General features: G+C 40.0%; 1 protein-coding gene across 2 annotated transcripts; it reads right to left on the bottom strand.

The window, feature by feature from the left end:
* Window positions 1–60,693: 60,693 nt before the first annotated feature.
* KCNK10 (potassium two pore domain channel subfamily K member 10) lies at window positions 60,694–121,976 on the bottom strand. 2 transcript variants are annotated; one of them, XM_086462816.1, is made up of 12 exons: window positions 121,875–121,976; window positions 121,756–121,758; window positions 121,492–121,509; window positions 120,905–120,966; window positions 99,076–99,124; window position 98,400; window positions 96,552–96,880; window positions 86,948–87,065; window positions 85,151–85,311; window positions 66,628–66,814; window positions 63,333–63,475; window positions 60,694–61,317 (listed from the first exon to the last, which is right to left on the bottom strand). In XM_086462816.1, exons 4-12 carry the CDS (start codon window positions 120,958–120,960, stop codon window positions 60,694–60,696), a joined length of 1,668 nt encoding a protein of 555 aa, XP_086318942.1. In that variant the 5' UTR covers window positions 120,961–120,966; window positions 121,492–121,509; window positions 121,756–121,758; window positions 121,875–121,976. The 2 variants fall into 2 exon arrangements, with proteins under 2 accessions (XP_086318942.1, XP_009959123.1); XM_009960821.2 differs by lacking the exons at window position 98,400; window positions 99,076–99,124; window positions 121,492–121,509; window positions 121,756–121,758; window positions 121,875–121,976 and having other exon boundaries at window positions 120,909–120,960.
* Between the last annotated feature and the right edge of the window lie 22,203 nt (window positions 121,977–144,179).

The raw sequence follows: 144,179 nt of genomic DNA, 5'->3' as shown, positions 1-144,179 counted from the left end.
ACAGAAAAGTATGAGTTTAGACATAACACTAACTTGATTGAGTGGTTTCTGAGAAACCTGTGGTCTTCTCATGCTTGGCATGTTCCTAGTTCCTGGAGCCACATTTGCCTACCTCTACTTACCTTCAGAGGCACGTTTTCAGAAAGTCAATGGGTTCAGGCAGTTCCAGTTAGTAGCATCTTGCTTACAAGGATTCCAGTTTGGCCCAACTGCCGTTCCCCAAAACCTGGCAAGAGCATTTTGCCCTTCTGATCAGCTTGGTTATTGCCTTCGTAACCATAGTCACCGCTGTCAGCAGTGCCACTGGTGACATCCCACCACACTGCCAGCACCCAGAACCTGCATGCCAAGGAAAGGCAGCCTCACGGATGTTGCAGGGTTTGCCCTGGATGACTAAGGATGTCATCCTGCAAAATTCCTGTTTATCAGCCTTCAAATCAGAATCATGGGGCCAAGATCTATGGCCCATGCAGTTCTCAACTCTTGTCCCAGGTGGACGTGCAAAGGGCTAAGTATTTTTATGATGCGGAGACCATGAGGCCGTTATGGGCTGTAGATACGTGTCCTTTACATACACGTCTATTTCCCTGCATGTACCTAAGCCTCGCAGCTAGATGTCTCTGGGATAACATAATGTTTCAAATGATGGACCAGTCTTAAATTCACCATTTGCTTGAAGTCTCCAACCTCCAGATAAAAGAGAAGTATTATGCAGAATAGTTTATAGCATAAATGCACATATGGACAAAAAAAATAAAATAAAAGATCATTTATAGCTGTTTAAAAGTTCCTTGAGATGTGCTGTCTACATATATATAAATTCCTATTTTTGTACCTTTTTTTTTCTTTGAGCAATGTAACTGCTGGTGTTTCTTACATGTTTTCTTTTTTGGAGATAGGCAAAAGAGAAACAGTATTTATTAGAATAAATAGATAACTAGAACACATTTATGAATTTATATCAGTTTAAGCCAAATAATTTAGAAGACAATATTTGTAAAAACAGTACTGCTTTCTTTTGTCATTTTCTAAAAGCATGCCAGATTATTTGAAAGAGTGTTCTCTTTCTAAAATTTGCTAATATTTTGGAGATATTACTATTTTAAAACTCAAAGCCACAATGAAACATTCCCCTTTGAGACAAAACATTAAGGTCAATTTTTTTGCTTTTCTGATTAACTAGAAAAAAGATTGTTCACGTGATTTTGTGGTCTGCCCAGAAACCCACCTAAAGCTCCCAATCTGCTTCCATATTTAAATGAAAATAAAGAATCTTGGGCATAAGGAGAAGACATTTTCAGTGGAGACAGGCAGCTCTATTATGAAGCTAGCCTTTGGATGGTAAAGCCTTCTATTGCTGCTATAAGGAGCTCTGGCTCTTTCCATCAGCTCGTGTCAGGCTTTTATTTCAGGAAAGTTTCCAACTGGTAAATGCTAGGTGTCACTCAGCACTGTTTGTGCATGCTCATTGGAAAATTGTTGTGGGCATCCTCAAGAGGGCCAGCAGGACAGATTCTTAACCTTTTTGCACCATACTGTTCTCCCACACACTGCTTTAGCTCTTGGTAGCTCCCTGCTAGTTCATTTTGCTCTCATTTGGGAAGGATAATGAGAAGAATCTTGCTGAGCCTTTACATCATATTAATAATTATATGTGAATAAATGCAGTATGAATAACTGTAGGGTGCTATGTTGGGCAGGAATAACAACTACCTATTTAAAACAGAATGCTTTTTCCTCTGTGCCATGAAAGACAGGAAAAAAAAGATTTGCCAGAGAATGAGATGGATTTGTGTTAGTTAAAATTAAAAAAAATATCTTCTTTGTCCTGCACCATCTACTGAGTGTAGTTTTCTTGGGCTAAGAGTTTTCCAATAGTCTTGTTGACTCAGCAAAGACTCATATATGTATACTTCATGAGCTATTTTTAGTAAATCCATCATTGCAGTGATATTTAAGTTAAAAGATGTTTAATAAAAGCTACAGAATGAAACCATGTTTTAGAAATTTGGTCATGAATCAGGCTGTGGGGATACCAATATGATTTAATTGTGCATGAGCTAAATTCAATGGCAAACCCCCCATTAATCCATTGAAAATAATGTCAATAATGCTCTTCTGACACATAAGTGTGAAAACTACATCTAGACTCTGAAAAATAAAAGTAAATATCCACATTTGGATGGAACTTGAGTTACAACAGCACTAATTAATAATGACATGCCTACATCATCCTCTTCTCCTACAGAATTGTTCCCCACTGTCTTTTCATTAGTCTCATTTCAGAAGTCCCCCATGAAGAAATTTCTATCATTAAGTTGGCTAATCTATAATGAGCTTTCAATCTTGTGAAATTGTCTTCATATTTTCAGGTATGAGTAGAAACAAGGAAAGTGTTAAATGTGTTTATTTGCTTTGAAATGTTTTCATAGATAGGCAAGCATTGCAATGAGGTGCTCGAAGGATTTGATGAGCTATACTTAATAAAAAGTTCCCTGAGCTGTTGACCATGGAGCTTGATGCAAGATCCACAAAAAGCCTTTCCAGCTCCCTCAGGAGTCAGAAGGTCATTGCATGCTTATCCTGTAAGTACAGCTTGCCAAGTTACAAGGACAGGCAGGCTGCTGTGGGATGGACATTTGGACAGCACTGTACACAGCTGAAAAACTTCCTAGAGTGAGTAGTGGGGACATTCCCAGGAAGCTTTGGAAAGGCTTAGTAGCTGCCATTTCTGAGGATGCTTCATCTGTTGACACATCATGACATCTGCCACTAACCTGTTTTGCTTCCATGCTGTGACTTCAGATATCGAGTCGTGACAACACGTGTCTGAGCCGTGACAGAACTTGTCCTTTGATGACAGGAGAAAATGTAGGTAGTGAAGATGAAATATGTGCTGGGTCTAGCTCTAGTTCCCATTGCTAGTATTGAATACTCAGCCTGCAGGTTTTGGCAGAGGGTCTCAGAGCACCACCAGAAACACACAGACATTTCCACAATTGGTTTGCAAGCATATAGTTTGTTACCACTCTTCTCTTAAAGCTTCCTTCAATAAAAGATACCAAACTCTCCTGAGAATGAAAATACTTGAAACTCAGTATTTCCACTAGCCAGTGCAGTGAACAAGAGGAGGCAGTCATCCAGTACTAACCCCTAGTGCAGTACCCTACACATCTGTGTGTTCTTGGATTGTTTTAATTCATCTACTCCTTCTGGGTATTTATGCTTTCTGTAAAGCGTGCTATTGCTTTAAAAATGCGCACACTATTTTGTTTTATTGTTTTCTCATTCCCACCTGCAAACTAAATCCATTTTCACATTATCAGACACAGTAAGGAAATCTTTTACTTAAGAAAGTAAAAAAAAAAAGGAAATGGAAGGTTTTTGAGTTCTTCTGTTTTACTTCCCTTTCAAGAACCTTGAAAAATCATAGAATGTCCTTCATCATTCCCTTTTGCAATCTAGGGGTAGTAATTTCTGCCAGAGCTGAACACAGGGAGGATGCATGCTCTCGCCTCAATTAGCATTGACTCTATCATGGTCTGTAGTTGTAGACAATGCCTTCAACGCTTATCAGCAACAAAAATAGAACTAATCAATAATGGGTCAGGAGGACTAGTGGTCTGTTTTGCTTCTGGGAATACAAACCCTTGGTAAGAAAACATGATTTCAGCTTCGGACTCTAACAGCAAGACTCTTTGAAGTGTTGGAACCAGCTTTAGTTTTTAATCTCAGAATATATTTTGTGTAACATTCTCAATAGGTCCCACCAACACTATTATTATTATTATTATTATTATTATTATTATCATCATCATCATCATCATCATCATCATCATCATCATCTAATTATCATCATCATTATCATTTCCCACTAACACAATCTTTTTTCAAGAACAAGTGGTTGTGTAATTCACCAGAAGAAAAATAACATTCCAATCATTTTCACTCTGTGCCATTCAAGATGGAATGAGAAAATATGTGCCAGAAAGTTTTGTCAATAAGGAAGGTGTCTGAAATTTCTAGACTTGTGGGAACATGATCAAATGAAACAGATGCTAAAGGAATGTACAGGCCTGACCCTGTGCAGTGCTGTCTGTGTAATTAGCATTAGTAATAGCTGTACTTGCCATTCATAGTAAGCCACATACAGGACTTTTGATTAAGGTAGAGGCTTATCTGCTGGGCCAGAGTCACTATGCGCACACTTTCCCCTCTCCTATTGTGCTGTCGTTCTGGAATGTTGTTTTGCCCTTTTCTTCTGTCAGGCATCACTTCTTGAGGATGCACTGCACGTGGTCAGCAGGGGAGCAGCATGTGTGGAGGTATACATGCACAGTCACAGACACCTAAGACTGCTGGAAAATGGCTTTGCAGAGAATCACCACAGCTAAGAAAATTCTCTTTCCTGAATTATGGGAAACGATGACAAGATAGATCCTGTATCGGATGGCCACCCCTACCTAACGAGTATTATATCATCTTAAACACAGATTACCAACAGTCTCTATTTTCTAATTAATATAAAAACATAGATTTTAATGACCAGTCTTTCCCAAATATCCATTTTTCTTCTGTATTCATTATTATTAACTGCTGCTGCCAATAGCATTTGCATTACCAGTGTTGGCACCATGGAGAAAAAAAAAAGGCTATGGCTGTGCTGGTCAGTCACCACATGTGGATATAAACCTCCTACAGCAAAGATATAAGTGAGACCAGAGTCTGAATACAGTGCAGCAAGTACTCCAATACATCATATATATCATGCTAATATCAAGTATTATAGAAAACTGATCCCAAGCAGACAATACAGAGCTCTGAAAATAACATCTTTGTCCTGAGTTAATTGTATTTCTTCCTTGCTATCAGCCATTCATGGAAAAGTATTGTTTAGTATGAGGTGCTAAACCACAAAGATTCTTATAAAGAGGGTATTGAAGAAGTCTTCATCTCAGTGCAGAATGGGAGAACCCCTTTGTCTTCAACGTGATTTTCATTTTTCTATTTATGGCACTTGAGAATTCATATAAAAACTTGCAGCTATTAAATATTATGTGTACATAGTGACCTTTAACTATAGTGTGCACCATTTCATTGAATTAGTTCAGCTAAGTGTAAAAATAAAATTGTGTTTCCCTTGGGTATGGCAACAGTGCTTGCCTTGCAGGGATTCATCTATCTGTAATAACACTCTGTTCAAAGCTGCATGTGAATATACTATCTTTTAAAAAAAAATCAAACCAGCACATTCTTATTCTAAAAAGACCTTAGATCCCTTGGTGATTGCTGTATCTTGTGAAAAAATATCAGGGTGCCTGATCAAGCTAATTGAAGACATAAATTGTTGGATGAGAGGAAATCAATATTTGATTAGAAGCACAAAGCTTACTATGATGAACCTTGCAGACACATGCCTTTCTGTTTATAGGTAAATCCTTAGATTTCCTAAAATAGACAAGGCTGCTAGACAGCTGATTTCTTCAGCCCAGGGCGATGGGGATTATAATGTAAGCATAAAGGAAGAAGGTACAGAATGGAAAATGTAAATATAAAAATCCTCTTGAAGGGAAAGGGAAGGAAGGAAGGTACAAAATGTGACTATGCAGCCAACATGCATCTGCCTCCTGCTTTCGGATCTTCTCTTGAACCTTTTACTACTGTTGGCAACGTGCAGAGTTGTTAAATATAGCCTGTCTTACAATGTTTTTCATTACAAGCCAAGTCTAAGTGGTTTTGAGCACCTGAGACACTGGCTGAAGTCCGTTTGCCAAGATCCTGAGAGGTCCTCAAAAACTAGTTAAGTCATTAATTATAGCTCATCCAGAAGATTTGAAGAGCGGGATCCAAGACAATACGGTACTAACAGGAACGAAAGCTGCTGAGCTCCCAACAGACACCTTGCAGAAGTGGCTTTTGCTACCTGCACTGAGGAAAGTGCAACACATGAGATCTTTCTGTGCACGTTAGGGAGAGAGCCGTCAAACATGCACAAGCCCTGTGCCAAACTTAGACCTCCTAAATCATAGTGTACCCTAGGGCCCCAACACAGGCTTCTGTGGACATCCTTTGGGAGCAGGTATCTTTTTGGCATATTTCAAATATATTTCTCTCTTCCCTCAAGCCATCTCTTTGCAGGTAGATACAGTGGTGAAGAAATAATCTCACAGGGCTGTCAAAATGACGATTCATATATTTGTACTGCCAAACCCCACTATTGATTAAAATATACTTGATGAATTTTGGTAGTTGCCACCTGCAGATAAAGGAAAGTAAGAAAATGTAGTTCTAAGTGGAAAGACTCAAGTGGGCTTAGTGGAAACTTAGACTGTTACCCAAAACTGAATTTTGCCTGAAACCCCCTGCACAGGGTACATTGGGAATATTCCCTTCTCAAACCCAGACTTAGTGCAATTTGTGAATTGAACAGCAATCAGGTTAGAGAAGTGATTACTGATAACTGTAGTAAGGTATATTACTTATTTCTCTTTCTCATCATCTTGTCTCAGCTTGTAAATGTGTTTTTCCATGGAGCAACTTCCTTCCCAAAATCAATATTGGTGTACAAAAGGCATAAGCTGGCTCACGTCAAACTGTGAGGAAAGATTCCTGGTGACTTTGATGAGATCTGGGCCACATCCTATTTCACAGAATGAGTAGCACTTATGCTATGAGTAACGGCAAGTTGAAATTTTAAATAGAAAATATTATTTGACCAGTGTGATTCACTTTTCCAAAACAGTGTCATTGCTGAAGGTTTCATTTGGTAGGCTGCTTTTTTGGAGTATATCTCAAGTGTTACTACATTGTTTTGAAAACACTGTATTGCACATCTAACCGTAATTTTTAGCATTACCAAGAGCTGCCTTATTCATGCAAATTCTGGCATTCCTGTCCTAATTACCATTTCAGTAGATGATACAGTACAGTACATTCTGCCGCTGATGTGCTTGTCACCGCAGGATGACTTTTTTGACTAGTAACTGTGGGCAGACTCTGAGAAGCCCTATCAGTCAATCCAAAATAGACCTAGACACCCTCAGCAGTCACACCCGAATAGGTTACATAGTTTGTCGCTCTGGCGTACTGTTCTGGAAGTAAAATACTGCCCTCAGCTATTGGCAGCTGTGCTGACAATGCTCTGTCCAGGATATGCAGCGCTGTGAGCATGCCTGCCTTCCCAGCTGAATTATTCTGGTGATCACTGATGACTGCTCCAAGTGCCACACTGCAGACTGTTCCTGCTGGAGGGAAATTAGCCCCGGTGCTCTGCCCCAGTGTAAACCAGCATAGGCAACATGAACCACACCCAGATCCATTTTCTTGGATCCATCTTTTTCCATCTGCCACCATACTCTGTACTGTCTGTAGGACATTACCTCAGAATTATGATTCATCCTCTCTAGGCTCTCAGTATCCTACTGTAACAGATGGGCATAACATATATTCCATAATAACCATTCTGGATATAGCTACCATTTGCTATGTTAATGAGTTAATAAGAAAAGAGCCAACTATCTGTCATTATTAAATTACTGACCTTTCAAGTAAAAAAGGCTAAAGTCTAAGTCTGCGTTAGTAACACAAGAGAAGGCATACCTGTGAAATAATGCATTTTTTCTTTGTTTGACTGGAAATTGATATGTGAGATATAATCCAAATCTTTGCTAGTATCATTAACTGTGGCAGAGTAATTCGTAGAGAGACCAAGCCTAATGAGCAACACTAAGGCTAAATAGATGGGATGTTCAACAGCTATGACATTTTGGCAATACACCAGTAAACAGAGAGATTTTAATTTATTAGTAGCAAAGCACAGATGAACCCACAATAGGAGAGAAGCATCTCTCTGCTTCTTGTTTAGTACGATAAAATCTTAACTGCGTGTCAAGTTTTAAACAATGTGGATTGCTTTCTGCTGGATAGTCTAAATTTCACAAAAATTATCCAGGGGTTAGAAAACCATATTGCATGTCAAAAGGATTCAATATATTTGATTACCCAAAAAGAAAGCTGAGGAGTAATTTGATCACTTCCTTATGCATTTAGACATTGAAACTGTGTCTGTGACATGAGGCAGCTTCTCTGCCTGGCTAGCCAGAAAGGTATCGCAAGAGCAAGTGGCCTAGAACGTGCAGTTCGAGAGTCACATATGAAAATAGCCAAGTTTCTTTGTGACAGAGGGGTTTAAACATCAGTAAATTCACTTGGAGTCTCTAAACTGATGCCAGATAGTTTCAAAAAATCCATAATCCCTTTTTTTCCAGTAAATACTCTGTAGTACAAGGCTGCAGACTAGATAAGCAGCATAGGCTGTGCTGGCCCTTGAATGGATGAATTCTCAGCACTTACCCTAAATGCAAGCAGAGATTTTCTCGGGTGGCTGTAGGTGCTAAAGCTGTCCTTTCTGCACATCTAGCATGGCAGTGTGTTCTGTCTGCTTTGTGCAGCATGAAGGACAGAACAGGCTGTGCCTTGGAGAAGTTTGATTCCTGCTGCTCCCCCAGTATCGCAACTACTACCACTACTGCTGAAATTTGGTAACTCAATACCAAGGACAGGAAAAAAAAAGAACATGAGCCTCAGCATGTGCAGTGAGTGATCTATAACTATGACTGTTTATAATAGGAGATAGCAAGAGAAACAGATTATTTTACAGCTATGGATATTTTTTGTAATATATTATAGGCTAACATGCAGGGGGGCAGAGACATTTAGGAATCACAAAGCATGGGAGGTCTCCAGGCCTCTCACTTATGCTCTGAGTTTCCATTTGTCCAGCAGTACTGGCAGCTTCCAGTTCCCCTTGGGCTATCAGGTTTTCTCTTAGACTGATTGTTTCCACTGTATGTGAGGTGTGCAGAGTGTGTTGTCCTGTCCAGATAGGTGCCCTGAATGTAGTGAATGGTTTCCCGTTCTGCTGAGGATGAACATTTCATCAGTTACCCTGCTGATCTCTTCATTGGTGATGGGATTTTTCCCATCAACACCCCAAAACTTTCAAAGGAACCAGTTATTGTATATTTACTTGGTGGTCTATATAACACTTCAGTGCTTAAAGTGGTAAACCTGGTCTGCATTTTACATAAGCAAATGATTTTTGAAGACATTTCCCATCTAACTTCAGAGGATGTAGGACATTGCCGAACCCACTGCTTCCTGGCCTTATATATACTGACGGCATCTCCTTAAGAATCTACATTCTTAAGTCCTTGCTTCCATGCAAATACAAAGCCGACTTGCTCTGAATGTTGAAAACCAGGACTAAAATGTGCTTCTGTACTATGGCTGTGGTAAGATCTAAAGTAAATTAATTTATTATTCCTGATAAGTGACAGAATTCATTCTCATAATTTAACAGATTTTATCTAAACCTTTTATTTCATTTTCTGTAATCTCTTGTTTGCTTTCAATTTCGCAGTGGCTAATTAAGATTTATAAGCAAATCCAGAAATGAGACAAATTCAGCAGAATTAACTGGTATAACAATCATAATGTGCAGTTTTATAATGGAGCTTTCTGGTTATGAATATCCCTTAGACTGTGTAATTCCAGGCTATTAAAAAAGTGCTTGCCCTGCATATATTTAAGAATTGTACTAATGACTGTAAGCACTGTATCATCATTAATAACAATAATAATTAGATCAATGAATCATTAAAGAAATCACTCCTGCAGCAGTTCATGCTGTTCTCTCACCTGTAGAAACCTTTCCTTCTCTTACAATGCTGAAGGGAGGGCTCTGAATCTCCCCATGCTTTGCCATTGCTGGCAATTAGCAGTGCTTGCTGATTAAGTAAACCCAAGACGAGCTTTTGGCTGAGCCATGAGAGAAAGTCTGCTCTATGGTAGCAACCTAGTTAGTTGCTTCTTTGCTTTGAGATTGCTCTTGATGGCACACTGTCACAGAGAAAGACCTGCCTTTTCATGGAAACATAGAATAGTTTGGGTTGGAAGGGACCTTTAGAGGTCATCTAGTCCAAGCCCCCTGCAGTGAACAGGGACATTTTTAGCTAGGTCAAGTTGCTCAGAGCCCAGTCCAACCTCCCATTGAATGTTTCCAGGGATGGGACTTCCACCACCTCTCTGGGAAACCTGTGCCAGTGTTTCACCATCCTGATTGTAAAAAATTTCTAGCCTAGATCTGCCCTCTTTTAGTTTAAAACCATTACTCCTTATCCTCTCGCAGCAGGCCCCCATCTTTCTTATAGGCCCCCTTTAAGCGCAGAAAGGCTGCAATAAGGTCTCCCTGGAGCCTTCTCTTCTCCAGGATGAACAACCCAACTCTCTCAGCCTCTCCTCACAGGGAAGGTGCTCCAGCCCACTGATCATCTTCATGGCCCTCCTCTGGACCAGCTCAAGCAGGTCCGTGTCTTTCCTATGCTGGGGGCCCCAGAGCTGTACACAGCACTGCAGGTGGGGTCTCACAAGAGCGGAGTAGAGGGACAGATCACCTCCCTTGACCTGCTGGCCATGCTTCTTTTGATGCAGCCCAAGATATGGCTGGCCTTCTGGGCTGCGAGGGCACATTGCCAGCTCGTGTCCAGCTTTTCATCTACCAGTACCCCCAAGTCCTTCTTTGCAGGGCTGCTCTCTTTTGTAGAGATACTTCGTCATCATAGAGCAAAGGCACATATGCTGGCAAGACAACATCTCTCCTTGTATTCAAAGCACTTTCTCCTAACAATTCGTTTCTTAGGACGCAGAAAGATGCACCTGATTACTATGACTGATATACTGCAGGAGAAAAAAACCCTATCCTCTTTGCCATTATTTCCATTACATGCAGTTGCCATTCTTTAAACGTATTGCATATGTGCAGGTGGTAGGAGATAGTTGATCTTCATTGAGTTTGTAGGTAATAGCTTTCAAAGTTTCTCTGGAGACAGCACTGTCATGGTGGATTCATTCACTGAACAACTATGAGACACCTAACGTTTCAATTTAAAAAATTTCCTCCCTCAACCTGCAGTTCTTCACTCCTCTTGAAAATTCTAATGCAATATTTTTTGATGGAAATAATATAGTTTCACACACATACACCTATATGCCCACATCCATCCAACATTTTATTCAAGACCACCATTAGTTAAACTATGCTGGACATTAAAGAAGAGACAGTTTCAGACTTGCTGTAATGAGATGTAAATCCAGATCCTGTTAATTCATACTCTGAATTTGTCTTGAGTACCTCAAGGTTTAGTATTAGTTATTTATAGGATTAATTTGGAGATATCCCACTAATGGAAAAGTGTGTTAATGATTGTTATGTTTTAGTGTATTTAGGAAAAAAATATAGTTGATATTAACCTTAAAATGTCCAAAGGGACAGAGTTGTTTTAAAGTTGTGATGTGGAGGCCAAAAAGTATTAGCACAGAAGTATGTAATTCTAAGGGAGCTGCAGATAAAGGCATCCCGCCAGCATGTGTGAAATTCAGCTGCAGTTTGAAGGCAACTCTTATAGCCATGAACATTACAAGACACTGTTATGAGTTTAAAAAGAAACTTCAGTCTAACGAGAAGTGATGTTACTATTTCCATATATTCACATTGACAGACATGAGCCATGTCCAACTTTTTTTCCCTATAGACTCCAACACAAATGGATCAAAATGCTTTATGAAAAACAATTAAACTATCACTTCCACAAAGTACATCTTATGCACTATAGACAGACAGATTAAGATTTCAGAACCAGAAAGACTGAGAACCAGAGTCATTTGGGGTACCTCATTCATTTTCCGTATTCAGAAATTTGATCCATGACTCAGAGAGGTAGACTTGCCCTGATGATCTCAGGCAATGGCAGAGAATGGAGACCACCCCTCCAGTCTCAATGCTGCTGTAACTTCCACAGTTGCACAGCTGTCTCCCTATAACCTCAAAGAGGCAGTGAGTTTATGACATGGTTATGGGTCTGTTGCAAAGTTTGTATAAAATCTGTAAACAAAAGCAAAGCTGACTATTCTGAAAAGGGGATAGTTGCCAGATTGAACTGGAAAACAGATCATTATAATTAATTCGCTTGAATGACACTTCAGTCTCTATAAGCATGACACAATGACTCTTCATTCAGGAACACGGATGTGGCTGTGTCTTCCAATTCATTATCTATTCCACCATAATTGAGAATGAATAACGCGCACTGTAAATCAAATGTCATCCAAACTAATGCCATTAAGAAAGAACGAACATCTATCTGTGTAGCTGAACTGTTGCTGAACCTGCAGACTTAGGCAATTCTTGTCACTAAGAAGTCCATCAGCATTGCATAATGACATGCAAATGAGTAAGAGTTGTTCTGAATGAGAAAGAGTAGACAAAAAAAAAAAAAACAACCACTACATATCAAAATATATATCTAGAAAGCTCTTCTATTTCTGGTGGGGGTTCTCTGCCAGATCATTATGCAAGTCACTTCACATACCCGTGCCTCTCTCCTTACTTCCTTCTTTTTCTGTTTAGGCAAATAATTCTCACCTGCAACTTAACAAAACACATATACTTAGCTTATCTTTTGTTAATGGTTAGGTAATAATGCCTACTAAGTTGAACAAGACTAACTTAAAAATATAGACTTGGTCAAAATGAATCTTTACATTTTTTCATATCAATAGCAGAAAATAATAGTAGCTAGCAAGACTCCCTTTCTGCCTATCCCTCCTTGCCTGGAGCAAATATTTAAAGACCTCAAAATCTCTCACAGAATGAATTAATAATTTCCATTTTGAAGAAGGAGAAACTTAAGACACACTAGACAATTCATGTAAAGTCATATGCTCAGTCATATATTTCAATAATTTTGTTCAAGCATCATATGCTTTTTAATTTCTAACTCTCAGCCCTATACACAGCCGCATGGTTTACATTGCCCTTTAATTCACAATGATGCTTGTACACACTCACTTTTGTATCCACTCATATACACTAAATTTGTAGTATTTTCTTCCTCTGCCATGTGTGCATACAGATAATACTTAGGATTGGCCAGAAAAATACAATTTCATTACGTGAAACATTCTGAACTTTCAAATTTACATACAGAAAATTATTCATAACCCTACAAGCTCCCTTCACTAATTAAACAGTGAAATGGAGAGTTACAGTAATGTTACTGTATAACCTAGTGAACAAAAACAGCTATGAAAAATCCTTCCAAACCCTTTTAAACCTTTATTGCTTTTCCTCCTTATCAATGGGTATGGATTATTAATTTTAACTGAAGCAGTGAAAGAGAAAGTGCAGAGCCAAGACAGCCTGCTATCAGCCTCTTTACACTAATGGCTTGGAAGATACTGTTAGAATGCTCATATCCCTTCACTGAAGAATCAAATTATTTCAGCTTTCATCCAGACAGCATTCAAGTAAATTATTCAAGGTGCCCTTTACCACTTGGTGCATCACCAATTACCAAATGCCATTACTTTCAGATACAATGAAATGTTTTGGTACCACAAGGTTAAAGAGAAAACCTATTTGGAATGAATGAAAGGACAGGAAATGTCACACACAGAAACAGAAAGACAGATTGAATAGTTATAGCAGAAGTCAGAGGTCCAAAGCATAGATGAGCTGGTTTCCCCAGCAAGATTGCTGGCTGTGAATTAAATGGGATATTCACCTGAGATCCAGGTCAATCTGCATAGTAAAGGGTTTTGAAGTATATGCTAAATGCTTTATACAGGCTCCTGTGAAGGAGCCAAAAGGTTAAATATTTACTTTTCTGTGACATTGTGTTTAAAACATGTCAGAGAAAAAAAACTTCTAGTAGAAAGTGCTGTGCTGCCTCAGGTCAGCCTTTACAGATCTAAATAATGCCTTTTAAATGTATGGATATTGTTGGTTTGGGGATTTGGGGTTTTTTGATGAAACAACTATGGCATGTCAGATTTATAGATTTACATTCAAAGCAGTCTGTAGGTTAAGAATTACCTTCGAGGAGAAGTTTGCCTTCTGTTACTTCATGTTTCCTTATTGTAAAAGGCATTTTGCAATCTAAACTGAAATCATTTCAGATTAAAAGCAGTCAAAAAGTCTGAAGTCCAGTTTCCATGAAAAGAGTCCCAGCTTGAAGTATAGATGGGAATCAAGCACAAAGGAATTGAATCTACTGCAAAATGGCCACTGCCTTCAATAGAATGAAATTATTACATGTATAGAAAATACTGGTGATTATGCAGATATACACATTGCCTATCAAATCCAAGAACACTGCCATCAAGAGAGGCTTTCCAAGTATGTTCTCATGATCTCATATGATATCATTCTACGATCTGTCCACAGTTGCAAGCAACCACTAGCAAAGTAAAAGTAGCAAGTGTGTAGTCAGAAAAAAACAGTATGTCCAAATTATTAAAAATAAATAAACCAGGATATCTTACTTCTCTCCACCCACAAAACTTAGCTGTGTAGAACAGCTGTAGATTATATCTTTTGTTGTTGTTGTTGTCATTTTAACTGTACCTAATAGCACCTGTTCCCCAGTACTCCCATCCATTTGTCATTTCATTTTCCTCCAGCTAGTGATTTATGCTTTCCCTTCTGGCTAATAGTGTCTGACTTCAATTACTTCACTTCCTTGGAAGTCCAGTTCTTGCAATGCATTGAGAAATTGTCATTTTCATTATTAGCCTGGGCACTTTATTTTAACACAAGCATCCCTTGTATCATGGGTTCTCAGAAAGACTTGTGCCTGCTAGCTAAAATTGCCTTAGCTGTGCATTTTACCATTCACATTCCCTTTTCTGTTTGTTTCTCCTGCTAAAAATGCTACTTTCAAAAACAGCTTTCTGTGACACATAAACATATGAAAAACTTTCCATGTAAATTAAAAAGATACTGGGACAGTCAAAATGTACGACCAGAAGAGAACATAAGAGCTCCAAAAACTTCACTGCACAGCAGGAGGCGCAGAAACATCCACAGAGTACCTATTCCCCATTACTCCCACACATCATAAAATACCTCCCCAAACCCTTCTAACAATCTTAAATCTTTAATAAAATACACACAGGCACAATTCAAAAAAAAAAAAAAAAAAGGTGGAGAAAGCAGGTGGACTTAAGAATATTGTTAATGTTCCAGGTCCTTTCCCTAGTAGGGAAACTGTAAGACAAAAAAGATCCAAGGCTGTGATCCCATACTACACAGCCATGGAGGAAACAATGGAAACATGAAGCATAGACTGGCCAGCTACTGCCACTCTGAGCTGGAGAAAACTTACCACAAAGCTCCAACCACAAGAAGTATTTTTCAATCAATTTCTTTTTCAGGTTCACATTGTATTTCTAATTGTGTGTATGAAATGTACTAATTAGAAAACCTCATCAGCTTACATACAGTATTATATAAAGCCTAATTACCCTGCAGGCAGTGCTTGGCATTATTTACCCCTGTTGGAACTGAAGGTATATTTTATTAATATACAGTATAATAGGAGTCTCCCCTGGAATAAGCTTTAATCCGTTTGCATATATCTGGAAAACCTGTGACCCATGCTGGAAGTGCTCTGTATTCAGGCTAGTTTACTTGTCTGAAGGGGTATGTTCAAGCAATGTTGCAGTGCAACTTAGCTACAATGCAAACAATTCACAAGGCTACTTTCCTTCAGAACTAGTTCAGTTTGCAGAAATGATGAAGGTAAGCTGACTTTGGTTGAAGTCCTTCATTGTCCATCCCCCAGCTTGTCCCTGAATGACAGCTTTTCCACCAAGTGACACAACTGGATATGAAAGAATATTTCAGCACAGAGAAGCAGGTAGCAGTATGGAGACATGCTAACTGAGGGATCTACACTGGGGGTCTTCAAAGAAGAATGACATACCAGTCCAACCTTTCTTTCCAGTTAAACATGTAATATGGGTATATCTTATCAAGTAAAAATCCTGTTACTAATACATCACTTAACACAGCAAGCTGAGAGCTTGTTTTTTAAACCTTGTACCCATGACAGTGGCTCTCACAGCGGAAGAACTGAAAGTCAAGGAAAGTACTCAGTGGCATGAGTGAGTAAAGGAGTGGAAAAAGATTAATATATGAAAGATCTGGGATGGGTCTCAGTTTCAAACACACTAACAAGTCTGCCATATGTGCCAGCATCTGAGATAACTGACAGCTTGCTCAGTGGCCAGTCTGACAGGCTATGAAGGAACTGAAACAAAAGTAGTGCTTTTTGTAAAACCATCAGATATATAGGTAAAAAGGTTTAAAACAGGAGACAAACATTTTAAAAGCCAAATAATTTGTGCTCCTAAATCCTATATATGCTTTTGACAGTCTCCCCCAAAGAGAAATTTCACATTTCTAGAAGCAGATTTATGGATGGCTATAGGTCTGATAAAGCTTTTAAGGGTGTAGGAGCAGCTAATATTTTGAAAGTGGAACTGAACAACAACAACAAAAATTATTAATATCATCCCTGCCTTTCTAGAAGGACAAAGAGAGAAAGCCAGTGCAATGCAAACTGTGTGTATCAGAATTCTTCTCTCCTCTTGTACTGTAACCAAATCTACTTGCACAGAAGGCTGGGCTTCATCCCTCTCATACAGAAGTCGGTACTTATTGTTGTTAACTATCTACACACTCAAGATAAGCTCTACATGGTTAGGACTGAAGTCCAGAATCAAGCAGAAAGTGAAGGCTGTCAGTGAGATGCAGAGCTGTTATTAAGGGCTCCTGAGCTGCCTGACATAACTCTAACCAGGAAAGGGTGCAGCCAGAAATAGACGTATAATGCAAATCAACTTCTGGTTTTGTGGCTGGTGCCATCATGAGGGTTTTGTCTTTTATGACAACAGGGCTTTCTTTGATGATATAGCCTGTTAAGGAGGGATGGGATCCACCTGTCTAGAAGAAGCAAGAGAAACTTTGACAGCAGGCTGGCCAACTTGGTGGGGCAGGGTTTAAACTTAAGGGCTTGTGGGATGGGGTCCAAAGTGGCAGCGCTCACACCATTGCAACCAACTGGGGAATAAGCTAGGCCAAGCAGAGCAGTGACAAATGTTCCTTAGCTGCCTCCCAGGATGTGAAACAGAAGACCAACCACCTCAACTGTATGTATACCAATATATGCAGCCTGGGGAACAAACAGGAGGAACTGGAGCTCTGCACCCAGTCAGAAAACTACGATATCACAGGAATAACTCAAACATGGTGGGACAACTCACATGACTGGAGGATTGTGATGGGTGGCTGTAGTTGTTCTATAAAGACAGGCAGGAAAGAAGAGGGTGTTAAGAGAGCTGGCTGACATCGTTGTGAGGCCACTCTCCATATCTTCGAGAAGTCATGATGATCAGGGAATGTCCCAGACGACTGGAAGAAAGCTAATGTCACCCCTATCTACAAGAAGGACGTAAAGGAGGACCCAGGAAATTATAGGCCCATCAGTCTTACTTCAATCACTGGGAAAATTATGGAATGAATCCTCCTGGGGGCTATCACAAGTCAAATGAAGCACATGATCAGGAAAAGCCAGCACAGATTCACCAAGGGCAAATCGTGCTTGACAAACCTGATCACCTTCTATGACACAGTAACCTGCTCAGTTGATGTGGGGCAAGCGGTGAACATTGCCTGCCTGGATTCCTCCAAGGTTTTCAACAGGGTTCCCCACAGCCTCCTCCTAAAGAAACTGATGGTCAAGACAAGTGGTCTGTGCAGTGGGTGGAGAACTGGCTGACAGGTCACACCCAGAGGGTACGGGTAAATAGCCTCTTTTCAAACTGACATGTGGGAAGCCTGCCATATGAGAGAAGGCTGGGAGAACTGGGTTTGTTCAGCCTTGAAAAAAAGAAGTCTTAGGGGTCACCTTGTCACCACGTTGCAGTATTTAAAGGGTGGCTACAAAGAAGATGGAGACTCCCTTCTTACAAGGAGTCACATGGAAAGGACGAGGGGTAGTGGGTACAAGTTCCTCCTGGGGAAACTCTGACTGGACACAAGAAAATTTTCATAATGAGAACAATCAGCCATTGGAATCACCCAGGGAAGTGGTGGATTCCCCAACATTGGACACTTTTAAGATTCAGATGGAAAAGGTGCTGAGCCATCTTATGTAGACCATGATTTTCCCAAGAATGGTTGGACCAGATGATCCTCAAGATCCTTTCCAGCCTGGTATTGTGTGATTCTATGATTCTAATCCCCTGCTGTCATTTCCAGCCACTACTCCTTCCCTAGTAATGTAAATCAGGAATACTCTCCTGAAATCAGGGAAACAGCAGGAGAATTAAGGCTAGAGTAAGGGCATAGACAATCAGACCTGTCTTTCAAAGAGCTGTTCTTGAAACAGCAACCCGGAACTGCAGCAAGTACAGTGATAAAATACAAAACCTTCAGCAACAGTAGGGGGAACAAAGGAAACCACATATAAAGCACATTTCTCTCTCTGCAAAATTACTGATTTTTTAAACTTGTTCTTACATGACAAAGAGCTTTTGAAGTTTGCATTAAAAGAGAAAAAAAGTGAAAAAGATATCAGCATTTTTTGCTTTCACCAAAGCCAGTTATTTGCTCCAACTGGATTTTAGCTTGTTTCGAAGTATCCTCTACAAAACAATTCAAAAGGATGTGGAAAGCACCTGTAAGTGAAACAGAGCTTTGAACCAAAAATCAAAACCAGAAGATACAACAGTTTACTCACATATACAGCAATCATTAAAGGGAAAAGAGAGTTTCATTACAAGAACACAGCTGATTTTGTTTTTTCTCGGAGTTCATTTTTTCAAAGAGTAAGAACTTGTCCTGTTTGCTAGGTCAAAATAAGAGACATCCTATAAGACATCTTTTCTGTAGCTATTCAAAACCTGAAATCCATTTGAGCCAGTGAGAATTCAAGAAGAAAGTAGTTCAGTATAAATCTTTGCGTCTTTTCTTTCCATACTGCCTGTTGATATTGCTGGTCATTATATATAATAATACTCTCCAACCTTTGTGTAGTTTTTAAACTATTTCAGAGGGGTATTGCTGCCTGAATTTTTAATGTAGCAGAGAGATCATCATGCATTGGGAAACTTCTCTTTAAGTAACCAGGAAAACAAATGCACCTAGCTAGCCATCAGTTAATCAATGGGAATATAATCTGTAATTTTTGCACAGAAATTCTACAAATATCTCTTGTTCCTGTCCATCCTTTAAGAGCAGGGCAGCTGAACAACCTGACAAGCCCTGAGTGTATTAACTGATGCCCTTGGAAGCCTAAAGGTCTAACGGCTGTGGTGGAGAAAGCTGGGACCATTAAGCCTTATTTTTATACTATATCACATAAACTTAGCGCACACCTATTGCCAGATCACTTCAGCTCCCGGGGCATTTATTTATACATTAATTATGGGAGTAAAATGGGAGTAACATATCTCACAAGGGTGCAGTGAAACTTGATTCATCACTGTTTGTAAAACCATTTGAGACATGCAGATGAAAGCTTATACATTAAGTGTATAAATAGTTATTATTTTCATAATCATTTGCAAGGATTCATTTCCCACTGCCTCTTTTATTATGCTTGTATTAGCTGCTTTGCTAATGGTTGTCAGCAGATGCAGTCTCCACCTGGTTGCCTAGTTCCCATGTATGCCAGGAGAGACACTTAAATGCTGGACGTTTTTCTATGGCCACTAGGAGCAGTCCTTTTCTTGATGCATCGTATTACTGCCATGGATCTAGACGTTTAGTGTTATTGTAATCTTTCTGCCAACCACTGATTGACAGCAACAAGGGCTGGGTTCAAATTTAAAGGGATCACTAATAAAATGCCAGCTGGAACATCTACTCAGAAACCCAGGCAAAACAAAACTCAATTTTCTCCCTTGACTTTCTCTCAGGCAAGTGAACCAATTGGCTTAACAATATTATCTTAAAGGGAGGAAAGAAAACAAATAAAGGGGATATAAAGAGAGCAATGCATGACATCCAATTCCTGAAGCACAATATCAGGCAACCCTTCCTGCCAAGGCAGGCTTTTGCCCAGCCCTATGCTTTCCCCCTGCAGCAATGCTGCAACTCCAGATGGCTATATTCACAACTCTTTTCTTTTTGCAGCTTTCGTAGGTGTGGAGAGCTCAGGGTAAAGGCATTTTTGAGTGCCCACATTAGTCTGCCCATCTCCCAGGACAAGTGCAGGCTCAGGGCACATTTAACTCGCTATAACAGAGTCCACTCTCCATGTACTACTATTTTCGCAACCTTTCTGCTAAGATAGCTAATAAAGATGCCTAAATATATTCTTGTTTAGTAAAATGTCCTAATTTGCAGGGTGGGGGGAGATCTTGGTATATATTTGTCTGAGTTGCATATCACCCCATGCCCCAGCATGTTAATACATTCAATGAAAGAACAGGAGAGAGCAAATGGTGGATAGATAGGTATACACAATCCTTCCTCAGGTTGTTTTATCTACCATAACTTGATTGTGAATGTGTCCTGAGGTTGTTGGCTCTTTTCTCATTCTTTCACACTTTCTCTTAAAGTGCCACAACAGCCAAAATAATATGATGAAGCTTATTCCATATGGTACCACACCAATTAGTTGGGCCTGATTTCTGGTTCATCATGGCTCAAGCTGCAGTTGAACCAGTAAGCTGGAAGTCAAAGGTTGTTTTCTAGGCATTACTAGTCTTTTGAGTCATCCGCTTCGTGGTTCGTTGTGGAAAATAATTATTCATTGTCACTATAATTATTCTGATCCATAATCAAGGAAAAGCAGTCCTGGCAGATGGTCTGGGGCTGTCTAGGTACAGATAAACACAAGATTATGAAACTCTCTGTGCCGTAACCTTTAGTATTATGAAAGGATTATTCAAAACTGTGTAATACTCTGATAAATAAGAAAATGGGACTCACCTAAGCATTAACCACTGCCAAGAGAATATGTTAAAGACATTGAAGAGCTCAAACATTCTGAAATTACTGAGAAATACTATGCCTTTCTGGACCAGTATTCTCCAGAATAAAAAGGCTAATGGATCATTTCTTAACATTGCAAAAATTCATCAAGAAAAAAAAATAGTGTTTGAACAAAGGCTACGTGGTACTAGTATGAGACTTTTTAGTGTTTAGAATTGAGTTTTGCACATGCTAACACTTTTTAGAGGTCTTATTAGCCTTTCTAGAGAGTAACCAGAACACATCTAGCCAAGCTTAACTATAATCACCTTAGTGTAGGTATGAGGCAGAAAACCACCAATAAAAATTACAGAAGACTGGGATTCCATCAAAAGAAAAATCTCATTCATGAGTAGTAAATTCCAGCCTATTTTTTTAATTTCTCTGCAAAGCAGCATTTGTGCTTAATATGCCCGGGTTTGGTTTGTGGTTGATCTTTAGGCATAAAAAGCCTGATTTTTACAATTCAGAGTTCAGAACTCCAGCTGGGCTCCAACAGAGATGCAGTATTCATCCTTCTTAGAAAATAACCACAGATTTGACTTAATTGTGTGTCATCGCTTCTGTAATTTCTGCGTTCTGAATAACCTAACCTTCGCGGTTAAACCATGATGCCCTGAAGGTTGTGCCCATATGTTATTGGAAAGGTAATTTACCCTGGATTAGGAAAAAAAGGTCTCCTATTTCACCTGCGACCCTTTCGTCACAACACATTAGCGCTGGCTGTGCAGGGCAAGTAATTGTGCAGGGCTGGAAGCTGAGCAGGTCACTCACAGCTGTGCCAACAGGCAGGGACATTGTATATAAGCAAAGAAGCTTCATCATATTTAGTGGTTTAGCTTTCTCCCTGCCATTGTCCTGAAAATCTGTATCCTTAATTTTCTCTTTCTACTGAACAGTTATAAAGCAGGCAGGTGAAACAGATGGGAAATGAGATACCCTTTTAACACACTCCTGTGGAAACTCACAGGCTAACATTTCAGATCTGAATTATATAATGAAATTAAGTATTGAGAATAAAATAACAGCTTTAAATGCAGCAAAACACAAAGAAAATTATATTTATGTGACCATTTCTTTTCTCCACAATGGTACCACTGGCGCCTGACTGGGATGTGGTTAATATGCTTAAATATTACAGTGCTGAACATGAGGGGAAACCTGTAAAGGGTAGAGAAAATGAAGCAGAGTGCTCCCAAAAATGTGCATGCAACTCCTGCCAAGTCCAATAGAAGGTTTTATGGACTATGAAAGATGGGTGAGGGGATGTCAATCTACCTTCTAGGAGACCAAATATCCTCATGACAGAGCTCATGGCATCATTCGGGACTATTACGACCGAGATGATAGAACTTTTCATTACTGCAAGTACTTGTGCTGCTTCAAGAGTAAGGTCATTGGAAGAAAGCAGATGTTTGTGTTGTTTACCATGTTTGCCTCTATCCGTGCTGCCTGTACTACAGGTAGCCAGTATTAGAACCAGAATTAGGCCTTCAGCAGTCAAGTATTCCTATTTGGATGAATTTTAGCCTTAATGTAATTGCATATCACTTCCCAGCTTTGCATCTCAAAGGTATTGCACTTTGCAAAATGGAGACCTTGAGGAACTTTCAACTGTTTTAAAAGGCACACGCTTTGGGTTGTAAGAAATATAGAGCTACTGAAATAATATGAGCTACATTGATTTAACATACCTGCTTAGGCCAAATACTAAAATTTGCTCTTCAGTTTCACCCATGCCTAAGGACTGTTTTAATGAAAATTCAATAAACATGAAAGTGATACTATTTTGCAGAAGCATTATGAAGTGCAGAGATGGAAATTGCATGAAAAGCTACTTTCATGGTAAATGTTTCACCCAGCTCTCTTTTCAGAAAAACAAATGCGTTGCTAAAAGGGTATCTGAGTGCACCCAGGAAAGTGGTAGATTTTATTCCTTTTAAAAATAGGGGGAAAAAACCCTATAAGATGTTGATACTTCTGCATTCAAGCATTTTTTACGTAATCATTCTTGCTGCTTCTTAGCCCAGTGGACTTCCCATATCCCTTATGTTTATTTTCATCTTAATCAATTTGTAAATAATAATATTGTGATTACTAATAATGTCATGAAAACCATTACTAGTTTGGTAATCTATACAGGAATCTGAAAATCTCATTATCTAACAAATGAAATTATTTAGCAAAGTCATCCAATAGGTTTTTCAACTTTAACTTAAAACTGTATCTTTTCCTCTTTTACAGAAAGAGAGTTTTAAAATGGTTCCTCTTTTATTCTGAAGTGATATCTTCGAAAGGTACCTAGCTTGTGTCATATACCGTCAAAGTCTTGATCTCATGCCTGTTAATATGTGTCTTAGTACTGATTTCAATGAGATTTACCTCTGACTATTAATCTATAATGATTGTTACTAGCTAATTTTTACTGTTTTGTTTAAAATAATAAAGTATAAAAAGGTATGTTTCTAAAAATATTAAATGCAAAGTAAACTTGATTTCCTTACTTCTACCACCAGAAAGCCCCCTATAAACTAACAGTCATTGTATACAAATCATTCAGATATTCATCTCCATTTATCACATTTATTGCCCTTAAACAGAGACAGAGAGAAGGAGAGACAAGGTGATGCCTATGATCTTTAGGCTTTCTGCAGATTCCCTGCCCCCAACACTTAAATAATTGAGCTCTGTATCCCAGACCTCATGAAAATCTCCTATTAAAGCCCATTGGATATTTCGCCATAGACATGAAATACTATCTGGAACTACACAGCTGTAGGTGAGGGGGCTGTTGGTCATTAATCTTTGCATAAGCCCAGAGGCACTGAAGTCTCTGGGAAATTTGCTATCAAATTCTAGTGGCCAGCTTTGCCCCAATGGTTTAATAAAGCTCCTTGCAGAAGCAGGGCCTATTACAGCTTAACAAGAGTAATATACTTGCAGCTAATTTGTGATCATGTGAAAAACTATCTTCTAGGCTATCAGACACTTCCTCCCTTAACAGGTTTTTCCCTTCGATTTAAATAGAGGCAAATTGAATATTTCGTTAACTTCTTCTTTTAATGACTGCTATTTTTAGGCAAAGAAAGAGGAATTTTATTCTATGGAGCCCAGACAATTGAGTCATCTGACAATTTCAGGAGAAAAAAATTGCTGAACTAATACTACACTGCAGATTATTCAGCTGAATGCTTATGTATTTGCAGGTGCCAGAACCACAGAATGTATAGTGCAGCATTCAGATTTAAGGATTATTCTTCTCTTTAAAAGATTGCTATAATGGACCTATTGTCTGTTTATTACCAGGAGTCTGCCTATGAGTAGTGCTCATTTCCATCTTCCTTTCAACCTGTCTTGCTGGCTCCTCGCACTGGCAGAAGATAAACATATTCAGAACATGAATGAAGATAAGAAGGGAGAAGGAAAAATGCTGAGCAGTGACAGGAATTTTCATAGGAAAAAATAATTACTTGCATGTGTCTACTAAAAATATATTTCTGCTCTTGCTTACGTTACTCAGTTCCCTGTCATCTGAGCTTTAAATCGAAAACATTTCAGTTTTGCCTGATGTATTTTACCACAAACACTCGGTTACCATGACAACCATGTTACTTATTGTAATCCTTTTAACTTTTAGTGATGGGCAGGGAAAGCTTCATTTGCCTTCTACAATGTATTTAATCCTTCTGCTATTCACTTTTGCAGTCAGTGAATCAAATCTTTGGGGCCATTTTCATTTTAGTCTGACTCCACTGCAACAACCTTGGTTCTACCAGAAGTTAAATTCCATCGTTTGTTTTCAATGTGCAAAAGCAAAAATATTACAAAGTAGGAGGCATACAGTAGGTGCATTTAGCTGCTAGGTGCCTCTTTTGTTATTCTGTATGAACAGCTCCAGCCTTAAGCAGTACTCTGATGCCATGGTCGTGATTCAGAGGCAGCTTGCATGGTGAGCAGTATCGGGATGGGTCACTGTTGATAGAGCTCCAGGAAACACCTACATGCTGCAGGAAACGGTGAGGCAGATGTCAGCAGCTTCCCCTCTAAACATCCACAAAACAAATGTCTTAGAATGGTACAATGGGGATGCATTAAAAATTAAGTTAAAGCTTGAGCCGGATCATTTCAAATCACATAGCTGTTATAGCCACTGCGGCCTGAGGTTATAACCTGCCTGTATTGAAAGCTGTTGTATAGCATTTGGCTCTGTAAGAGGTTAGTTCTAGCTAGTGATGATTCTAAAGCCTTTTGGCTGATGCAGATCCCCACTGGGGGTATTGTGCAGGCATGGTGTGCCTGGGTGTCTTGGTGTGACGTGTTAGGCCTGTGTGTCATCACCACATAGCACAGGAGGGAAATGAGACATCAAGATTTTAAACTTGAGGTTTACAAGGCTCCAGTGGTGGGCCCCACCATTCCCAAGGTATAAGGTGATACTGAGGTATGAGGGCCTTGTTTTTTGACCAAAGATTGTTTCGTCTCTTGCATTTTTTCACACAAACATGAGTGCACCCACAGACATGCCTGTCTCCTGCATAAGCAAGAATAACAAGATCAATGCCTGGAGCAAGCTCCCGCTCTAATGACTGTGTTATTCCTCAGATTACCCTTTGCAGTCTCAAACGGTTGTCTTCTTGCTCACAGCCTGCCTGATGTTGGGCAGAGTGGCTGTTCATCCTCACTCCAAACCATTTAAAAATGAGCCCAGCATGACACTCAGTTGCAGGGTTTTGAGAGACTACATTTTGCACCATCCCCTGCCATTAAAAGTGTGAAAGAACCATGATTTCTGTCGTGACGTTCACAGATCCCAAAAGCGAGGGTGACAAGAAATCGTATTCACCCATCTGAGAGAAATGGAGGCCTTGATTTCAAGGGCCTGTGACACTGAGGGTGTAGGAGGATCTGGGCCCCATCCTTCACGTGTTTCTGCTCACATAGCGTGCACACTGCAGCTGTGTTTACTGTAATGATTTTCTTGGGATCACTGAGACAGAACATGTCACCACTCTACTGTGGGTAGGATGAGAGAAAGGAAGAGAGAAAAATCACATTAAGTCTTTGCATCAAATAATCCAGCTCTGTTTTAATTTGCTCATTTGCGTATACCTTCTGTTAGCAAGAGACTTTCTGGTGACAAACACTCCTTTGGAGAGGCTGCAGTCTTGACCTCCAGTAGAATTTGTAATGTGTGAAAAGATCACTATTAGCCCAAGTATGCTCCAAGGAAATAGTTCATATATTGCTGCTTTTGGTTGCACTCTGTGGCAAGCTACACTATAAATCCCAAGTTGCATACATAAGGACAGAACATGACTCCTGTAACTAAACTCACACACTCAGCTGCTTATTTATCACGTTACACATAAATTGCGGCCTGAGAATTATCCAGTAAGGAAACTCACATATCTAATAATTAACAGGTCCAAGACTTTGCAATCTCTCAGTCAACAATTCAGGAAAAATGGAACTCCTTAAACTATTATTCAGTGAAAATCCTGTTCCCTCCATTGCATATAGGAATTTTTTAGCATCACACAGCTTGTATGGAGCAGTAACCATTTTTACTCCTGGTCCCCTTACACACTCTTCTCATGCACTCATTCACGAGGTAGCTCTGTAAGCTAGTCTGAGAATGGCTGCAGGGAAAATGTTTCTTCAATATCAATGTTTTTGCTGTAAGACTGTACAAAATTAATTTGGAGATGACAGTGGGAGGGGTAGATCAGAGCTAAAACAGAAAAAGCACTACAGTAAAAAAAAGTAAGCACCTGATCTTTGTAAACAGAAATTATCCAAAGCAATTATTTTTCTACTGGTGTCTTCCATCAAGAAAAGAGGTTTAATAAAAAGACCTATAACCAAAAAAAAACCAACTTTTACAGGATCACCCAGTGACTGGCTGTGCTTTGTTTTATGTGGTGAGAACACGCACGAACAGTTTAATGTGCCTGTCACAGACAATTTATTTTTAATGTACCTTTGAAACATATTGCATGATTCATTCATAAAGTCAACACATTCATGCGGACTTTCTTCTGTGTCTTTCATTGCCTGAATCTGGTACTCCTCTTTGAGCACAAATGTGGTGTGACACTTCTATTTAGGACAGAAGGTGAAACTCCTCTTTGTTTCACCAAACTCACCTTGCATTTCTACCTTAAAATAAATGTAGGTTTTAGTTCAATGCCTGCTGACTTCAGGCAAGTATACTCCATGATTTGAAGTTACTGAACTTCATGGATTCAAGACATTGGTTTTGATGTTGCTCTCCATGGAATACCTCTCTATATCCAGTTGTGCAGTAGCAGCCAGTAAAGGGATTTCCTGCATGCTTACTGTTCTTTAATGACCTTTAATTATCTTAAAATTAATTTTGGTCAGAATACTACCCTGACTCATGTACCATGCCATTAGAACTGTTGACCTCAACCATTCTGTTCACCATCCAGTCTCTGAACACGGAGAGAACACCAGATCTCCAAAGTGTCATAATAAATGGAGAAAGACAAAACCATCTCACACTCTTATTGAGGAAAAAAAATTAAATTACGGAAGCCAGAACACAGGTTTGATGAAGTGAGCAGGGGGAAAATGGCTTTTTCAATATACTCATTTGTAGATCAAAAAGACTTTCAGTTTCCCTTGGATAGATTCTCGAGTTCTCCATTTGCCCAGCACCCAAGAGGTTCTCAAGTGACTACCTGCAAGTTGGCAGAAGCAGGCACGTACGGTCTGTTGCCACAGCGGTCTTTTATAAAAGAAATGCTTACAACAATCTTCCTATTAATCAAGACTTCATTATCTCAGAAGTCATACAGAATTGTCATCATTCTAGACACCAGATGGATTACTGATGACAGGGGATGTGAGTGGGCAGGATGGGGACAAAACAACTAGAATAAAACAGAATGAACTTTGCAAGCCAGACATATTTGGCAACAGTATATTTGTGCTTGGCAGTTTGCTATGTGGAGTCTCATAACAGCTTTAGTCATGACCCGACTGCTTTAGTCATGCAACGAGTTTAGATTCATGACTTCTGTTGCTCATTTTGTCTTGCTTTGACAGCAATGTCGAAGAAGGTATATAGCCCCAAAGACATCCTTCCCCTCTCACTGCCTCTGTAGTTTCCTTTGTCAGGAAAGCCCAAGAACTGTTGTGATTCATCAGGTGTTGAGTACTTTTTGTATGTGTGTCATTGAAATCGTTGTTACATTTACACTTGACAGGGAATTAGGTGGTACAAGGTTGGCTATCAGTTATAGGCCCTCTTATGTTACAGGAATCCTCATCTGCTAAAATCCCTCTTGACCAGCAACGCTACTAGTAGTTCTTTTCCTCTCTACAAGTTAAATAACCATCCATATATTTTTGCACCTTAGGAAATCATCAACATGATGCCATTTCTCTGCAAGCAGAGAATTTCAGGACAAAGCTTACTTTTATGTCAGTATTTTAGAGAAGGGAAGTCAAGGAAAGGGTGGGAAGGGAAAGGAAGAAAAGAGAAAAATAAGAGAAAAGCTTTGGGTTTATATTGTTCATTGAAAATAGGTGAATAAGTGTCTCACAGTATAAGGCTGGATATTGCAAAACTGAAGTATTCAAAACAAAACCCAAGCACTTCATGGGAACAGTTTATGAACGGAGTGTTTGATTTTATTAAAAAGGCGTTAATGATAATGACTTCAGGCATCACACAGCCTTCGGATCAGAATAAAGTAGCAAAATAGTCACCTAGTAAATTAAGAGGTAGCTTGATTTAATAACTAAGTATTAATACAATACATAATAGGCAGTGAAGTCTGTGGACAATATATAAAGTCAGTTGGTTTTGAGAAAAGATGACCTTCCAAACTCAAGCAAGCCAACAAATGTCAACAAACTCTGGACTTCATGCCCCCCCGTCCCCAGCTGCACCACCATTTTCAGACTGAATCCAGCTGTGCAAAGAGTGCTTAAAGCAGTAAAGTAAGTTTTTTGGAATTTGATTGCCCCTCCTACCAATTGTTTTGGATTCATTCTTTTTGTGGGAACTCTACAATTGAGACAATTGTGACAGACATGCAAAATGCTGTATCTGCAGGGCAGTCACTGAGCATGACCTACCTAATCCAGAAGTTTTCTGTCTGTGTCACTGGATCCTAGAGTGGAAAAGAGGGTCCTTTCAGTGGATGCTAACAGATTGTGTCCAAACCCAGAGCTTTCTAGAGAAGAGACTGGACTCAGTCAAAGTTCAGGCAGCTACTGGTGAGTGAAAGAAATTGCTTCCCAGGAAGATATCTGCCACACCTCCTAGAAGGAAAGGTGGAGTAGAAGTTGAGGAGTTCCTCAGCGTGGGACCTGGTTCACACAGGTCCCTGAAATGGACTCCTCCATCCCTGTGGGAGGCTGCACCCATCTGCCAGCAGTGGCTGCAATGCGGTGGGGAGACAACCTTAGAGTGGACATGGTCGAGAGCCCATTTTGTCCAATCTGTTGGAGAGACAGACAGCAACCAGCTTCATTCAAAGCAGGCAAATGAGGCATGACCAGCTCCCAACAATAGCACACAATTAGAAATGCAAAGTTGAGTGGAACAAGCAGCACTGGAATGAATGATGGATACAATACTTTTGCACAGCTTGCAAACTCAAGTCCAGGCAAAGGCAGCATTTGCTAAGGCAGTGTAGGTACAGCTTCCAACACCATCTAGAGTTCACAGAGTACCCAACCCAAGTTATTTTTATTCTACAACAATTTCATTCTACATTGGCATTACAGATTTTCAAAGCTGCAATGTTATGATTCATCTAGATTGTATGTTATAACAGCAAATCCTTTAAAGTAGTACAGTTTATTTGCACTAAAGAGGTGGGAACAGTCATGTGAAGGAACCTACCAGCACAGTATGGAATTTTTCTGCATTCATGCCAATTCAAACAGATGTATCAGTCCTGCGCTACCCATTAACATTTTAAGTGACAGAAGATGTCATTTGCTGACATACAGAGAATATATAATTAAACAGCTGGCAAGTAAAAGAAATAGCTCACTGAAGAACATGTTGAAAGTAAACTGCTAATAAATAAATTTGGAAGCATAAAGTAGTATATTAACTCATTTACATGATCCAGAGGGAACTATGATTTGCCATAATGAGATACCTCTGGGGTGTTTTGTTTGTTTTAATTTACCTGGCACACTACTGCAATCAAATGGCATTAAGGAGTACTTCAAAATATAAATTATTTCGATGTAAAATGCCACTGAAATGCCCTCAATCTTTTCTCTTTTTCTGCTAGCGATAGATATTTAGGAATATTCTCCTGTCTCTCCTGCATTTCCTTCTGGTTGTCACAGAATTAAATCCTTCAAACAAAAGCAGCGTGACTTGTAAAGCAATTATTATTATTATTCACCAGAAAATTGTCTCCTCACACAGTATGTATCCATTTTCTGATGTGTAAATGGGGAGCCTTTGAGGTTTGAACATCACTCTAGAAAGACAGAAGAAAAACTTGCTGTCAATGTATCCAAATTTTCTGCAACTTGGCCCTTGCAGAAGCCTTTGCACACATTCAAACCAGCAGCAAACCTATCAAATCAGGCCTGCCCAGTGCTCTCCAGGCAGAGCTCTGGTGGGTGAGGTAGCAAATAACCATGCTGCACCCATCTGCCACATCAATACTGCGGCCTGCTGAAACAGCCATCTTTTGATTGGGTTGGAAGTAGCCAGAAAAGTTGAAACTTAGGAGAAACTGTTAGAAGCCTTCATTGAAAAGCTAGACACAGAGAAGTAAAGATGTACGCACAGATGTAAAAATGGCACTAATAAAAACTGGGATTCAAATATGTTCAGCATTTGAAATCACTGCTGTGCTACAAAATACATGGCTCAGGTTCATGTCACTCTGAAACGCAGCTTCTCTTGTGTTTCCTGCCATTGCTGCAAATTTTATTGCTCATGCAGCAGATTGTGTTGATCTGAAGAAACTAGAAAGCATCTTGGAATAAGTGGTCATAGCAAAAGAAAGCTGTGATGTGGAAGTAGTCATCAAAAAAAGATTTTGAGATATGTTTTTGTTTCTCCTTTCCTGTACAGTCTCAGCTAAAAAACCCTGAAAAGAAAGCAGGGGGACAAGATAGCAGTATCTGTTGTCAGAAAAAGCTGTTGGCTGCATATCTGGAATCCTTGCTCAGAGAAAGAGAAAAAATAGGAACAATCTAAGCATCACTACAGCATTATCAAACCATCCATCTGAAACATGGAGCTCTATTATAAAGTACTGCAGAGAAATGGGGTTACTGAGGAAACAACAGTGGCCAGACTGTCAGTGTTCAGTGATGGATGGGGAATGCAGCTCAAGCAGCTGTCAAAGAGCTAGCTATTGTCATAGACAACTATTTTTTTTCCTGACCTGAATTATTTTTCAAAAAGAAATTATGGCAAAAAGGAACCATGAAATACATACTGGGCATTTTTTTAAAACTGTTAGTTTTACCTAATTCTATAGCTGTTTTTATCAACAAAGCAAACTGTTGGTTTAGGATTGCAACTGAAACAGCCTGGTAAAATATGTCTTCACAGTCCACAAAGATCAATGGTTAATAGGGCTGAGAGACTTCATTTTTTATCTGCTGCTTCTGGCTAGGAGAAAAGAAAAACCAGCCAAGAAACATCATAACCTTCCTTTATATCAAACTTCCATTAAAGTCACTGTTACCTGCCAGCATACACTGACATTTATCTTTAATGCTTTCTACATTTCTGACATTGTTCTGGACCTTTTTTTGTTAGTGTTTTTTTAAGTTGTAGTCAGATGCTCCTTCTCAGCTAGAGCTCTGAGTTGAAAACTGCTGACTACATATGTGAGCAACATCAGATGAGAATGTAGTTCTAAATACATTCACATCTCATCATGTGTGTACAAGTTCTAAGACACATGCTCGTGTTAGGATTGAGATATACATATGGGCACAAATAAGCAGACAACTCAGTACTGCACTTTGGAGAGCAGGAGATCCTCTATTTCTAATCTTATGGAGAGTGAGAATTCTCAGTTTCTGCTTCCAGTCCAGATGAAAAAGGTCATTTCACAGAAGGCTGTTTAAAATTTGACCATCTGAATTGTTTGGCAGAAAACCTGATCTTTGGGAAAATGCAGTATTTTTGCCCTGTATTTACTTTTTAACTTCATGGGGGTTTAAAATATTTGCCGTAAGATGGTAGCATTCCTTATTGATCTTAAGCAGGATTTTTTAGCCTCCTTAGATACTGACTTACATGCATCTGAAATAGTTTCTAAAGGATAAAAATTAGCAGGGCTTAAACAATCTTGTCTGCTATACTTGTGCTCAATTTGGGACCTTGATGAGAGAAAGCCAGCATGTAATGGTGGGTGGAGAAACAAGGTGAGTAACCTGCTGCTTTACCCAGTGAAGTGGTTGCACTGGGCAGCCTATCCTTCCTGTGACTAAATGCAAACAATCCTATGACAGAGAGCAGCAGACCCTGTTCTTAGAAACAGAGTAATTTGTGACCTGGGCAAGTCAATACTAGAGGGGATTTCAGTACTCTCTGTGGTAGTTTTTGCTGTCTACTTCTCTGCTTCCTGTTCAGAGAAAAATATATATAGCTGCTGTAGTGCCCTTCTAAATCAACCTTGTGTCAGCACACTGGTGGTCCGGAGCTGAGCTGGGATTACTTTTTCTTCATTTTGCAACCATATCCCTCTGTTCCACAGGAGCAGGACACACAAGCCATTTTTTCTGGGTTGTGAACAGCATAACATTGTATGAGAAGTGGAGAACCAAGAAGTTTGTGTAAAGAGCAATGGGATATGATGTCCACTTCTTTTTTTAGGGGGAAAAAAATAAGCTGTACAAACAACAAAGAATAAACTCTTTGAAGAAGGGAGAAAGAATCAGCATCCTACCTCTAGAAACTTTACTTTCAAAGATGAGCAAAATAGGCTTCATAGGGAAAAAAAATACATGTATCCATAAAAACTACACAAACTTCAGAGGTAGTTTTCAAGAACTGCTACGTAACATCCACCACTCGAGACAAAGACCTCTTTGCTGTATCACCTCAAAATATAAATTTAATATGGTGCTCTTGATACAGCTAAAAAGCCATACATGACACAGAGGAGTATTAGCAAGGTCATTGCAGGAGTGTCTATACAATGCAGTTGCTGTTGGTTAAGTTAAACAAGCATAACCTGTATTTGAGCTCTTACATCATACCAAAACTGGCTGTACCAGTTTGCCCTAAGCTTGCAAATTTACAAAAATGTCGGCCACAATAACAAATCTGTGGCTTCGTGGGTATGCCAGGAACACATGCTCATAAGAGGACTTTTCAAATGAAACTTTAGAATGCACTTCAGCTGGATGTGAGCTAAGAGTAGCATATTCTCATAGCCATTCATGTTGAATAAAGTTTCCCAAAGTAATTTTGAATTTAAATTTCATACGACTGCTGTTTAAGTACTATGGATCCACTTCCAGGGAATTAACTACCAGTTTAGATGAACAGATGAATCATTATCTCCACAAAATAGTTAATTCCTCCCAATATCTCCTTTTCCTGGTCATTATTAAAAGCAGAATACATGCTCATCAAAGTAAATATAGAAACAAATCACAATTCAAGAAAGCCTTGGGGAGTGGGCGTTTTCTGGGATTTTTTTGACTGTAGTCTTTCAAGCACTTTTTTTCATAAGAATTTGGTCAAAATTGTTGTTAGCTGTACAATATAATGGTCATCTGTGCAACCACTTGATGAAACTGGGGGGAAATGATACGAAGACCTGACTTTGGACACTTCTGCATACACATTAATCCACAAAAATATCATAAATTTGTTTTAGTGTCATCTATTACATACATAAGAAAAATTAGTTCTGCATATATGTATTCCTGTGGGCAGCCAATCTCTATTTGGGTCAGAGGATTAGCTTGGAAAAACGATGGGCAGGGGTAGGCTGCTTCCATCAAGGAAATTTCTGCCCACTTTCCCAAGGGCTCCTCAGATCTGGTTTGCACATCAGAAGTTTCACTGAGAGCACAGTACTAGGAATCACACCCAGACTTATGCCCTCTTTGGCTACCATGTGCTTCATACAAACCTGTTGAGGACCATCAAAGGGAAGTCTACAACATATTCTACCACACAGCACAAGCTACTTCCCAGGACCTTCAACAAAATTAAGACCTGTGGTAAAGAGCAAAAAAGTCACAGATATGATGTGCCACAGGAAATGATAAGGAGACATCAATGCCACCTCTGCTGCCACAGGTCTCTAATTAAGTTGTTGCTGTTATAAATCAAGCTGTGTCTTGAAGTCCCCAAGCACCAAGAGACAAAAAGTGTACACGTGTTTCTCAGGTCAGAAAGATTAGCGCTCTGGGAGAAGTCCACATAAAGGAACTGACTCTAGAAAATAACTTCCATCATGTATTTTTTCCCTATCAGTGAGATTCGTCATCTATGGCACAACTTAAGTGTTTTTCCTTCTTTAAATATTATTCTCCTTCCATCACCTCATCTTGTCCATGGAATACACTTACAACAACTCGTTCTAACCCTCTCTCTGTCTAATTAGGCTAAAAAAAAACAGGGTTTGCTTCAAATGCCAGGTTCCCCAAATCATCCTAGCAGACTTACCTGCATCTATTCTAATTTAAATCCCTTTTTTGACAGCAATATGCAGTATGCCAGATCAAAGCTTACTGAATGGTAAAAGCGAGCTCACATCAGCTAAAATTCCTTTTCAGAGATGAACAAGCTGAACATTTCTTAATCATCATCCATTCAACCCATCCACACAGACTTTTCTTCTGTTCTTCAAATTGGCAAGTCCACAGTTTAGAGAAAAAATTGCTTCTTTTAGTGTACTAAGTGCACGCTCTGGCATTTTATGCAAGTAAGCTCCAGTTAGAACTCAATCTAATTCTGCTTATACAAGAACTTGGCCCTTCCTTTGAGATCAAAACATCCCTACTTTGTTTCTGTTTTCCATTGATCAGCATGGTGCTAGACAAATCGTATACCTATCAAAATTTATCATTCTTGGACCACCTTATTTTTTTTTTTTTAAAATAAATCATTCTGTAAGTCTAAGAATCCCTTTTATAAGAACTTTGTCCATTTGGCTCTGGGAAGCCAAAAACTATTGGGATGTGTTCTTCCATTCTGGGGAGACAGACTCAAGTTCAAGGCTTCTCAGGGAAAAGCGACGGGTAATGGGTTTCAGAAAGGTCAGTATTCCCTCCAAAGAGGAAGCATTGGAGGTATCCTGCCTGATTTTTCTTGTGCTTTGGTTACAGTAGGCTAACAGTTTGCATGCATTATTATGAAACAATATTTGGTGCTCCATATTTGAGACTGAAGCTGGATTAATTTCATCTGCACTTCTACCTCATCAGTTCTCCTATCTAGAGAATAATGAGGCTGAACGTGCCACAGAAAGGCTCTCATCTGAATGCAACAAACAATGTAAATGAGAAGCTATTACATAGAGCCTAGGAGGGTCTTTAGCTTCCCACTTCTTGCTTTTTTAACTTATTAAGGTTTACAGTGTAGCGTGGAGGGGGTGTTATTTTCTTCGCCTCCACCTTCCAACTGAAGGACGCTTGATGGTGGGAGAAGAAATGAAAAGCAAATACTGCTAGACTTTGCAGGTGAACAAAACATAGAATGGCCTCTCATTCTGCAAACTCTCCGAGGTAATGTTCAGACTTGGGAAACCCAGAAGATATTTGGTTGATCTCAATAAATGTTTTAGTTCAATTACCAGATCTCAGTTTGGTAATTTTTAGGTGACAGGGGGAAAAAGAAGAAATCTTTGCGTTGGAAGAACTCAACAGCAAAACATAAAAAAAGACCCAGCCAAATTGTCCTATTTGCCTTCCAGTAATTAAAGAAGACTTCAGGGCTGTTGTGAACAAATTGTTATGGGAAGACTTGTGTTGGTCTCTTTGATTTTCTTGCATCATGACATAGATTTACAGTTCTCACAACTTATGAAATTTATGTTTCCCAGCATAGACCCAGCTTGGTATAACTCAGATACCTTCTTGCCTAAACAGACTATGCCTGTAATGTGAAGAGATGCCCTGAATAGTACTAGCAGGAAAAAAAAAGCTCTGGGATCTGCACTTATTCTCCATCTGCTCTACACTTTCAGCAGAAATTAGGAACCCAAGTCACAGGCTAGTGCTTTGTGCAGCACGTGTCTAGCAGAGTGCTGCTCATAATACAAATAATAAGTAGGAAATGCTACAGGGTATGTAGCACTGACACACTTTTTAAAGTCTCTTATTTTAGGCTGCTTTATAAACTAAGGCTTAATAAGACTCTTAGCTTAAGCTTTATCATCTCGTTTTGACCTGAGAGGAAGGGAAATGTTCACAAGCAAGAGGAAGCAATAGAAGTGAACTTTTCACCTACACATTGGAGAGGATCCCAGAATGAGATCTGACCATCTTAGGTAACCATAGATAGAAAAATAAGCCTGAAGGTGAGAACAGTTTGCTTATTAACACTTGGATAATTTGTGAGAGTTTAGTTACACCCACTTATACATGTAATGATGAAACTGTCCATTAGTGGCCAGGTAATAAAGATAGGCTGTGCCCAGGCACAGCATTCCTGTGGCCCTGGAATCATGGTCATTCCTGCCGAGGCTCCTGCCCTTGCTACCTCTCAACTTAGCAAGCCCGGCAGCTTCAGTGAGGTTCAGCACTAGTGGCCTGGACACATATTAGCATTTCTCAATGTTGTAAAACTTATGATTCCAGCATGAAGATAATATCTTCATGTGTTAAGTGTGTATGTGATACTACTTTGAGCATTTCTTTAATGCAATATTGGCTTTACAGTATTCTAATTCACTGTTTTCAATGATTAACATTTTCCATATGTTTCTCATGAAATCAGTTCTGTGCGATACTTTGGAGGAAAAGAGTCATTGATTCCTTTTGTTTGAAACTCATATCTGGGATCAGCACAGTATTTCAACTTTGACAACAGAAGATGCTTGGAAGTGGATTAATAACTGCCTGGGGACTAGGAAAAAGAAGTCAAGATCTTTAAAGAAGCTCTTTAGCAGTTATGAGACCAAAAAAAACCCCGCTTGAATATCACAGCTACAAACATGCATCTGAAACTATAGTTGGCAATATAGGCCCATAAATTCCATTGAGCAGGTTATCTCAAGAAAATGGGTGATATGTAGGTAACTTCAAGCATTAAAGTTTTTCTCTTAATTAGTTTAAACTAAAACTAAATTAAACTAAAACTAACTTAATCAGTTTAAACTAAAATGAACTACAAATAACAGTTCCTTACTTGTAATGATCGTATTCAAGAAGAATTCATCTGCCCTTGATAAAATTTTTAAGAAAGATTGTTTTGGTACACAGATATCCTCCATAACAGTTCCTTCTGCCAATCAAGCAAGAGTTTATTACATTTCCACTGTTCTCTTTGAGGTGTTTAGAGCTTTTTTTTCTTTTATAATAGAGCTGTACCTACTTCTAATAACTTGCAAAACAACTAAACTCTAGCTACGCTGGAGTCGCATGAGTTTTCCCAAATTGCATCATTGGCTCTCCTGGGAGGTCTCAAATAGGTCTATCAAAAATAATTACTGTTTATAATGAGTTTCTATATTTCATTAAAAATGAAATCTTATTTTCTGTTTATGTAAAAATCTTACATGCGTGAAAAAGGTGGAGATAAACAGTGTTTAGCAATCACAGGATTAACTGTTTTCCTTAAAGGCATCTACATTTCTAATTGTATTTTGAAACATAAAAAGTATTACAGGAATTTTCTCTCCCAAATCCAAATATTCATCATGTTTTTTAAAGTCTATTTATTATATATTGGGAGGTTTTGCATTTCAGCCATCAGATCTGTCTAGATTCCAGTTGTAACATTAACTCTGTTTTCAAAACAGGTGCTTATGACTTTTCTCCATTACCTGCACATCCAGGGAGGATGAACATGCCGGTATTTACCATTTCATAGAGACAAGCCTTTTATTTCTGCTCGCAGCATTAGAACTTGAATCCCTCATAACTTCTAATCTCTTGTGCATGGGTCATTGCAGAACACAGTTATGAAATCAACATCCCTTCTGGAAAAAACACTCTACCAAAAACACCCACACCCTACAGCATGAGTCCTTTGTACTGTAGTATCTTCTCAGATGTCACCTTTTCAATCAGACGAAGTATAACTGTCTTGCAGCCTTACCAGCTTTGTCTCTCCCCACTTACCTCATGTAGCATGCTAACCCCCATATGGATGCCCTTCCCTCCTTCCTGCCAGCTCATAGGTCTATCTAATTTTCCCACACCCATGTGCCCTTTCTACTCCACACCACCCATATACAGAAAACAATGGAGGACTGTGATAAAAGATCCCCTGAATGTTCTGAGGGGAAAAAAAAAAAAAAACATTCAAAAGAGCAGGAAAAGAAATGTCTTTTAATTCACACAAGTGGAGCAAAGAAACAATGAGCTAATCCTGCCTTTGACCTCTTTTCTTCCCCTGGACTGGCAGCAGCCCTGTGCACCTTTGCAGGGGAGAAAAGGAGAGCAGCTAGTGCTGTCAGAGTTAAATGCTGTGTAAGCAAACAAAGGTGTCCTCCTGCCTGCCCCAGAGGAAGCGCCAGTGCCGTGCACTTCCAGCAGAGCTGAGAGGTGCGTGAGCTGCCGAGGGGTGTTGCTACAGCCCTGTGTCAGTGCAGAAAGCCTGGCTCCCTGAGGTCAGGCAGCCCTGCCCTTCCTCCTCTGTTTGCATGTGTGAACAACATATTGGAGCTGGAAAGACGTGCTCATGCCTACCACAGCCATCCCTTGGTGAGTGAGGGCCTGGACGCAACCCTGGTTTTGGAGAGCACATGAGGCAGTTGCCTGGTGTGAAACTTCACCATAGGTGGCAAGGGTCAGCCTGCCAAGCCATCCATGATGGGATGTGATGTCTCAGGCTGTGGGTCCTGATTGGGACACCTACCTTTAGGTGTTATGGCCATTGGATACTCAGCAAACATAGGCAACAGAGCAATTCATATCACCAAGACCTAAGTAGACACCTACTGACTTCTCATCTCAGTACCTGCCATAGCATGGAACACGAGCTGGTGTCTAAACTCTCACCTAACAAAAACTTCTAATAATAGATGTCCCAAACTCAAAATGAATCCCTCACCTCTCTTCCCCAACTTTTGGCCATCTTACGCTCTAATACTGTCCCTTTCCTTATAGTATCTTGCTATTCATAACACCCCAATGGTCACAAGCAGAGAGCGCTTCCATGGAGCAGCATATTTATCTGCTCTCATCGTTTGTGTCACTTCCCAAGGAACAAGCTGTATCTAACCCTCATAAAATTTTGGCAGACGAAAAAGAAATATACCTACTAAAATTGATCCCATAGGTCATTATAACACAGAATAAGGGAATGTATCTTCATAACAAGCTTGTGCAAGACATGGAAATTTAGGCCTGCCTGAGCTCGTCTACACGCATGGCTGCAGCTCTCATCTTGTAGCACAGGTAACAAGAGCAGGGACAATGCAGCCACTTGCACTCCCACACGGCTTTGCAAGCTAAGCAGAGTGCAGATTTCCAGGGCTGGAGCTGTTCTCATTCTTAGCACCAATCAGCTGGTGCATATACTTAGTCTTCTGGATCTGTAACAGCCCTCACCCCCACTTTCTAGGTCTGCTCCTATGTACTTGTGCTAGCTATTTGAAGCTGCTACAGGGATGCCTAGCTGTCCTGAAATTGCTTCTGACACATTTTTTTAGCACTGAAAGGTTCATCATCACTGCGTAAACTTCCAAAATTCCAGCTGCTGCTATTTGCAGCATCAGAGTCAAAATGTTTCTGCATTAAATCTAGCAAGGAACTTATTTATTTTAAATTGTTGTCTATTGTTTTTTACACTACTGCTTTGAGCCATCTGGATGTTAAGTAGTAATATAAATGACTCAATTATTAATACTGGTGACCTTCGGTAAAATGCAATAAGGAGGAGAAAAGTATCGTCAGGCTGCTTTGCTAATAGGAATAATCATCTGCGAGGTCACAGTGGGAAAGGGAAAATGTGGAGCCATATTGTCTGGTAGTTTAAACGGGGAGGTGGAGAAGAAGCAGCAAGCAGGAGGAGGAGGATTTGGTGCATGTTCCACTCCTACCTCTGTACCCCATGGTACTGTTGTCTAAAATATAACAGGGAGTTTAGTGACACATAAGGTCAAGATAGACACCTGGTCTGGGCCAGCATAACAATATTCTTACTTGGTATGGGGAGCTAAATCACATTTCTGAAATGCCCTATGACCCTCAAATAGAAAACTAGCTTTCCAGTAGTATTCTTCAGTTCTGCACTTATTTCAGGTGTTTGGATTTATCACAATGCTCAGGCAAGGGACTGAATATGTAAGTGATCTTCCATCCCTGGGGACGATAGCCTTAGTTTGTGCAATGTGCAGCACTCCCTCTTTTCTTCTTTTGATTGCAAACGCCATGCTGAGTGACAGGTGGGGGAGCTAGTGCAGAGAAGAGAACAGCAGGTTTCCCTCCTATATGCACGTACATTTTGGGGGGTGAATGCTGCAGCTCTGTCTTAATCTCAGTCAGGGAACAGCCTGAAAAAAAAACAGAGAATGAAGATTAGCAAAATAAGACCCCAAGATGGCAGGCTGCTCAGGCAGAGAAGCTGCTCAGTTCCCTGGAGAACTTTGTGATTTACCATCTGGTTGTTCTCCAGTCCTCAGTCAACTTCAGCCATGCAGTTTCCCCAGGGGCTATCACAGTGATTAATGCTGATTTTTCTCAAATGGACACATCACCACAGTGTTATCACTCAGTGGATGAAGTTGTGAGTGCTGGCTGCAGCAGGAGATGCTCCATGCACTTGCCCTGAGCAGTAGGGTGAAGGCACAGCTTTGCTTCCCTGTGCCTAGAGACCTGATAGTTCAAACACAGAGCAATGTGAGACTGCTGGGATTTTCAACCTATCTCTGAAGACTTCTGGTGCCAGACTAGCAGTGTACTGGGTGCAATATAGTAAAGAAGTTAATTAGGTTTTTTACTGAAGTGTGAAAATCTCTCTTCTCCTGTTGAGATGCATTGCTTTTGTTGCTACTAGTGACATTGCTGCTGTAAATAGCTGTGCTGGAAACAGTTTAGTCCAGGGCACTTGAGCCTCTTACTACCCACAGCTAGAGCCATCTCACATGCTCAGTTCCTTCCCCTGGCTTGTCCGCTTCCCTGGTGTGCAGCTCTTCCTAACCCAGAGGATGAGGAGAGCCGCTTCACGGCCACTCTCCCTTTCCTCTCCAGACTGAACGAGGAGCACCCCGACTAGACTGGAGTGTACCAGATCAAACATCCAAGCCAACCCAGGCACAGTGACTTCGGGCAGAGCACACCCACAGCTGGCATGGATTCTCTGTGCTGCTTCAGTAGGTCTGAGACACTTGGTATATTTGGATCTCCTCAGCTGAATGTTATGGGTCAGATTTCCCAGATAAGAGTTTTCATTAATTCAGTCTTCATAGTTTTTAGCAAGCAACACATGCACTTGATTTGAAGCGCTAACCCTGGTCCCCCGGTATTAGTTGTCTACTTTGATGAGACAGCTTAAACTGCACCAGTCCCTTTGACTATGGCGCGAACACTTGATAGATGCTCATCACTCACAAGTCAGTCCGCTCTTTGAAGGGCTCCACTAAATGCCTGAGAAAGACTTTCATTCCTTTCCTCTCCTGAATAGAAAATCTTGTCAATATTGCCTTGTGATACTTAGGCTCTCCCATGCGCTTGTGAATTAAAGGGGTGATGACTGTCAGCAGCACAATGGGGTTTACCCACAAGGATGACCACAAGCCTGTCCTGACAGTACTCCCTCCCCTTCTGACCCCAGCAGGGTCTCTTTCCACACAAAGTCTGGTGATCAGTGACCTTCCCTGGGAGCAGGTGTCAGCTTTCCCCAGCAGCACTTCATGCAGCACCAGGCACTGCAATTAGCTATGATGTAATTAGGAGTGAGGAGCAGAACGTACTTTACAGACATAGCTAGGGAGCCTGAGGCGAAAAGCTTTTGTTGATCAGCTGGTAATTTAGAAATCCTTAAATAAGTGATGCTGAGCTATAGCAAGGCTTCAGATGATCAGAGAAGGAATTTCATCTCTGTCTTATCTGAGAAAACAAACAATTAAGGGAGGTAATAAGAAGTTCCCAGTGGCTTCTTTCTTTTAAAGGAAGTATATCAGGAATGGTATGAAATAACGTCAAAAGCTTGTGTATAAAAATCCACACAATCCACATGTTGACTTTTCTCTGATAACAGGATCATGGAAAAGCTATGTTAAAAGGACATCAGTGCTCTAAATGTAACACCCAAGGAACAATGGCTTCATTGCTGTGCTTCTGGCGAGTCCAGGCAATGGCTGCAGTTTTCCCCACACTGAAAAAAGAGGTATTTTTCAGTGACTAGAAGAGCATCTGATATCCTCTCCCACTTGATCATGTGCATCATCAGGACATAGCATAGAAAGGGCAGGTGAGGAGGACCTGCAGTGGGGAGGATCTGCCCCGCTTCCAGCCCGGAAAGTGCAGTGGAGGAACACTGAGCAGGCACCACATGGCATGACACACCACACCAGCCACCCAGAACCACTCTTGCCAAGTGTTGGCAATAAAGCCCAGAACGACCTGAGCAAGGGCATGTTCATGCAAAAATTATCATCTCATCTTGATGAGTAGATTCTGGTTTCTTACTATCTGCTAGCTCTGTATTTGCTGTACAATGAAGACTGAAATGTATTAGAATACGTAAGCAAGAGACCGAGCCATACGGTTTACAAGAGTCCTTTGAATTATCTGCAGGCTCATCAGGAATCACTCAAACATCTAGCTGAACACTGGGACCTCAAGGAGCCAGTGAGACTTCTGCAGAGGCAATTTCGTCTCTCTCGCCCTTTCCTGTGGGTCCCTTGATCTTAGAAGGAAGCTAGCATTTATTTCTTCAGCACTGGGGAATCTCACGCTTCAGAGCCACAGCTAGTCACTGCTGGAGAGTGAAGGGAATACCAGGCAGCCACGTACAGCACTAAGCAATGGAAGGCAGAGCAGGTTTGTCATCTCCTTGTTTGCCTAAAATCACTTTGTCACAAAGCATCCAGCACACACAATAGCATTGCCAAAAGGACAGCTGGTCCCAGATGGTATGCAGGAGTCCATGTTCAAATGAGAGAGCTCATCCCCTCTCTCCTGGCTTCTTACTACCTTCAGACCTCACTTGCTGGATACTTTGGTCTTCATGACAGACAGTCAGCACCTGCCAGGCACAGTGACAGTACATCCCTCTGATGAAGCAGCACAAGCCTTTTTTGAAGTTAATATTCAGTAAAAATGTATGAAGCCAAAGAGTGGGAAGGAGACAGGCAGCCTTGTGGGTCTGGTTGAAAGAGGCAGATGAACACCTCTAAATGACATAGATGAATTTTCCTCCTTTCATTAATCAAAGGCCTTTATTGCCTTTATATCTGCTTAGGAGACAACAGAAAGGAGGTATTGTCAAGCCATTCTGTGGCTGGCAGGAATTAATCACTCCATACTGGCTGCTGACGATCTCAGAAAAAAAGGGCACATCCCACTTTGAACTAGCATGACAGAAGCCACTTCTAAACTAATGCAGATAACCTCAGAAGACTATGGCTGGCTAACACAAATGTGGTGAGTGACTCACAAAATGAAAAAAAGAAAAACATAATCAATAATTCAGAAGATTTCCTGAATGAGTTATTATATGATGCAGTGTGCTCCAAACCCCCAGCTATCATCTATTCTCTTTCTGCTGACAACTCACTAAGGCAAGTTAAAAATTTTTTGCTCACCTTTGATGCATATATAAACACATAACCTCACTGAAGTGGCACGGCATGAGAAAATGTATTGATGATACTGGACATGCACAGGCCTATTTTATTTATCTATTAGCATTAGCAAGGGTCCTCAGAGACATATGGCCATATTGAAGTGAAGTCCCCATCCTTATCAAAGACACAACACTGTATATTTATACTGGTATTTAAATCCAACAGTGTCATTTTACATTTACACACCTGAGGATTTTAGATTTGCACATCTAAGTACAGGAGCTAGTCTTTGCACAGTACTCCAGGACCTCAGTTCTTGAAAAGAATCAGAGAATCAGAGAATCACAGAATGGTAGGGGTTGGAAGGGACCTCTGGAGATCACCTAGTCCAACCCCCCTGCTAAAGAAGGTTCAGATAAAGCAGGTTATACAGGACTGTGTCCAGGCAGGATTTGAATGTCTCCAGGGAAGGAGACTCCACAACCTCCCTGGGCAGCCTGTTCCAGTGCTCTGCCATCCTCAGAGTAAAAAAGTTTTTCCTCATGTTGAGGCAGAACTTTCCGTGCTCCAGTTTGTGCCCGTTGCCTCTTGTCCTGTCACTGGGCACCAATAAGAAGAGCCTGACCCCATCCTCTTGACACCCGCCCTTTAGATATTTATAAGTGTTGATAAGGTCCCCTCTCAGTCTTTTCTTCTCCAGGCTAAAGAGCCCCAGGTCTCTCAGCCTTTCCTCATAGAGGAGATGCTCCAGTCCCCTAATCATCTTAGTAGCCCTCCACTGGACTCTCTCCAGTAGTTCTCTGTCCCTGTTGAACTGCAGGGCCCAGAACTGGACACAGTACTCCAGAGGTGGCCTCACCAGGGCAGAGTAGAGGGGGAGGAGAACCTCCCTCGACCTGCTGGCCACACTCTTCTTAATGCACCCCAGGATACCATCGGCCTTCTTGGCCACAAGGGCACATTGCTGGCTCATGGTCAACTTGCTGTCCACCAGAACTCCCAGGTCCTTTTCTGCAGAGCTGCTCTCCAGCAGGTCAACCCCCAGCCTGTACTGGTGCATGGGGTTATTCCTCTCCAGGTGCAGGACCCTAGACTTGCTCTTATTGAACCTCATTGGGTTCCTCTCTGCCCAGGTCTCCAGCCTGTCCAGGTCTCGCTGAAGAAGAAAATTTGTTTCAACTATTTTGTTCTATACGTAGCAAAGGCTATCAGCTGTTTTGTTTTTTCTTCCAGTCCTTATCCGTTAACCCCACAGCAATACTTTCTGAAACTTAATGAAATACATGTTATTACCATTCCTACTTCTAGACTCTCCAGTGAAATGAGTACAGTGCTGTCAGCAGAAGGAATAAGACAGACCTGTGAACACTGGGCCTTGGAGAGAGCGACCTCATCAGTAAGGTTTTTCCCCAGTGACTGCAGGATATGTTCTAGCCCATGCTATGCAAAAATGTGCCCTATTCCAAATTTAAATTAATCTAACTCCTGACATAACCCTGCAGATAGGCAAAGTTGCTTTGGTTCTCATTTGGCCTTGAGACGTGTCTTCATCTCTGCATATTTCAGTTTTTTGGCAATAAAAGGTGTTGAGTCAAAAGACACTGCAGTCAAAAGCGGCAAAGAGAAAATGGACAGGTACTAGTGGTCCCAACTTCACTGCCAAATCCCTGAAGATTTGGTGAATCATTAGTCACACCAAAGACAAGGAAGTGTCTGAAAAATTCCGTCTCTTCAGATGGTTAGATGTCCTGCTTCAGGTCCCGGAGAGACCTCACTGCTCTACTGGGAAAAGTAAAGATGAAGATTCATCTGGAAGTAGATGTCTCTGCCATGTTTTTTTCCCCCAAAACACAAGGACAATGGATGTATATTCAGGGCTTCACTGCTTACAGAGTTAATCTCAGCTATGGGATATACTTGGAAGGAATTTTATCCCTCATCTCCTCCATTTTCCAGAAAAGAAATATCCTGGCTGCTCAGTTTTCTAGAACGGGGCTCTTTCAACTGCTGTTTTTGTATAGTATAAATTAAATATTGTCTGGGTCAGCAAGTGGAAGCATAAATCTTTGATCTAAGGATAAGACCTACATGAGGTAGTAAGGAGACACAGGTCCTCACTCCTGACCAGTCCCTGTTCCTGACAAGTATCACACTGGCTCTACCATGCTCAGTCATCAGCTAAACATGGAAAATGAAGCGCACAAAGAGGTCTTTGAAAACGCTGCTTCAATGTCTTTGCAATGTATGGCTGTAAATCAGAATATTTCCTGGTGGGACTGAAAGGTGGATTTCCATTTCTCCATTCCTCTTTCCTCACAGAGGTCCACAAATCCCTAATTAAACTTAAGTGACTTATATAAGAAGTAAAATTCCAAAGAGGTTTTCTCCCCTGCTTCCTCTGCATTGTTCATAATTGATTGAAAGGTCCTTTGATAATGCTATGCCCCAGCCATTTCCTCAGTTTGAAATTGAACCTAAGATTTACTGTATAGAAATTTTTAACTGGAAAAAAATCAGAACTCTTTGGCAAAGCCTTTTGTTCCATGATTAAAATTCTACCAGATTCAGAAATAAAGGGTTTCAAAACACAGTCTGTTGGAGCTGCGTGAAAATGCGATTCTTTTTCCATTTCAAATCCTTCAGTTTACAATACCTGTAATAGACCTTGAAAAGTTACAGTATAAGCCTTAGATTTTTCTCCTGGCAATTTTACAGGTGATGTGTGACATGTTCTGCCCTCTTCATTTTAGAGAATGAGATTTTTGCACCTAGAAAGGAATATATTGATGCGTAAGTGACTTGATCTCAAAAGCAGACAATAAACGTTAGGCTGATAGTGTGGTTCTACTCTTGACAAGTTGCTATATGAAACTGGTAATTGAACTTGATCACTTTGTGGTGCTCAGTCCATTGACTGTGTGGAAGGGTGCTCAACAGGCAGTTCCAAAACCGAGGCATCGTTTCCACCTTCGATCAAAGATCGACTCAAAATCCATTTGCAACTTGTGAAACTTTTTTGGGGGTAAAAAAAAATATCATGCTGCCATTTCTGAAGCTGATCTTCATAGTTGCATGTCGATGCTCACTTCAATGTCCTTTTAGAAATCTGAAACCCCAATGACTTCCTGAATACTTCGGCAGCAGTATGAAATACAGCCAGGGCACAAAAAGGCTGGATATTCATAATACATCATGAAAAGTTCACCCTCATTCCGGGGAAACATTTGCATCATGCTACTGTTTTTAAAGTGAGAGAGAAAAGTAATTTTTTGTAAACTCTCTGTGCTGTATTTCCTTCTTACAGATGGATTATTATCTTCAGGCACTGATATTCCTCTTGTCACATTGCTCTGACATGGGTCAAGATGCTCAAGCCTTTTTATCTGAAGTTCTTCTTGGAACTTGGAAAGAACTTCAGGACAAATCCAGTAACTCTCTTTGGCATCTAAAAAGTTGGTGCTATAATATCTAACATTTTTGTTGCCTAACCTAAAACTAGCTTCCATGTCAAATGAGGGAAAGGGTAAGTCTCAGATCTCATTCCTCAAGCATTTTTCTCAGAATTTCATTAAAACACTTGTGTCCTTTCAGGACGTGATATGGAGACCTTTCTCCTTTCTTCCATATGAAGAGTGCCTTGATTTAAAGAACAGAAGAAAGCTGACTCTTAAAAGCAGGAAAAGATTGTATTGGAGGTATTGGTCCTCACACATAAGGAAGAGAAGGAGCCACTGTAAGGAGATAGAGGACTTGAGAAAATCAGAAATGGAAGAGAAAGGAACATGGCACAATCTTCTCCAGCATTTCAAGACTGATGCTTCTTATTTGTGTCACACAATAGTCCTAGGGATGAATCAGCACCATGCAGTAAAGAAGACTATTGTCTTCAAAATCTCTGATGCAGAAGCTACAAGAGGTCTTTTAGTTTAGGAAATTAAATGCCATGATAGGTAAAAGAAAGAATCCAGTTTTCTCTGCTTAGAAATGCTGAACAAGTCACATAACCAGGATTTTCTAAGGCCATCAGAATCTATTTCATCCTCATTTTCTGGACACTTACCTCTCAGGCTGATTTGCTAAACAGCTGGATCTTTATATCCCAAAGTCTGAAATACTGCATAATATTAGAGTAAAATCTCATGTTCCCAAGTCCTCAGACTGAACCCATAGCATTAATGGAAAGACACTTTTTATGCTTCATCCTCCCCTCTGTTAGAGCAAAGCAATAGCATTGCCTTACTTCCCTGTAGCACAACAAAAGAGCAGTTAATAATTCCAGATACACTAGTGGTTAATGCTACTAAGAAGCCCAAGAGAAAATCGATCTGCGGAGCATGGGTTGAACAGTTTGCAGTAGAAAAGGCCAGGGTTTATATACAGAGAACAAGAAGGAAAAGGTAAAATGTTTTATAACAGCACAGCACAGAACACACGGCATGAGACAGAAACCCCATGATAAGTATGTGATGATATAAATCATAGATTGTCTCATGAAGCAGGCATGAGAGAAATTAAGGTACGTGGACAATCTTAATTCTGGTATTTTATAGTTTTGTGACTGCCTGACTACAAATTTGGCACTGAATTAAACAAAAAAAAAAAAAAAACAACAAGAAGAATAGTACATGGAATACTATCAAAGTTTGATCTAGCATTTTATTTATAGGAAACTTGCGCCTGTGAGAAAGTCATGATACAATCAAGACAGGAAGCCTGGCCTGCTACTATAACACGTAGTAGTGAGTCAGAGTTAAAACCCTGGGTCAAACACAGGATTCTGTGTAACCTCAGATAGTTCATTCCTTACGCTATAAAGTAGGAATAATTTTCTAGGTATTTGTGACAAGAATTAATTTTTACTACCTGGCACATGAGATCTGGCAAGGAAGTGTTCCACTGAAAAAAATATTTAAAAAATCAAAATTTGAATAAATATTAATCATCATGTCACTAACAACACTACAATTTTTCCTACACCTCCCATTTTCCCGTTTTCTTAATGCTTCATGGAAATTCTGTGACTATTAAAACACAATGCAGTACATTAAATACGAAGCTGAAGCAAGTACCTTAAGGAAGAAAATATCCTCATCTCAGAGCCAAAGTTAATAATCAGCTAGAATTTACTATGCTATCAAAATAATTTATATTACTAAGATTTCGTATATGCTCTTACCTTAGTATTGGCTGCTCACATGAAGATTGGCTCGTTACATTAAACTCCTATTGGGAAAAGATTACATTTCCCAAACACTAGCTGTCTTTTCTAGTGATTTTGTTAAATGCATACTGGTGAGAGCAGGCTTCAGCGCTGCTCAGAGATTTGGTGTACAACAGGAAAGAAGCAGCCTTCTCCTACTTGAACCATATATGCCTCCTGCTGGCTAAACCCTTTGGTTCTTATTTCTCCTTTGGGTTGCCTTACCAAATTCAGTTGAATAATATGTTGATCTATTTCATCTGGAAGGGAAAAAAAAAAAAAAAGTAAAAAAGAAAAAAGACAAACTGTTTTTCGCTTTTAATTTGAAGTAATAGATGATTCCTTCAGCTTTCAGGGAAAAGTTCTTTTTAAGTGGCAAAGGGACATGTTCATTCAGGTTGAAAAGATATTTAATGCAAATTGCATTTAGCTGGAGTTTTTTACTGCTTTTGTATTTCACCAAGAAGATAATATTTCATTCTGGTTTGGCCTCTAAATTACATGTTTGTCTTCCAGAGTTTACCTTAGAACTGAAAGATCAGTAATTCTGAGGTCCAGTTTTACCAAGATTTTATCTCCTTTCCAGTCTGTTCTTAGCCCAGGGGCCTGAGGTTTTCCCATTGTATTTTGCTAGCCTTGTGCAATTTTGTACCTAAGGCTTGATCGAACCTCTGTTTAAAGTCTGAACCAAATGTAGTATCCCTTAATCTAATCCACTCCCATTTTCCTTTTCTAAAATTGAAAACAAAAAAAATTAACTTATTCTTTAGTAGAGTTTACCTCTCTGGAAAACTATTCCTAGTACTTGTCAAGTTATAATAGGATTTTTATTTACAATGAAGAAAAACCAACGGGTAAGACTTTGGTCATTAAAGTCATTAAAATACTCAGAAACAAAGTGAGTATTTCTGCCCTCTAAGTGGACCAGAGATGCCAAAGACAGTCCCCCAACACAGTAGAAGAAACCCCACACCTGTCTACTCTGCACTACTTCTCAGCTGTATTTTCAACATTTAATGTTGGCACTGCAGTGTCCTAACATCATCCTGTTTCATAGCTGATAACACGTTCAACTTTTTGCCTAGCCAAGGGACACTGACGTTTCCATGTTTACCGCTTAACAGGTTGACATTTCAACCACTGTTTTCTGACCTTCTGCACTCCAGATGCATATTGATTGCAACACAAGCTATTAATGATCACATTAATGGACATGAAAACCTCCTTCAAAGAGATTGCAGGTTTTCTCTACAAGCCTGTTTTCCTTTCCAAAAGGCTGTTAAACAAAGCTCTTTTCTGGGTCCATAAGCACCTGTAGGTCTCCTTTTAATTCTCAGCACAAAGTGACCGGTAAAGTGACTAAATAACTAAGTAATACTAGTGCACACAGAGAGGAAGACTTAACTATTTCCTCTTATTCAGCTCCATTTTTGGTCATATAACATTATATTTCTCTGAAACTTTTTTCAGCACCTGAGGGCATCCCCAATGTATTCATTTTCCCATAATCTGGATGCTTGGTGAGAATTTACTACACGTGTTAATGATATAAGTCTGTCTAGATCAATATGCAGAGATCCAGACAGCGGCTGAGATGGTCATTGCTTAAAACAAACAGCCTCAGGACCACAAATATGATAGTCACAATTGTATTTCTAGAAAGTACCTCAGTTTTCTTGGCCTTCACATCTTCCCCTCACACATAAAAAACCATACATAAGCAACTACTTTGCAGAGATCTTAGATTAAATTTACTGTAGGTGGGCCCTTGCTAGGGGTGTTAATGAGGAGCAGACAAGCAGGAATAGGAAACCCGGGGAGGGATGTGTGACCTGTGATGGGCCAGAGAAATTGCCAAGCACAGCCTGAACATGATTTGCTGTTGCATTATATTCGCTTGTTTGGGAACCGCCAAAAAAGAGCTAATGAGATCAGATTGCCTTGTGCAGGACTGCAATTGGGCATGGCTGATTTATTAGTGCTCAGCCTGAGTGAGAGAGGTCCAGTCTACAGAGAGGAAACCACCTATTTTAATAGATCAGAGCAGACTTAGCAAGGCAGCAAAGTTAAGTGATGAAAAGTAGAAATGAAATTATTCATTTAAATCTCTTGTTAAGCTATTACAGATAAAATAACTTCCTGCTAAAAAGCAATTCATATTTGCATGGTGAGATAGTAAAAATTTTATTTTCCAGGGGGATTCTTCCTCTTTTCCTTACCATGAAAAATCCAGTCATACACCTTCCCTCAAACAGCAAGACTCTACTGTTTGTTATAAATGATTCTCAGCAGGCAGCTGTGCAGAAGGGATTCAAGAGAAAAGGGTGACAATTGCAGCTTATAAGGGGGTTTTGCTTATTATTTTGTGGGGTATTTTTTAACCTGACAAACTGTGTTTAGTTTATAAAATTATCAGAATGAGAAATAGAAATAAACCAATATAATTGGCTTCACAGCACAGCACAGCACGTATTCTCCTCAAGATGGACCTGCTCTAGGAGAGTCTGGGCTGAACAGCTGAGTAGGCTGTTGTCTTTGAGAACCACCCCAGTTGGAGGATTAAACACTTCAGTGTAAATCTGACAGCACAACTTGTACCTTTCCTCACCTAAGGCTCACTGGAAATCTTGTTGTTACTCAGATAGTGCTTATTTCCCTTGTAACTAAACACTCAGTTATCATTTGTTTGTGTTTAATCCCTCAAAAGCCTGCTGCTGTACCCATACTGTGGAGGAGTATCACTTAGCCTGACTCCAACCTCTCAATGCACTTTAACAGATGTGACAATGATTGCCAGAGCTCTTGTTTTTCCTGCTGCAACATCTTAAAGTCATCCCCAGGTCTGTGATGTGACATCATAAAAATGACCTCATGAGGTTTCTGTCTGTCTTTAGTGACGCTTTCCAAAACAGCCTTTATTTACATGCTGTTTTGTTTCTTCTTCAATCCTTGCATTCCCAGCTTGTGCTCTCGAACATGCTGGCTACTTTCTTTCCCACAAACCCTCCTAGGAAGAAGAGATTTGCAAGCCAAACTCTGTCCTTTGTAAAACTTTCTGTGTCTCTTTTTCTGCACATGTATTCCTGGAAGGGGAAGCAATTAACTTACAATTATTAGATCTGTACATAGTGCATACAAGGGGTTAATAGCCAGATGACTTTCTCCTTGCTGGATTAGCTCTTAAAGGCTCACAAGAGCAAAATGCAGTGTGCATGTCTTTATTTTCATAGATGTCACCAGCAAAAGCATGAAATGCACAGAAGCCCAGACATGTTCAGTGAGATAGTGGCTCAGGGAAAAGGTTTTGGTCTGGGTTTTTTATGTTTCTTGTTTGTTTTTTCCAGAAATTACAATATTTATGTTTTTCCTGCTTTTGGTTGAATGTGAGTCAGCTGTCCACCTCGAGACATACTCAGATTTCTGCTAAAAAGTAGGACTACGTTGCTCATTTTAGACTCTTCTTTTTTTCAAAATTATTCTCATGGGTCTAAATGAGAGAGAAGGACTGCAGTTTTGGATCCCCACCAATTAACCTACTTAGCACACTGTGGCTCAGTTTAATAGAGTGGGCAACATAAATTCTTCATATGAACAACCAAGACTCACAGTCCCAAAATGCTCCGGAGCATAATACAACATTATTTTACTGCTTTATTCTTCCTAGTCACATAATAATCCTTAGAAGAAAATAGTGGCATGGGTCTATTTAGCTAGTTGCTTCAGGTCAAACCCATGGTGTCCATCCATCCTGTTTAAACTTGGTTCCGTAATGACATTTTCCCCAAAGAGAGCAGGGGGCTCGGCCCAAGAAAGGGTACCATCAACAGAGCACCATCAAGAAAAACATCAGCACCTTGTGCCAGAAGGGGAGGAAGGGGTGACCCAGAAGCAGTCTCCTACAGTGGGGAAAATCTTCAGTGTCCTCCATGGAAATGATCTAAAGCTTTGCTGGAAAGCAGCTTGACACCTGCCAGCCCAAACAATGTACTGTGAAATCTTCCTGCACTATTCACTTTTATTATGTTAGTTCTAAATTTATTATTTTTTAATGCAACTTTAATCTTTTTTCTACTGTGTAACACTTTGTTTCAAAAATAGTTGGTGTTATGCAAACCAGCAGACTGTACTGAGAAAATCATGTTTCAGCAAGAATCTTAGTGCAGTCCTTAGCATCCTGCATACAGGTTTTGGAGCAGAAAAAAGTATTTCACAACTCGTCACACATCCACTTTCTTGCTTTTTTTTTCCATTGTCTTTCTCAATCATCCCTAGGAACAATTACTTGGGTCAGCTGGCTAGATAAATCAGCTTGCTGTAAGACTGTAAAAACAAAGTAGCCTTCTGTATATCCCAGGCAACAGGTCACAAAGGTAGAGCAAAGAGCTGTAGCTAACAAGTTCATGCCCTGGAAATGGAAATCAAGTGAACAAGCAGAATGAGAATGTGCATAAACTAGAAAAAGCAAATAACCATTTTCACAAGAAAAAAAATGGAGTGATACAGAGTAGCTAAAGCAGGTCCAATTAAGAGACACGTGCTCATATGGAATGAGAGATAATTTGGAAATAAGGGGTGGGCTTTGGAGAAATCTGTCTTGACTTATACGATTAATACACAAGTAGCAAGAACCGGTATGGACTGTGTAGCATAAACAGCATATAAAGAGCAGCACAAAAACAGGGTCAGCCGAGAGAAGGCTTTTTTTCTCTTTCTTTTCCTCAAAGTCAAGGGAAGGCTCAGCCATGAAGGGCTCTCTATATACACTATAAAAAAGTATCTATCACATAGAAGGTAGTCAACACAAAGTCACCAAAAAAGCTGCAAAGAGACAAAAGAATTCACAGTAAAAGACAACCCCAACCATGTCTGTACTTCCCAAAGTCAAAAAGCTTCACCTCCTCCCTCCTCTCTGCATTAGTAACTTCTTCCAGACATCCTGGCAAATAATTTCTGTGGAGAAAGACTAGAAAAGAGAGACAGAGCCTTCTCAAAGCTCTGCTTCTTGCTTCCCTACTGTCTGGTCACCAGGTGCAGAAGCATCGCTCAGTACAAGAAGAGGTATGGCTGGAAGTTTGTGTCTCTCTTTTGAAACCAGCCCAGCACCACTGCCTCCCAAATTAGAGACCCAGAAAATGGGTCTCTGCAATCTGGATTGTCAACTAAAGGCAAAAGGTGGGAGGGACAAAAATAAGCACAAAGATCTGGCAACAATGAGATTACCAGCAATGCACAGGGATACGCAAAAGGAGAGATTAATTACAGCTCCTCTGCTCTTGCTGGAAGATAGGACAACAGAGAGAGAAAAAAAAAAAAAAACCAACAGGAAAAGCGTTTTCATCATCCAAAAGGTCTTTGTTGCATTTTTTTTTCCATCTTTGTAAAACATTACATCATAAAATAAAGACAATAGCAGCAAAACTTATCAAGACAGTACAAGCACATTCTGCTCTGTACCTTGGTAATGACATTTATTAAGTTGTCCCTTTTCTGAAAATGCCTTTCTAAAGCACCATAGAATCTTACAGAGAGAGAGAGAGAAAGAGGGACAGAAACAAGAGAGTGGATAGAACATCCTTGCAAGTGGATTTACTGATTATTTATACTATAATGAGAAATTAATCAGGAAAAATAGTAGATCTGCATCCCACAAATTTTAAGAAAGTTTTTTTTCAAATGCAAGGCTGAAAATGACTAATCATGGTTTCTCAGCCCTGTCTACAAGGTCCAGATTAAAGTCATTTAGAACCTGAAAAAATGCAGTCTAAAACTACACTGGCCTGAATAAATTCATATTTTTGGAAAGCTGTGATCCAGATACAAATCCTGCCTTTTTCTAATTATAGCTACTACATGACTCCAGGATCTGAGAAACTGCTAAATGGTAGGCTGAAAGCTGGTATATTTGGCTTACGTCTCACAATAGGCACTGTAAGCTTTCCTCTTTAAGCACCCAGCTCTCACAAGGAAAAGAGTGTGTGGGTGGAATATCTATGGGGGATGAAAATATTCTCTCTCACATGCCAAATATCACCTGCCTGTGATTTGCTCATAAGGAGTTCAATCAAGGAAAGCAACTCCTATTTGCCTCAAAAGGTCACCTGCTAGAGAAATGTCTGCTTTCCCCCGAAAACAGCAGCACTGGTATTTCCTGGTGATAAGACTCAGCTCAGATGTGACCTGTAACCAGAGATGAATGAGCACAGAAGTTCACATCTACTTGCATGGGGTGCGATGGGGGGGGAGCACAGGTGGCACCACCACTAAATCTGTGCACAAGAACAGATTACATATGCCATGCAAAGGGTGGGCTTGTGAATGTGTTGGCCTGGGGCCTTTTTTCAACCAGTTCCTGAGAACTCACCAGTGTTGTGGGTAAGACCTGCCTTTAGAGTGACCTGCCTAACCCAACATGATCTAGCTCACTAAGCATGTGCTGGCTACATCAGGATACCCCCAAATTAGCTTTTGCTACTGCTTCCTCAGTGTTTGATTTCAACAGCTTGAGTGAAGAGTCTAACATCATATATACTTCAGTCGTACTGGTAGGAAAAAAAAAATGGTCCAGATCAGCAATGGTATTAAGGAGAGTAACTAGTACTTGTAGCAAAGGAGATGGAGACCTCAAGAAGAATTAGACAACCTAAAGGAATTTTCAGATCTGTATTTTTTGATTATATATTTCAGGCAACTAGTTTCATACTTTAATCTACAAGCCTTTATTTGAATTCATAGATTTGTGTTGATTTGCATTTGTGTTTTCATTGATATTTAATTGCCTAGGGAACTGTTTCTGAAGCTGGGCTTATTTGTACTTAGTATTGATATAATGCCATTCCAATAAGTGTAAATGGCACTGTAGAGATGAGTTAAAACAGTGAGTCTTTGCTCCAAGAGACTTAAAAATAACAAGCTAGCCTCACTTTACTGCACTGACTTGATAGGGGCAGATTTTGGCCTTTGATTAGACAAAACGTATTTCAGAACAAGGAGATGTACAGGGAGGACTGAAGCAGTTCCCAGTCACCTTTGAAATTCATATCTGTTTAGTAGAAGACTTCTTGTTCTAGGTTAGCACAAAACATAACATAAAGCTTGGTCTTTGCCTGTTCTTTATTTTTAGTGTATGATTGGAAAAGTGAGACTACCAGACATCATGCAACCTGACAACACAAATAAGCCCCTGAGAACACCAAAGCTGTCAAACAAAAAGCCCATGTACAGCGTAAACATAAATTGTTAAGGAAAATGCATGTTGTTTTAGGGACAGGGTTTTTAACACCCTGAACTCACAGACATACTTTCATTTATTGTGGGTTAGAGAATTTTGCAGAAAGTCTCTGGCATAGCCCATTAATGGCTTTGGAAGAAGCAGACTTGTACTAATCATAAAGTGAGACAGCAGAAGCTCTGCTGATTTATAATTTCACAGCAACAACCAAAATCAGATTTCATTAGTATAAATCACTGGGGTTTTAATTTACTGTTATTTCTAATAACATTTATTAGAAATAATGTTTCCTGTTAAAGAGTAATGAAATTCACAGACTGCCACATGGATGAAGTCACAAACCTTTTCAAAACCACTCATGCAAAATCTGCACAAGTTCAGTGATGGTCACTGGTTCAGGAGGATCCCCAAAGGAGCATGCCAGAATTCTCCCGCACAAGGAAATAGAAAGTGGGACTGCAGAGCTGAAAGCTGTAGGAAAACAGAAGCTGATTCGTCCTCTATGTGTGAGGGCTGTGGCTACAGAAAATCCATGTTTCCCTTGTTCTTTCAGGTCCCAAGTCCCATGTCAAGTCATGTTGTGCTCAGGGCAGGATCTGAGAGTTGAAGTCAATAAATCACCCTTTTGTTTTGCTTTTTTATTTTCAGGCTGCTGTGAAAGGGTGTAATTTAGAGAAAGGAGTTTTGGATATGGTTCAGACTATCTTTCGCTATAACTTTCAATAATGGTGGAACAGCCTTACTAGAAATAACATCACAAGGATTTTATAAGTATTATTAAATGCCAAAGGATGAGAATTTTAGCCATAAAAACAGTTAATGTTTTAACTGAGATTCTCTACCAAGATGTTGCATGCCACTAAAACCAAGGGATGGCCTTTAGAAGTGGGGGGAAGAAATTTAGGACATTAAAATGTCATTTTAGTTGTCGGACATTTCTGTCTGGCCCCGTATGCAATACACCATTTGTGCTTCCCATATTATAATAAAAATTATGTTTATTGAGGTATTTCATAGGCAATCATATATGAGAAAGTATTTACCCCAGTAGCAGACTGGCAGCTTTCTCAGCAAGTTTCACAGACACAGAAATGGGTGGGAATGAAAGAGAGCATTTTGCTTTCATGCAAAAGGTCATCAAATGCTCTGTTCAGTATCTCACTGGGAGTTTATTCAGTATCACCCTTTGTTCCTGAAACTATCATATCCCAAAACAGCAGTTGCTGAAGATAGAGCTGAGAAAATATCAGCCAGGGACTCCTGCATGGCATGGCCAGGCAGAAACTAGAGTGAGATACACACACCATCAGCTAGAATCTGGACAGGAGACAGACCGAGGACTCAGAAAGTTTAGAGATGAAGAATATGCCAGGGTTGCGTTGTCCTTCTATCCCATCAGAGCAACCAGTTCTGAGTTTGGCCACCAAACTTTGCCGCCTCAGTCACTTTGTCCATGTTGACTTGTTTTCCATGACTTGCCCACTGTCCAACTCCTTGCGCACACAGACAAATCCTGCAAGACAGATTTATGTTTTCCCTGACCCAAATCAGCAGGAATGCTTTGGCTATGACTAAGCCTTATATTTCACATAGAGGAAATGCATCTCCCATATCCTTTGAGCTGCCTGTGCATCTGTGCAGGACTTTTCCATTACAGGCAAGGATTTCTTGCGAGAAGAACTCAGTTGAGGAACAGATAACACTGTATGCATGATGTTGGTTTTGGCATTTGGTAACCAAGGAGAATTGTTAGCACAATCTGTATGTATTGCATACTTTCAGAGCCAGATGAGGTGTTTTTGTGTGCCTGATCCTTCATACAAGCAAAGTGCAGGGTGGTGGAAGCAGGCAGTACTTCAATTCCCAGGACCCAAATTGCATGTCTGAGCTCTTCTGAGCCTTATTTGGAATTCAAAAGCAAATCTAAATTGTAGCTTTATCTCCTGACTTTCCACCAGGCCACAGTAAAACCCCAGATCCGAACAACATAAAACCTTAGTACATCCAAGTATGCTTCATCTATCCTGGCGCTACAGGATTAGCACAATCAGGGGCAACAGGAGGGCTAAAGGACTCCCATACTCAAACAGACCTGCTTCCTGCTGGTGTCTGCCTACGATTTGAGGAGGATGGGATCTGAGGCTGGCCTCAAGCTGCCAGCTGCATCATTGTGAAGCAGAGCACAGCAATGCATATCACAAAAGCCTCCAGGAGCCACAGCAGCTCTTGAGTCAGATGAAACCTTCCCTGGGGACTGGGCTTACTGCCCTGCTTCCAGTAAGCTAAATCCAGAACGCAGCCATGCACCTTAAGAGATTCACTGGTAAACTAAGCAGAATTCAATTTCTGTTGCATCTTATTGAGTTAAAGCAATCCCAAATGACTTCAAATTTTTCAAACTTTGTTTTTCCATCCTTAATTTTCAGAGAGATAATGAAATTAGAAAGATGATATGGTATTATTTCAAGTGAAGTGAACCAGCAGACAGAACATACTAAGAACTTCTTTCCTCCTCTGCACCACTGTTATTGGGCTCACGCCTGCAAATTGTCCAGTCAATTAAATATGCAAATATGCATACTGAAAATTTGCATTTGCGTTGCCATGCTTCTATTCGTAGCCATGGCAATCAGGTATTCCAGTGACCAGTTACATTTTGAGTCGGCTCATTGCACAGAAACTATCACAGAAAATGTAGCATACATCTTTGAGTGTGCAGACATGGGCATGCAGTTCTAAAAGTCTGTGTCTGTACGACCTGTGAGTGTCTGTATGTTTGTCCTACTAGCTTGTAGGACTCCGTATGTCTCTGCCATCTACATCTACGCTTGCTTTACCTATAAACCTACAGTTTGAATTGCAGGATATTTCGGATTTTGTGAAGGCGCAGGGAAAGCATTGTGGGTGCAATCACGTGTATCTTGTTTCCAGCATGCAAAATCTTGTATCTGCAATGGCAAACACAGTAGCCTACAGGCTGAGGCTACCAAAATTTAGTGTGCTTTTCAATTACCATTAATTATTTTGCAGCCTTTTCTTTGAATATTTAGTGTGAAGTCTAGGGACATTTGTATTTCTTATATCCATAGGTCCAGACACCACAAGATTTTCAAAAAATGCCCACAGTTTGGTTACATTTCTCTTTAGTCTACAAATGCAGAGAGCTCATGTTTAGATTTTTATCAAGAAAAGAGATAGCAAATGTCAAACAAAGACAGTACCTGAAAGGAAATAAAACAAATTATTCAAAATGCTTGTTAAAAAGTTACAAAACATGACAGCATTAATGGCACTTAAAGCTATAAGCACTTAAAAGATTACCACCACATTTTTCTCAACTTCTTTTCCTAAATTTCTTTTTTTTTTTTCTGAGATTATGACTGCAGCTCATGTCTAAACCCAAACCCAGCAAAATGGGTAGAGAGCCCTGAGATTCTGTGGTTGCCCTGGCCCTCATTTAAATAGCATATATGCTCTTACGTCTATTTTTAAAAATTCAGATTCAGCTACAGAGAACCGCAGTTTGCTGACATGCAAAAGCTATAGCTTTCCTTCTGTCTTCATAGTCTTACAGCATTAAAATTGAAGGGTTTTTTTCAGTGGTAGAAAGTATGAATGAGAAATTCTTTTAAAAAACAGTTGGCCCATTGTTTTATACACCTAGCCAAATATCATTAAATTAATGTTTCTCTTCTTTTAAACAACATAGCACGAGATGTTGCATTTTCTTCATATGCACTTTCTTGCTGTGAATTTACATTGAATATTTCCTACACAAGAAAAAAAAATCCATTTCTTTCTTTTTGTTTTTTGTCACTGGTTAAGATAAATACCCACAGAGTTTTTTTCTTTGCCTTTTTTTTTTTTTTTTTTTAATGAAAAGAGTAATCTGACCCTTAAATATGTCTGTGTTGGTTTTTCAAACCAGCACCCAGCTGGTAGCTGTGTCCATGGACATTCTTTTGGAGTTTAGAAAGGTAATGCATCTGATTCAAAAATGAAAAAAAAATCTAGCTTGGATCACGTGCCAAAACGTAAACTAAGCCTTACTGAAAGTTTCTAGTTCACTCCAATCATTTCTCCTCTTTGTAATCACCAGGGGAAGGCTTTATGGATGCATACTCCATTATGAAGACAGACTCTTTATCATCCCTTTCAAACACTCTTCTTATATAGCTGCCGTTTGTCTAATATTATGCCATGGTAGAAGCACTCTATTGATATTGCCATGGTTCAGTCTCCTCCTTTGAGTCTTGCCCTGGTAATCTTACACAGGCTGAAATTTCCATGTGCGTAGCTTTCTGTTGCCATTCTGCAGTGCTGTGTTCCTGAATTGTTTTGGCAGAGCAAGCTTGAGTCTTTATGGCACAGTGAAATATTCTTCGATGCTATATAATTCAGACTGAATAAGGAGTCTGTATAAGGCACGTGTCTCAATATATATGTATATAAAAACACTAACATTGTAATTCAAGTCAAGCATCTTTTACATTTAATTTCTGTCTTCAAGTAACGCTTTGTTTTCATGTTCCCTTTCTTTGGTTTCATTGGGGATCACTCCATTCTCCAGGTCTGAGTGCTGCTGGATACAGTTGGTCAGGACTGCAGTGCTAGAAGAGATCTCAGAATTACACATCTTCTCTGTCTCCTCTTCCTTTTTTTCTTCATCCAAGGAGTAGTTTCGAAAGGTCTCATAAATTTTACGCACATCCTCAGGGATGGTCTTTTTGAGGTCTTTGTTTTTCCTTTTGGTCATCTTAGCAGACGATCCAAACTTGTTAATGATGTTGTCCTCAGATGCTCCCTGCCCATGCTTGTTGAGCTGATCTGACCCTTTAAGGCGCAGGTTGTTAGGCCTGTTGTTGATGCTTTCCTGAGATGAGGCTTTGAAGCGTCCTGTTTCCAAGGCTGTAAAGACAGAGCGCTTCTCTGGAGAGAGCATATCTAAGGAGTGGGCTCGCTGGTCCAGGCCCAGGCGCCTGCGCTCCATGCTCCGGATGGTGGCTGCCCGCTGAAGTTTGTCATGGATCTCCACGCTGAGCCGCCTCCGTGTCTCTCTGAACTCAGCTGTCACATTTGCTTTCCACTCAGCTGCGTGGGCTTTGATTTCTCCAACCTTTACAACAACAAGTAAGAGAAATTAATAAAAAAAAAAAGAAAAAGCAAAATGAAGCGACAGTCTTTCCTATAGAAGAGTAGCACAAGCACTTTCTTGTCTGGTGTAGAATCAGAGACCAGTCCCAGCTCCAGTGCTTCCATCTGGACCCAAACTTCAGCAGCAAAGTGACTATACTGGGCAAGCTCTAAACACACCAACTAGTGACTAGCTAATGTCTTGTGCAGCATGTAACTTGTCCGCCTGTTTCAATTTTTGGCATCCTACACATTTTATAGCTGTGTTACATGATGGGAGGTGTTCATGCTAATCCTTCCTTCGTTAAGAACAAAATTCCTGACTTATAATATCAGAGGTAGATGGTCAGGAGTGAGCAAAATTAATCGCATGTAGTTATACAAATATGCTTCAGAACAGCACAACAACCAGTGTAGTAATACAGTAATGTATTTTCCCGTATTGCTCATGGGTGGAGCTGTTCAGTCCCACTAAAGGTTCTGTTCAGTGCCATAGAGCAATTAACTTCGGAAATACCTATTAGATAATTTCAAGTGGATCTCTGACTGATCCAGTCTAGAGTCTATTCTCAGGGGCAAATGTAGCTGTCTTTAATGGAGGTTTCCATTGCATAACTGTCCAAATGCCACCCTCTCAAGGCAGCTGGAGGAGTTGTCAACACATATTCTACGTGGGCACCATGAGCATGTCCTTAAATGTCTTGCTGCTTTGCTCTGTTTTACTCCTTTGCACCTGAGAACAGAATAATGTCTAAGAATAAAGGACCTACATGGCTGCTGAATTGTACAAATATTTCTTGCAAAATGGGGAAAAAGAAGATAAATGACCAAGCAATATCTCAGCCAACACAGGCCTTTTCGAAAGTTCAGCTAAAGGAGAACAGATCCAGGAGTACAATGTCTGCAGAAGCCCACCAAGGTCGATGCTTTGCTTGGGCTGCTGTAGCCAGAACTCAGTTTCTGCATTCAGTGATCCACAAGGAAGTCATCTTTGGTTCCTCAGGCCAGATGGACCAGTAGGTGTCCATTTAGAACTGTATTACTTGTGGCAGCAGGCATCTCACATTCACAATGAGAGGTCAGATTCCCACCTATAGGTACCTGCTGATGATCAGCCTGACAGCCAAACTCTCTGTGAAGAACCACTTTATTCATGGAGGTGCACAGAGTAGTGCAGATGCCTTCATAAATGATAAACATCACTACCCCTCTGCCAGACTTTGTCTATGCCTGCTCTTTGGCTAACCCTGCCAGGTTAGCTTTACTAGTAATGCAGGAGGAGATTCCCTTCAAAATTGAAATTCTATTAATAACATCCTCCACAGTAGGCTTAAGCTCTAGAGTCATGGCAATTGCCTTCTATTTTCCACTCCTATTTGAGTGAAGCATTAGTAATACTGTCTTTGAATCATGGAGGGCATGTTCTGAGTGAATTTAATCATATTCTCCCTGATGCTGACTACTCAGTTTCTTCAATTTTTTAATAAAATGGTACTCAGTAAGGGGCCTGAATCTAAACTTCTTCAGAACCATATTCTGTGACATAAGGAAAGGCAGGAAAACTCAATATAAAACTCTGGTTTAAAGGCAATTTCTTGTTTCATAATGAAGAGAGCCAACTGAAGTCTTCAAAACCTATGCTTCTGCAATTTTTAAAGAGAGAACACTGAAATTTTTTATCATAAATTTGTAGCTAGTTTCAGAGTGAAGGCTGGCCTCTCTTATTCCATAATTGCAATCCTACTGGTGTATTCTGTGTATTTGGTAGTACTGATCGAGGTGTAACAACCTAGGTTGCTTCAGTTGCTTTTTTTCCGCCCTTTGTGAAGAAGCTAAAGATCAGAGCTAGCTGGATACCAAAGGCAGCCAGTGGAGTAAACCACAGGGAATATTGAGCATTGGTCATGCAGAGGAGCATCCTTCTTTAGACAAGCAGGAATCAGGCACTTAAAGCTCTCTTATGAAATGACAAACCACTAAAAAAATTACTAGTCATACCTCTTCTTTTGTCTTCTTGGACAGGACTCTCAACCAGTCTCCAATCATACTCAGGACAGCAGCAAAATAGGCAAGGCCAACAAGGATCCAGAACCACACTAAGGGTTTATACCACTCCCGGTAATGGATGTCAGCATTTCCTCCTGAAATAAGCATATACTTATGCTTAGGAATCACAAGATGCCAAAATTATGACAAACTACCTGCAATGCTGAGAAATTCCTGAAAGTATTTCTTGACTCTTGCCATCACCACTGTAGTTCTAATAATAGATGAGAGACCTGTCAGATGGGAGGAACACAGTCTGTTCTTAATTTAAGACTCTTTAAAATTACCTATTGTTCTGCTGCTATGTTACCCACCAGAGCACCTAGTACACACTTTTCTTTGTATTGCTCATACTCTGAAACAAGGCTGAAATTACTGCTTTGATAGTACTTGCAATAGCATGAATGCATTTCCAAGAAAAAAGTTTAATACAGCTAGTATTCCTTGTTCTGAACTGCCTGCAGCCTGGTAGTTGAGCAACTTTACAGTTCAACCCCCTCAGGTTATAGAGCTTCCAGATTTTTTTAACTACAGGATTCAGAGACCTATTTACAGGAGAAAGAAAAGTAGCTTTATCTTCTCCTCCAAATTAGGATATCTGACAGGAAGCCAAGCCTGCATCAGTCCTGATAAGAAGGATATACCATCTGCTTGGGTATCAGTTATAGGGATGCATTCTCTGGCCAGTGACTTGAGAGGAGATATGAGTCAACAAATATCCTATAGTGTTTTCATGCAAGTTTTAGGATGAGCTGGTAAAACAAGTATGTGAGACATTTGGCAACTCTAATGGACTATGAAGAGCCTAAAATAAACGCAGTAGCCAGGCTGCTACCTACCACAAAATAGAATAAATTTTTCCAAAAGAACGCAACCACAACCTCACTTTTGAGACTCCCAGACCTATCACAGTGCTAAGTGCACAGTGAGAGGCAGGCACAGCCCTGAGCTGAAGAGAGAGCAGTGAAGAGGCTGCACAGCCACATCCCTCAATGCAGGTGAAGAAACACCACCCTTGGTGGTACCTGTGTAAATCTCTGCCTGAATAGCAGGCCTACCAGAGGACCTGGGCAGAGGACTGCATATTTCCTGAACTCCAGTCTTTGGTTAGACAAGAGCTAGACACCAACCTGTACCTCTGTATGACTATAGAGAGCTTTTAGGATTTTCCCCCATTAAAATCACCAGACAACACAGTTCAGCGTTTCCCACTGAGCTTTTTTGCAATCTGAGACATTCCTACGACTCTTTAATTTTATTCAGACACAGTGTGAGCGTATGTACAGTCATCAAACGTCCCTGTGGAGGCTCAGACATTTGAGAATTGGCAGGGACCCAAATATTGGTTTTGATATTAATCTCTCCCCATACATCAAATGAATCACACTCTTTTTTTTTCTTCTTTAAGAGTGGGAAACAATGGGAGGTGGGGGCTGCTGTTGCTATGGTACGAGGTGGCTCTTCTGATCATACGTGTCCCTGAGGAAGCTTGCTGTGAAGCAGATTGTCTAGGTCTGTCTTACAGAGTAATCAGGTGACTGAGAAAGAATGAGACCACTTTTTTTCAGCCTATCAGATATACCGTTTTTCAGGCTCCATCCACAATTGTATTTCCAACAGGAGTACAAAAACTTTCCCAATTTAGCAAGAGTTGGGACACGTTCTAGGAGGAATAAGTCAGCATAGCTCCATTGATGCAGTTTTACCAAATGCAATGTAGTATTTTCCCTTTGATGTCCAAGGGACAGGGACATGGAGAGTTTAAAGTGACAGGAAATAAGTGACAGAAAATCTGTCCAAAAGCCAGCAATGAAAACCAAACCTCCTGGTGATCACCTGCCTTAAACTCTTATCATGAGATCACCCCTGAAGTTTTCTCATTCAGGGTCCTCCATTTGATTTTTGAAAAATCCTGATTGTTAGTAGCCATCCAACTGTGGATTATGTTCTCCTAATCATGTTGGATTTAGAACAATTTAATTAAATATTCAGGGCTTTTTTACTGTTGTGTTATTAAAGAAAAAAATACCAAAGTGTGATATGCTTAAGAAAAATATTGTGAATTATTTTTATTTCACACGGTGATGTCACAGAGATAGAATATCAGTGAACTGCTATTCACATTTAAGTGGATAAAACGGACCAAGCTCATACAATCACTTCTGTATCTGAATGCTCGTAAAACACTTTTTTTTCCATATCTGGGGCTCTCTTTGTTCAGTGTCTTTTTTCCTCAATAATTCATGTCTTCTATAACACTATGTCATAAAAAAAGGAAGATCACTGTCTTGTCTACGAAAAGACTTGTCTACAGCTCTTCAGCAAAGAAAATGTTATATATCCCTGTAGTTTCATTTGATGTTTTTAACTCATTCATATTTCACTGATTTATAGAAAGTAATAAAACAGTAGCATAATATGGCTGTTTGTAACACAGGCATCTTAATGCCTTTAATTAGGACCACTAACAGGAATGAGGTGTAGGGGTTGTGCGCTAATGGGAAAAAAAAATTCCACTTATTGTAAGCACCTTTTTATTAGCAAAGCAGTAGAGTGAAAAAAAAAAAAAAATCTCATTTCTCCAACCAACATTCTTGACTCCCTCTTTGGAAATTGATAAGGATGGATATTTATAGTTCCTGCTAGTACTGTATTAATCTTGGAGAATATCCTTCTAGCACTGAGATGCATACCCCATTGATCCTTCTTTTCCTACATCAGTTTTCCTTAACATGGCAACTGCAATGTCAAAATTTCTGCCAAGGTTAGAGGACAACATGCAGCTTCTGAAATGCTGCAGCTCCTCTAATAGCAGCCCACTACTGCATCCAACCAGAGATTTCTCCAGCCCTATGGCTCAGCCCTACTTTGTAAAAGCTTCATCCTTTCATCTTTTTGGCTACTTGCTTCAACAATCAGCCTCAGATTGAGACCTAATGGACTAATACAAATCTTGAATTCAATGGGAAAGTCATTTGACTTGTGAATAATTCATTGCATGATAAAGGATAATCAGGACTTCCCAGGCTCATGTTATCTACACTGCTGAAAGCTTGCACTCTGCAGATTGCAAGGCACCTGGATCTTAAATCAGCCTGGTGTCCTGTTGCACAGTAACCCCATCAGAAGCACCTGGCATCCTTCCACTAGAACATAATATATTGTGAAAAGCCTCCTCTCTACACCAGAAGACAAATTCTAAGAGCCGGGGCCCTTGTGCGCAGCACCTAGGCTCAAAGCTGCTCACCTGCTACAAAGTCACCGAAGCCAACGGTAGTCAGAGTGACAACCACAAAGTAGATGGACTCCAAGGCTGTCCATCCCTCGATGTGTTTGAAGATAACTGCAGGAATGGTCACAAAGACAATGCAGCCTGCCAGGATGAAGAGGATGGTAGAGATCACCCGGATCTTTGTTTGACTCACTTGCTTTTTCTAGAAAAAGGAAATAACAAAAGAAAAAAAATATTTTTGAGTGGATTTCTGGGACTGCATACCTTGTGGATGGCAGACTGAATGTGCTGGTGTCACGTGGTATTTTTCTTTCTGCCTTGTGTGAGCTTATTATGTAGAAAACCCTCCCTCTCTCTTAGTGAGAGCCCTTCCTGGGTAATAGTAAACCTCTATGTCTGGCTCCAGAAAAATAACAATTCCCATTTTCCATGCGCTAGGCAGTTGCTAACCTACCAGAAACACAGCCTGAAAAAACAGTCTTGAGCTTCAGAAAGGCTCCAGTACACTCCCATTCAGGTTCAGTGTGTAAGAAAAAGTGCACACTCACACCGCCATACATATATATGTACACCAACGTTGCCTCACCATCTCCAAGCATTCAACAAGCAAGACCAAGACTGAAATGAAAGTAGACCTTTTCTTTCTTCTAAACCCCTGAGATTTTATGTAGAAATAATTCATGCTTTGGGTTTCCTAGACTTGCCTTGACTCAGGATTTCTAGCTTTCGTTCACAAATATGAAAGTTAAATTTCCTTTCAAAAATGGATAGCTACATTATAGGTTCAGGCCAGAAATAAAGGATTTATGTCAAATACCAAACAACCTGAGATAAAATTACCTATGCAAATTCACACTGGAAAGCTCTTGAACAAAGAGTGTGCTGCTATAAATCAAATACAAATGTGAGCAGTGTAGTTGCAACATTTTACACTCTGAGAGCTTATAAATGCTCACTTGTTTAATATAAACTTAGATTTTTTTTTTTCAGCAGTACTAATGCAAACCTGGATTAACACAATAGATTAATTTATTTCAGATTTTCTGTGCTGTAAGTAAACTCGAAAGTCAATAGAGTTTCATGAGAAACCTGGAAATTACTATAAAGCTTACTGTGGATTAATTCCAGTGGCAGTGTAAATTCTGTATTTATCCTGGAAAACAAATGTGGAGGTCACTGCAAGTCACATATTTCCAAATCAGTTTTCCAAATCAAGCATCTCTCTTAACCCAAAAATGAGATCTCATTTCAGATTAGGACATTGCCTAGACAGGAAATAAGACCTCGGAAGTTATCTTCATAATATACTGAAGGGATATTTCCTGAATTGGTTAATATCTAACAAGCTTGTGAGCAATACTACTGCTTCCACTAAAGCATGAGCATTTATTTTAGAAGTGCCACATTAGGCACTCATCTGAACTAGGATGCTCTGCATTTAGAACCCAGCTAGCAGAATAAATACTTCGTATTTCATAAATAGTTTTAGTTCTGAAACTGTTTGAGATGATTCCTATGCTTAAATTTTTTTCCTTTTTGTGTGTGTGCATTGTTTTCCGTGTCTGGCTGAACAAAAATAGTTAAATAGGATTAGTAATATAATGCCATGAATAAGGTTAATCAAATACAAGACATGGAAAAAACACACTGAAGTACCAAGGAGAAAAACAACACAAGAGTATAAAACCTGACTTGTCTTTATATTTCCTCTTTTCCTAGGGAGCCATTTTGAGCAGTTTGCTAAAAGACTAAAGGATTATCTATTTATGAACACACATGCACAATGTCAGGATTTCAGACTTACTTAGGTATAGTGAAGGGAAAGTAGCTGATCACATGGATGTTATATGGTGCCTTAGATTAGCACACTTGGTTTTTGTCTTGGAGGACCAGGATTTAACCAAGTTCCTGTTTATTTACTGGTTTGGCCAAGGTGACTTACTCACTTCTACTAAATGCTTCAGTTTCCAGGTACATGAAAAAGAAATGGCAGACACCTGACTACAGTGGAAGTTACAAGGCACTTGCAGTGCTGTATATTACTGGGAATCCTTGGACAAAAAGTACTTTGGAGCTGCCAAGCACTGCTCGTAAAGCAAAGTTATGCACAGTAAACCTTCCTCCAGTCCCCATATAGCAACATTAAAATACATTTCAATGTGTGTCAAGGTTTTCTTGTCTTGTGCTAGAAACAGGAGTGGAAAGAATGGCCTACAAATCAGAACCAAATGTTCAGGACATCCACTTGTTCATGAGTGATAAATTCAGCCAAAAGTTGTTGGGTTTGTTGGGTTTTTTAAGTTAAAATGGTAACGATGTTAATGAGAGGCTCTGCAGAAAGGCCTGACTCATGGTTATTGTGCTCCTCAGTCACTCCCACAAAAGCAGAGCAGCTGAGGGTCTATTTTTCCCTTACCCTTTCACTGGTACAAATGAAGTCAGAAAGCAATGGTGAATCAGGCACAGCATTTGTAGAGCATAAAAGTAATGCTCAGAAACAGAATTACTTAATAGACAATGATATATGAAATTCAGGATACAGATGAAAAGAGTGTCTTTTTACAGTTAAGTTAGATGTGCATTATGGGGACATAAACAGTAGAGTGTAACTGCTATAGATCGAAGAAATGCTAAGGTGTAGATGTCATTATTAGTGGAATATGTACATTATAGTAATAACACATTACAAAAAAGTTGTCTTGCATATTTTCCTTGTGGATGAAGCTGGTCTTGTTGTTCTCCTACAAAGAACATAATTTTGTGCTGCCCAGGTTCTCAGGAATAAGGAAACACAGCCTTTACATTCCAGTTTTGGCACAGTTCTATTAGGATGAGACTAGATTAGCCTAAGCCACTGCAGTATTATACTGTACCAAGTCATTATTAAAAGAAATATATGTTTATATAAAAATATACCAATGACTGAGAAATCAGAAAAGGTTCATATCTCAGGCCTTTAACTTACAAAGTCTGAAAAATTAGGCTGATATTTTCACAAGAAGATAAAAAACACCCATAAATTCTGCAAAATAAGGTTTTTTCCACAGGACAATATATTTCACAGGATCAACAACCTTACACCTTTCTGATACTTTTGCGCTCTTTTTCCAGTCTAATGCCCTGATCACCATGTATAGAATTGGTTTCCCACTTGCTTGCTCTTCTTGCCGCCTCTCCCTCCTCCTACCTGCTCTCGCCTTATCCAGGACTCTATAATAGGACTCCAAGTAAACTCATCAAGTACTGCGCATCATTGCAGTGTAATAGGTCTGTCTGTCAGAAACTTCGGTGTGTCCAGTGTTCGCACAGTACGTGAACTTCTAACAGTCTTGTGGAAAATGCTCTCCAGCTGTACACTGGCTGTACTAACAAACAAGAATTGCACTTAGAATTCTAACACTGAAGGAACTTTTTGTTTTAAACAGTATTCGCAATCTGAAGCCAAACACTGGCAAATAGCCGATGAACTCCAGCCAGGCTAACAAATCCTCTGAGCCAATTTTGTGGTTTAAGAACAGAATTTTCTATAGGTGTCAAAATGAAACATTAAGCGAGGCCTTTCTCCAGGAACAGTTGTTCATCTCACAGTCGTTTAAGAAAAATAAAAGCAGTTTTGAAAGAGATGTTTTCTACTTCTTTTTTTTTGTTTTAGATTTGTTTTACCAACAAGTTCTCTCCACATTGATGAAGCAGGTATTAACATTTGTTAATAAATAAATTAGTGCCTGCTAATGAGAGAGGCTGCAATTTAAATCCACCTAGAGATGATTTGGAAAAGATTAGAGGAGGAATATAGGAAGAAAAGATGGAGAGTTTTCAATCATATAACAACCTGTGAGAGGTCATTTCCATTTACTAATGAAGGTGCTGATTTTACTTTTAAGGTGGTTAAGTGCTAAACAAGCAACATAACTACAGATGACATCATCTTGCTTACATTAATTCAAACAACCTGATGTCAATCTGCTCCAGTGCCAAAGGGGTGAGGACGAACGTTCTCATGGAGACATCTTTATCAGTGGAATTCTTATGCGTCTTTTTTATCAATGAGTGTGACCTTGCTTTTTCCTTGTTTTCTATCACATACTTTGGGGTCTTACTGGTTTTGGTCTTATCCAATAATTTCAGGAGTTAAAAGAAATCCCTTTTTCTTTTTTCTTTTTTTCCCCTCTCTCTGCTCATTGACTCAGGCAAAATTTTTCTGACCTTACTGTGTCAACAAAAGGACTAAACAAGGTTCTTAAGTTGCCAAGCTGAGGCCACAAGGATGATATATATTCCTTCCAAAATGGAGTAGATTGTTTTTTCCAAGTAGAAGACATTAAGCATGGAATAAAAAGATGCTACAGTCATTTTTTCAGACTAAAATAAATGCTAAATATGTGGAATATATATTATTTCCATGAACAGCATATTTCAAATATGCATATTCCAAGATTTTGTAGTGTCACCTCCCATGTCACAGAAACTCCCCCAATACACAGTACTACCCAACCAAAAATAGAACTGGAACATTCACTGCTTCACAGTGAGCTCAGATGGTTCCTCTGTCTTCCAAACATTTTCTTTTCTGCATTCCTGATGAATATCCCCAAGACTCCAAGCAAGTTGTTTACCTTTCTGGCTAGATAACCAGTGGCATATTTTTAGTACCAGTATAGTGTGCCTTCATGGAACATGCTGTCCTCATCTCTCCACAAGGTTCTGCATTTTGAAGCACTCCTCTAAAGAAAACACATTTCTTTAACATTTCTGTTGTTCCCTTCACCTACTCCTAACTTTATGCCCTCTCCCATGCTGCCAACTATTCATGGAACAGATTGTCTCTGCCCATGCACTAATTAAACAGCTTGTCTTCTAAATCACTTTCTCCAGATCAAAATATTTTAACAAGAGGAAAGCCAGTCTTTGTACTCAAAACATAAAACAAAATATCAGATATATAAGTTCTATTTTTTTTCTCTGACACAAACATTAGGTATGTCCTTAGTCAAAACATTTTTGCTAGGCTACTGTAGACAGTGCAGATAGACATAGGTTCACACTGCTTGCCTTTCAGATCAGTCAAATCAAGCCAGCCCTGATCCAGAGCCTGGCATATACCTCAGTAAAGTGCAATGCACATCTCAACAGGCTATACAGAAAGACTGGCACAGCATTGGGCTCGCAGAGCTCCTCAGTGATCAGCAGTATGGTCTCATCAACCTCACTGCTGCCTATACCTGTCACTCGGGATTTCTTTCTGATTTGTCCTAGCTCCTTCACATTCAAAATGAGGCTGAAACAAAATGTATTTTAAACTTTACTGGCTTAGAGATAACATCTAACACTATAAGAAGCTTTTGTTCTTCTGTGTTCTCTGAACACAGATAGTACCAGCCAGCTCCAACAGGCCCATCACAGGACATCACTGAGCCCCTCAGCCAAGATGGTGGCACCTCTGGGAAAGTATATTTAAGAAAGGGCAGAAATGCTGAACACACAGAGGAGGAAGGAATAACAAGGTCGGGGGAGCGGGAGGTGCTTGATGGCAGAGCAGGTACTTCCCTGGAGGGACTGTGGCCCATGGAGGACCAGCGCTCGAGCAGAAGAAAAGTGAAGGAAGGATTGGCAGAGAGAAACCACTGTGTCCTGACCCCAACCTCTGTGCTCTTCGCTGACGCACTGGAGGGACTGAGTGCGACCTGTGGCAATAATGTGGGTGGAGGAGAGGTGTCTGGAGTGAAGTAAGCCTGGGAGTGAAGCTGAGCCTGGGAAAGGGGGAGGAAAGGCAATTTGAATGTTTGTCTTTTTTTTTTTGTTTCCAAATACACAACTCAGTAATTAAAAATTTATACTAATTGGCAATAAATTAAATTTCCCAAGTCAAGTCTATTTTGCCCATGACAGTACTTGGTAAATGATTTCACTGTCTTTATTTTGACCCACGAGTTTTCTTGCTCTTGTTCTTCCGATTTTCTCCCCATCCCGCTGCAGGGAGAAGAGTGAGCAAGTGGCTGTGTGGTGCTTGCTGCCAGCCAGGGCCTACTCACCACATTAATGAAGAAGACAACAGCCCTTGAAAGCATAGCAGCAGAATTCTAAATAACATATTTTCAATTATATACAACATTTCAGACATCTCCATGGGTTAAGAACAGTGGTTTGAACCAGATGGGTTTCCCCCATTCTGCCTAACCAGCTCTTTTGGTGCCTCAGTGCTATTTTAATTCTCATGTTTTATAAAGAACACTTCTATAGCTGCACAAGAACATGCAAAATCCATCCTCTATTTCTTAACTGTAGTAAGTGCCATAGGGGAGACAGATATAGAAAGGTGTAAGTACTCAAGCTGTTACTAAGCTTGGGAGGGACAGTCCTGAATTCATGCAAGGCACAGATCAGAGTAAAGAAGGGATTTTTTTTACATTGCTGGGTTTCCCCATAAAATCGCACTTCCGTGAGGTTTTTGTCTAGATGCAGATGGAATATGCAGCAAGCTTCTCACAGAGCAGCAGCTTTCTCTAATGTTATTTTTGTAAACCTCTAGGCATGGATCTTGCTGCAGTCATAATGTGAGTACTGATACTGTGTTACAAAAATGCAAAAAAAGTGGCTTAGTGTTTTCTAGGCTTGATATGCCCCTTTTCAGCCTTCTTCCTCTCTCTAGAAAGCACATGTAGGGCCTTCTTATATACACCAATAATTTCTGCACATTACTTATTACACTACTGAAAAAAACAAAAATAAAAATAATGAGCCCAAACCTCTGTTCTGGATGAGCTGTGTTCAGCCCAAAGAAAAAAAAAAAAGTTGAATAAGAGGGATCCATGTATATATATGCTTTTCACAGATATTGCAGTAGACAAAGGAGAACAGAGGCTCATGGCACAGACAGAACAATTTCAAAGGATGCTTGCAAAGGCCAAATTTGGAATGTATTGCTCCTTCCTTTCTTCCTTCAACTTCCTTCTGAGTTACACCTATATTCCCGTCTCCCAAGGAGTGCAAGAATGGGTTAATAATGGTTATCACATCAGTTCCCTATATGTGAATGGATTTTACCTTGCCATTTCTGGTAACCCTGATTCTGATCAGTGCTTTCATCGTGTTCATCAGTGCAATTCAGGGGAAAAAAATCAAATGCAGTTATGATCGTGCAAAGAAAAGTGCCACGTAGCAGCAAGGCTAGATTTATGACTATATGCGCAACATCTAATTAAGAAAAGCACCGAGACAGAGAAAGACAATTAGTGTAGCCAGACCAATGAGAGATCTAGTTATCTATTGCATGACGTGGCTACTTTCAAAGACTTAGCAAGAAAAAGAAAACTGAAATTCATGATAAATTATCTCCTCTTAGCAAGATGGAGAAATTCAATATTCCTTTTTTTAGCTCATTTTTTGTTCTGTTATTTTTTTGTTTAGTTTTCTTCCTCTACGGTGGAAGAAAGCACCCAGATTCCTTCATACTGCTGAGTTTTCAGAACATTTCACTAGTAATTAGGAATGTAACAACATCAGCATTCATAAGGCTAGAGTGGACACCGTGTTGGCCTAGATATTGAAAGGTTAAACAGTGACCTTTTGAAACAGTGAGAAGATCTTCAGATTAGATTTTTTGTATCTGTTTCTAGCCCGCAGTTTTCAATTTCTCCTTAGTTTGGAATAGCTGACTAAGCAGCCTTCCCTTTCCCCTTCTCAGGTAAAATAGCATACATCATTCTCTGCAAGAAATTCTTGCAGGAGCTTCCAAAGCATATTTTGTATTTACCATGAGATTTCTTATAGATATTAACACTATAAAGTTTCCAATATTGCAGTCTTTCTAGAGAAAAACGCTATTTATGACTAGACAAGTAACCAAAGAGCATTCTCTCAGGTAACTGACCCACAGAGAGTGAATTTTACTCTAAGTGGGATACAGATCCCGGAAGAGTGGAAGGAAAGTCAGAGGAGGAAGACAGAGCAGGTCCCCCCAGGTAAAACATGGCAGGAGTGGAACATGTGTCACTCCTAGAAGTGTTCCTCCATGCCTCAGCTCTCACCTCACTCCTCCCAGCCTTCTCCAACACTTTGCAGGAGCTGCCACCACCTACCTGAAAAGGTAAAAGGAGGGCAGGGAGCACCTTCAAAAGGAAAGGTCTGGCATAGGGTGAAGGGCACATCAAATACTTTCTCCCATAGCTCAAAACAGTTCTTATTGCCACAATGGCATGTGTATGCACCAAGTGAAAATATGAACATGTAAACTACATTAGAGTGGTTAATATGATAGTGTGACAGTCCTGAAAGGTGAAGGTTGAATATGTAAAGCAACATAATTTAAATTTCCCACCTTCATCCAGCCTTCACGTAACCTTGAAGTAGCATCTCTCAAGTGTGAAAGTAGAACAGTCCTTATGCCTAGGATGAGGCACAGGTACCCTCATGAAGTAATTTCTATCTGTTACCTTTCAACATCCGTCACCCCCCTCGCACTCAGTCTTTGATGCTCCCCCAAAGGTTGCCCACAGGAGTTTTGAAAGATATTCTGAAGAACACTAACAAAAATAGAAGTACATATTTGTTGGAGGGAGGGGGGAGATCAACAATTTCTGTATTATGAGTGATTTTGTGATGCAGTTGCATTTCTGTCTTGCTTTTCCATTACTCCCTATATTGCAAACTTAAACAATCTTGAGTTTAGGATTTTCTTTAGGTTATAAATTGCGTTTTCAGAGATGGCAACACCCACATCAAAACCGTGGATCGTTGGATTTGGTATCGCAGCACTGCACTGTCAGGAACACAGAGAAGTTTCCACAGCAATATGATCAAAATTTAAGGCAATAACAAAAGAAGGATATTCACCATTAGTGCTTAGGAAAGAGTTTAACTTTCAGGCTGATGGTTGAAAAGTTCACATTCTTTGGCAGTAATCAGCAGCTTCCTCTGAAGTATCTTATTTTTTAAGCTTCACACAGAGTATCTAAGAAACCCTAGCTGCTCAGTAAACTGTTAGTCACGCTTTCAGCTCCTGTTTGTCTTATGTTTCATGAGAGATAATTGCTTAGACTTGCGGGATTTATTTCTAGTGCACTTCACTGCAATTAAAAGTTTTGTGACTAATACTAATTTTAGCAGGAGGCAGGCAGGTATAGTTTTGCCCTTTAGAACAGGGCTTCCTGAACATCTCAAACTATAAAGAAGGACCCTTTAACTCACTTCTTTAACAAGAAAATTTGGATTCAGACTATGCGTGGAAATGCAACTCCTTGTCACAGCTTATCCTGAGTTGATTCTGAATACTACCCTGGTTTCAAACCAAATGAGAGGTGGCAAAGATTGGGGTTTGATATAGAGAAATAAATAGTGTTCATCTTTTTTCACTGTAGAAAACAGAAAAGAAGCAGATAGAGAGAACAATAGCTGGCAAAAGGACAGAGATCATATTGCAGAGATAATCTTTGATGTACATAAAAAATAACCTGGGTACATTCAAATTAACATTGGAAGAAAACCCCTTCCTTAAAACTTCCTTCATCATCCATAGGTCAATCCTTCATCCACAGAAGGATGGATTGGAAACCCTTCTACTCAATGTCAATTGCCAGATACTCTCTTACCTTGCACTTAAATCAGTTTTTTAGCCAATTCCCTACTACACCTGTCTTTGGTGTATTAATTACTTCTGTGTAAACATTCAAACAGGTGCCAAAATATTAGGCATCCTACCAAAAAAAAAGCTAAAGTCGATGAAAAAAACCCTCAAGGTAACAGAGTTCATATACTAGAATAGCTGCAGTCTGTCCACAATCAGAAAGCATTGTAATTAAAATTGCTTCCCTAATGAAAAATAAACTATTACAATTTACTGTAATACAGATAGATACCTGAATAAGTGAAAATATGATAAATAAAGCCTTTGTATTAATCATGGATTACTGACTAGTTTTTTTACAATATTCTGGTTTTAGAAGCTGTAAAATATTATGGGCACTGCAGTTCAGTGACAAGAGTATGACTTCAGTAAGAAGAATTATTGAAGGCTTGAACTTCTACTCATTTTAAATAATGAAAAAAACAATGAAAAGATATTAAAAAGCTTCATATAAGCAGGCAAAACAGTACAAGATTTCCTCTGCAGTGCCCTGTAGTAAACAACTGCACTGTGCAGTGCCTAACACTCACAGAAAAAGGTGTTACAGTAATACGAGTGGTAATTACTTTGGGGGATGTACTTAAGTGCATATTGGGTTTCAGTTTTGGTGCACTGGAGCTGACTTGAGATTTCCAGATAACACTATACTCTGGATTTAAGCTACTTTTAAAGACTGGTTTTAGAATAGTCTTTCCTCCTCTGTTTATACTATCACCTTTTTAGTGAGACTGATTTGATTCTATGATTGGAGCAATTATTAACTCTTCCTGGTGTTTACATGTTCTCCCTTTTTAGAGCTGCTGCTGTCTTCTCTTTCTAGCAACCCCAGGAATGCCCTTTGAACTACCACCAGGCTCAACACCTCCTGGGGCTCTCTTTAGAGGCAGACTCACTTCAAGACCTTAATGATCCTCTCTTTGAAGTTGCCTCAGGCTGATGCTATACTTCTCGCAAGACCTTACAGGTCTAACAGACATTGTTGATAAAACCAAAAGGTTTAAAAGACCTTGCAGAGATGTCAAGATCTAAATTTAACCGTTCAGGTTAATATTTACTCTTAAATTACATGCCAACTTGTAAAAAGTTCTTGACTTGGGGGATTAAAGAAAGATGCGCTCCACAGCCAGCCCACACAAGCTTTAGACTCTAAACTCATACTTAGCAACAAAGACCAGTGGATAAGAACAAATCAGCAAAGGTCTGCTCCACTTAAATTGCCTTCCCTGAAACAGATTTGCTGTAAGTATCACTAACTGTATTAAATACCCAGTTAGAGGAAATAAAATGCCTAAAGATGGGATCAACAGATTGTCATGAATTTTTTAGTACTAGCATACTATCTCAGCACTGAGCAGAGTGTTCTTCATCTCAAATATAATGGAGGGGGAAAGTGATCCAAAGAGTAGCCCAACATATTCAAGACTATACCACAAGCCGGTGGTTGAACGTAAAATAGAATCCAGAGACAAATTTGGCTCTGGTGGATGAAGAGTCACGGCATGTAATGAAGTCAAACCCGCACCGTTAGTTGTTTAGTTCACCCATAGGATTGGTGTTTGCCTGTATCTTCTATTAAGCACTGGAGCACGACGACTACTAAAGCAGGTGATGATCAAAAGCAAAAGCAAAACTTCCAGCTATCTTTCCATCACCATAATTAGAGCACCGGTTAGAAACATAAAAGAAGATATGGCCTGCAGCATCTGAAGGAGAAAGCTATTTTGGAGACAGGCATTGTAAATTTACCACTCCTGCCTTTCAACTTTGTAAGAGTCTATGGTCACACTTCTGCTAGATGTACTACAGTAAGGTGTCCAGTTGGCCCTCAGTCTGGACTGCTTTACACCCGACAAAAGCAATTAGAAGAACTCTTGCTAAGAAAGGCAAGTGAAGGAGTCCATGCAGGAAGGAGCAGAGAGAGGAGTACATTTGTAGAGTATAGAGGGACTAACAGTTCTCTTTGTAACAGAGATTACAAAGTTACCGATGAACTAGACAAGAATGCACCCAGAGTTTTCCAAGCTGAAGCACTGATCTTGACAATGAAGTGTTGGATATCAGGAGTTCTCATGCATTTTCACTTAAACTGTTGTACAACCAGCCTGCCATTTGCTACTATCACATCCTTTTCTCTGCCTATATGTTTTCCCATCCATTTAAAAAACACTGTTTACAGATCAGTGTTCTCATAGAGTCTTAGTACATGAAGGCCCTATTCCTGGCTGGCTTCTACGGTATCAAAGTGCTAATAACCAGTAACAGAATGTAATTAGATCTACTGTCTTTACTGCAAAAATAAGAAATTCAAACTAGATTATGGAAATGTAGGATTCCTTTCTGGTGACTCATTTTTTATATTTTTCAGCCATTTTGTTTTGTTAGGAAATTGTTCGGTTAAGCTCTGAACAGTGAAATTTCGGCTCACAAATCATGTATCATTTTGCAATAATACTGTGTCCGTGCACCAGTAGATTGAATTTCACACCGTGTCCTGACAGCTCTGTTCAGAGACAGAATGCCAGCAGATGGCAGATTGATCATTGCGCTGGACTGTTCCCCTTTGGAAGTTCTTGAGTCAATTTTAAAAAGAAAATAGTATTTTTTTTCTTACAGAAAATCACAATGAATAACGCCGTATTAAAAAAGAAAAGATAGGGAGTTAATATCCTCAGTGGGTTTTTAGCTGCTGATGTAATAACACGTTGATGCTGGCTAGTAATGAAATGCAATAAAACAAAATAATAGAGATTGTGTTGATTTTTGGTATATTTTTGATTAGATGTCAGGAAGTGGAGAGGAAATTTTTTCATTAGTCTTCCATTAACTTAATCTGCTCAGAAATGCAGGTGTCAGGCAATATATTCAGAACTAGAAATAGGATCTAACTAGCTAATGTATCACTTAGGTTATAGCACATTTATCTATTAACCATGTCCCAAATTTTGATTTCAGTAACAAGAGTGCATATTCAGAATTATTTCACTGGTTTGCCTAAGTAGTGATCTGGATTTTAATTTCTGGCTTTGGGAACAATGTCATCTGAAAGTTTGATTCAGGTGCCAAAAATGAGAAGAATCAATGCTGATATGGAGCTGGAAGAGAAAGCGCAGGGTGGGAGCTGCCTGGCAGGAAGCAGACAGGGTCCCTGGGCTATGCATTACCCTAGGGAAGAAGAGATAAAGGTGGTACTGAGAACTCACTCACCAGTCCTGCACTGGTGTCAGGTATGATGCTACAGGTTTGATATGAGACAAAGGAAAGAAGAAGAAAGAGCAAGGGGAGAGATAACACAGCAAATGGATGGACAGAGGGAAGACGAACAAAAAGGACTGTATTTTTAAGTGTTCCTCCTCTACATGGTTACTTTCTTGTATAGTTTCTTTCCCAGGATCTGTTTTCTATTCTTTTTCAGATAAGGAATTTGTAAAGACAATTCCTGTGACTTGTACAGTAACAAAAATGATCAGAAAAAAAAAAAATCTCTAAAAAAGAAGTTAAAGCTCTAGGAGAAAGAGTAGCTAGGGTAGATCTGATGTATTCAGAAAGACAAACAACAAAATTTAGGGAAGGTAGAACTTTGGCAATTGCTAAGAGAAAGCTTTCCACCAGCTCAATGGGACTTCTCTTACTCCTGCCCCAGCTCCACCACCTAGCTAAGAACTACTTTTGCTAGGACTGTTTCAAGGTTAAGGTAATGCCTACTGCTGTCTTTCAGAAAAAGAAAAAAAGGTGTATATCATCTTCATAACACTTACATGTCTCTTAAATCTGGAGCAAACCATTCCTCAAAAGATCAATGGGCAAACAGGTTCTCTAAGCTGAAAACCTGAAAGACAGGTAGCAGATGTGTCTGTTCTGACAAGTCTCTGGTTCAGTGAAGTGTGAGCTGTTTACAGAGGCACTGCATTTCTGCACAAAGTAGTGTATTTTCTTGAGACATGAGCTTCTTGCCCCCATCCATGTCTCTGGCTGCTCACTCACATCCCTGTATTGCGATTCACACCCTATCAGCTGTGTTGCCAGACCTGTCCTCAGCATCATGCTGTAAGCCAGAGGAGTGAAAGCAGTAACGAAGTCCAGGAACTGCTTGCTGGCTTCACCTTAGAAGCCAGAAAATCCTGGAGTGCTCTCAGAAGCATGTTGTGCCCAGGCTGAATGCCTGCATCTGTACTGAACTGCAAGATGAGGGAAGATCTGTCAGGTTACGCTCATCCCATCTAGTTCCAGTGAGAATCTAAACACTCATTACAAGGTTTGAATAAAGATGATCTGAATTTAGCCTATATTTAACTCATGATGATGACAGCTGCTGCATTCTGTAACTGTGTACTCTGCCTATGGAGTGCTTTCCTTTCTATCTTTAGATGCTTGCGGCCTCTGTGTGTACAAAGCAAGCCAAAACATTGGGGTTTGTTCCAGTGTTTATTACAGAAACAGTCTCAGGTTGCTCATAAGATCCCTCACATATGTAAGATAACAATACTACTTTTATGGTTTCATGTCACCTTGGAATGCATATTTCATTTCTGTAGTGTCTGGAAAGCTTTACCAGGTGAAAATTATTTTTAAGAATTATCAACTCTTTAATTAGATTTTGAGTGTGTGCATGGTTTTCTCAGATGGGCTGGGAGAACTGATTCATCACTGAACCCAGATATTGAGTGCTTGTGACCAGTGCATATAGTGAATCTGGTGACCCTGTACATATCCATTTTCTGGGGAATCACACTTGTATGCATGTGAGAACAGACTAGGAGCCAGGTTCTGCCCCAGCTTATTGAAGATGGAACATATAGGAATAATCAGTAGCTGAGTAGGTAGGGCTTGTGTGGGGGATGCTTTTGTTTATGTCTCTGACCTGGTTGATATTTATTTACTTGTACCAAACATGATTACTCCAGTAGGACAGATGGCATAGACCAGCCAATGCGTGATGTTTGGGATACCTCCTCATATCTCTGGCAGCGTCACTCTGCCAGTGCCTCCATTTTCTGAAATGAGGAAAAAAGTTCCTGTTTTTACAAAGCATTATTCTGCAATGAAAGACTTCCAGCCCTGCCTAGTCATAAATGAATAGTTGTTTTCCTAGTTATCTACACACCAAAATAGTGGCAACATTTTGGATTACAAGATGAGGAGTGGCAAGTGTCCAGCTCCTCTGCTGAAATATTCTGTCAATACTGTGGGGGTAGTGTGAATTTGATAAGAGCAGATCTCTTTCCCCCTTTCTGGAGTTCAAATTGGTCTTAAAATTCCCACAGAGTGCGTGGGCTGATCACTGCAATAGCTAAATGTGGCATTCTTAGGCTCTAATTAGTGCTGCAAATTAATGTAGATTTGGTGGGGCTCCACACAGGTCATGGCAGAGGCAGCAGAAGTGCACTAGCACAACTCCTCTGGGAGGAACCCTCCTTTCATCTTTCCTGCTATGCTAGGGGATGCCAGGGGCAAACTGTCCCTTGCATGGCACGGGCTCCATGCTCACAGTTATGCTGTCTGATGGAGCAAGAGACCTGGTAAGGAAATGCATTGGGTGAAAAGACTGCTGTGCTGACAGAGAAACCTTCCTCTCCTTCCCACCTGACAGTGCATGCATAATGCCTCTTACTTAGCTTCAGCAATTATCCTAACCACAACGCAAGATCAAGTTGCCTTCAAATCCCATCCACCTGTACAGACGATGACAAAGTTGCAAGGATTTGGGGAACTCTTGGCTGCCCTGACACCAGCCGTGTAACATCCCTAAGGGTGAATGGAATAAAGAGGCAACTGCAGACAGACAGAAGCAGAGTGTTGAGGCATATACACGTGGAAACTTGATATATTATAATGTCCAGGACACATGCAAAGTTTCTTCCCATTCCCTTCCCCAAGGGTACAAGCTGGACTGTCACAAATTGCCCTTGAGGACCCACCAGAAGGCAAATAATAGAGATAGCTAGTGAATGCCATTTTAGAACCTCAGCTACAAGGCCTATGGCAGCAGACCTAGCACTGATTTTTATTTCTGTTAATTGCTTTTCAGAATGGGATGATTAGAACTGCATGTGATATTCATGGTTCAAGTGCACTATGGATCTGTGAAGTGTAAAATGGTCTTTTGGTTTTTAACTCCTTTGCTGACACTCTTTTTTCCTTTAAACTACTGCTAAGTTTCGCAGTGTTATTTTCAGACAATCAGCCATAGTAATCCCAGATCCCTTTTGCAGTAGTGAAGTTTGATGCTATGCCTGTATGAATCTATTAGGATTTCTTTCCCCAAACTTAAGAAATATGCATTATTTTCTATCACCACCATTGGATTCCATTTATCATCCTTTCGAAGCTTTCATTTTAGCTATCCTGAAACATCTAGAGACATAATTTGCAGACACTGTCACCTGTATATTCCTCTTCTTGCCTGAACCATTCCAGGCCATCTGTGTTAAAGATCCCAGCAAGGACTCCAGTAAAATCACAATGATAATGCTACCATCTATTCCTAATATCCATTTACCCTTTAAACATGTACTGACATGCGAAATCTTCTCTCTTACCTCATCACAGCTTCATTTCCTTATAGCCTTTGATGTGAAAACTTGTTAAAAGCTTTTTGGAAATTCAGTTTGTTATATCACTAGATCGTTGATTCACAATCAGTGACCTGTCAGCTAGCTCAAAAAGATTTGTGAAGCACACCACGTAACATTTTATTATGCTTTCTGGTGTCTTTTTAGCCTGTGTTTGTTCCTTTTGGTTTCCTCCTAACTATTCTTCTAATTTTTACAACCTCTCTTTATAGGTTGTAGCATGCTGCTTTATGCCTACAAACATGCTGAATTTGAGTTCATTATGGAAACAACTACAAAGTAAGAAACAAGAGTTTCAGGGTTAAATCAAGAACTGTTACTCCACTTGTGAATTCATCTGATTAGGTCCAAACATTTATGGAGCCTAACAATGTAAACACAATGTGATAATAAATTATAATGATTATTATATTCTGCATTAGCTAACAATACAAAGTATATATAATGTATAAATGACAATATAGAATATGTCAAATGTTATGTAAATAACAACACAAAGTGAAACCACTGATATTGAGACTAGTTACTAAGATGCATGTGAATTGTAGGCTATATCAGGAATGTTTCAAATAGCTGAAACTCATTACTAGGAATATTGAAGGAAATTACGTATAATCCCATCCACCAAATCACGAAATAACAGATATAATAGATTTATGAGAATCAAAATAAAAGGAATAAACATACATCTTGGCTAAAAAAGGGGACCACAGACCTCTAAATTGCTTTGGAAGCTGACAAAATACCAAGGAGGAAAACAAATAGTTTAGATGGTTGTAAACAACAAGCAACTGCATTGACTCAAGAAAAGGAAGGAGTACTCTGAATACCAAAAGAAGTCCCATTATGTGCCAAAGGGCTATATTCTGTATGAAACATTAGTATCAGCATTCATCTGTGAACCTTAAAATACTTCAAGTAGAGCATGTATTATTTTACTCATAAACTACCGTGCTGACAGTTTAATGGTCTTGTCCACATCACCCAGAAAACCAATATCACAGCTGACAATTAATCAAAGATTTCTGACTCTCAATTCATATCATGATTTGAGATTGTAGTTTTTCTTGGGTAGGAGCAGGCTGGAAGGTTCAGAGATTCCTTTGAAGAGAAGCAGGTACAAGAAGCTAGGTAAAAAAGAAACTAGGGATCTTAGCTACCTGTCTTTGCAGGCCCAACCTGAGCCACTTTTCAATAACTTTATTTTCATTTCATAAAAATGTAGGCTGTTTTCAAGTGCTCTCCAGTCAGACATGTACATGCTTACTCACCCATAACCACTAGTCACCTTTTTTCCATATTTAGCCTGAGAGATACTCCTTATGGCTGGTCTGGGACACCTCACAGTAATTTAATCAAAAGGGAAATTGCTCATTCTCCAGTCTAATACTCAATTACTTCCTTTCAAAAACAGTTATAAGTAATTTGCTCTCATCTGTGGGAATGTTTTAGAAATAGATGCCTGTTAAACTAACCACCTTGGACAGCTTCTCATCCACTCCATGCCTGGAAAGACTTACCTCCAGTTATGCTGCCTCCAAGGGAAGCATCACACAGGTCACTTCTAGAAGTTCTGCTTCAAAGAGAGAATTCCTGAAGTGAACCATCAGCAAATTAGCAAAACAGCATTTGCCAGGTCTGTGGCACTGCTTGCAAAAGAATTGCTCACGGTGATACAGACTCAAAAAGAGGGTACTGGCAACATGATAGGAAATTACATATGATGAAGTCTGTGCAGAAATCTAATGTAGGATGTAACCGTGGTAGGCAGGGCAGGTAAATACTATGAAAATGATTCCAGTCAGTGGCATTATGCCAGTTTTTGCAACTGCAGATCTACTCCAATGCACCTGTCCTCTTGCAGTGAAAGCATATCACTCAGCCATCTCTCTTGCCAAGCTCACATTCACTCCAGAAACCCTGCTTTCCAAGTCTTTTAGGCTTTATTAGTAACACAGTTGGGACCTAATCTGCATCCCTGTTCCTCCAGAAGTTACACTACCTTCTCTCCGCTTTCAGTGAATGGACATACATGTCCAAGGCAACCTGTGGTGTTTTGAAGGCAGTTTCACAACCAGTCCTTGTAAGGAATCTAGCTTAGGAGATACATTCCCCAGAGATAACCTCAAGAAGGAAATTCAGAACCTGATCTATAACCCCTGCATCACCATCTAGAGAAGCCTATTTCTCTCCACTGACTAGAGAGGCCCCTAAGGACATTAAGCATCATCTCAACTAGACATGTAAATATTTCGTGGTGCCCAATATGTAAAAACGACTGCAGGTAATAGCAACACAATTAAAAGCAAGTTATACAACACAAGCAAAAAAATGACAGTGAACTTACTCTGAAAACTTTTTCCACCCTTGCAATACCCTTCCCAAAGATGGTTCCAAGTTGGTCTCCAATCCCAGCCAGCAAGAAGCCAAACAGTGGAATCCCAAAAATGGCATACAAGATGCAGAAAACCTTGCCTCCAACAGTGCTTGGGGCAATGTTCCCATATCCTGAAGAGAAAAACAATTGTCAGACTCTCAGAACTTATATGTGGCTTTTTAGAAAAAATATCTGTAACATTGGCACTGGATATATCTCTCCATCGTGGCATGGTGAAAGGACCAGGCTGACATACAACACTGCCTGCCCCCCAACCCACAGTCCTTTTCATGGCTGCATCTGTGATCCCAGATTTCTCCTAAAAGTCCACGAAACTCCAGGCTCCACAGGCCGGGGGACTGAGGTTGACCAGGTAGTCTGCTGAGTGCCTGCCTGAGAGAAGCCCTATCTGGTGGATAAAATAAAATAATTTTCATACCCAGACAAAATACATAGATTTTATGCAGCCTATAGAAATCTCATCCATGGAGAATTTAAAGCAAATATGGGCAAAAATCCAAGCTCTTTTCAATGAGTTATTTAAATAGCAGATGTCAATGAATATGCCTACATAAACTATACCTACATAGTGGCATTTATTTTAATGAGTGTTTTAAATGCTTGCCACTTGGATCTATTGAGTAAAAAAATATTAAGGGAGGGTTTTCTTACATTTGATTCAGAAATGTTTTCTTTCTCACTACCCGCTGGTAATATGCTACTGTTAAAAACACATGGTAATGTAACTTAGTATATAGAGGAACACAGGGAGTAGTACACTGTATACAGTCATCCTTTCACCCTCACTCTGACAACAAAGAAAAGGCAGAGCCAAAGGCACAGACTCCACTGTTTGAGATGATCACTACAGCAAGTCTTGTAATTGCCACAGGATTTTTTTTTTGTTGTATTACCTGTACAAAGAACTTGCAGAATTCGGTCAGATTCTCACACTTTAATGAAGGGTTATGTGATTGTCAGATTATTTGTCTATACTGTCACTGGTGTGTGCATCACAGTTGTAACACAAAGAAGCACTTTATCCAATATTTAAATCAGAAGAATACTCAAAGGCAATGCAAATAAAAAGCAAGCTTGCCAATACATTGGACATAACGTACAGGGGGGACAGATGATAAGGGCCTGAATAATGAACTTACTAAAATTAGGGGTTCAGGAAAAGTTAATGGACCAGTTCAGTATACCTTTCATCTAATACAGAGAAATGTGTCAGTATTTCAAGGCCACAAATTCTAGAAAGGAAAAAAATGAGGTTTTTTACACAACGCACATTTGTGGAATTCCTTCCAATTATTAGTATAAAAGGATGTGATAGTTATGTGAATACATTTCCAGTTACAACAAGCAGGGTATGAGAATTACTTCTATCAAACTTCAGCACATAAGCCAAAATTAATTTACATACAAATTCCCAGCAACCATAGAATAGTTATTTCGTTGGGTACTGGTTCTTGACCTTTTTAGTGAAAATTAAGACCACCTGAATCTACGTTAGGAATAAGGTTATAAAGCCTTAGCTACATCAGTATTACTTGTTTTCAGTTCAACATTGCCATTCTATCCTAATTGTGTAAACAGCTTCTGATATATACCCAGAGGCTCAATGCCCTTGACACATGCCTTCTGAGAACGGAGAGAAATACAGTTCAGCCACTTCATTTCTTTGTGATCTACCTTCCTCGCATTTATTTCATTATCCAGGTCTCAGTGTGACTATGTATTTTAAAAGATAAACAATAAACATACCTATTGTTGTGATGACTGTTCCAGCAAAGAAAAAGGCACTTCCGAGGTCCCAATGACTGCTGTTGTTAGAGGAATTTCCTATGGGACTGACTCCTGCATTATCAGCATCAATAGCATGCTGCAATAAAAGAAACAACAAATCAGCCTTATGGATGCCTTACTATACCCTATGCAAGTCAGTGCAGGCTCCAAAGGGAAATTTCTAGGACCATGGGAACAGCTTAGATTTAAACTTAATACCTGCTCAAAGTATAGTAGCATCCTCTGTACACAAGAGCTGAATATATGACTGAACTAAATAGTTATTAAGGTGGAAGAAAGATACAATGCGTAGACAAATGACAAAAGATACAAAGCAACTGAGAAGTAAAGGAACGACAACACAGAGGGATCCATAAAGGTCGTTCTTGTAGCAAGAACTGCCAAAGCAAAAATTCCTGAATGGGAACAGCTGATGTTAGAAGCAGCAAGAAGGGTGGTAAATACAAACAATGTTCATGAAGTCATCTGAAGCTAGTCAGGCAAGGATTTTAATTCCCAGACAATTAATAATTGATTAAGTTATTTATATTTCATGATAACTAAAGAAAAAATAGGCTATATATATATCCCATTTGAAATGACCAAATAGTATAGCTATGGAAACATGAAACAACTTTGTGATCAGCTAGGACTTCCCAGTTGCCTCACTGTACAACAAATATAGCATGGTAGAGACTCCCAGCTAGTGCTTGAATGAACTAAATCCAGAACAGAAGCTGAGGTAGCTATACTGCTTCCATGTCACTGTCCTATGTCTCACACAGCATTGAATCAAACCAGGCAAATGCATCAGCCTGCTAAATGTTTGCTTGAGAATTTGTAAAAATGCATCATATTGTATCGTGGGGATACACACATTTGCCTTTCATTGCAGCTTCATAGTCCAAAGGAAAACAGAGCTAAATACATCAGCCTCCAAAGCACAGAAATAAATCCCTCTTCAGCACCTGGCACATTCAGCTGAATTGCTCTAAATTCACTTTTGAGATGCCCTTTGGAACATATTCTCTAGTTGCTTGTAGATCTCATGCAATCTATTGGCCATCCTAGAGAAATTCAGACCTCACTCTGGGACAGGAGCTAAAATGACTGCCTTTCCAAGTAAACCTCTCCTTCCCAAGTGTTCCCAATTGGGATTAATTTCCATAAAACCAATGTAGAGGAACCAAACTTCTCTCTCTCTACCTCTTACTATTTCCAGCTCTTTTGCCTTTCTTCTGTTCCATTCCAACCTCAGTTAATGTAGCTGTTATCATGCTGTGCACGCTGCTGCCAGATCTTCCCTTTCCCTCTCAGATATTTGCTCCTCCTCCTAAATATTGCCACCAGCCTTTAGCCTTGGTTATTTCATTGAATTTATTGACAGGCTCAACAGGAGAGGCAAAGTGCTGCCTCTTACATCCTCTCTTTCTTTGACATTTTTCAACACAGGATTCCCAGTTATCAATACAAGTTTGGTTTGAGTTTTCTTATTCCATTTCCTTAACTATTTCTCTTTTCCCTCTCACTTACGATCAGTGAATTGTCACTGTGATTTTTTTTATTTCACCTTTGTCTGTATGGTCCACATGCAAAGCAAGACTAATCATTCTATTTTACCATTGCCCCACTTCTCATCTCTTGATGTCTATGATTTCTCTCCTGATCTTCTCTGTAACCTCATATTCTCTTGTGCTTTTAGCACTGACTTTTAAATACATCCATTTAACGCCTCCTCTATCTCTAGGTTTCATGACATGCTTTTCTTCTCATTCAGCTCTTCCCTCTGGTGGCTCTTTTATAATTTTTTCTTCTCTTCCCCTTCCATTTTGCACTTTTCCTTACTCATTTTTTGCCTGTATTTCCAATGACTTCATCGTCACAAATCTTCCTCTACCACATTTTTTCCTTTGGGCTAGTTTCAGCTAATCTGCTCCAGTTTTTAGTTATTCACCACATATTACCCCACAAAAAGAGAAAGGAGTGGGAGAAGAGGCACACAGGCAAGAACAGGGGCCAAGTATGGCTAAAGAGATCAGTACAGGACAGCCTTTTTTAGCAGTAGAGCTTCCACATGCCAAGGTAAGCTCATTGTGAAATTACACCATAAGCAGGCTCCAGACTCGACTGGTTGCATTTCATGTGGGCAGAAAGCCAGGATTCCTCAGCACCTGTCCATACCTCAAGAAGTAGGGATATGGAGAAAGGAAGTGTTTAGGACCAAAGCCTTTGATAGGGCTTCTGTACCAGTTGCTGGCATATTGCAGGTGGTGTGAAAGCAGAGATCATTTGTTTGTTTACCCAGAAGAGCATAAATCAGCATAACAGACAGGTTGCCTGTTTAAATAGGCCATGACACACTGTCAGCTACCCCAGCATGTTACTTCTGCCAAGGAATGTCGCTTGCCTTCCCCTTGAGTGTGTGAATGTCAGCAAGCTAATTACAGCACTTTAATCACACTTGCATTTACACAGTTTAGCAAGTCTACTAGGGCCAAGCACTAACCCCTGAAGTGAAGGAGCAGCTCATTGCCTTAGGTAGTTTTGAGCTTCTCAGGCTCCCTTCACATTCAGAAAAAAATCATTTTTCCTTTAAAGCTTGACTGATATCATCCATTTATAAATATCCAATTATCCCAATGCTATCTCTTAATACATACTATTTTGCATACAGCAATGCAGTGCAGAAAGGGACCAGTAAGAGGACAGCAGCCCTGCAGTTAGCAACACTTAAATATGCAATTTCAGGTCATGCAATGAGTAAAGGATGCCTTACTACCACCACCCCAAGTCCACCTACACAGAAGTATCCTGCTAGATGAAGACTAACACAAAACTCAAAGGACATTGTCACTGTCAAGACTCTCCCAGTTCACACAGACCATAACATTTTACAACAGTTTCCCATCTATGAAACTTCAGATAGGCTTTGCAGCATCGCCCGAGGAGCAGGCTCAAATTATCTTACGGCAGGGAAACAACCAATTTCCCAAGTGCTAACTGCTCTGTTGGCAAACCTTCTACATTTAAAACATTTTAAACCAGTAGTTTCAGGTATTTTTATACAAAGTATCATGAAAAGTAACAGGTCATCAAAGTACCCATAGCTGTTTTCACACTTACTCCTTTCCTGATCCTTTCTTCCTTCTCAAGAGAAGTTATATGCACAGTGCACCACATTTTTTCATTTTTTTTTATGAATTCAAAAAGCATTCTTCTTTAATAAATAATTTTTCATCTATGGTAATTTATCTTTTGAAATGCCACCCATTCAGGAAAGGCAATAACTAAGAGTGCCTCAAAGGGCTGAAATTGCCTTTCTTGCTGTTCAAGTAATGGATATGTCCTAAAGCTGATAGGCAGATAGGAGTGAGGGAAATGACAAAACTACCAAAGTAAATCCAAGTACTCAATATTTATTTTTTTAAAAAACCATATATTTCTGATCACATTTTTTAGTTTGGTTCCCAGTTTTTGTATAGATGTGCATTTTACTCTCAGCCACTTTGGTATCAGCACTCTACAGTCCCTCCAAAAAGACATGGTCTGGTGAATCTGCATGAGACAGAAGGTAAACCCCGCAGCAAAAGCTCAGTATATGTGGTGATACTGGAATGACTGAAATCTGTATTCACAAAGAGAGTGCAATCCAGACTCAATCTCAATCTAGAATAGGCTTTATCAATTCGACCTGTTGATATTCAGGCAGCAATATTTAAAGGCTATGAGGCATGCGCCCACCCTGGGCTGCCTAGCTGTTAACATGTAGGACTCAAAGTCCAAAGAAAGGTATAGTGAACAGTAACTTGCCTCACCAGGTGTCAAGTGTTACCCTCCCACAACATAAGATCAAAATAGTATCTCTTCTTTATGGGTAAAATCAATTCTATTCTCCCTATACCAAATAGAAACTACTGGGATTTCACAGTCTCAATCGCTGCGCCAGCGACACTGTACAAGTACAGGCCTCCAGCTCCCTGCAGCCCTGCCCTGCCCAGCCACAGGCTCCGCCAAGTTGGGGCCTGACTCATGAGTTGATGCCCCAGCCCAACCTCAGCCCGCTTCCGTCCCCAGGGAGGTGCCTGATAGTCTGGGCTGGGAGATGCCCCTGGTTGCCTCCACCAACTATGCTCTCTGGCTGACAGTGATGGGGTCCACAGCTGCCAGCTCACTGTCCCCTGGGGTGCAGGTGGTCCTCACTGTGCTCGGACACTCACATATCTGATCCTTCTTGGTGCATGAGTGAGTACATGCCAGCCTTCACTAACGTATTAGGTATTTTGATCAGTAATTAAGACATTTCTATCAAGAAAAAGCCTAGAATTATGCCCATAGGCAACAAGATAGTTGGCATCTAGTGCAGCTGATGAGGAGACTGGAAACAGGCTATTTCTGGTTTCTCTGGGAAGAAAGGCTTTTGTCTGCTTCATTTGTTCAAGATTCTTTAATTTCTCCAGTAAGATCCCAAGCATGAAGAAGACAAATCCTTTTCAAGGACAAGCATAATACCTTTCTTGAGTGCTGAGCTACTAAAGGGATGTACCCTATGTGTAACAAAGGATAGGAATTTGATAAGAAAAGAAAATAAAATTCCTGTCATCTTTTTTCTAGTTCCATTAATTCCTCTCCACAGATCATGCTAATCCAATAATGATTATTTCCCTCTACAATTCTTTTCCAAGCAGATTCCTATCAAGTATACAAAAAGTTGTTTCAATTGCCTTTCACACTCTGATGTTTCTTTATTACGATTATTAGGATGCTTCTCATTAGCAAGCAGCTTCTAAAGACTAACTCCTTAATAACTTTTCTCTATACTCCCTACCTCTCTACTTATTCTCACCACCCCTCACACAGTGATTAAGGGATCCTCATTATAAATTCCCATTTATTAAGTTTTTCCCAACAGCATTTTTGAAGGACCAAGGCCAGCAATTTTTGTTCAGGTATAATCCAAAGTAATGAGCTTTGAAAGCCCATCACTTAAATATTTCTCTCTATCCCGTAAAGGTGACAATCAGCCAGATAGTGATTACCTACACTTACAGTGATTTGATTGTTGTGCATGCACTGCGTCTGAAGGCATTCAACAAGGGGCATGCACAGAGATCTAAGACGAAAGGGCTTCTTAACTAAGTTCTGGAAGCAACATAGCTATAGGACAGCTGCAGACTTCTGCAGCATCCTAGGCTCAGTCTGTCTCCTATAGAACTAGAGTATCTCTGGACTGAAGTTACAAACTAAGGTTCCTGCACCAACTTAGACAGGACCCAAGAGATCTGAATGCCTTTTTTTCTTATTCTATTTCTGTTCTGAAAAAATTCTTATCTGGGAGAATAAGGCACAATAAAGATCAGAGCAGAAGGGAAGTTGGGACATACAGAAGACAACCTCCAGAGGCATAGGCAGAAGGTTCAAAATCAGGTATTTACCATCATTTTTCTTCACAGTTCAAATAGTCTTTTTCTGTCTTCAGAAACAGGCAAGTCTTCCCAACAGTTAACTCAAATTTTTTTTTTTTTGTTCTGCTCCATCTAGAGCTTTCTTCTAGCATATGAAACTATCCAAATTCTCTTGATTTTACAAGGCAACATCCTGAAAAGACAAGCTGGTTTACGACACTAGTGAACCTGTCAAGCAGCTTAAAAACTAAAACATCTTTACAGGATGTTCCCTTTCTTGCTTACCTTCAGAGCAAAAGTAGTTCAGAACACTAACAAAAAGTGCCTATCCACAATATGAACTCTTACTAATATAATTAGCCAGTAAAGCCTGACTAGCGTATTTCCAGGCCTGCTTCCTTTTCAGCTCTAATGAGTTGCTGTAGTCATTAGTGGACATTGATAATATGACTTGGTCCCCAGGTGGGTGATTTTTTTTTTACATACTATAATCACTCACACTCCTAAATTAAACCCTGAAGGAAAAGGAAGAAAGCAGCCCACCAATAACCTAAGTAACTTACAGGGACATTGTGCAGGGCTCATTATGAAAGCAGGGCTCATTACAGAAGTTTTTACTCACACACAGTGCACAGGCTACACAGAAACAGAATATGAATATCCTTATCAGGTCCATAGGAATTACTTTACCGAAACACACTGATGGTCTTCCTGCCTGCCTCTCCTAATGACAGATAACATCTGATCTTTCTGAGAGGCACAACCTCCCCATTATACACTGCATTATATAAGTGTGTGTTAGTACAAAGGAAAGATGACTTCTTTTGACCCCAGCTTATGCTATGACATATAAGAACAAAAAAAGTTTTGTTATACGTCAGCAGGTGTAACTACCAGTCACTTGAGTCCTACTGCCTTCTGCTGTTTGTTCAAATGGGTACAATTCAGCTAAATGTACTTGAAGCATCTGAAGTTGCATTGTCTTTTAGCATGTTCTAGATTTCACTTCTCTCTAACTCTGAAAACTCAAAAGTGTCAAGAGAGAGCACACAATTTTGTCATTTTCTTATTCTGGTATTCACCATTGTGCCAAGTTGTAGATCACATAAGGCATTAAATAATGAAATTGCTTCACTGCAACAAATGTCTTCAGAAGCAGAAATGGGCTTTAAAAATGTACAGTTAAAAACTTCCACTTCAGGTGACTTTAGACACTATAGACTGAATGGTGAAATATTTCCTACTGTTAAGAAAGAAATACCTGACGTTGTGTTAGTATTAGACAGACCTTAACCAAAATCCAAGAGATAAATAAAAATTTAAAATACTTTGAATCTTCCTCGGGATTTGCACTGCTTTCATTACTGTATTACTTCTGAAGTCTATGAATGAACTTCACAGTCTGGACTCAGCAATTCAGATTTCTGCTACCAGTGCTAATATTTGCAATGGGTTACTGAAGATCAAGTTGGAAAGGATGTCTCATCCACGCTAAATGTTAATAGCTTCCTCATACAGTGCCATACATCTTCCTTATAGGTTTTCCAAAGGAGAATCCTTTGAAATTTAGGGAAAGGGATAAATTTTTCCATCATTACCCTGGTAAAGACCATGACACTCCTTTCCTCTTCTCCCTAAAAGATTGTTCCAGAGCCACCCCCCAGTAAATGTATACAAGCCAGTTACAAGGTCTCTCTTTTTGTATTTTTTCCATATTCTCCGAAGCACAGAGGTGAATCGACACATCCATTCTAGAGAGTATGATCTGTGTTCATCTAAAGGCTTTCAGGTAGTCAAATAATATTAATTATAAATAGTTCCCTTAGCAGTAGCCGGGTCCCATGGAGGTTGCCACATCAGTCTGAAATCACAGTTGTGAAGGCAGATGCAGCATTTGGTGCAATGCAGAAACGCGTTGTGCCAGCCAGGAAGATGTCACTTTTGAGATCATCAACACGAAGACATGAAAGCACAACTTTAACCCCCTGACATTATCTTCAAGCAGTGGTTCACTGTTCTTCTGTGCAAGTCAGTTACAATCAAGAGTTTTCTGTATCAGCATACCCAGCTACATCCCTGAGGCCAGTTTCACCCCCAGACATACAGGAGAATCCAAAAGGATCTTATTCTTTATTGACAAATCTGTTTCAATATTTCACATCATTTGGCCTTAAGATATTCACATGCTCAGCTGCTAAACCCCATTTAATTTACCTTTGCAAAATGATTTCCAGTTACCCAGTGTAACGCCTGAGGACATACTGAAATCTCAGGAGATGGTAAGATTTGTTCAGAGTGTCTGCCTTCTAATGACACAGTATCCCTGTTTTATATTTTAGTGTCACCACTTTTGAAATGAAAGAAGGAAAATATTGTGTAAAATAAAGAATTAAAGGTGGTAGATAGCTTAGGCTAGGGAATAGGGGCTATTTAGAAATCTTTGTACTGCAGTCAGTATGCAGGACTCTACCATCCTGTTGGGATGCTTTGCTTGTTGCACGTATTATGTGTTCTGCTTTCTGCTAGAAAATAAAGCATTTTGCATATCTTTTAATAGTGAAATTCCCATCAAGGGAATGAAAACTTCTTGCTTTTAGTATTTTTTAAAAATCCTTTAATCAGCCAGCACAACCTAAGATGTTGAGGGAAATAGGGATCTCTGCAGTACTGCCATGAGAAACACATCTGAACCAATATCCCTGAAGAGAATTCAGCTTGCCAACAAAACACATTCACCTATCTTTTGCAGACACATGAAGGACATGTGCGAAGCCAGCCCCGATCCAAAAATTGTATAGTTACATCAATACAATACCGCTTCCTGCTGAAGCACGTTTGGCTTCTTAGCTACAGTACCAGGCTGCCCAAAAGTACAGACTGACTCAGAACTGACCTGTCTTCTGTGAATATAGAGCACAAGCCAAGAAAGCCCACATCTGTCTGTAAAGAAACAGAAAGAAGTTGTTTTGCTTAGGAGAGATAGAACAGCATTGCTGTCTACACATGTGGGCAAGACAGAGGAATCAATTAAGCAATGGGACACTATCTGTGGAAGACCAGCTACAAGGAAACTGAACAAGTTTAGGCTGAAAAGTAGAAGAATGCTTTCTCCTTCACAGTGGTGAGATTATGGAAAAGCTTCTTAAAAGAAATACTAAGCTTATAAATTTGATTCACATATAGAAAGGGTTTTATAACACAGTTGGATGGATGGAAACAAGAATCCAGAGGATAGATATGTGGTCTTTCAAACAGCCTGAAATCACAATGGAGCTCTGGTGCAACACCCCAGAGGGAAACACGTTGTGCTCTTGGAAGGCTCAGCCACAAATTCAGGTCTGAAATATGAGCCTGAACTTCAACTTTGGAAAATATTCCTTAGGTGTATCACATTTCTTATCTAATCTCTATTTTCTCCAGGCTAAATGATAGGTTTCTACATGGGATCCTAGAAGATACTCTACTGAAGTCTTGCAAGATCCGTAATACTTTCCTTGTCTAGACTTTAAATCAATGAAAGGTAACTCTATCCTTGATAGACCTTTTTTGCATGTTATTCCATTTTCCACTTATCCCTACATACTTGATATTTATTTCCCCCAAAATTGATTCTAAAGCTTTGCATACTAGACCAGACTGAAAATTCTGCAGTTCTTAAATGCCAATTATTTTCTATTTTTAATTGTATACTTTATCATCCTTCACATACCTAAAATTAGCAATAGTAAAACTGTTAATTAATATACCAACAAGTTCAGAACTCTTGGCTGAACATTTATTTCAAAATTCCCACCTGTCATTTTCTGCTTGCTCTCCTGGTTGCTGTGTTTAACTTTGGAGGAAGAATTAAGAACTTGGTATATTTTGAAAATTTAAAGAGATGATTGGCAAATATCTCGCAAATCTGTCACCTATCAAAAAATTTCTTCCAGATATTAAGTTTAATTTTCTTTGCACATATTTTTCATGATTCTAGTGAATACCTTTAACCTCTATTTACACTGTTTCGGAAACATAGTTTCTGTTTCACAGACTTTAAAATGACTGGGAAAGAGCCTGCTCTTCACACTGCGCATTGTGAGGGCTCTATAAACAATTTCTTCCCCACAGACTCAGCTGATCAATGAACCACCGAGCTGTTTATCCTGACTTCCAAGTACTGTCTTCCTCAGACGGCCTACCTGAATCAGCGTCTCCAGCTCTAGCTGGGTTACACAAACGTGCTCACGAAGAAAGTCAGCCTTCTCTAGTGCGATTGTGTTCTTCTGCCTGCTTTCGAAGGGCTGCTCCAGGGCACGGAAGACGAGTCCTCCCGTCACCAGGTAAACTACCACCACAACAAAGATGGCCACCACTGTTTTCCACTTCATGACTGTCTGCAGGCCTTGAGAAGGGGCTTCCATGGTAGCAACAACAGTGGCTCGGGAGGAAACTGAGAGTCGTGGAGCTGGGTAATGCCCGTTACTTTTGGGTTCAGGTTCACAAGCTGGCACTGGTGAGGGAACAGCCACTGAAACACAAAGTATAAAAAAATTATTCAAAATCAAATCCCTGAGGGTATGACCTTGACCTTCACATACAGCTTTCCTAAATACCATTTTCAAGACTCTCACGTAAACCATGTTATTCACACAGATGCGATTCTTCTCATCTGGAAGGCTCCCTGTGTGTTTTGTCCATCCATACACAAGCCACCTCAAGGGTTTGCTTCACCCATTACCTCTAGAACTGGACAGGTGAGTTGCATATGCAAAAATTTCAGAAGGATGCAGAAAACCATTTATCAAATAAGAACACGAATATTTTGACTAGTCAGGATATAAATTACACAAGGTGGTGTTTGGTGAGGGACCCTGACAGTTATTCATGTCCTTAAATTATAATACTAATATTATTAATAGTGCTAGGAAATTGAACTGTTAATGATCAGTGATTACTACCTGGCCTGGTATTGACAGAAACAGAAAATGTTTTGCAAACCACAATGCTGTTTTGCTCACCAGCATAAGCAAGCCCATATTATTTACATGGATTCACAAAACTGTCACTTCTGAAAATGTTCTGAAAGCCTGGAAACTTCACAAATTTTAGCATAAATAGTTCTTCAGCCAAAGCATACTAGGTATCTGAGGTCAAAAGTCACTCACACACCAAGTACAACGATGGACCTCCCAGGTTGGGACTGACACTGTATAGCCCGTGTGACCTTAGCAATACATCAGAGCTCATAAGCCCTGATCTCCAGCCAGGCTTCTTAGCCCGACCACTGTGTCAACACACCAAGGCATCCGAAGCTGAGCTGGCTTGCTTCCAGATAATTCAGGTGTCTCAGCATCACACTTCCCCAATCTCTGTTGCCAGTGTTAAGAATGGCAGGATGAGGCCAAGTTCCTCAGCATCCACTGGTATAATGATACCACAGGCAGTCTTTAAAGATGCTGGATTCATTTTAAACCAAATCCCTGCTGTAATCTTACCATGGTGCAGCTGTCACTGGCCTGTAATGTCATTGAAACCAGACTGATTTATTTCATATCAGACCTAAATCAAATTACAGTTAAAATACAGTCACTTTAGCTGCATTCTCTGAACTTATTCTCAAAGTGTCTTTGCTGTTTTGCTCAGAAATTAAAGCAGAAGGATTTACAACATCTAATCAGAGTGGTACCGTAAACAGATTCTATACAATTTGAACACACGTGATTACACCTTGAGTTTGAAGTAGGCTACAACCTTTTCCTGATAGAAACCATTTTATGATCCTGAATAATTTAAGAACACAGCTGTTTACTACAGTCATGTTTTCCTAGAAGCGATACATCTCTGAAGCTTTGCGTTGAGGATAGAGCTTCCAGCTTACTTGCTAACCAGTAAACGACAGAAATCCACAGCTGCTTTACACTTACAGTTATTATTTCTTTTCATATGTGACAGAGGCCCCAGATACCAAATAGATTAGAAAGGATCTAGGATCAGAGGAAAAGCCTCTGTGGTTGATACCCTTTGTGCATATCTCAGTTTTGCAACACCCTGTAGCACAGCTTCTCAGTTTGACCATCATAAGGTCGTTAAGGTTCCCAAAAAGTATCAGCCAGGGTGGAATGACATCGAACTTAAAAGGACACTTTCTCTTACCTCCACATATATTTCACATAACTTCTAAGAATTTGAAGTGACAATAGGGAGAAGAGTGACAGTATTAGAAAGAAGTCACATTTTTTATAAAAAAGATCAATTATTTCATTCTCTGAATCTCCTGAAAGGAAATTATTATTGTAATAGATACACTGAGGTTCAGCATGAAATATCAGAAAAGACTGAGAAGAAATGTAAAATAGAGAGGCTGTGTGAAGCAGTTAGGACCTCCCTTCCTCTGTAGGCAAATATCTTAAATCTGAGTCACAATAACTCCTTACTGAACTAAATAAATTTGAGTATTCCCAGAAGTGGCTCAATTGATGTAAAACAGTGTAACAGATTCCATGGAATTCAATCAATTCACATTAGTTAGAGCAAATAAGTACTGTGTATATTGTGAATCAAAACAATATCTGCAAGCCTGAGGGCTGATTTTGCACACTGGAGATGATTACTCAGCAAAATACTCTCAGGGTCTGAGGCTCACATGGTAAGAAGAGAGCAGAATTCATATGACAGAAACAGCATGCTACAATTTTTTGAAACAGCTATCCACCTTACCATGACTGGCACAGTCCAGCGTAGGCTGGGTGAGCCTTTCAGTGGTGAGGCATGCCTGACTGATATCCCACAATTGAGAAGTTGAGAGGAAGTAAGTCAAGAGTTGGTAGAGTTAAAATAGATTTTTGTGAGTTTTCTTTTCCTTTCTGCTAACATAAATGTTGTTTCTTATTCAAATTGTATTTCTAGCAAAGTGTTAATAACAGTTTTACATAAAATCATGGCCTGTTTGATTCTGTCTTCAAAGGAAATTGTGATGTACTGATTTAAGAACAAGATGGGAAGTTCAGGGTAAGGAACGTAAAATGTTCTTATAAATGTTGTACTGCTTAAACAGCTCAATGGATTACTATGCTCAACTTGCTTATCTCTAAAATAAAAGATAACACTTCTCCTAAGAACTGTGTTAAAGTCTTTCATTCTTTCATTTTCTGCTATTAGTAATAGCTACCCTAAGTCTATGTAGAAATGTTGATCCTAAAGTATTTTATATGATATAAATTAACACACAGGAAGACTACTAAAGCAGCTAGTTGAGCAACTTATGTGTCACAGCGAGGGTCTTCTTACAAAGCTGATGCAGAAGGCACATCTGCAGCCAATACACCAGAGATGTTTCAGGTAGATTTTAAGCAGCAGTTAGTTATTGGAAAAAACAGTGTAGATACTCCATCTAGCAGCTATCTCACTCTTTGTGACAAGAAAGTGGGGTTAGTGACTTGAGCACATGGTAGGAAGTCAGAAGTCCTGATTTCTAATTGGAACTCTGCCTCCAAGAACCTCTGCTCTCGGAAAAGTGCTACCATTTGCCTTTAAAGCATGGTTTCACCAACTAGAAGATAAAACAGTGCTTACTTTTCTAACACAGGTGTCCTGTAAGAATCCATGTCTATAAATTTTTGAACAAACATATGAATATAAAAGCTATGTAAACTTTCAGAAGCTTCATAAGTAGAAGTTTTACTAAAATCAAAAGATGGACTACAGTGGCAATTCAACAATATGCAGAGGTACACAAACAGTTTAAGAAAATGAAGGACTACATAAATTCTTGGATTGGTAGAGCCAGTTTAGACTCAATTTAGGACAAACATAGAACAAAGGAGAACAAGATATGTTTACAATAAATGCAGAACAATCCTTGCTTTATTTATCAATGTTTTTTTCAAAACAAGCTGCTGTCAGAACAGGCTTTTCCCAGAACAGAGTCTCATCCATGTGTGTTTGTTAAATTATGTCGAAAAAGACTTAATCTGCCTCACTGAAGGCAATGACGAATCTCCATTCACGTGCATGCACTGAATTAGTAGACAGGCAACCTCAAAGGAACACAACAGTGTTTCAACACAGGCCTTACCCCAGCAGGAGGATGCCAGTGGGAAAAGAAAGGTGACTACCTGTTTGTTTGGATAAGCTTCAAAATAAAGCAACTGAAGATAGTGATGTTAAAAGTCAAATTAAAATGTTAGGATCTGCACAGTTGTTCACCTCCAAGAGTACCACACTACCTGCATTTCAGGTACACATGAACAGTACAGCCAGGCCTCCCATTGACATGTGAGGGGCTTAAATACCTGAGTTTTCGGCTAATATTGGTGAGAATTAAGGAATCAAAACTCTTCCTCACTGGCCACCAAGAAGAGTGGGGCAAAGCTTAACCAACTTAAGCAGTTGGCAGTTGGACCAGATGACCGTTACAGGTTCCTTCCAACTGAAATATTCTACTCTGAAGCAAAAAGCTGTAACCTAAAACATTGGAGCTATTGAAATGATGCACTTTAAGACAGTGCATCAGGTTAAAAATTGTCCTTTACTGCTGCAGGCGTGCTTTGCTGTAGGAGGCTGATTTTTCTAAGAACAGGTTAGACTAATTTCTGCCAGAAATATTTAGATATATTTGGCCCAGCTTTACAGCAGAAGGGTGAGCTAGACAACCTGTTACAACTCTGTGAAAACAGTTCTAATTTACAGGGAAAATCTCGAGAGAAGTTCAAAGTACAGCCACCTCAGAAGGACAGCTCCAAATAAAAGCCAAAATGCTGAAAGGATGTTCAGCTGGCTTTTGACTATGAAAACATTAAGCATGGCTTTGCCACAATGACCTATTTCCTAACAACTATCTTACCCAATATGCCAAGAACACAGAGATACTAAAGAAATCTGGGTTTAGAGGAGAATTTTTCAACTGATTTATACCAAATAAAATTTTTTAAAATTAACATACCCTCCTTTGTGGCATTGCTGTGAAAAAAATGTAAGTGAGGTTTAATTGAGTGTCTTATTTAGTACTTTATTTTCTTCCATGTTCCTGTGTTACAAGAGCATACAGGTATGAATTTATGTACATTTTAATGTATGTAAAGTATTCTTGACACATCTGATGCAAGTGTTGCTGTCACAGGATTCAGCACAGAATTAGATTGAGGCCGTATACACTTATGCATTCATAAACCCAGCAGCTGGCTTTAAGTTTAATACACAAGTTGATAAAAAATTAAACTGGACATTTCATTGCCATTTTAGTGGGCCCATCCAAGGAAGACAACATAATACTTTCAGCTGAAATAAAAAGGTTCTTTAATGTGCATTTGAAGGTAAGTACCAGTATGTTCCCCCAAAATCCTCATAATACGATGGGAGGTTTTTTTAAAGAAAGGAAATTATGCTTTCTTCACATATTTACATAGTCAAGCATCCAAAATTTCCCATGGAGTCTTCCTTATCTTTGTCTTAAAAATAGAAGTTTAGTTCAAATTATAAAGTCACCTTACCATGCAGTTCAGTTTCACTCAGAAAATTCATGAGTAAATCATCCTCCCTACAGCTTTCACAAGATCCTTGGATTATTAACACTTGTATATCCTTCCTGTAGCACTACTTACCAAGCCTGCATTCCCTCCTGAAGTCATTTAGAAATACAATATTTTGTCAAGTGTATGAAGTTACAGAACAGAGACCTGGAGCACCAACTCTAAGAAATATCTGTGAGGTGCTAGCCAAGTCCACTACAGCTTCTCTGAACCCACCACTAAAAGTAGGTGGATCTACCTTCTCTCAAATGGATCATAAAGGACTGGGGGATGAAGGGACTCCACTGGCCATAATTGTATTCGCATCCTAACAGGAGCCTCATTTATTTCCATTTCCCAGGACGGAGTATTCCAGTTGTTTGTGTTCCCCCCACCCTTCTTCTGAAATGGCCACACACTGAAGATAACATCAAAAGGTTTCCTGATTGAACAACATGGAAAGGCAGGAAAATGAGCAGCCCACCAGTGGATAACATATGATCTTGCACTCCAAGGCTCTGGCTCATCTCCAAACAGAAGTTCCTGGGGGATATCGGTATCTAGCGTTTGCTTGCAAACTCACAATCTTCCCACAGACTCCCCAAAGTGATTTCAGCTACTGGCTGCTTGGGTTAAGACTGCAGGGCTCTGCTTGGAAGTCAGAGTAAGGATAAAAGGTGTGTTAGAGGAAGAGCTGGAGCAATCATTGTATTAAGCTATCAGCTATATGAACTTCTCATTAATATGTCACAAACAAAAAATGCATTCAGGTTTATGGGAGAAGGGAATTTGTATGTCCAACAGGAAGCAGGTGGTCGCTATATTCATGACAGAAGTAATGAAATGTGGAAGTTTCTGTCCGTGTAACAAAAAATCATTAAGACATTAAAATTTTGCATTATGAGGACATGGCTAATAATTTCCACCACCTGCTTTGCTTGCTATTCCAGCCCTGTCCCCATCCCCATTCTTCATCTCTGTCTGTTGCAAGTTTTTAACAGGTTTTGTAAGGTAGAAAGCATCCACTTAACCAACACAATGAATGTTGGATTTTTACACACTGGGTATTCAAAAATCTGATGCTGGTTTAGAAAGTCTGGCTTTTAGAGCAAAAATCCCAGTAGACAATGATTGTGTCTGCCTTTGTGTTTGTGCAGAATCTTTGCATGATGTGGGCTAATTAACAGGTGACATTTCAGCTGTGATCAAGAAATGGGAAACAAAATCCTGCCTGCAGGCTACGATTACATATGGGGCAGAACACTAGTATCCCTGTGGCTGTTGTTCTGGACTGAGGCATAATAATAAGCACTGCTGTCTGGGGACCGTGGGATCCATACAGCCGTGGATCAGGAAAACTACTCTCAGCACTGACATGTTTTACACTGGTTTGGCCCCGGTCACTCTGCATATCCCCGAGGTGTTCAACCACACGACTTGAGTAGTGAAAGTTATCGTGAGCCTGCCACAGAAGGGGAATTTCATCCTACTGTTTGTACAGCATTTGGCTGCAAACTGCCATCGGAGTGAGAAGCATTACTATTACATTTACTGTTTGTGAAAGCAAAGCTTGACGTATTGTTTGTTTGGAAAATGCACAGAGTGCCTCTGAGCATACAGCTTTTCACTGCAACGGTACCCCACTGGTTAAATCTAACATTGTTTTCCCTGAAGTGGATTCTCTAATGCAGTATTAGCGCTGCTGACTTCAGCAAGATCTCAGCAGTCGTGCTGCAAATGCAGTCATCAGTGGCAAGGCATTCAATGAAGTACAGAGAGGCAGGTAAAGGCAGAAAGGGCAACATAGGTTAAACCAAAAAGACTGAATGCGCTGTTAGAAAGAAAGTAGCACTGATTGCTCCCAATTGCTCTTTTCTCAAAGTGGGGCAGGGAGAATGGAGTAGTATGTTAGGTTACAAAACTGCATAAGCAATAAAGTCACTGTTTTCTTCCTATTATAGCATAATGCTAGTGAAATAGAGTGAAGGTTCATATATTGAGTTCTCTCTGTTGGTGGGGAGAGAAATGTCAGTAATATGTACCAGAGGGAATTAATGTCTAACCATTGCTTTGCCATCCCTGGCAGCAGCTCTGGGAAAAATGTCATATAAAAAGGCTTCTGCGATTTTTGTATCATTTGTCATATATTCCCAGCTAGTGCTCATATTATGATTCTCGGTAAGTTTCCAAAACAATCTGCATAATTCTGCTTCATCAGTTATAATTGAAATAATATACTAATTAATAGCTCTTGGAATACCCCAACTGCTTAATTGATTTGGAACACAGTTGTTATGAGAAAACAAAAAAAAAAAAAAAAAAAAAGAGCCACTACTGTTTTATAATGTGACTTTTATTCTTCTTCATTAGAAAACTATAGTTTAGGTAAAAATAAAAAATCTTAAACAGCCTAAATTGGAACATGGTAGAAATTAAGAAATCAGTGTGGTCTGAGTTACAGTCTCTCTTTCTGTAGAAAGAGCTTCCCAACTATGAGAATCTTCACAGAGTGGTGATGCTGGTGCACTGGAGATCAGAAGAGCTAAGGGGAACTTAGCCTCTTCTCTGTTCCTGGAGAGCTTCTTTAGTGGCAGACAAGAAACAGCTACACAGTAAGTCATCAGAATGAATCTTGCCTTCCACTGAAGGACGCTGTCACTCCTATTTGACAGCAGTTTCTTTCAAGGGAGAAATCTTGTGGGAATCTTCTCCAATTTCTACTGTCCGTACTACCAGAGTACCACTGCTTCCATTTAGTTGTGCAGCAAGTGCCTGACTAAAACCAAGTACCTGGCTATCTGGTCTCCATGACAGGTTATTTGGTTTAGGTGGCCAGGAATTAGTAGCAGGGTGGCTACAGTGGTGGTCTCTGTGGGAGAAGTCCGGGGGCTGCCTCATGCTGGACACAGCCAGTTCCTGCTGACTCCAATGGACCCACCAAAAGACACAGCTGAGCCCATCAGTGAACCCGGCAACGCCTCTGTGAAAGCAGTTAAGAAAGGAAAAAACGTTGTGCAGGCAGCAAGGAATGAGGAAAAAAAGTGTGAGAAATAATACTGAAGACACCAAGGCCAGTGAAGAAGAAAGGGTGCTCCAGGAGCTGTAGCAGATATCCTCCTGCAGCCTGTGCAAGTTTTGGAAGAGACCATGGTAGAGCAGATATTTCCCTGCAGTCCAAGACTACACAGCAGATATCCACACTGCAGCACACGGAGGACCCCAGACCAGAGCAGACTGATATCTCCTGAAGGACTGCTGCCTGTGGAGAGACCATGCTGGAGCAGGTTTATCCTAAAGGACTGCAGCCCATAGGAAAGACCCATGCTGGAGCAATGCAAAAGTGTGAGGACAAAGGTGTAGCCTAGAGGAACTGTTATGAACTCACCACAATCCCCTATTCTTTATCCCCCCTTCACCATGTGGGGTGGAGAGAAGGAAGAGGAGTCAGGAATGAAGGAGTGAAGTTGGGACTAGGAAAAATATGAAGGAGGGGAGAGGTATTTTAATCTTTGTCTTTGTTTCTCACCATCCAAATCTATTTTAATTGGCAAGAAATTAAATTAGTTTTCCCCAAGTTGAGTCTGATTCCCCATGATGTTAATTACTAAATAATCTCTCTGTCTTTATCTCAACCCACAAACTTTTCCATCTTATTTTCTCCCCCTCTTCTATGGAGGAAGAGGAATGAGAGAGCGGCTGGGTGGGCATCCAGCGGCTGGGTGGGCATCCAGCAGCCAGACGGGGTCAACCCCTCGCAGACAGTTTGAACAGGGGCAATAAAGATGAGGACACAACTAAGACTGTATCCTTCAGCACTGTTTTTCCTCTGAGTTTCACCAGTCACAGAGCGCATATGGATTTTGGTGAAAAAGTCATCAGTCCATTACAATCATGACCTAAGAATATCAATGTATAGATCAGGACTTAAACTACAGAGATGAACACAAATTAGCTACAGAGAGAGCAAGCAGCCTTCCAACAATAATGTCTTTTTGTCACTCTCTACTGGAGTTGGGTCAATATGGAATGAAAACATTCATTTGTCTTGTTGAGTGGATTTGATTTTTTTGCTTTTTATCATCTTTCATTCTCATTTTTCCTTCCCACATATAAGCATTTTATTTCACTCATTTTCTATACACATTTAAGAAAATGGATCTTAGCAACATACATTTTCACATAAAGCTAAATGTCAAATTCATTAGATATTTCATGCTGGCAGGAAGTGCATACACTCTTAATCAATGAAGGAAAAGTAGCAATATAATGTGATATCTCTAACTGACAGTTTTTAAAAATATCAGAAAATCACAGTCTGCTTGCAGATGTTAAATGGCTAGAAATTGGGTGCTGGGTAAACTTGACTGGATGGATTACTTATTAATCTAGTTGTGATTAGTTTAACAAGTGTGTAAAAGATTAGAAAGTCTATGCAATTACCATTCCCCTGAGCTATGCCATGTCCCTTTTCTTTGTTTTCAATGGATTTTGTGAGGCTGTTGAAAGACTCTGGTATTGTATCATTTCACTTTAGCAACTCTGAATCTGGTCTCCCTAAAGAGATAGAACAGAAGTATGTACAAGCTAATTTAATTTCAGTCAAGAAAGTATAGTGAGAAAGAGAGGAGGGTCTGAATACCATTTTTATACTTATTCTGTTTCTGAAAGGTGCTGCCATTTCTCATTGTAAATTCTTTAAAGCACAGAAGAATGGCAGTTCAAACATCCGTCTCACAAGGAACTTGCAAAGCAGGGAAAGAAAAAACTCCTAGTGGCTGCTTAGGAAAATAAAGTCTGCAGGACTAAAATCTCAGTGCCCTTGACCATATAAAAACCAGAAAATCTCACTATGCCAACAAATCCAACCCTAAATGAGTTTTTGTATATGTTCTTATTGATAGTTACATATTATATTTATTTCATAGAGAATAAATTCTTCAGAACAGAGGCCCTAACATCAGCAGTGTTTAGAACAGGAGTGTCACTGTGTTGAATATTTTACAAATAGCAGTAATTACCACATATCACTGTCTTTCAAATCATTCTGGAAAAATCTGATGCTGGACAACAATAACTTTCCTTAATCTTTCATCTGAGAAATTCAAAAGTATTTCTAGGCTCCTTCTTGGAGACTGATCCAACTTTCATTAAGATTTGAACAGAAACCAGGTTCAAGCCAAGAAAATGTGGGTAGCTTTGCTAGCATAGTGCTGAGCCTCTGTTTACAGGCCTAGCCACTTAGCAGGACATATTTGGTTTAAAACAGTGCTGTACCAGGTAGGTTCAAGTTCACAGTTCCCTTGGACTGGCCTAGCTCAGACAGCAGCGTTCAAATCTTGCTGAATACAACTATATTGTTATAGCCTAAACAAAAAAGAAATTCCTTAGTGAAGACCACACAACAAATGACAAGGCTGGAGTAGAAATCCACTCTCCTGCTGCCAGACTTGTGTGTTTTAAGACCTATCCAAAAAGAGGCACTCCTATTTTGGACATTGCACTTTATTTCTTTATGTCCATTTTTGGCTTCTGCACAACCTTTCATATGACTGCATACAGTTAGCAACCAGTGAAGAGGACGATACATTTTTCTTTCTTCAGGCTAACAGAAAAGGGAAGCAAACTGAACAGCACAGAAAACGCTGCTCTATTCAACATCTTTCTCCACCTATCACCAAAATATTGAATGGTGACTAAATACTGATATGCTTCATTTTAACTGAGTGTTAAGGGTACAGAAATATAGAAGGAGAGAATTACAGGAGGCAAACACTGGATCTGTATTTAAAGAATATTGGAAATATCAGTCTCTTCCTTTAATCAGTTTTGACTGACCTTATCGTGGTTTGAACCACAGTAAAAATCAAACTCTATCACATTCAAATGCAATTTGTCCATGACACAAAATTGTTATAAACGCAATCATCATTTCAACATCCCACTTTGATTTTCATTGCAACTTTCCAAAGCATTATCTTAATATAAATGAAAATGCTGTTTGGATTAAGTGTGAAAAATGTGAATTGTAGTCTCACAAACAAAAATGAGACACTAACTGAAGACAGTGATGAATTCTTTCCTAGATCCCTTAAGAGTAAGGAAAGAAATAACTGATTAATCTGTACCAAGGAAGCAGGGGATTATATATTAGGAAAAAGTCTAGCTACAAGGATAGCTAAGCATTGGAATAGCCATCAAGATATTGAAATCTCCTTCATTGGAAGTATGTAAGAACAGGGAGTAAAATCATCTGCCAGAAATCATTTAGGTCAGTGTTTTCATTCTGTGCCCTGCATACCCCTATGGATGCAAGAAGAAAAGCTATCAGTGAAGGGTAACAAAGAAAAGCAGCCTAATGTTGTAGGCTTGTGTTCATCGTCCAGGATCTGTAAACAAACTGGTGAAATGTTAAGAGTATGAGAAAAAAAATTCAAAATTAATCATCGTGATATTCTAGTCCTGACTTCAAGTAGGAAAATGTTCTTGAAATCCTTTCACTCCCCTTTTGTGTAAGACAGTCAAACACAGCTCAACATTCCTCTTTGGAGGAATCAGTTGTGCCAAGTCTGTAATAATCTTTCATGATTATCTAAATATCTCAAAGTATTTCACAAATAATAGACAAACCCCTGTGACACTGAGGAAAAACAACACTGTATGTGTTGGTAGTTTGTCTCACGTGAACACTGCCTCAGAGATATTAGCAAAATGATTAAATTCAAGAGTAATTTCAAAAGGTGGTTAAAACACGGTCTTTGTCATACAAGCATCAAGTAGGTACAACGATTTGTCATCAATATATTAGCAAATCTTCAAGTTCTTTTAGGGGACATGCTCTTTTCCACTATACATGGCAAAATGCTCATCTGTCTGTTACAAGATTAATAGACAGCCATAAATCAGACTCCCTTCTTTTTTTGGTTATAAAGGAAAACTATGACACCCATGTGTAAGCTGCCCTTGCTGATTATTTACAAGAATTTCCAGATTCTGACCCAGCCTCTCTGCTGTCAGAACCGCAGTCAGAGCCTGCCCACGAACCTAAAATGGACTGCCCGAGAGTTACTCTCTTGCAAACATAGCCTTGGAGCTCCGACCTACTGAGGCTATGCAAATGGCAGGGAAACGACAGGAAGCCCAAGGCTGGCTTGCGCAGGTATCAGCCAGAACTTTTCCACTGACATTTAAAAAAATCCCTACAAAAGTCACGGTCATGGGATGCTGGGGTACTTTGCCCTCCCTCCTCCCTCTCCCAGGCACCGCAGTTTCCTAAGGCATACATGACAGCTCACTGGTCGAAAGAATGGATGTGCTAAGGCAGGTTGTGAAGTCCAAGAACAGCTGAAAGCATCTTCAGGTTTTTTCTTTCTGGTTTGGCTTCAGGACAGCAGTCCTCAGGGGGTTCCTAGCTAACACTTATGGCATTAACATGAAGATGCACTGCTACTGACACCATTTGTAGCACTACTTACAGAGCTGCCAAGTCCAGACGAATACTTGAGGGAGATTTGTCTTGTGCTGGAGTGAGATTGTACACTGCTGGAGGGCAGTTCGAATTTTGTTTCCCTTGCTTTGCTTTCTCTCTTCCTGACCTCTCTTCCACCCTGCCCTCCTCCAAATCCATCCATCTGCTCTTGTCCCTCACTTCTCTCCAACCGTGCTGGCAGTGTGGGAGGCAGCATACCCGTAACTCCCTGCTCGGTTCCTCTTCTCAGCACTTGGCACTCAGCTACCCTCCCCGTTGTCTCTGACACTTCATCTCAGAGCAAGGAGCCAAGCACATGCTCACATGTGATGGGACTCCTCGATGAACTTCAGGTATTGGAAAACCGAAAACAGAGTAGAAGACCATCACAGTGAGGAGCAGTAAGGGTTGAGGGGAGGTTAGAAGTGATTGACAGGGACAAGTCCCAAATAAGGAGCCCTTCTGCTTCAAGATTGGTGACTGTGTTTGTTCCAACACACTCACTGGCAGCAGTGCTATTATCGGGTTTATGAAGCTATTTATAGAGAAACTGAATACAGAGAAACACAAGAAAAATTCTCACCTTTCCCTTTCTGAAATGAGACTAAAACCAATAAATCACTTCTAAAACCTGTTTCCCTAGCATGAAATCAGTATCTCTTGCTGTGGCTAAAGTTGGGAGTTCTGGTTCATTCAGGTGTCTGCTCTGTCAAGGGCCAAATAGGAAGCAAATGCTTTTGGCTCAAGGTCTTGAGGTATAGAGGTGACTTTGTGAAAAAGAGTTCCTGTCAGAGGAGAAGAACATACCATTGTTTTTCCTTATTAGGTAATATATAAAGAAACCTGCTTTCTTGTCAGTATGTCAGAAGCTTCGAGTACAAGCACCAAGCAACAAGTAGCTGCTCTCTGATTCTCTGCAGAGTTCACCCTTAGATGAATAGGAGACAAGTTGAAGCAGTGATGATGCTGCTTATCCATAACCTTCTTTTTAAAGACTAATAAAAAAAGTCCATTGCACCATGACATGCTGTTGGATAAAACAAGTTGATTACTTTTCCTCACCAGGAAATGCCCCAGGATTCCAGTAACATTGAGGAAGAGTCTGAATCTCCCACCACAGGATGTTCAAGGTGTTTTGCTTCAGAGTGCTATATAGGATGATGCAGAGTCAGGGTTTTAGCTGGTGTCCTGCTAGAGCAGCTGGATTGGGATCTTCCAAATACTCTATCACAAGGATTCACAAAAGAAATTCAGGCAACAGTCTCATGGTCAGACCAAACAGTGAAGGAAACCTAAGTCTTGCAACTTAACATACGAAGACCTGTGTACAAAGGGGAGAACATTCTTATTGACAGAAACCTAGTGGTAAGACAAGCAAGTAGAGAAAAACAACAAAGTGAAGATGCATACTGGCCTTCCTAGCAGGAAGCAAGCTAATCTACATTTGAAACGTGATTGATGCAGGCTGTCTGCCAGGGGTACAGCCTAACAGTGGAGCAAAGGAATCTCTTGATCACCTCAGTCATGCGAAGGGGACTTTAGCAGCACCACTGACTATACAGTATAGACTGGAACTGTGAGATGCCAATACATCGCTCAGCAGTGGCAGTACAGTATCTCGTACAGGACTCTCTTGGGTTAATAGACAAGGAACAGATCTTTCACATATGAATAAGGTCAGGAAAACACATGCAATGCAACCTCTAACCCCAGAACAAGAATAGTGACAGCACTAATTGTTCCCCTTCAAAGATTTCTTGGGGCATCCTTACAGACATAGCTGCACATTACTGACCATATCTAAGGAGCTCATACTGAAGCTCCTTGGTAAAAAGAAGAAGTAAGAATTTCTGCATCAGTCTAGTGGTGTCTTCCGCAATCTAGCATTGGAATCTACAGAAAAATACTTTGAACTCAAGCAAATCTCATTAATGATCCACCACTTCAATTAAGTGATAATTTCTCAATTTTTCTGGGCAACAGCAATAAAAATGGATCTTTCATCATGTGGTAATGGTCAGAAATCTTGTAAGAAGGACATCAGTTGGGTATTTTTTAGTTTGCTGGAGCTATACTCTTCATATATCCTGAGGATCCAGTCTATTTAGCAGTCTTAAGTTCCTACACACAGTAACAGTCTCAGTTAGAGTCAACATAGGCTTTCCAATTCTTTGAAAACCTGTTCTGGAACAGGACGGAAGAATACATATAAGATAGCTATTACAAAATTACTCTGTGCAGAAAAGGTCTTTCACAAGGAAGAGAAAGTTGCTGTTTGAAATGCACCTGTTCAGCACAGCGATTTTTATTTTCTCTTGTACTAAACTCTTTACAACATACACATTTTTTTTTCACACTTTTGGGTTTAAGTTGCACCAGTAAAGCTGTCACAGTCAGAATTATTTACCTGCCCAGTCTGCATGTAAGACAATTATTAGAAAGTTACTATGAGTCAAAGAGAGCTCAGATAAGCAAAAGGAAGTACGTTAAAAAAACTTCAGACCTATTATGCTGCTCACAGCACTATGTAAAAAACAGAAGAGGTGAACAGTGTCTGTGGGAGACTGGTCAGGCACACAGAGCTCCAGGTCAATGCCAGGCTGATTCTGGCTGCACAAAGCTGGCTTGTGCTTGGAGTTTGCTATATAGCACATCATTTAGGGTATCTTAGATGATAAGGAGTCTGGTACAACTACTGAACTACACAAGAATTTTCTTATCTCATGCTCAGCTTCTATTCAGGTAACACTGTAGAAACACAGTTGTAATGTGAACTATGTTAAAGCTTTATAGCTGCACAAGGATGGCATCTGCTCATACAGTATAGCTTCTAACATCTCACAGTACTTCACAGTGTTGCCATACTGACATGTAACTACAGGATCAAACTTAAGAAAGAGACAGCTGTGGCTCTCTAATCAGTTTTGCCCACAACTAAGCTTCACCTAAGCAGAAGCATGCCTGCACAGTGTATAGCAGGTGGACGTGAACATATTCTCCTGCACTCAGAGTTGGTGAAAACAAATTAAATCACTGCTAGTAATGCCAAGCTCGAAGTAGTATTTTATAACTTTCAGCAGAGCTGCACTAACTATGATGGTGTAACGTCTTGTAATCCCAAAGCACGCGCAAATTGAGAATGAATCTACCAGGAAAAAGTGGTGTATATCTGCCTTAAATCCTCCTAGTGAGAATCCACCCAAAGCCATTTGAGCTGAAGTTCAAAATATGAGCAGGAACAACCCTTGCCTCTTTCCTTTGCTGTGACTTGGAATACATTCCATTAGAATCAATACAGATATGGTCAAATTTGTCAGTGCATCTTGGAGAGTGATTCTGCTAACCATAAACCAGACATCTACTGAAAGTTCTCCAGGTGTCAAGAATCATATTTGACTATATCTTCCCTAACCATAGCAGGTCCTTAGAAACTTAGAATACCTCTGCATTTCAGATACCTACCCATATTTAGGTGTTTTATTCTCCAACTAAGTCACACTCAAATGGTGTAATTCAGTCGCCCATTCTTATTATATAGTACCAAGTGAGAGGTCCTAAGGTGTCCTAATTGGCCTTAAGCTGTTGCTCCAGAAGGGCAGAAGTCTCCCTTAGGTCCATTAGCATATATACCAGGCCTATGCAAATGTTTCAGCTGCCTTACAGTCCCTTAAATGGCAGCAGATGCTTATTTTTAGAAAACTGAATCAACAAATAATGTCTGGTAGCAATGAGAAATTCAGGTCACAAGGTTACATGTCAGTGTATCATTGTAACCCAGTAATGAACTCTCCTTCTCATGAAGGAAAATTAGTATGGTGGCTGTACCATCATGAAGAGGTGGCTCTGCTGTTGTTTGTGTAGCTGTCATGATCGCTGCTACTCAAGGCCTCTTTGCAAGACCCTTTCTTGTGCAATCCAAACTTAGCAGTCTTAACATTTGAGTAATCAGTGATGGATCTGAGTTAACCTAGAGGAATGTCTTTGAGATGTGTAAGCAGCTTCCTTCATTTCAGCTTGGACTTTCTGCAGTACCATTACTTTTATAATTCTTTCATCATTGAGGTTTTTTCACACATAGTAGCTAGTGACTGCCTTTTGTTTCTCTAAAATGAAAAGATGAAATTTGAGAGAATAAAAGCTCCGGACAAGCTGTCAGTATGTATTTGCTGTTTTCAAATCATGACAGTACTATTATATTACAGTGTCAAGTAAGAGAAAAATAATCTAAGCTCCCTTTAACAGCATATCACTGAATCTTAAGAATCTCAGTGGCACAATTTAAGGTGCCAAAATCCAAAATCCTCATCCAGTAAAGTCAGTAACATGTTGTTTTTAATTCCTGGGGAAGAAAAGATGAGTCAGTCCTGCTGAGATATGAACATATGGCTCTAACAAATCTAGGTACTCAAAGCCTGATGCTTAAAGTACTGTGATGATCCTGTAGGATACTGATACCAAAATAACTTGTTTTGCTTTGTGAGATGTCTTTTTGGGTGTTAACTTTTCTTATGCCTTATTAGTTAAACAGTCTATTATCTTCAGTAAACAACGGTCACACACCCATGCATAGGGTCCTGTTTTGGGACATCTGAATAACACATAATAATACATGCATTTGAGACACTTTGCCAGTAATAAGATTTGTAATAGCATATGAATTGTAGTAGCAGTTAAAGAAAAAGATGAAATCTGATTTCTTGGTCTCAGCATTCCCAGACCAAGGAAATATCCCCTAAATTTTGTGTTCATTAACATAGTAAGAGATTCATACTTTACTTTAGACATACCATTTTGTTTACATAATCTGAGTTAATGTTTGATTATAACTGTGAAAAGCAGCCCAGAAAGTATGTTGGGAGAATAATAATGGTCCATGGACTAAAAAGGATTGGTACTACCACCCTGAAATACAAAGGTATACGATATGTGCTGTTCTCACTTGTTTAATCTCATTGGGGAAACCACTGAGAACAGCATGTCACGTTGTTTAAGAAAGTCAGGGGGGTTCATCTTAGAGCACATTTTCCATTATAGTTAGAATATTTTTCATATACATGTTTTATAGACAAACGATAGACAACAAAGTATAACCAAAGTCTCAGGAACCAGAATATGAGCAGCCTCTGTCTGACAAAGGCCAGGTCCCAGGACATTTTCAATTTCTTACAGAAAACAAAAAACCCACAGGTATTCCTATAAAAAAGGTATTTTAAAAAAGGCAATGTTTAGACTTTTGCTGAATGTCACTTCTCTTACATAAAAATTCTGTAAAAAACAGACAACTGTTCAGCATTTATATTCTCTGCTTTGGCTTTTGCTATTACACTGAAATTATTACAAAATAAAAGTTAGGCATTCCCATCACATTGAATTCTTTGATACTCTACTTGCTGAATACTTGTGCATTTGTTACCCCTTTCTTATCTTGACCTCCTGATTGTTCCCACCCCATTTCACTCCAGGTACTTACCCTATTTACAATACAACATCTAGGGCCCCTGTTACCCCAGTGATTCCAGGCACTCCTTTACTTTTAACTCAGTGAAGCCTGCAGGGACAACACAGTTCTGATACTTTTAAAATTAAGAATTTCATGTTGCTCACACTGAAGTGAGTGGTAAAATTCCTAGCTCTCAATTAAATCAAGAGAGTAAGAATTAAGCTGTATCACCATATACATATACACTCTTCTGTCTGAAGCTGATACAGTCCACACGCTAGCTACATAAATCCATATAAATGCCAAAAGCTGAACCAAAACCTACCCAATTACAAGAGATAACATATATCTTTCTCCCAAAAGCAAACTCCATCACTTCAGGTAGCATCAGTTTTCAAGAGTTGCCCAAGGGACTTTTCAGTCCAAAAGCCTATTAATGGATTACTCTTGTACATATGTGGCAAAAAATAGCATTGGTATTCTTCACTGAAATAATAATTCTGTCTTAACCTCTCCCACTGCTGACAATCTACTGCTCTCCCTGTTGTAGACTTAAAGCTTCATATTGCCTTTGATTCTTTTAATTCCCTTTTTCTCACAGTACAGATGACGTCTTAATGAAACCCTGACCTTCATCTTTCTTACCTTGTCTAGAGTGCTGTCTTTCCTCACTAAGAAAGCTGTTGTTCAGTCTTTCACTCTACCACTTTCTTATTACTAATTCTACTTTTCTGTATCCTTAGTTTTTCCATTTCCAGGGCATCCTAAAGATGACAATGATGAAACTAATAGCTCTCTACTGTCTTTCTTCCTCTCCTACTAATTCAGACTTTTCTTCCTATCTCTTACCACATTAGGGTCCACAGTATTCATCTGCCTCCCCTGCAGGCTCCACATAGCCTTTAGTAAAGTTCTGGTTTCTTCATTCCCTTTTATTTGTTTTCCAAAGTCTTCAAATTTTCCACCTTACTGTATTTGGCACTATTGCACCTACACTATGCAGTGCTGGAGGTGTCCTCCTGTTTCTCTTCTCCTTCAAATCTCTCTTTAAAATAAATTCCTTACAGTTATTCTGCAACCCATGCTTATTAGGCACAGCAGATTCCTGGTCTATCACATGGGTCAGTAGCCAATATGATTTTGTGATACAAGTAGCACATGGTGAGTACCCTGCTGACCATGGGTCATTTGCTGGGATCAGAGCTACCTTTTTACCCATTATAGCTTTCCGTAGCAGTCTTCTTACACTGATCTAATAAGAACTGACTTACTAGTGCAGAAAGATATTGTCTAGCTCACAGTTGGATTCCACTTCTTTTTGTATATCTTCTTGAAAACAGAGGACAGAAATGAACACCCTCATTCTCACCTCACAGAAAAATCAGGAACTGCAGCAGTTTGTAACATTCTGCAGGCAGCGTCAGTTTCATTTATATGAAGTAGCTGATGCTGAAGATTTTTCCAACAAACAGTCATCAAGAGATGAGCCAATCCTCATACCTGCATGAAGGCATTTGAGACCCAGCTCGGTTGTCCCACAAATAGGTGTCCAGTGCTGCTTGAGGTGTCTCAGGTGAAGTGAGAAATCCCATGGCAGGTGACACAGGACCTATGTAAGACTTGAGCTCCTCTGGAGTGGCAGCTGGGGAATATCAAAAGTCTCTAGATACCTCTAATGGGAAACTCAATTAAGTCTTCAGTGTCCGTAAAGAAGCGCAGGTAACACTAGTTTCCTCTAGTTGTAAAGTGCAGAGATAACCTTTTTTCTTAATTGATGTGATCTGTGTATGATGACAGGCTGTTTTGCTCCCTCCTAACTGTTTTAGCATTGGATTGCAATACATATGTTCTTCTTTCAATAGCAGATCTTATATTGCTCTAAACAAGTTAATTATATTTCACAACACTCTTGTGCATTAGGGAAGTATTAATATTCCTGTTTTGCAGTCAAGGAAGAAGGGAGGAAAAGAAAGGGTAAGAGCTTACTGAAGGTTAAAGAGTAAGTCAATGGCAAAATCTGAAGAGGAAACTCCAGGCTCTCAACCACAGCTTGAATTCCCCACAGACTACTAATTCCCACGCTAAATGTAAGGATGATAATAAATGCATGATTTTAAGGTTCCAAACTGCAGAAAGCCATCCTACACAAACGATGTCTTTGTGAAAGAACGCGGGAAATTGTATCAAAACTTCAGAGTTCCAAAAGGTCAGTGTAGAGCTAAACATCTACCTGGAAACTCAAAAGGCTTTGACAATCCATATCACTCGAAAGACGGCAAAAAACTGCAGGCACAAAGGATGGAACAAGACTGAACCTGTTTACTAAGAGCATCACCAAGACAGATATCCTTCCCTTGGAAAAGACATCTTGCCATCACCCTGCAAAATAGTCATGCTTGGGCATAATTTCTGAGCATATTGGAAACAGTCTCATGTGCCCTTCTTTTCTACCAAGAAACAGCAAAATTAAGCAGATAATTTGTAGGAAAAAAAAATTATATTTCTGTAACATTCGGATGTTTCAGTCAGGATGAGGGACCCACTGTGTTTTAGGTACTGTGTAAAAATATACATGCAAAGAGATTATAAGCCAATTTAAGTATGGATAACAGGTGGGTGTAACAAACAGCAGGAGGAATTCAGGAAAGAGGAGAGATGAGAACAACAATTATATGAATTAATGTCTTCATACATTGCTATAAATGCAATCTTATATTCTGAAAAGTATGGATGGGAAGTTGTATGAGGTATGGAACTAAAAATCTGGTCTGTCATTAATTGCAGTTATTATTGCTTTACCTGAATTTCACAAAATGGGAGAAGCAAAAATCAGTGATAAGCAGATCAAATGTTTTATGATTGTGTATATTGAGATGATTCCACCAGGAACACAAATGGCAGGCTTGTTTTTTAAAATATAATGTGCCCAGCCTCCCCTAAAACAGTCCTGAGGTGTCTGCTTGGGTTTCTTACTAATTTCTTACTCCATTCACTCACTGCATATGAATAGTATGGTTTTTAATCAATATATGTGAGATTCTAGGACATATTTCACATTGGATTATTAGCAACAAGTCCCAATAACTTTTGGGATGGAATTTGATCTGTTTGTTAATGGGATTATATAGTTTGATTGCCTGGGATAGTAGGGGACTTCACTGGAGGAATCTGGATCCTATACACTTTCAAGTTTATGAAATATTTGGTTTATCTAGAAAACATACTGAGCATTTACAGTGAACACACAGATATAACCTATACCCAGACAAGCGAAGATACCACACAACGGGATAAAAACACAGTTCAGTCTCCATGACCTGTTCGTTCCAGTTTAGTGGCTGAGAAATCGGCCTCCCATTAGCTGTCTGTCAGACACCATCCCTCATGTCAGTTCTATTCTTTTAAACGTGTTCTCTTCACAAAGTCTTTCAATGGTATATTGATCTTAGCTGATGTGAACTGAGAATACCAGTTTTATGCCAGATGAAAGCTACCAGCAGACTCTAATCTATTTATCTATGTAAATACTTATAGTTCAGTAAGCATTATGGAGTTCGAGCATTAATTCATTTCAATGACTATCATTCTGACCTGGGTTCAAACGAGCAACATCATCAGTCTCAAGCCAGCCATATCTCCACAACGAGGGCCCTGGCCTTTAGAAATGTGTATAGTTTCTAGAAAATATTGCCTGGAATAATCAGACCTAAACAATCTTTGAGATACCATAGCCCTCACTTACATCATTGGACTGCTAGCTTGCTTGCCAGGAACATCAGTTGATATATTTCAAGTACTGTTAGCACAAGTTAGCACAATTCCTACTAGACAAAACTGTGGAAACTGCACGTTCTCTGTCTGACAACCAGAACAGGGCATGATCATACAATAGGCGCTGAAATGAGCCTGGCATTTGAGTATGAACATTTAACTGGACATGAGCTCCGCTTTTAATACTTAGGACTCTTTGTATCCAGCTTTCTACATGTTGATCTTTGTATTTGAGAAAAGCTGCTTCAGTTCTCTACTCCAAGGATATCACTTAGGATGCAAAACATAACATCGTTCTTCACAGGTACATGCAGAGAACAGACTACCTATGTGACTGTAAATCAAATTCATTTTAGGGCTCTAAAGTGATTTTGTGTATATCTTTGCTAACATTTAGATCTATATAAACATATTTTTGTTTCAAAAAGAATGGAACTCTGATCCAAGTTGTCTTCTACCCACATCATTAATTCTTCAGCAGGACTGTGTGAGACAATATGGGACAATGTCGTTGCACTGTTCCTCTATTGGTTAAAGGATTGGGCCTTAGACAACTTTTCCTTTTTTCTTTTTCCTTCTAATTTGCCTTCTTCCATTCCGCCAAATGTTATCTATTTCCCGAGTCCCTTGAAGAATTAGAAATTAACATTTTTTGCTTCCTTCCTGGCTATACATTAGCATCCTTGCTGCCTGGCTAACAAAGTCAATACACTGAGGGGAAATAACTAGTAGGATTCTGCAGTCCTTAGTAGGGATTCAGCTTGGCAGAGAGGAAACCTGCTGGGTTTGAGGTCTTTTAACCGTTACAGTACTCTACAGTTTTGGACACATTAGTAAATTGTGACCAACCACCTGTTGGATCCATATGTTTTAAAGCTGATTGCCAAGCAAAGGAGCTGCATACAGAATGCCATCAGTACAGTCTTCTGTGTGCCTTCTCGGTGGAAGGGAGGAAAGGGCTTTTTGCATTAAAAGACATTTTGCAATACATAAAATGAATTAAAATGAAGCAACAGCAGACACACATTCAGAAAAGCACCTGGCAAGAGCAAGTTTTCACCCCACAGAACTTTGATCCTAGGACGAGAAATATACTTTTATTAAAACAATCAAATCTCTGTTACCACTATTATCCATGTGCTCATTGTGAAGCTGAGGGCAGAGGAGGCTGATATGTCCATTTCAGCCCTCACCTAATTAAAGATGCAAGGCTTAAACTAAAGCTTAATTGTGTATACTATTCAAACAGCACATCAGATCTGCTCAGCAGAAAGATGTCTGTTCTGCTGTACTCCTTCTACAGCAGGAGAAATTGTTTCTAACATTTCATTTTGTGGACATGAGGGCACGAAGGATGACAGACAAATTGATCACTAAAACCAAACCTGCAGAATAAAGATGAACAATCAAAGCCCATGCTATCACTTCATACTTGCTGCAAGCACTGCTGCACAGTGACTGGCTGCCAGCAGTTCTGCTGCAAACCTGAGCATACGGCTTCAAGTTGCTCTGCTCCTGTACCGATGCACAGAAATATGACACACCAGTATACAAATTACCAGTAGGGTTTTTTCAGTCACTTCTTCCGTAGGTGGCATATGAACCTCCTCCCCATGCCAGGAAAGGAGAGCATTTCATTACGGTTTATTTTAAAACACCGCTTGGATTGTTTTATTGAAAACCACTGCACTAGCGTAAATCTCCTTCCACCATCACACAAGCACAGTCCCCAAGACAGACTGCAAACCTAATGATAGAGTTAATCAAACTATCCACTTGGGCTGATCAGTTGTTAACAGGACAGAGCAAAGAGTCTAAAGGTCCCTTTGGGCTCCGTTATTTAATGTGTGTTTTTATACCATCCACACTACGAGTTATATTGCAGCAGCATTTTGCTCCAGTTGCTTGCCAACGAACATTTGCCATGGAGGAGCCCTGAGCAACCAGTCACATCTGTGTCCACTCCTGTACCACCCATTTAGCAGAGACAATGATCACTAGAAGCAACAAAGGAGCCACAGATAAAACAAACAATGCTGTGAGCCAGAGATCACTGCCATCCCAGGCAAGTTTGCCATGAACACTCAAGAAAAAAGAGAGGGGAGAGGAGGGAAGAGAGATCAAATATAGAACTATAAAACTTACAGCTAGAAGAGGTTTTACCCACGCACCCACCCAACCCCACATCTGAGGAGCATTTTCTAATATACTGCTAGGATTGAGCAAGAAAGAGTGAGCAGTGCACATGGGAAGCAGACAAGCATCCAATGTCTCCTCCCATTTGGAGTCAAATAGTCTCCTACAAGTCACTAGACACAAGGAATAATAATAATTGTTATTATTACAGTAATGATAGTAATAGAGATGCACCAACCTTGAGGATCCCAGTTCACCTGTTTCCTTGGAGTCTCGATTGGAAATTTCATCGCTTCCTTTTGCACAGGGAGGAAAAAGAATTAAATAAATTCCCAACCTTCCTGTCTCAATGCTGCAGTCAAACAAATTAATTTCAAATTATAGGGAGCCTGCGCTGTTTGACTGAGGGGAACTGGTGGTTGCCAAGGAAAGAAATACACAAATAAATCAAAGAAGGTGGGGAGAGGCGGGGAGGGGAGGGGAGTGGAGGGGTTTGTACCGCCGAGGTGAGGAAGGGTGCAGGCACCCCAGCAGAGAGAGGGGGAGAAGGGATGGAATGAGGACAGGAGAGGGTCTGGGGGGGAGCGGGCATGGAGCAGGCTGAGATGGGCAGGGGGTCCAGGGTGCTGCTGGCTCCTGGGGAGGCTCCCGCAGCTGGCTCGCCCAGTCCACCTGCAGATGTCAGGGTGGCGGGGTCCCCGCTGCAGCCCGGCCCCTCTGCCGCGCCCACCTGAGAGGCACCCCGGCTAGCGAGCCCGCAGGCTTGCAGCGGTGGGGGAGTCAGCCAGCCCCCCACACACACCCAGGGACACCTCCCACACGCGCACACCCTCTCGAGCCTCAGCCACCCCCAAAAATGAGCCCACCTCTGTTCAGCCCCGGGCACTAGAGGGGCAACAAAAGTCAGCCGTGGGGGGTGAGCCGCAGCGGCATGGCTGGGGCGAGGCTGGGGACCACCCCAGCTGAATGCAGCAGCAACCTGGCTCGCCGAGGAGAGCCGGAGCGGGAAGAGAAGGAGGAGGAGGAGGAAGAGGAGGGAGCCACCCTATAGCTTTGGAGGGAATTCACGGAGCCCCTCTCTGCACTGGCTTAAAAAAGGGGGTGGGGAGAGGCTGCGAGTCCCTTTGTAGGAGGCGGTGGCGGGGTGCCCTAGGGAGGGGGCAGGCTCCGGCTGGTACTTACTGGGTATCCTTCCCCGGAGGACGATGCAGGCTTGTTTTGCGGAGTTTGCAGCCGGAGACACGCTCGACTAAGCTACGAGCAGCAGTAGTGGCGGCGGCAGCACATGGCAGGAGTACGGCAGCATCCAGAGCCTCTGCAGCGCAGGGGGAGGGGAAGGGCAGGGGATTGTCCGAGCCCCCGCAGGCTCTGGGGGACCAGGACCGGCCACCCCGAAAGCCAGGGGACTCCTGCTCTTTCTGTCCCCGCTTCTCCCCGCGCTGTAGACAGGGATAGACACCTCGCATCAAGGCAGAGGCTGGCACGGCAGAGCTGAAAGATGTGGCCGGGCTGCGGGGAGGGGGCTGGAGGGCTGGGAGGGAGGCTGGAGGCCTCTCGGATCCCTCTAAGCTCTCAAGGGGGGGTCGGCGAAATGGAGACACTTGGCTTTACATTGTGCAATTACCAGACACTCGCTGCTTTCCAAGCCTGCACTCTCCCTCCTCTCCCTCCTCTCCAGGCTTTCCCTCAAACCCAAAACGTTCTGGTAACACCAGAAAGGTCTCCAGTTCCAGTTACAATAGGTGCCCCAGCTCCCCTCCCTCAGCCAGGAAAACAAAACCTCAGCCCCTCTGGGGGCCTGAAGGAAGACTGTGAGAGGTTAACCCTGTCCTGCCTCCTCTCTTCCACAGTGGAAATCAGCTGCTTGTGTGAAAGGGATCATTCACTGGTGATGGTTTAGGGGAGATATCCACAAATTCACGTCGGTCATGGGTCAGAGACCCATATCAAAATCGGTCCTGAGGTCCACACCCAGGACCTTCTGAATTTTCAGGAAATGTGGTTGTGATCTAAACCTGGTGCCTGAGACAATTTGTCCCCTGCTTTTTGAACTGTACTTCTTTTTGCTCAACTGCCCTTTCTGTCTTGCTTTCCTAGCTGTTGCTTAGATGTTAGCTAACCTTGTAAGATGAAAGGGAGAAACCTGCCCCCGTGAAAAACAAAACAAAACAAACAGTCTGAAATGTGTGGAAACTTTTAGCGAGGAGGTTGGCACACTCTTTTCTCAACCCTAAACAGGGAGGTGAAATCAGTATCTGTGAATCCACACCTTCATTTGGTGGTGGCGTGCAAGGTCCTGTAAAGCAGTACGTAGTTTGAAGAAACTAGATGGAAGTAATGCAGCAAGTTTTCTTGGGGGGAGGTGCTGGGTGTCTTTCCTTTCCCTAATCCTAGCACCCCTGCGGCTCTTGTTTTGTGCTGTACAGGAGGAGGCGGGAGAGGCTGCTCTAAGGGAGGACATGGTGAGAATGATAATGAGCCTGCTCAGTCAGACTTGAATTTGAGATGATTGCAATGATGACATCAGGAACACAAGGTATTTCCTTTGCAAGTAAACCACAATGCATTCTAAACAGGCTTCAGGATTCCTGTTGACGTTACTTCTGCAAACTGAATGGAAACAGAAGTGAGGGTAGGCTTTGTTAATTGTGCTGTGTGACTGCTTGAATCATGTTTGGGAAATCTTTTAATGATTCCAATAACCAAACAGGCTTCAGAGAAGTCTTCTGAACCCCCCACAAGATCAGTTATCAAATATGTATCAATAAAGAACTATTTATGTATATATACACACATATAAATAACATACACATGCACGGATATAACTTCCTCAGAGTTCAAAACAATTTCCAGTTTTCTGGCATCTTCCTTGTAAATTATTGGGAAAAAAATAACACACAGACATATATAACTCAGCTGTGTCACCCTAACCCAAGCACTACTTTGTCTTTGTGCCATAGCTATTAGCAGTTAACTGACAAGGTGGGTATTGTGCCACAGACATCTTTCCACTGAGAACTCACCTAAGATCACCAAGGCCAAACAGTCCATTGAAAGGCCAACAGCATGAAATTCCTGTTAACGTATGCAGGAAGTATGTAGTCTAGAGGTGAAATCTTCAGGTAGTTCATTACCAGAAACACCTCCTGATTGTTACTGTCTAAAGAAGAGGAATTTTCATGTGGCCATATGAATCCTTTATTATTAAACTGACCTTAGGGAGACATCTCGTATTTCTTTGACTTACAGTAACACTAGGTAGATAATAATGACACAATACCATATTCCTGTTTCTTGCATCCTCTTAACATTCACGTATTGCCAGAAAGTGTGTGTAAGCTCTACATAAATGTTTGCTCTAGCTATATCATTTTAAAATCTTGTGGTAAAGCAATTGTGATGTGTCAGGAACATAAATGCATGACATCATGTAATTGTTTCAAAATTTTTTACCATGTCATGATCATTGAAATCTTGCTCAATTATTTCAATGCCTCAGACCTGCATTTTTATCTAGTGGGCCAATTTATTCCCAAAGTAACTCATTTAAAATCAATGGGGTTACTCCAGAGATGGATTTGGCACAATGAGCGCATCTTTCACTGACAGCACAGCTGTTGCATAAAAACGTAACTATTATCTTATGGAAATAAAAGGCCTTTCACCCCTCAGTGATGTCGAATTCTCATGATAGGGAGAACTGGTGCCTTGAAGCTATAGTGTTTCAAGCTGTTACTCTGTCAACTTTTATAAGCTAAGTGGACTCAGTAATGTTTAATATTTAAATGAAAGACCACCAAGAAAAAAAATCCTAAATATAGCATGATCAATCTATTTTAGTACCTGCATAAGAATGTTCAGGACTCAACTTTGTATTTGTAGATTATAAAACTGGTCTGCCTAAATCTTTCTTTTCATTTAGGGCTCATTGTTCAGACTTAATGTGCTCAGGCTGGCTGCTAGTGAGAACCTGTGCCTTACAGGACCAGGCCTGTGACAGTCACAACACAAAAGACAAGAGGCTTTCTATTACCAGCAATCTTATTTAAATAAAAATAAAATGCTAAGTGCCCTTTTACTGTTCATTAGTAATATGGCATAAGCAATTTAGAAGCTGTTCTGATCTAACTCAAAGAAAGTCACAGAAGAACAGATGAATAAATAGTTCTTATACCTATTTAAATCCAGTGAGCAGGAATGGAAAAATGCATCGACAGTAGCCAGAAATCACCTGTAACTTGTATGTTCGATTTCTCGGGTGCACTGAAGAGATGAGACATGGTTAGGTGGAAGTCTAGAAAGTCTTTGTGTCATCACATTGCAATATGCTCATTTGTGTATATAACTATTCAGTTTATGGTTAACTATATGGTTGTTTGGAATCTAGTATTTCTGATTGTGAAGCTTATTCTTCATTCAGTTTATTGCCACAGGAGTGCTGTTATTTACAGTCAGATTGAGACAGCCAGAGAATAACCCAAGTGAAATGCATCCTGTTCTTTATATTCTATTGACCCATCCTTTAGTAGTATGAAGTTGGACAGGATCCAGTGCAGAATCCTTTTATAACGTCTTTATTCTCTAGGAAGCCTTCTGCCTAGGAAGATATTTAAAGCCTTCTCTCTAGGATAACCTGAAGACCTTTTCTTCAGATGGTTTTCAGAAGTTTTAGTGTAGTTAGGAATCAAGAAGTTAACTAATAATCAGGACCACTATGCACTGTGCAAGGAGACGCAACCTACTATTTTTATCGTCGTCTACTGCATGCCGTTTCTATCACTTTTTAAGTCGTAGCATACAGCGCTGTGTCTTCATTTATCCAGGGAAGAATCCACAGAACAGAAAACTTACATATTGGCAGAAATTACTTCAAGGAAATCAGTGAGTCTACCTGAGGTAACTACACCTCAGTAATAAACTTTGCCAGGGTGGTATCATCTCAGATCTAACCTGTTTGAGTTACCACAGCCTGTCTGCAGGTTCCTTTGGCCAGTGACACTAAACAGAATACACTGTTAGGCAGGCCTCTCATATAATGCATCATTCAAATCATCAGACCCACTTTAAGCATCCGCCTTCCAAATGCCAGAACAGGAGAGGGGGTACCTTGTTTGTGGTTTGTAATCATCTTCTTCATCCTCAGTACTTTTCTGGTGACCATTCATCATTAGCCAGACTCCAGCTTTCAGAAACCTGTTATGTCAATCCTTTTGTATGGCCAGCAAGGACTACAGTGGAGTAGTTACTTCACTTTTTTATTGTATCTGAAAAAGTATGTGTACATTATTAGTGTAACAGTACATTGCAGCATTTTTTCAGTGAAAGATCTGCCATGTAAAAAAGTATTAACTCAAACTGCATAGTACTGAGTCTCTGTCTGAACCCACTTACATCTGTTTCACATTAGTTTAATTTGACTTCAGTACAATTACTCCTGAATCATAGTCATGGGAGAATTACAATCTGGCTCTCAGTTTTTCCATGATGTCCCCAAAGAATCCTCATAAGATCAAAGGCTGATCTCTGACAAAAATAGCAAGCCCGGTTAATAAAAACACGCCACCAAATTCATTTTATAGCAGCACCATTCTCCTCCCTCATGTCATTTTTTAAAAGATTTCTTACCAGATAGATACATGATGCTTCACCCTAGCAGGCTGATGATAACTTTCCTCTATATTAAACAGGAAATTTGAGGGTTAGCTTTCGGAAACACCTATGTTTCTTTGCCATCCACACCAGCAGCAGGGTCCCAAAGAAGGCGTCTCGCAGGAGCCAGCCCAGCCCGCTGATGGCTTTCAGGACCCTGGACAGTGACGAGCCGGCGGGCAGCGCACCGCCACGGCCGCCCCTGCGCCGCCGGTCCCAGGGGCAGCGGGGCGGCTGGCGGAGCCCGGGCTGGCGGCAGGGGGGACCCCGCGGTGCAAGGAGGCGTGGGTAGGAGCCTCCCTGGTGCCTGAGCTCCCTGCACTCGTGTAAGAGTTTGGCCCGCCAAGGCAATGCAGTGCCAATGCAGCGTCAATGCAGACTTTGTAAAAGAACGTAGCAGCACGCACAGGGGAAGAGTAGCACACAAAATAAGCGGAAAGGGAAAATGAGGGGCACGGATGAAACGCAGTCAACACCAGGAACATACTGGCAGAAGTATGGGCAACCATACTAGTGATGAGGTAAAAAGGGAACGGAAAACCCCGAAGCCTATGATACAATAGCTTGAAGGCAGAATGGGGGATAAATGAGTGGAAGTGTTTAATGCACTACAGAAATATATTAAAAGACACCTGCACATATAGGAGTCATTCAAGGAGTAGTATAAAATTGCACTACTTGAGTAGAACAAGGAAAGTAGAGCCAAGTAACACAGTTTTACATATATGCTTATTGCTCTAATGCTTCTTTGTTTAATTCCCCCAGGTGTAAGAAAAACACTTAAAAAGCTTTGTATTTAGAACACACAGGGATCTTGGGCAAGACTTTAGATTATTTTCTGTATTGCTGCATAGCCTATTTCCTTCTTTATCTGCAGGACTAGTAGAACAACTTCAGCTACATGGAAGAATGCTTATCCTGTACTCTGACCTTCCTTCCCACAGGCATGATAGCAGCCTTATCAGTCAGTAGGGCAGGGTCGGGGGCCATACACACCAAAGACTGGTCTCAGAAGCATTATCTTATAACCCATTTTACAGAAAACCTTCATAATTTCTTAGAATCAAGTATGCCACTAACTGCATCTGTTCCTTTCAGTGTTTTTCAGTGCAGTATATTGTCTCAGGAGCCTATTAAACGTTCCGAGTAATGCAGCTACAGAATAGTCAAAGTAAGGAGGAACAGTCTGCAGACACCATTCACTGTGACCACTTCTCCTATAGCTTTCAGTCATGCCTATTTCTTTTCTACTCTGAGCAGCAGGGCAAGAAAGAAGTTATACTGGGCATTTAAAGGGCTGGCTACAACTCTTGCATTAATCATCATCACTTTTACAGTACTTTGAAGAGCTTTACTACTTTCTAAATTAAGTAACATACTTCTCACATGGCTCATGTAGTAAGAAGCTGTCCTCAAAATGTGAAAGCGATGGTATTTAGTATGGAGCTGCAGAACAAGGAAATTACATGAGGCTTCCTGCTCAGTTTCACTCCCAGCACTCTTCTGCACCTTCCCTCAACTTTGTAGCCCAGGACATGCACCTTTTCAGCCACACAGATGTCGAACTTCTGCGAACAGTAGTTTAGACATTGTTTGAAAGGCTATCACTCTGAATTGCCTGGGTCCCTATATCTGCACACGACTGGCACCTTCAATGCTTCAATTTCTCAGGAGAAAATTTACTTTGAAATAGGATGATATTTCAAGCAACATCGAATCAATAAATTATTATCCTGTTGTAGGAAGAGTAGGAGCTATGTTCTGAGTGTAAATTAGAAATCATTAATATTAATTATAGGAACAGTGTGCCAGGCACTATAATAACAATGAGGAAAACGCTCATGACTGAATGTCTTAATATACTAGGAAGGAAAAAGCTATTCCTGCATTTCTGAAGATCCATAGCCTAACACTAGATGCATCCCAATTCGAGTTTCTACACAAATTGTACATGCGCACACACATATAAAGTCATGAAAAGAAATAAAAATACAAAACCTTGAGTGGAATCTAGTGGATTTGGTAAATAAGAAAGCAATGAAAAGACTAGATTCATCTTAGTATATAATGTCACCTTCTACAACAACTTCCATTCTCCATTTCATTAACTGTTTCATAGTATTTTGTGGGAGAAGATATAGTGGAATTATAACAGTTTAGATGCAACATGGCAAGAGACTGCAGTGTTATTCACACATGGCACACTCTTAGCAAAGTGAGAACCTCACTGTGAATCAAACCATAGGCAGTGGCTTCTCACAGTTAGCAGATCTGCTACAGCCTACAGACCAACAGGTGACGCGCATTTCTTTCTCCTACCCATGCAAAGAAATATGTCACCGTATATAATTATAGTAAGATCCTGGACTATAAGTATTCTGGGAACATAAAGGCAATAGAGACGTTATGTGAGTTGCAAACTGTACTGAGATAACATACCTTTATGCTGAAGAACAGAAAAAATGTAATGTACATTAACTTCCTAAGCTAATGGTTGCAGGTTGTCTACAGGCATCATTTTGAATGAACACATTCTTTAACCTCTTTATGGAGTAATTCAGGAATGCATCCCTACAGCTCTAAAACAGCTGCAGTTACTTCTCTGTGTAATACATAGAAAAGCCTTGAGATCTTCTGTTTAAAAGGAATGATATAAACCACTATATATTTTTTACAGCTTTACATTGTATTTGTCTATAAAGATCTAGTTTAGTAGTTCTAATCCGCTTCCTTACTACACAAAATAATACAACACAGGTAATCTCTAGTTCCGAGAGACTAAACACAGTTGTTGAACAGTCAGATCAAAATCACTTGTATTACAAAATGCATGTGCAACTCAGAAAAAAAAACTCCGGGGGGGGGTTCTTATTTTTTTTTTTTTTATTGTCTCAAAGAACTAGTTTCACAAGGCTGACTATTAAGGGAAAGACCTCCTCCTCATTTAGAACACTTCTTTGAAATACTAAAGAGTATTGGGGATTGGTGACTGTTCTATGATAGCAGCTGTCAACCAAAGCTTTAAAAGCAGCAAGTGAATTCCATCCCCAGATGAAGACAGCCTGAAAAACACAGTTTTCAGACAGCACTGAGTATTCACTCTGAGAAAAATATGCCCCTTTAAAACATCTCCAGTTGACCATTCAAGAATTCAGGAATCCAAACCAATTAGTCCTGATCCATACTTACAAATGACCATATCACAAGTTCCCAAAGGTATTTAGGCAAGCAACTCTGATTGAGTCAATGGCAGTTAGGCACCTAAGTATCTTGTGGATCTGATTTTAAGCACACACCACCAAATCCATCAGTATTGTAACCACACTAATGGAATTAAAGAAAAAAAGAATTAGCACAGAACTCTCTTGACAAACATTTTGAGTAAAGGAAGGCGATGGAATGAATGAAGGCTCTGTCACCATCATAACTAGCTATCGGTGCAAACAGTGGTAAAAATGGACTCCACTGGACTACTTCAGAAGTAGTGCAAAAGTGTACATTTATTGTGCAAGTTTTCTGAATGCCAGGTTGGAACTCAGAGCAGCTATGGTTATAAAAATTTAGACAGAATTTGACTGTACTAATATTAGATGCTGCTAAATATATAAACAGGTGTGGAAGTTGCTATTACAGGTCCTTGCTATACACATCAATAACTTGCCTTTGCCAAAGCCTGTACTTGATGTTTCAAGGAGAAACAATACAGCTAATTATATTTTCTTTAGCATTTTCCAGCTGAGTATGTGAAAACACTCTACTAGCAAAAGTGAATCATGGAAACATTTTAGAATAAATATTATTATGTGCATTTAAAGATGAGGTAACTGATATATAGAATGGTCCAGCATCTCATCTAATTTCATGAGAATCCTGAATACCGTGAAAAATGAAAATGAGATTTTCCAAAGTCCAATCACTTAATCAGAAGAAAGGTTAATTTTATGACATAAGAACACAGACTGGTATACTGAAAAATATTGTTGTTAAAGAAATAATATAAGAAGCAAGACATACATATATCTGTTACTATCATTTCATGTGGTAAAAATATACCTCTTATTCCAGCAGTTTATTCCATACAAAATCTTTGCATAAAACTACCCTCTCTCTCAATTACCACAAATATCTATAAATTATACATGCTGGCTGTTTGGGTTATAAATCAGCATTTCATATTACTTTCGGGCAATGTAGCACCATCCTTTTATTATAATAAATATCTCATTCTTGATTATGTAACAGTCCAAAAAAGAATAAATCACAAATGCTCTTTAATTTTTTATTTTGTGTAATCACAGAAATCTACACCTGTCAATTTATCCACGTGTGTCAACTTCCTTTTTCTTACTCCCATAAATCTCTTTGTCTTTTTGATCTTCATTCCACTGCCTTGAGAAGCAGTGGCCAAAACTGAATGAAACACTGATAGGTTCATTAAAGATCAATTGTAGCTTCATTTTAATACAAAGCAAACTTTGTTTTGCATTATCTTCCATGCTTTTCAACTTGTAATGCATTTTGTTTCTCTCATAACTGGGTAAAGACACACACTTGAGGCAAACTACAGAAACGGCAGGATCCTATTGTTACCCCATTTCTTGTAGGAAATTCACTGAAGCACTGAAATCAGTATTCACTTAAGCTGTGACAAACTCTAAAACAAATGAGGTGATATTTGGTATTTGACTCTTCCACAAGTTTTTGCTGCTTCAGAAGTGAGGTATTAGGACTTGGTTTGGTTCTGCTTCACTCTGATTTGGGATGGATATTTAAACAAATGGGTTTTTTTTCTTTGTTTAAGCAATGAACACAAAACAACAAGCTTTATGATACAGTGGATAGGTGCTTTGTGCATGAAAATAGTCTAAGATTGTGACTGATCACAAAATTTCCCCAAATGAATAATATTTCTGTTTTGGCTTTAGGAATGATGTCATTAAACAAACTTCTATTTTTGGCCTAATTTATCCTCTACCATGATACTAATTATTCATTAATCAGGGGTTACTAATAAAAGGCAGTTAACTTCCTTTCGTTAGTAGTTGTTTCTGAATCACACATAGTGGTAGGAGGAAATACAGCTGTTGCAAACATTGGATACATAACAGTCTGGCAGCTCACAGCATCTTTAGAGCTGGAGAGGCTGCCATGGGAACTGACAAAAGTAAACCAATATAGCTATGCATTTCATTATTTTGGAGAAACAAGTTTTCAGATCAGTAATGCTGCAGCAGTCACAACACAGCAAACATGAGCTACTTACCAGTAATGCAATCCTCAAAATCTACTGAGATCCAAAAGAAGTGGCCAATGAAATCTTCAAATGAAAAGAAAATTAACAATAGCCAAAAAATAAAGGCAACCTACCTCTACTTTCAGCAAATGAAATAATAATCGTTTTTTCTTATACACAAAGAAAAAGCAGAACTGACGTGGCTGAACTACCCCCATCCCTATTTGTACTTTGTAAATCAAAGATTCTTGCTACTGTCTTGACTAAAAGAACCAATTTTTCTTCAGCCATTTCCAAAGCAACAAGGAAAATACATCTCTATATCTTGAAATCTGAAGACAATGGTCTTACACGGAGCCTTGCGGTCACCTCCCTTTTGCTTTATATGTGTCATCTTCCTTTTCAGATTTTTTATTCCACCTAAAAAATTGCTAATGTTGTTAAGACCAAGAACAACTGAGGCAATTTAAAACTTGCACTAAGCTTTAATCAATCAAGTAACTTGTGTCTTAAATAGCTATCTCCTCAATCCCTAGACTTAGAGATACGATTAACACCATTAAGAATCAAATTACTACACCTCCAGTAAAGTGAATAGAAATTCCTTCCCCACAACTTCTACTGAGGTGGAAAGAACCTGCTAATATTTTCTAACTCATGGTATTAATGGATAGTTTATTGGGTACTTACTGAAGAGCATGTTGCTTTATCATTGTCAGGTCTCTTAGCCCTTCACAGATGAAAGTGAGGACACTTATTTATCAGACAGAGCAAGTTTATGAAGTTTCATAAAACAATGAAGTTTCTCCAGAAATCATTCCATAGTTCTGAGAAAACTGAAAAAAGGAGAAGACAACTGTATAGGGGAGGGGAACATGACTAGCCACAACCAAGCTACCACACCCAAGGTGATACCAAGTAACTGGAAAATTGTGAACATAGTATCTGTAATCTAGAAAGGAGGAAAATGATGCAGGTAGTGACAGTGCTGCTAGTTTGACCTCAACACTCTTCAAGGATATGTTTTAAACAAAGCAGAAACCAAAGACATGTGGAAGTAATTAGCAAATGCAATAAAACCCAATAGGTTTTATTAACCAAATAGAACCTGAGAGGTTCTTGAGATGCACTTAGCTAAAAGGGAGACAAAACAGGTTTCTTGATAGGTAAACTACAAGGATTGAAGAGAGGTTACTGGTGATGATTCTGGAAGACCAGTCTTGGGAGACTTTTGATACTTTCACAGTACATTTTGTAAAATAGCTAATTGTGTGTATTTATAGTGCATGGGATGTGGGAATGATGGAAATTGGACGATATTACCAGTACTGAGAAGGAATAGATTATAATTTGGAAAGTATTTATTAATACTGCAAATTCATATGGTACAGATTAGAACACAATTAGTATTAGTAGCACCAAGTGCAAAGGCATGCATTGGAGGATAAAGAAGAATTGTTATGAACAGATGACGTGGGAAGAAAGACACATGGGAATATTAACTGAACATGGGAAGTCTTGGAAAATAAAATTCATACAAATCAGGTAAATGTTTCTAGCACAGATCTGACTGGAACATATGAAGGAAAACATGAACTGGGGGAACGGGAATCTTAACTTCTGAAAAGTGAATAGAAGAGCGTGAGACTAACATTAACTGAGTATAAAATGATCATGAATTTAAAGGTTTCTAGCCATCTAAGGAATTGAATTTTTGAGCAAACTTTTTATAAAGAGGGCTGCAAAATAAAAGCATACAGCTTTTACAACAGAGATTGAACAGTTTATGGAAGAGATTTATACGATGGTGTTGTCTGTCATTAAAGAAACCATTATAACACATAAGACTTCTCCCTATACTAGTCCTATTTTCCTTTATTTCTACATTGTATAACTGATTTGGTTACTCAGAGTAAATTCAACCCCTTCTAGGCTTGTGTGGAATTGCCATACTCCATTTCAGATATTCATGTTTAATATTAAAAATCACTGGCCTTGCTGGCTTCTGTGACATTAGATTAGTGACGTTATGTTTAGGTCTCATTCATATAATGTAATCTGCAGTTTTGACATTTATTATTCAAAGGATAGATGTCATTTCTGTTTCTGTGGATGATAAGCACAGTGCAAAAAGACTCATCCCAAAAATGCAGACGAGTACACTAACTCTAAGTGTCTCCATTTTTACTACCAACTATGAATCACATTAAGGTGATTTAGACTGCAACCTACTCAGGCACCCCAACTGGCATACACAAGGTCACACAAGTCACTGACAAAGCTATAAACAGACCCTGATCATCCTGACTCTTGGGCCTGTGAAACATCCATCAAACTGAAGTCCCTTTCTTTTCTGATGCAGGTAATGCGTTAATGGGAAGAAAAAAAAAAAAAAAGGTTCTATACCAAATTTCAAAACAGTAAAATCCAGGTTCTGTCTCAATCTGAATATGGATATTCCTTAAGTCTTATGATGTCAGTAACAACATACAAATTTAGCAAGCAGCAGACGTTTTCCATGGAATATGACTTTTAGCTGAAGGGAAGTCCTAGACAATGTAACAGAAAGTACTTACGGCAATTCTTCCTAAGACTTTTTTTTTAGTATTACTGACATGATTCCACAGAAAAATCACTCTTAAAGGATTTCATTGCAGCAGTTAAACTTCACAAACTCCATTTTGATTCCTGCCACTTTCTTGCCCATTGCTTTCTTTCACACATAGGTACAAGTGGTTAACGTGACCAAAATTTCTGTAACTTAGGAAACTGCATGCAAGAGATTTTCTCAGTCTGTTTTCTTCATCTTCCAGTATGCATAAACACACAGGCAATGTCATGACAGTACCTTTTTAAAGTGAAATAAAACACCCAAACTCTTCCAGTTGGGAATTTCAGCCTATTTCGAGTAAAACTGTATTTCATATTCACACAGATATTGAAAATGTATCAAAGTGCTGTGGAAAATCATAGTATATCTGCATTGTCTCTTGTGGGCAATTCTAAAGCCGCCCTCAAATATTCCTCTTCTTGATCTTGGCAAAGCTGAAGGAACTCCCTTCAGCACATAGGATCCCATTTGTTCAAGCATGTGCATGGACTGATACACTGCTAGGAAAGCCTGAGCACTTGTAGTAGCTGTGTAGAAGGCGGATGAGCCACACAAAATGCCACACTGACATTCTTCTCCTGCTTGCCTCAAGCTGGGTAGACACAAACAATCCATCTCAGCCTAAGCAGGAATAGCTTCACTGGATTTAATGGAGTCGTATCATTTATATATGTCTAAACTGAGTCCTAATTTTCTGATACTGACTGAAATATTAAAAATATATTTTCATCCTGTTTCTCATTAATTACTGGGGATAAGCATTTCCCTGCAGCACAATAGGTAAATCCATGAGAAAATAAAGAATTTCTTAGGGTCTGTACAACTGAATTATTACATTTACATAGTTTTTTTCCCTTTAAAATTCCAATTACTCCGTTAGTTACTGCAGTCTGCATTCTTTAATACCTAATAGTTCAAGTAAAGTATGGAGAAAAGAACAGCCCTCAGCAGTTCACATACAAGCCTCCTGTCTGCAAACTTTCATGGGAACAGTAGATAAACAGAAAATGACACAGTGTAAGTATAAATATAAGCAGATCTTGAGTCACCCCAGCTACTAGGTTTTACATCTGAGAATAACATCTTACACAATTTATAGAGGGTTTTTCCTTGCCACATTTAAAAATACTCTTGTATCAAAGAGATAGATTCTGTATAGATCTGAAAAGAAAGAATAGTTGTACAGAGTATGTCTGCACAGCAGCTTCCTGCAGGGTTTTTGGTAGTAGTTAGTCATACTGCAGGGGAGACTTTTTCTTCAAAGCTGATAAATAGTATGGCAGTTTAACAACGTGTTCGTAGAAAATGTATGTCTTAATATATATTCCTATAGTTCCCCTCATCTTCCTTATCACATTCCTTCTTACTTTAAATTAGCTCCCTTATTGCATTCTAAATTACACGGTATTAAAAACTGCAGTTTTTAAGACATGGACCATCTCCTCTGAATTGTTTCTGCATCATCTTTCCCACTGGAGCCCTAGCTTTACAAAAATCTCTGACTACTGCTGCCATACAAGCAATAACAAAACAACTAAATGCGTTGCCATGAAGAAAGGGAGAGAGTCTCCAGCCCTGCCAGAACACATAACTTTCTATCATTTAGAAAGTTGCAATAATATTTCAAGTCTGTACATGATTTTATATAACTCGAAGAATGATACGACCAAAGAACATGCAGCAAACATGAGGCAGAAAAGAACCTCCCATTCCTCCTGGAAAAGTATGGGGGTTTTAAATTCAAAAAAACCAAACCCCACAACTATTTTAGTAGTTACTAAGTCTTTTCTTTTTTCCCCTCACTCCAGCTGCATGAGAGCTACTCCAATGTTTGACACCAGAATTTCCTAAGTAGGTAGCAAAAAAAAACCTGCTCAGACAGCCTGTTTAAATGCGTTTAGAAAGCACTGCCTCCTCTGATCTTTCAGTAAACATTTTTCTTTCCAGATAGTCATAGAGGAACGGATTGCAAGGTTAATGGTCTGAATGCACTGGCTGGGGACTGCTGCAAATCAGCTGCAGCCTGCTGTGAGCAGCAATGAGGGGCTTGGAACACTTGACACCCCGAGCCATGGCACTGAGGAAGGGCACTGATGACAAATGAAAACTCAAGTAAAGCTGGGAGTCTTATTTCCATCATAAAGTATGATGAATTCAGGGCTTTTCTAGAATACTCTGGAATATGGTGTTCAGATCTGGCTGTTGGGATGTTTTCTGCCTACATATGTAGGCTTACTCTGATAGACGGCTGTAAGGAAAAGCAAACATGAAAGAAAATCAATGGCTTGAAATAACCAAAGACTCTCCAAAAAACCTGCAGATTTGAATTTTCCAGTGTACATACAAACTATTTTTTCCAATAAAGCCAAATCCCACAAATGCAGAGTTCTGATAGTATGAACAGATCTCTGTCCCAAGTGAGCAGGTAACTGCTTGAGGTCCTGCCAGACAGACAGTCTTTTTCAGAGGAAACTCATCCTGTCTGTGGGATAAGCGTGCAAAAGAAAGTAGGCATCATATGAGGAATTTCCTTTTTTAGAAATCTTTTACTTCAACGGCTTTGTTTCTTCCACAAATAGAAACACTACTCTGGGCTTAAAAATGCTGTTTTGTTGCTGAATACTATTAACTGTACCCTTTCACAGCAGTTAAGTGTCTACAGTGGATGATACACAGGGCAGAGGCCATAGACAAGAAGGCAATAGTTCTGTAAGTCCGTGTCTGGATAGGGATGGAAACATGACTCTCATATTCCTGCTGCTTTCATTCCCTCGCAGTGTAGGTGCATTTTGAAACCATGTTCTCTTGTAATGCATTCAAGGAGAAGGAGAAAATGCCCCACTGAAAAAAAAGAGAGCCATCAACATTCAGTGCTGTGTTTCCTCTTTTCAAACTGGGACAGGACCAGTCTTACAGGTTTTGTCGTGCTATTGCTTCTTCAACAATGGCAGGCTCTCCATAGTGATCTGTGTTACTTTGTTCCTGTACTTGTTTGGATGGATCAAAGTCCAGGACTGATTCAATTTGTGTTAAGGCTTATTTTTACTTAGTACATGTCACAGGACTTAATGTGTCAGCACATCACTGTACATCTGGGTTACTTTTTAATTACACTTAAAATATATATTTTACACAGACCAGACCAAAGGGAGTCAAAGGCCAGAGAGCCATTAAGTCAGAGCAATTAGAAGTACATAAAGCTTTGGTATGTGTTGCTGTTGGAGGTCAAAAATTCCAGAGCCAGGACATCTCTAGGATGCTGTGGCTGCTGATTCAGAAGGAACTAGTGGAAATAGCTGCATTCCCTCAGCGTTGCCTAGAAACCAGGGGAAAAGTTGTGATATGTTTCTAAAAACGCTCACTTACATTTGTGTGTTTTAATTATCTACATGGTGGAAAAAGTAGGGGAACAATAGAGAGGAGACTATGAGAAATCTGTCATTGGGGTCAGACAGAACAGCCTACTTACTGCATGTTTGGTAACACACACTGGAAATTCATGAACCTGAAATTCAGAATTCAGATAATGAAACAAATAAAAGGATTTTAAAAGTATAAAAATATTACTATGAGCAGCTCATTAAAAGAAAAAAAAAAAAGAAAACAGAAGTGTTTTCTGTAGCATGATTTCTGCAGCCAATAGAGAGTATCACAGCTAACGGTTAGGATATTACGTAGAGGTGAGAATCTTGTGTACTTATATTCTCTATAGTATCTTCAGGTATCTGAAATGGAAACTGTTTAAGACTATCTCTACCTCTACAATCTACAGATTTAACTATTCGGATTATATCAAAGTCTAAACCAAAGACCCTGAAACATAAAAACTGTGGTAACTAATTTCCTGAAGCCCTTTCCCCAAATCTCTAATTTCACACACAATCAAAAATCTCCTTCGGAGAGAGAAAAAAACCAACAACCAACCAAACAACAACCACAAAACAACAAAAACAAAACCCAAAAACCCTGTTGGATTTGGGCCTTTCTGGATTTCTACGTTTCGTGTGGAGGAGTGAGGAGAACAGGTGCTCTCCATGACATTGCCCTCACATCCAAGGGACATAGGAGAAAATGACAAAATTCTATCAAATTACTTTGTTTTGACAAAAAGGTAAAGTGTTTGTGGGTTGAAATGCCATGGGAGCAGACACTTTATTAAAAAAATGGTCAGAAAGATAGAGGACCACCAGGAGGACCAATGGGTTTCTAGGCCATCTCCTAACCTCTCCCAGACAAATTTAACACCAACTACATTTATAGATGATTTTACAGAAAACAGACTGCCAAAATGATCACTACAACGTGAAGCACAAGAATCAAGGCCGTAACCAAAGAGTATTTCATATAACTAATGGGAATATTTGAAATTATAAGGGAAATCAGTCTCACCCCCAACAGAGCGGGGTTAGCAAGACATTTCAGCTAGCGTTCAGTAGTTGACAAGTGAGAGTATCTGGTAGAGTCTACACAAAGTACTGGGGCAGATAAACTACAGGTTTCACCCAGCATGAATGCTTGTGTGACTTACTGAGAGCTTTGAATGAGGCAGAAATAAGGAAGGAACATTGTTTTAAAACACATCTTACAGTTGTTTTTAAATGACTTTGAACTACAGTCAAACTATTTTTCCTGTCATGTAAGGAAGGGTAGCGAATCATATAAAAAACTGTATTTAGTCTATAATTAGTAAGGGGGTGGGGGAATGTCCCTCCAGCTGGGACAATATGTAGCCTTTTCTGAAGTGTCTGGCTGTGGAGGTGACTGCAGTACCCCTGGGCGATCAGTGAGAAAAAGCTTCACACAAAATGTACACACAAGGGGTTTTCTTGCAAAACTCCTCGGAGATTTCACATTAAGGAAAATAGCGACCTGCCTGGCAAAAAGTAAATATGAGCCTATCACTTCTTCAGAGAGTTAAAATACAACCCGTCAGCACGAATACATTCATCAGTGATGAGATCAAATGCTGCTTTTCAAAAGTTTACTTTTGTCATTCATTTCTAAGATGCTGTTTATTATGAAAGATACTGAGAATTAATTTATCCAGCGTAACGCCCTGGGAGTGCCCTAGGCTCCCAATTTGTCATTCGCTCCTCTGAAATAAGAGCAATTCACCTTAAATCACTCCCTGGCACCCGTTATTATTCGACTTCCAGTCAAGTTACAAGAAACAGGCTTAAATAATTCAGGCACTTTCACTACGAGGCAAAACTGTCGCTTGGCTTGAAGAGACGTCTCGGGGCCGAGCCCCAGGGGTGAGGGGCCATCCAAGCGCAGCGCCCCGCGCCTGCTCCGCCCCGCCAGCCCGAGGCCGGGGCCGAGGCGGGGGCGAGCGGGCACCCCTCAGGGCGAGGCCCGCAGGCCGGGGCCGCAGGCCGCCCCGCCCGGCGCCGCGCTCCCGTGGCCATGGCAACGCCGGAGGCGGCCGAGCCAGGACGCGGCGGGCCAGGCCCAGCGCCGCGCCGCGCCCCGCCCCGCTCGCCCGCCCGCAGCGGGGGACGTACAGCCGTTGCCGCCGAGCCGAGCGCCGGCCTGCGCCGCCCCTCCGGGCCCGGCCGGGAGCATGGGGCTGAGAATGGAGAGCGGGAGCAGGCAGAGCCAAGGTGCGGGGGGCTCGGTGGCGGTTCCGCGGCCGGAGGGGGGTTGGGCGGGAGGCAGCGGGGCGGGGGCTGCCCACCTGCCTGCCGGCGGGGCGCGCTGCTGTCCGGCCTCCCCCGTCCCTGCCGGGCGCGGCCCGTCTCCCTCCCGGCGCTGGGGGCAGGCGGCGCCTCCCCCTTCCCCGCCGGCGTGTGTCGGCGGGCGTGGGGTCATGGCGGCGCCGCTGCTGCGCGGGGGCCGGGCACGGAGTCCGCACAGGGGCTGCGGGGGTCCGCTCCAGGCGCCGTGGCTCTTGCAGCCGGCGCTGAGAGGGGCTCGGGGCCTGCTCCTGTCGCCCTCGGGTGCCCTTCGGCTGTGCCACCCTGTTGGTCACGCGTGGGGAGCCGCCGCGGGGGGGCCGAGCTGTGAGCAGCGCTGCTGTGCCGCCCCTGCGGCGGTGAGAGGAGCCGGGGGCAGGCGCTTGCGCTCGGTGAGCGAGGCTTGATAGCTGGGGCTAGGAATGATTACCCCTTGAAAGGTTCTGATCCTCCTGGAAACGTGGCCTTAAATTGTCCAAGTTTCTTAGTTTGGTGGGATTTTAATGCAAGTGTAGTTGAGAAATTAAAGACTCAAAAGGCTTCAAGCTCTTATAAAGCAATTCCTTACCCAGATTTCACCAGCTGTGGGTTGCTCTTGTGCTCTGTTCCTATGAATAATCTTAGGGACGTTTGCCATTCCTGATAAAAACAGGCATAAACGTGCAAAAATGTTGCACGAGGCAGCTCTGGCTCTTGGAAAATACCTGGAGTATTTTTTTATTTGAACTGGAAGACATGCATATTGTAGAACAGTGGTAGGAATTATTCAGTGCTGCGCTGTAGTGTCAGAATCGCATCTAGCTGCATAAGGTCAGATCCTCTGAGATAACATTATGCTTTCATGTCACATCTCAGCGTCAGTTCCAGTCTTTGGAGATAGTGGCAGATGTCACTCCAGAAGATGTCTGATACCAAAGTAGAGTTTGAACATAAATTCTAATACTACATGGGAATATGACATTTAGAGCAAGTAGTAGTATCTTCTGCATCCAATTTTCATGCTGTCTTATGTAGTGTGATGGCAGTTTTATTACAAATTTATTCTTTTTCTGACTATTCTTATTTTTTATTCTCAAAATATTTTTATAGACAATCATAAAGCATGCTGATTGTCTGTTGACCTTAAAATGAGAATAAATAGGATGCAAGATCTAAATTTCATTCAGGTTGCAGCAAGCTTTGCGTGAATGACTCTTGTTCTAAAAAAAAAATTAGTTCAAAAATAGGAAAGAATGTGTGCCTGTTTACACAGGAAGCTATTGCTTGTCTGCATAGGAGGTTATCACAGAGGCAGTAGTATGTGAAAGGACAGCCCAATGTCTAATTTCACAGACACACAGGAAGAATCCTTACAGACAGCAGGGATTAGCACAAGCGGAGATACTAATTCCTTATGGTGAGCTAACCTACAAATCTGTGTGCCTGAGCAAACTTGCCAGAGCAGCCATTGGATTGCTAGCAGACAGTTTATGAACGAAGCAGAACACATCATATTTGTGGTTTCTCTGTGACAGTTATATCCATACACTGTCTATCCAGAACGTTAATACAGAGGAGGTAAGATACCCTGTTTCATGTCCTAGTGTACTCCATGCAAAGTTTCTTGTTCAGAGCTGGCCTTGTCATTGTAAAGAAAACCAAAATTTTATTCTTGTTTTGTATCAGGGGTTCTGTTTTGTCTAGTGAGAATACTGAGTAAAAAGAAAAAAAAAATAATTTTAATGTATTGGACTATATAGGATTTGCTTGTAAGTCTTTTCAAAGTTCAGATAAGGCTGTGGTTTTTTTCCCATAAAAATATTGAAGAATTAATCCTTTATGTTTTATGTCTGATTCCAGGTATAAAACTCCAAGTTATTTACTGTAGTAATTTCAATAGTCAGTTAATGCAGTCACAGACTTACAGTATGACCTCAAATAATCTGAATACTGTAATTCTAAAGCTTTGTTGTTTAAATCCAGTCTTCTGCACTAGACTGTTTAATTCCCACAGGCAGTGATTGGTGCATATCTGAACAGCAGTATAATCATATCATTATTGTTAATCAATGACACGTATTTGTGTCACTGTTACAACAATGGGGAAGGCATCACCATTGCAGCATGGAGGCTGCTGTTTGGTTTAGGCAGTTTGCACAGGCTTCAGAGATTCTAAAATAAAATGCAAATGCTTTGCATATTTACAGAGACCACCATCCTATTTAGATTTTTTCTGCATCACAGAAAATCCTTGCAGTGGAGCTTGGAGAGTGTTAACACACATCTGTAATTTGGGAGCTTCTTCATTCACTTGCCACTTGAACAAATGGGTTTTAAAACTCGAGCATTGGTTTGGTAATACCAGTTCAGTTTTTCAGAAGCTGAAGTTTCCTGTGACCAGCAGGGAAGTTGAGAAGGAATCTATTTGAATCTTCAAGGAAGGAAGGAAGGGTGTTTAGAACTTATATTTGAAACGTAATAGTACATTTTAACTGAAATTGGTAAATGTTAATCGCCATCCTTAACTTTTTGCCAAATTAAAACCTTAGCTCAGCAAATCACTTAAACCTATCCTTAATTTGACTATTAGTCAAATAGTCTATTAAGTGAGTTTTAGTCTCCATTCAGCAAATAATTTAAATTTGTAATAGGACTTAAGTACCTGATTGGTCCCATTTCGTTGAAGATTGCTTGCACGCTTGAAGTGAAATATGTGCTGAAGTAAACAGGATTCAAATCATTAACTGTCCTAGATATTTTGCTCCAGATTATACTCTGCCACTTTCTCTAAACACAGTGGATCAAGGTTTTTCTGCTCTCTGTTCTGGGTGAGGCCAGCTGTGCATTAGAGTTTTGCTAATATATTTTCAGTTAGAAATATGAGAGGGTAGAAGTTAGTAACACTAAGTAGGGGGGCTTCCTTGTAGACATAGATTATACAAAGAAAAGAGATTTTTTTCAATATGCGTAGAAGAATCTAAATACAGTGTTCTGTCCATTCAGACATATATGTATAGTTTATATCTCGGTCAGTTTGACACTGCATATTGAAATACCTTCAAAATGCATGTTCATGAGATGACATAATGCTGAGTTTCTTGTAGCAGTAGAAGCTAGCATGTACATTTGTCATGTAGGTCGTGCTCATGAGCTAGTGTTCTAGCACTCTTGAATAACAGCACCATTTCCACAGGAGAATTGCGACAGCACATGGTAGCGTATGCTCCTGGATTAGTCTGTGCCATCTTGCCCAGGCACAGCTGTCTAGTGAACTCAGGTTAGTAACCTTTTAAGACAGAAGTTTCTAAACTGTGGCATGAGTATGGATAGTTGTACACATATCACTTGAAAGTAGCTTACAGACACTTCTGGAACGCTGTCTCTCACACACCCTTCTAGAAAACCAGAAACTGCTCTTGCCACTGCTAACTCTATAGAGGTGCTGCCCAAGCAAAGGATGGTGGGACTGGCTTTAGTTCATGTGCTTCCACCTGCAGTTTGTGTTACAAAATGTGCTGCTGATGTGCACAGCTGTTTCTTTCTGCTTTTGGAGTATGAGTAGAGCAATTACCTGCGTCTGAAACTTCCCGCACTGGTCATGTGAAGCCTGTAGCTAGGAAAATTGTAACAAGCATTTTTCAATAATTACTTCATCAAATATGGTTCAATTAGCATACTGTAACACTACTGTGTACAACTATTTCATTAGATTCCTTAAATTTATCAGAGGAGTTTTTGAGTCTTGAAACTGAAGTACAACTTTGGTTGAATGCTTTGCATTTAGGCAGAAAACTATTAGTTGTTAGTTGTAAAAGACAGAGAGACCTCACTCTTAGGCATTATGAGTAGGTGTAAAGAAGAGCTTTTGTGTAATCCAGCATAGTAAGTGTATAAATAGTGCCCATCTAATTAATGGCTTAGAAGATTATGTATGGTGCATATGTCAGTGTGATACATTGTATCACTTTCATCATATTTTGCCTCTGACACAAATGATCCCATGCAAAATTCATGGAACATTTGGGACACTATTTCAAAATTGGGATATAGTAGCTTTTTGGGGCATCTTTCGTAAAGTTTTGCTTCAGAACATTTAGAGAATAATGACTATATTTTGTCCTCTGGTGGATTCTGCAGTTTCCTAATAAATCTTAAATGTAGTTGTTAAAGCCAACTTCACATCTAAGGCTTTGTGGTGTCAGAATTGACGGGAGTTTTATGTTCACTGGAACCAGAAATGGGTCCAAGAGGCTTCTGTTTTGCTTGCGTGAACAGGAAAAAAAATACAGGTGTGATTATGAAGTGCTGGTTTGTAACTTTCTGTAACTTTCAAATAAAATGGAACACTATCAGTGCATTCAG

This window comes from Leptosomus discolor, chromosome 3, assembly GCF_034619465.1.
Source record: "Leptosomus discolor isolate bLepDis1 chromosome 3, bLepDis1.hap2, whole genome shotgun sequence".
Taxonomy (NCBI): domain Eukaryota; kingdom Metazoa; phylum Chordata; class Aves; order Leptosomiformes; family Leptosomidae; genus Leptosomus; species Leptosomus discolor.
Note: the sequence above shows the minus strand (reverse complement) of the source record. Positions and strands in the feature narration are given on the sequence as shown.

Bases quoted from the DNA above. Each gene is read 5' to 3' on its own strand.
- KCNK10 (XM_086462816.1), bottom strand. From the start codon at position 120,960: ATGAAATTTCCAATCGAGACTCCAAGGAAACAGGTGAACTGGGATCCT. The intron at 99,125-120,904 runs GTGCATCTCTAT...GATATCAGTCAG, and splicing joins AACTGGGATCCTCAAGGTTG to GCATGCCTCACCACTGAAAG. The intron at 87,066-96,551 runs GTAGGCCGTCTG...CTTTTATTGCAG, and splicing joins AGCTGGAGACGCTGATTCAG to CATGCTATTGATGCTGATAA.